Here is a 131,123-nt window from a genome sequence, read left to right on the forward strand (position 1 = left end):
TCTAGCCGTAGGGCAATTAAGGTGGTTCTTAACACCCCTCTGAGTAATGTTTTCTGGCCTCATCATGTTGCTTTAATTTTATCCCAATGGTTTGTACAACTGGTTTTGTAACCATCCATGGCATTGAATGAGATGTTTAACTTCGTTAGTGAAGTGGATGCTCGTCAATGCAGGCTTGTTTCGTTGGTCCAAATTACCTCGTCTATGCTTGACTTCGTCAGTCCCATCAACTATAAGGTGGTTTGGTTTGTCTACCATTCTGTTCATGTTTACAAACTAAGTATTGAATCCTGGACCCAGTTAGTCAACACTGCTATTCATGTTTCAAAAATTACTTCGACTAATCGTTTTGAAGCAATATACTTGAATGGGGTTCATCATTGGGTGGGTTTCATGAACAACGGTGACATAAATGAACTTGGGGAGGATCGTGATCCTCAGGTAATTGTATGCTTTGACATGGGCCATGAAGTGTTTCGAGTAATAAGATTTCCAGATGATGTGTTTTGAAGACTAAGGTACCTGGAGCTGGACGATGTTTCAACTATGGAAAAAACTTTTGCTGTGCTCAATGATTGCCTTGCTTTTATTGTTTATAATGATGAAAGTACTATGACAGAGAAATACTTTGATATATGGGTGATGCGTGAATATGTGGTCGAGGATTCTTGGACCAAACAACTTGTTGTAGGACCCCTCTTAGGAATTAAAGAGCCACTAGGATTTGCCAAGAATGGTGAGCTTCTTCTGCGTGGTGGCGATGAGGCGATAATATTGTATAATATTGATTCTCAAGAAATGAAGAATCTTCAATGTGGAGGGTTTCCATCAACAGCTATGATTTATGTGGAGAGCTTAGTTTCATTCCCTAGTGGAAATCTGTCTTAGATTTTATTTATTTTTTTAATTTCTCCTTAGTAGTAATTTAGGAAAAAGTTATGTGTGATTTAGAGCAGATGATATTGTATCTTATTAAGGATGATGTGTTTGTTAAATTCCAATTCTCTTTTCCTTTTCAGCCTCTGTAATTTGTCATGCTTTGGAATTGTGATAGAATTTTGGGAGAGGTTGGGTTATTAATACATGTAGAGCGAGAGCTGGTTAAGGGTTTTATTAGATTTTTCTGCAATAACATCTCAGCTATAGCTTGCTTTGGAGTCTATTTGTTTTAGGGAAATTCATAAAGACAGAGAGGGTTCCTACCACTAGGTAATGTGACTAATTAAGTTTCATATACTTTGATGGAAACCATGGTCTGTATAAGTTGATAAATTTAAATAGAGAATGTTTCAAGAGGGTATCCGACCTTAGAATTTCAATCAGTTGTGAAAGCACCTGGATGGGTTGTCTGAACCTAAGTGATTGCTAGTTTCTGTGAAATTTTCTGTGATGTTGAGCTTTTTACTTACAAATTTAGATGGGTAGACCAGGTTCTAGTATTCATCATGGCGTGCTTCTTCTAGCCAAGCCACAGGTTTGTGTTCTGTTCAACCTTGTTTCCATGTACAGCTGTTCCATTACAGTTAAAATCAATTAATGGGCAGTAGTTTGAGTTCTTTGTATATGGCAGGATGAATTTTGTGGTTTGTACACTGCACCAAGCATTCTACCTCTTTTTTGACACAATTTTTTTCTTCTCCCCAATCCTCTTCATTAGGCCTTAACATAAGGCATTGAAACATTATTACAGTATGGTGTTCTGTTCTTTTCTTTCTCCAGTGAATCCTATCCCAAAACACAAACAGCCTCTTAGACAACGTTGTATTCCTGAATTTACTTTTATACTGGCCATCCTACTCCTATTTGACATTGTATAATTATGTTATCTATAGGCTGTACTTATAGTTAAGTTATTATAGTTGCTCCTAAACTAAGCCAAGGCTTCCTTAGATGTCAATTGCCCAATGCTCTGAGTCTGACCTCTCCAAGTCCAACAACCATTCCTAAAGATTTATCTCAAGATTTGTAAAATCTTTCACTGGCCATTTTTCTTACACCAGTCGTAGTAATTTTGATTTGCCTGATGCTTATTTTTTTGACTTCTCATATATGATATATGCTCTCTGTTTTGCCAATGTTATTCATAGAAATGAAATTCCCTGGAAATTTCTATTAGATCCTAATCTTATCTTTTTCCAACTTCTCATCTGATCACATTTGCTGTTTGTGACTACCATGCTTGTCCCCCATTTTCCCCATATATGCTTTGGCGTGAGCCAGAGTAATAAGGTCTGTTTATTAATATGCAACAATGAAATGTAATGATCAGCCAGCTGAAAATGACAGTTGAGAGCCTGAAAAAACATAAAAGAAGAATGATATTAGTTTAATCATGAACAATTGTCATAAATTCCTGTCTTAACTCACATACAAAATTCCATTAGCCTCTGACTGCTACAAGGGGGCTGGAGGAACCTACTTAGATTGATATCTCAAAATTTATGTAGAGAAACAGGTCAAACAACTAGCCACAAGAATTAGGCCGACCAAAGTGTTAGTAAAACTGACCCCAAAGCATATGCCCACAGCATGATCACGGAACATTCACTATTACTTACCTGCTCCAAACAATTGCGTAATTGTGCCTGTCATATCAAATATGGAAAACATATTTAGCAAGGATTCCACTCTGTATACATAAAACTAGCAATAATTTCCAAATAAGAAACATTCCACCTTCCTGTAATCACTCACCAATTACATAGACTTAGGCAGTGCTTATATGGCCAAGTCAGCCTCACACAGTCAGTCATTTGGCTTAAGTACAAATTGTTTAATTTGAAATTTTTAGTTCAGCTGTAATATACCTCAAGCTGAAGTAACCGCATGATCAAGAGTAATAGAGAAATATTAAAGTTGGTTTTGCTTGTTACTGACCAAATGTCGGTGCTGACACATTAGGTGGTTGTGTTGAAACCAAGGAATTAAAAGAAGATGTAGAATTATATTTGAAAATGGAAAGCCTTAGTTGAGTCAATAATCTGGACAGTTTTTCTTGCACACAGCGAAGGCCGCTTTTTATCTGTAGCAGTAAGTAGATTAGTACTTCATGGCAGCAATGCAATGAAATTATTCTAGTCCCCCCAACATTTCGTAAATATTTTAATTCTTTGGGAAGTGGTGATTAATAGTGCTACAAAAGGAAATCCTATTTAGATGAAATGAGTATAATCATGACAAAGATTTGTCCTCTCTGATGTCTGGATCTTGTATTGCCACAGAAATGGGCTCTCCTCTTTTGCCAAAAATTTAGGTCTATCTGTATGTATGGTTGCATATATTAGCCTAATTTATTCTTATTTTTTCTAATAAAAGCTTTATTATTATAAACTTCTATATCACCTCAGAATGATATGACTGTCATTAATGATGACCTGGAGAGAAGTTGATAATGTTCAGTTACACTTATCACTGTACAGAACTTAATGGTTTGCAAAATAAATTTTAGCCAGCAGTAATATCTTTGATGCTTCAAATTGTTTCCCAATTGACAATAAAATCCCCTTGCGTTTACAGACCACCTCTTCTTGTTAGTGATGTAGTGTTTATGTCTCTTCTCCTGTTGAAAACAACCTTCCTTATGAATAAACTTCTTTAACACAGAATGTCCCTAGCAGATTTCCAAGACAATCTCAAATCAGGGTCAAGTTTGACATTTGAATTGCAACCACCTTTTAGATTCCTATTCCCATTTTTACAAACTCTCTCCCACATCCTGGCTTCCCATCTCTCTCTCTCTCTCTCTCTCTCTCTCTCGTTTATTTGCTTTTGACTTTGAACTTCTTTTATTGCAGGCTCCCATTTCATCCTCTTACTCCAATTTCAAAACTCATTATTATGGTAGAGAATGCAACAGTTGACCTCTCTTGTTTATCCTACTCTTATTTGTTTCCCCAGCCTAAATAGTAAATAGCAATACCATTTTCATGACATAACTTCTTTTCTTCTTCTCAATCTCCATACTAGTAGTGGTAATTTTGATTTGCCTAATGCTTATTTTTAGACTTCCCATATATGATATATGCTCTCTGTTTTCCCAAAGTTATTCATTGAAATGAAATTCTAGTAATCTTCTGTTAGATCCTGACTGATATTGGTTGGTTTAGAACAGTGAGGGTCAGTACCATTAGGTACATTGACAAATTAAGTTTCCTATGTATATGTCATATGTATATTGATGGAAATCATGGTCAATGCAAGTTGAATTTAAATAGAGTTATTTCAAGAGGGTATCTGGCCTTATAAGTTTTGTGGTCTCTTAGCACGTTGTTGTGAAAGCTTTGAAGCTCATTAATTGCTAGTTTTTTTGTGAAATTGTGTGCGCAGTTGAACTTTTACTTACAAATTTAGAACAATGGTTTTTCATGATATATTTAGTCTTCATCATATGACATACCATTTTCACGTTTTGTCGATAACTTTTTCCTTTCAGCCGAGTTAGAACTTTCGGCTCTTGAATCCTTGCATTAGCATAACAGTAAATGGTTCACTCTGTCAGAGTTGAATTATGAGCACTCATGGTTGACATGTGCTTGCAAGCACGACTAGTAAATGCAAAGTCTTGGATTCCATGACAATATATTTGATTTGATTTAAAATTTGGCAAGATCGACATTCTCATACTTTTTGAATGTTGATTAAGGCTCTAAATCGTCAGGACATAAGGCTCTTCTGCTATATATGGATAGTTAAGTGTCTGTACTTTGAAATTAGTTAATTCTTGAGTTAAAAAGAGGAGGTGGTTGGTACAATATTTTTGCAAAGCAGTCCCGAACTGCTGTCATCCTGATTTCTTAAACTGGTTACGTGTGTATACTTATTAACATGTATGATTTCCTAAACCAATGACCAAGCCCAATCTATGTTGTTTCAGCCACGCCTTCAATACCATCCCTTTCTTGATGTCCAAAATTATGTGCCCTATTTGTGGTCATTGCTTTGGAATCTATCACCATTTTTAGAACCAGAATGATGTTTTCAATTATTATGAGGGTTTTTTATTTTTAATATATATAATGGGAATAACTATGAGGTAATTTAAGAAATAATTTTTTCACTAAACTTTCCATTAATTGTGTGTGAAATATCATATAAACATGTGCATTTGTAAGTTAAGACAAACGCACAACTTGCTTCAGGTACTACTTTGTGCTAATGAGTTTAGGAAAATTGCATTTCATCCTATAAGAATAAGTGGAGGATGAGTGCAGCCCTAGTAATTGTGAGAGGGAAGTTTCTTCAGGTGTTATTAAGATGAGTTTTCCTCAATCTAACTATCCAAGCAGAACAGAGTAAATATACATAGTATCTAAAAGTTAAAATTTAGCATTTATTGTTGCTACCCTCTTGTTAAGCCACATTAGCAAAACATTTCAATTCATTTTAGTCAATCTGGTCCATTCTAGTCCACACAGTTCAATTCGATTCAATTTGGTCTATTTTAGTTCAATTCTGTCTATTTGGTTGACTTAGGTCCATTTCGATTCATTTTGGTCCACTTTGATCCATTTTGATCCGCTTCATTGATGTTATGTGAGAAAAGGTTTGCGTAGAAAAATGACCTGTTTCATTGACATTTATGTCACATTTCCTACCTAATGTTGGTAGCTTCTTAATAAAATTACATTTTTATTATATTATTAAGTCTTGAATTTTTTTTTTCTAATATAAGTTATAAATTTACTTATATTTGCTTCATCTTTAGGTCATTTAAGACATATAGATGATAAACTGCTTGTAAAAAGTTTTAGAAACAAATTTCAACCACATATAACATTATTTAAAAAATATCTCACCTTGTATAATAATTAAATATAAAATGGATTATGTTTACTTGGAAAAAAAAAATTATAAAATTTAAAAAACTTTCAAATAAAAAAAACATAAGCAGCCTAATTTAGAAATATAATAATGACCAAAATGCAAAATCCACCTTTTATGTTTTACTAAATTTCATTTCAATACTTTAACTTTACTTTCCTTCATTTCACTTCTATAACTTTCAAGTTTAATCAATTAATGTTTTTCCATCAAATTGTGTTATATGTTATGGTTAATTTTCAAATTTTTTAAATTTTTCTTCAAATTTTTTTAATTAAAAAAATCAATAAATGATTGAAAAGTATTTTCTAGATTTTTTTTTTTTTTCAAAAAACTTTAACAAATGTTGACGAAAATGCCTTAATTGAATAAATATGAAACTTAGACAACTGAAATGAATAAAAGCAGAGTTAGAGAACTAAAATAAATTCTAAAGAATCTTAGAAAATGAGTTTTACATTTTAACCTATAATATATTATCAATTATATTTATTAGAAAAAATCGCCAACTTCTCATTCACAAAACATTGTTTATAATATATCTTGATCAAATGCATCAACCATGTCACAAAAATGATTTGATGAAGTTATTTTTATTAAAAACTTGTTGAGATATTAGAGAAAACTTTTTTTTTTTTTTTTTGGCTCTATTGTTTGATTACTGGGAAAATTTACAAAATCAAGGTAATTGATAACTGAGAAAATCTACGAAAACGAGTTGAGGATTTTCTGTGTGATTCATTTTGGTAGAGAATTGCATTGCATTGAGCTTAGTTCATTTCTTTTCATCGAAGATTTTACGCTCAACAACATGTCATTTGAGGACTGGAGTCCAGTCGATACTTAAAACATTTTACACTCAACTTTTGTATAAAATTAAAACTACGAAAGAGATTCAAGAAGAATACACCTAGTTTCTTAAATAGTTCATAAACACAAAATGAAGTTGATAACAATCCCCGCATAGATGAAACAGCAAAGAACTACCAACTTAAAACTATTAGTAGGTAAAAGCCAAAATACTAACAGCATCATAATTCCTAAGAGATTAACAACAAGAGAAGCTAAAATATTGATAGTAAATACTACAACTGTGTAGAACAAACTTCAGTGTGATGTTCTAGTCTTCATCATCAGTCCATAGCTGCAAAAGATAACAAATCCTCTGTCACAATCAAGGTAGGAAAATATATTATTTACTAAGATGTTTTAGTACACGCAAAGTTTTTGCAAAACCAAAAAAAGATAGAGACAATTTGCTTGATTTTTCTCTTGATTTAATACACCATTACTGTTGTCAGAGTCAAACAGTAAGTACAAGGCATCCAAAATAAGCACACGCATATAGGCTTCATACTATACTAAACAGGGATGTAATAAACAATATATGACATCAATCTACAAGCATGCTGATTACACTACGCAGGAATCAAAAGAGGTTTTTTAGTTTCTGTTATAATTAATAGACATTGGAACAAACGTTTTAAACTAGTAGAAGCTGAAAATGACTACACTACGTTGGAATCAAAAGAGCTTTTTTTGTTTGTTTCTGTATAGTTAATTGACATTGGAACAAACACTTTGAAGTGATTGAAACTGAATATGGATATAGAGGATGGAGCACATTTGACCATTTAAATATCTGCAAGAATTGAAAAACAGTCCCTTTAAACAAATCTTGAAACTGTAAATAATTTCCCTTCAGTAAAAACACAAATGTCCTAGGTACTACTAACTCCAGCCAACTTTTTTCCATTACCACCTAAACCAAGGCTTGGAAACTAACCAATTTTTAGCAGGGGTAAAGGCATAAAGAAATCAAGGGCCAATAAGCTCTAACTCAAATAGCACCTCCTGCCCTAGTAAGAGCAAGGCAGATAATGAGGTAACAGGTTTAATACCCACCAAGTGGGTGTGACTTACCTATAAAATATTAACGGCTAACATGAAAAAAGTTGAACTAAAGTCAGAAATAGCCAACACATGTTATTGAAGATTATTTACATAGTAACAGCTGATAGCACCCTGCTTACACATTCGCACAACATTTTGCATGCGCACACACATAAAAGGATGAGTAATTATAAAAATACTCTCACATTACAGCAACATGGTACTCCATATCAATAAGAGTAAGCTACTTAGTACACAACTTAACTTTCGCCCATGATTCTTTCAAGCTTATATTAGTTATTTTTGTATTAAATGGTTTATGCTATTGGTGTGGAGTACCACGTTAGCAGATGCTTTGAGAGTATCAATAATTCCACCCCCCACCCCAGTGCCCCACCCCCAAAAAAAAGAAAAACTATCAAGGAGTACCTTAGACAGTCTAGTGCAACATAATTTAAACAAATGCATATCCATTTTCGAGCGATTTATGGTTTGCATGAAAATATATAATTGGCTACAATGTTAAGAAGCACTTGCCTTGATGAACAACACTCAACAATAACTGGCATTTACTTGATTATATATGTAAGTTAACACTTAAATGAGAACCACAAAAACATGCCATGTATTTAATAAAAGAATCAACTGATAAGGATATCCATAGAACACACAGATAAATTTAACACATGTTTCATTTAATTGTTATCCATAGAACACACTGATAAATTTAACACATATTTCATTTAATTGTCAAGAGCTTTGTACTTTAGTGGGAATACCACTTGTTGACTGCAATTAAAAAAAAAGGTGCATCTAATCATTTTAAAGCTATCAATAGCGGAAGGAAAATAAAGGGAAAAACAAACGTACCAAGTACATAAATCTTCCTTTTTTGCAAGTTGGTTGGACTCATGGACTATGACCTGTGATCTGTAACTTTTGATTGAAGGTACTTGTCACCGCAGTTATGCCTGATGAGCAAGAATTAGCCTTGAGCCAAGTTGCGGGTGGCCAGAAAACCTTAGAATAGCCAGGAAAAGCTGACAATGGAGAAGCAGTACCATCCTCCAAATCAAACAACCCAGTGTCATAACCAGGATAATCGTCCCTACCACCTTTGCTGAACGAATCTTCAGTGAAATACACACAATTTGCCTTGCATCCAACGTAATCATTAACTGAAACACAGAAAGAACAATCATCGCCCACAAATAACGCTAAGTCCCCCAAGCTCTCCACCTTAACCCACTCGCACTCTTCCTCATTCAACTTATACACCATCAAATAAAGTGGAAAATCACTACTTTCGCTATCAAAATCCAAACGCTCATCCTCAAACATTTCCCTTTCCACATCATAATACTTGTCCACCAAAAACAACTCATCTGGGGACTTCACCAAATACTTGAACTGACCACCATGTCCAAACCCAAAACGAGGCAAAGGATGCACAACCTTTTTGATCTTCATAGAAGAATCCACGGAAATAGCCAACCCAGTGATATCCACAGCGTAGAACTTTCCCTTATAATAAACAGCATCATCATAAAGAGCTCTTTCTCTCCCATCATCTATGTTAGTCCACTTCTTATCACCCATTTTCCACACACCAAGTTTTGCACCAGTGTGAACAGCCATGACCGCAAAATCCTGATCTTTCTTCGAGTCTGACACAACAACTTTCCTAATCCTGGTTGATCAAGATCGAGTTTTTAACTGCTTCAAATGAACCCAACACTAAGTCCTTCTCAAGGAGCCTCTTTCAAGGTTTGCTTTCGAGGTCTGAACCAAAAGTTGCCTAAAGTTTTGAACTTGCTCGACTATAAGGTCTCCGAGGTGAGTAAAGTTTGTGGGCTTGAGTTTGTTGCTGTTGGAAAAAAATCCAGATGAGATTGATTTTTTTTTTTTTTGCTAGGTAAGTGCCAGATGAAATTGATTTTAATGAAATGAAATCCCACAAACTCAATCTCATCTAGGTTTTTCCCAACAGCAATAAACTCAAGCCCACAAACTTTACTCACCTCGGAGTCCTTATAGTCGAGCAAGTTCAAAACTTTAGGCAACTTTTGATTCAGACCCTCGAAAGCAAAGCTTGAAAGAGGCTCCTTGAGAAGGACTTTAGTGTTGGGTTCATTTGAAGCAGTTAAAAACTCGATCTTGATCAACCAGGTCTTGGTGGTGTAGTAATAAGAGGTTGAGATTTTGGTGATGGGTTCAATGGAGAAGATTGTGGATTCTTTGAGAGTGAAGTGGCCACGGTGCTTGGGGTTGAGACGAGGGTTTGGGCCAATTGGGAAGGGAAGTTTGATGAGAGGAGGCAACGAGGTTTTTGGTGGGAGAGGAATGGAAGAGCGCCATGTGGTGCAAATGGCGTGGAAATGGAGAACATCGGTTCGAGTGTCGATGCATTTTGCTATCTTTTCAAGTAGGTCTCGATTGAGACCTGACCATTGGGGTGAGTTTGCTGTTGGTGGTGGTTGTTCCATTTCGATTTTCTCTCACTCTCGAGTCTTTGTTTTTGTGTTAAAGTCATGGTTTTAAAAACCGGTACGGTGAAAAAATTGAAAAAGGAGCTAATTACTGGTTTTATGGTCTGACCGATGGTCGAACCGGTGACATCATAAATAATTTAATTATTATTTATTTAAATTATATAAATAATTAATAATTTTTTAATATACTAAAACTAACAAACCAATACTAATAAATATGTTTCATTTTAAAAAATACAAGTATATAAGTATATAACATCTTTTTAAAGAATCTAACATAATAACATTACAAAACAATTATCCTTAACATAATAAACTTTCAACAAAACCAAATAAATAAGTTCATTAGTCATTACATTTACATCCAAATAGCAAAACCCCACTAAAATTCAATTCATAAAAAGCAAAACCCAGAAACAGATCAGCCCCAAAACCAAAATTTTAATAAGAGCCAAACTGTTGGTCTTAGATTGAAGCAGCACTCAACATTTCTAAGCACAATAATAAACGACCACTAAATTTTTATCCATAAAATGTAAAACCCAGAACCAAAATATTAAACTTTTTAATCTTAGATTGAAGCAGCACTCAAAATTCCCAAGCACAATACTAAAACACCACCAAAATCCATATATTATCTATACCAGTTAATTGAGGGCGTATAGGTATAAGACTTAATTTTCCACTCTATAAGACAAGTAGCATGGTGTAAGTACTAATTATCTTCATGTTTGTATAGCAATTAAAACTCCCAACCACCTATCTACCCTAAACTTTGAATCAAGCTACTCATTTATTTTCCAACCGATATTTATTTATCACAGCAGCCATATTCTACTTCAATGTTAAAGGTTGTTTCAGACAAGTAGTACAAACTTTGTCTATCAAATGGCATACATGTATATCAAATGGTTCCTTTTAACCCTATTTCTTCTAATACTAGTTGCCAGAACTGGTGCCAAAGTTCCAGCAATTATCGTGTTTGGGGACTCATCCGTTGACGCTGGAAACAACAACCAGATCCCAACAAAATTCCCTAGCACAATACTATAACACCACCCAAATATTTCTAAGCACAAAAATAAATAAAAAACAAAGCAAACCCAATAACAAATCAACCACAAAACCATAGAATTTCACATAAAAACCGAACCTTAGGCTTGAGATCGGAAAAAAAAAAAAAATTCAGAGCCGTGTGTAAGGTGAGACCGTGAGAGTGAGGCGGAGAGAGTGAGGGATATTTAGAGAGAGTGAGCTTGAGTTGAGTGAGGCTGAGAGCTTGAGTTGAGTGAGGCTGAGAGCTTGAGACCATGAGAGCGAGGCAGAGAGGCAGAGAGCTTGAGATGAGGATTGAGGCGTGAGGTGAGAGTGTTTTGTGTTTAGGAGTTGGATCCATATCCCGTGCAATACCTAGGGTATTGCAAGGTGTGCAATTCCTCTATTCTCAGCCATAGATTTAATCTAATGGCTTAAGTCTTCGACACCTCACCAAATAACAAAAAGACAATTTTGCCCTTAAAAAATTTCCTCCGCCCACTGTTTCAGTTTCAGCCCTAACTTATCATAAACTCAAATTTTTTTTCTGTCTCTCTCCCCTGCGCAGCTGCGTCTCCTTTAGCTCATTCTCTGCCTTTCCTTCAATCCATTGTCACAGCTGCCCGGTACCAGTCCACACAAGGCCAAGCCTCTCTCTTTGCCATCACTGTTGTTTCGATGATCGAAACCCATGGTTACCATTTTGTTTTAGTTTTGATTAGTTTGATATTGGATTTTCTTGATGCGTGTAAATTTTGGTGATTTTGCTTGGGTTGGGTTTTTTTGGGTATGGCAGAATGTACTGCATGCTTGTAGGTTGCTGTATGTACGGGTCTCTTGCGTTGCCATTTAAACATTTTGATATTAGATTTATGAAATAGGTGTCCCTTTGTGCTATATTCTTATTTTTTGAAGGCCAAGGCTGCCTATATATATGTTATGTTATAATACGTATGCTGCCACCACTTCATTAAAATGGTCTGCCTATTTAAATTTGTTGTGTTTCCCCTGTCCGGTAAGTGAGCCAAAATTTGTAATATCAATAAAGTTCAAAAAATACTCATGCAGGGGCTGGTGTTGGACCAACTAAAACCAATACAGTTAATACAGTTGTTGCATACGATTTTCTTAGCTGAATAATTGTCTGACAGAGTGATATATTTAAATTTGGACTTTGAATATGATTTTCTTTCATTTTCTGTCATTGTCTTAGTTTTGTTCCTATTGTGTTTATTTTATTTTAAAGTTGATTTGGAAATGCATGGAAAATGGTTGTCAAAAAATCTATTTGAAACTTTGAAGTTAAGCTAAGCCATTTTATATGCATGTTGTGCAGTCTTGAGGGACGTCATCAGATTGTGAAATGCACCGGGATGCTCCCCTAATAGGTTGATTCTTTTCACTTCCTGCCGACAAGAGAAGGATCTAGGCTCTAGCTAAGGTGAAGAACAGAGTTAAAAGGTTGATTCTTTTCACTTCCTGTACCAAGAAGACTATCAATTTCAATTGGCCAATTCCATTCCCAATTTTGGCTGTGGGGAATCCAAGAATCAACTGACGGCTTTATCAACAATAATGAGGACATCTTGTATTTATCACCATAAATCTTGTGTAGAGGGAAAAAAAAAAGTATGAAATGACTTGTTCCATGGAAACAAAACACATGGTGTTGTGTTTTAGCCTTCTGTTGTTGCTACAGAATTGAATAGCTGAGCAAGTTGTTGCATTCAAGTTGTAGCATTTTGTGTTGATGAATACATGTAATGTATACAATTTTGTTTCTGTTATAAGCTTTCTTAATGCATTTTGAATTTTTATCTAGACTAAATGGAGTTGTTTTTTATGCATGAATTTGCTTGAAGCAAGTACTCATATTGACGATGACTCATAAACACAAATTATATCAAAGTGTTTACATGACTCTTACTCTTTTTTTTTTTTTTATAAGGTTTACAAGACTCATTCTTTTAAAACAAGGAATACATATCATGAGTCTTCAAAGGATGCTTGGCCTATTTTACAATCAAAATTTAATTCAAGAGAGTAGACAAGAAACGAATTTGATCTAAAAATGAACAAAGTTTTATTAGAATGTACACTTTGACCACAAGGCCATATAACAGTAGTTTTGTTGAAATATACACTATGTTAACAAGAAACAACTCTTCCCATCATCATAAATTCATGATACATAATTCCCACAAGGCCAAGCCTCTCTCTTTGCCATCACTGTTGCTATAAATTACGTTAGTGCTATAAATTAAATCACACAACCAATAGAAATCCCCAAAAATCTGAAGCTGGAAAAAATTACCCATTTTGCGAAGTACAAGAAATTTGGAAAACAAATGTTTCTGTAGGTAGGAAGGAACAGTATCTCCCAAATGGCCATTATATATAGCAAATAGTCCTAATTCATGTCCCTCAATCTGCATAAATTTAGCAACATGGTAATCCTCCATGGGATGATTGGCTTTCCCTTTTAATTGGCTGAAACCAAACTTGATTAACCTTTCATGGCTTCTTCCTTTGCCAGAGCTAGATGAGGAACGCCCTCCTACAAGCAACATAACAAAACTATAAATAACAAAAACCTCAATATTAATCTTGCGTGTTTTAGAGGCAGTTATATGGTACAAAAGCAAACAAAAGTAGTTGCAAGTTGCAACTTTGAAAATCATTTGCATGAGGCCAAGAAGAAGATTAAATGAAGAAATTACTATATTTAATCAACAACTATCATTCAAAACAAATGAAGCATTGAAAGTTATCAAGATAGGAACTTTTTTTTTTCTTTTCCTTTTTATTTTGGTCTCTATTAGTCTATTTTGCTATGTTTATGATGGTTCTTTTTGTTTTTCTTTTTTTTAGAGGGGGGGAGACAGAGGACGAAAGAAGAGGGTCACCAAAAGTTAGTTATGTACGCTGCAAGTCAGAAAACATGCAGTTGGTTCAATTCCGATCATCAGTTCTTCCTAAAATATGTGGCCTAACAGTGTAAAAATGTCAAAATCTCTTATACTCAATTTCAGCAACCCCGCAAATATCAGTCCAATTCTGTGCTAAAAGTCCCCCATCAAACTCACTAAAGAAGCAAGAAGATAACTTGAACAGTTGAACCACTCAAACTAACTAGATGTGCCATCATCACCTTCAAAGCTACCCAATTATCCATTCTATACAAGTGATTATACAACAAAGAATGATCAATAATCTCACTAAGAACCTACAAACGTTGAATAATTCAACTGAATAACATCACAAAATTATCATATTCACTCTAGAGTCTATACCCCTACTAAGAAAATTGGAGACACAAATCAATCACACAACACAAATAATCCTCTAACAAACAATTAAAGACTATGCCTTTTCAGCTTATTGGTTAACCTTTTCACAACACAGAACATATTGATTGGTATTAGAGACAAACTGATAGACACATGAAGTTAAAAAAAAAAAAAAAAAAAATCCTTACCTTAGTGTAGGAACCACTAAAACAGCAGAGCCTATCCATAAAAGGAATTCAACAGCCACTTCAACTTCTTCAATTAAAATTTCAACATCCAACCCCTGTAGCCACCTCCAACCCATATTTCAACCAAACCCACCTCCCCAATTTCATAAACTGCACAATCAAAAACAATAGTTAATCATTATAATATGAAATGAACAGAAACCCTTCAACTATTAAAACCCTAAAGCCTTAAAGCCCCCCAAGAAAAAGCCATAAAAGCTAAAAACAAGTAACAAGAACAAACCAAAATTGGGTTATTGACACTCACCTCCTTGCGAAGTCCGATGTAGGAAGCGGTGATTTTAGGGATTTCCGATGAGAAAAAGGCTAGTATTGTCGGAACCAAAGATCCGGGCTAGTGGCTGTGCCGTGAAGAGAGAGCTTCATCAACTTCTCTACACCCGATTCTCTCCAAACCCCAACCTTGCTCTCTGATCTAGGTCGCAAAAGCGCTCTACGAGGCGGGGGGGTTTGGCTTCTAATGGTGAGCTGATGTTCTGGATTCAATTTTGGTGATGGGTCTAAGTTGGGTATGCTGGCAGCGGTGACGATGAGGTTGAAGGAAGCATGGAGGTTGAGAGAGTGGTGGAGGCGAGAGAGACACCGGTTGAAGTGGGGGTGAAAGAGAGAGAAGAGAGCCTTTTACTGAAAAGTGAAGCTAAAATGAAAAGAAAAGGAAGCATACGGATTGCCAGCGTGGATGGGTGAGGTGTCAATGATTTAAGCCATTAGATTAAATCTATGGCTGAGAATAGAGGAATTGCACACCGTGCAATACCCTAGGTATTGCGCGAGATATGGATCCTTAGGAGTTAGGGTTAGATTTTAAGTTCCTGGCCAAAACAACATAGTTTTAGGTTGGGAAAGGACAAAAAATGACCAACCAGTCAGTAACCAGTTCGACCACGCCGGTTTTCGATTCTCAGGTTGAATCGGCCGATTTTCACTATTTACTAGTTTTTAAGCTATTTTCAGTTTTTTACCATAACCAGACCTAATTGAGGCCGGTTCTCGATTGAACCGGTTGAACTAGCCGATCCAGTCTTGTTTTTAAAACCATGGTTAAAGTTTGAGTTTGATTTTGAACCCTTCAAAGATATAGAAGGAAAGCAGAGCAAATGTATAGGCGGGGCTCTTGCCTTATGTTGTGGCGTGGAATTGGTATGTGTGCGTGTGAAGAGGACGTCGGTAAGAGAGTGATTAATGTAAAGGAAAATGCTAGAGGTAGCGATTATTAATACAAACTTTTTTTTTCTTTTATAAATTGTTGATTACTATTTGGCTTTTACATATTTTACTATAATTATTTTATACATCAAATTATGAGCAGTAGAAAAAAAAAAGGTTTATATGATAATGAAATTCAGGCTAATTACAATTTACCGTATAAGATTATTATGGCAAAATATATGTAAAAATGTGCAGTTTTAACATTATTGCATAGGGAATATTTGTGGTTGCTTTCGGCTTGCAAAACGTCTAATCTATATATCTATATATATAATAATAAGTGAAGCAGAGAGGGTGTGAAATTAAATTCCAAATTAGAACTCTAATTGTGTGCCACGTGTACACACTAAATTAGAGAGTGTGAAATTGAATTCCTAATTAGAGTTCTAATTTTGTGCCATGTGTCTAGAATCTGAAATTGAAGTTTAAAAAAAAAAGGTTTATATGATAATGAAATTCAGGCTAATTACAATTTACCGTATAAGATTATTATGGCAAAATATATGTAAAAATGTGCAGTTTTAACATTATTGCATAGGGAATATTTGTGGTTGCTTTCGGCTTGCAAAACGTCTAATCTATATATCTATATATATAATAATAAGTGAAGCAGAGAGGGTGTGAAATTAAATTCCAAATTAGAACTCTAATTGTGTGCCACGTGTACACACTAAATTAGAGAGTGTGAAATTGAATTCCTAATTAGAGTTCTAATTTTGTGCCATGTGTCTAGAATCTGAAATTGAAGTTGAATTTTGCATCATGTGGCTAAATGTATGTGAACTCATTCTCATTAAAACCACTTCTATGTATCGAGTCAAGTGAGTTACTTTGCTAATTAAGTTTTTTCTTGATTTTGCAGTCAAATGTGAAAACCAAAGAGATTAATATCGGTGATAAGAACTTGGTTTGGGTACATTGCATAATTTCCAAAAAGATAGCAAAGTCAAAGTTTGCATCTTTGTTATAAATTGCTTACAAAGTTTGCATCTTTACATTTGTACTAAGTTTCGGATTAAAGTGTTTTCTTCTTAGTTTTGACACTAAGTTTTGTTTACTATTCACTTACAAAGTTTGTATCTTTACATTTGTTATAAATTGCTAATATGTGATTAGATGCACATTATGCCTAAAATTCACTATCCTTATATTTCGCTTTTTGTCCAGGTTTGGCACCTATACCAATGAAGAAAGCACTGTTGTGGACCGATGAATGATACTTTTTGCAGGCTGCAAAGGAACTTAGTGATCAATGGAATCTCACGCGAATTGGAGAGGCCCCGGCTATAGATGTCTGGATGGCAGATGTGAGACACTATGTTTTTAAAATTTTCAGTGAAAGTAAAGGTTATGAACAATGTAAATTTTCTGGAGAGAGATTTATTATTCTATATTTACGCAAGTTTGGTTGCCTTCTTGGAGTGGATCACTCCATCCTATCTTTATACTGGAATTTTTTATTCAGATTGTTACAATCTAATCCAAAATTTTATTTGAATTTTCCTATTATTATTACTATCATATATTATCATTCCAATTGTTCAATTAGAATCTGAAATTGGAGTCCAATTTTACTATAAACGTGTACAATCTAATTATTTTTAATTTTGCTGTCATGTGTAGAAGCCAATGAGATGAAATTAATAACACATTAAACACTCATGCTTTAGGAATCCGTAGTATCAATCTAAATCCATTGGACCTGCTTCGTAATAATACAACTATGAAGGATGTATAAAAACACACACAAACTCATCTCTCTATAAAAAGAGATTGGAGAGAATTTCTTTTATCAACCATAGAACTTCAGAGGTTTTTTCTTCATACAAACGCCCATCATGTTACAAAATGACCCATTGTAACACTACAAAATGAGTACAACTCTGAGGTTTTTTTTTTTTTTTTTTAATTTTAAATTTTTTAAGCTACGAAAATTTCAATCACCAATAGAGATTCAAGATTCAAAAGCGTGAATGGATCTTTTAGATAAACATTGTCACCAAGGTTCATCTTTCTGTGTAAAATATATATACTGCTAAGTTTTGTTAATGAAATTTTCTAGTTAATAATATGAATTTAGACTTAACTGAGCTTTTTAAACATGAATAAACTTATGATTAATAATATATTCATTCCTATGCGGTAGCACGGGGCTACATACTAGTTTGGACTTAATGGTTAATGCTCTAATGGGGTTTAGAGATGGGTAAAATTGGTTTTCGGGATGTGAGGGCAATATCCATGTGATAGGATTTGTAAACCAGAATATGGGGCTGTGGGCAGAAAAAACCAGGTTGAGATAAAAGGAGGTGAGCCGTGAGTGATGCTTCATGCTTGTTTGTAGGTGACTAGGTGTTTCTCAAATTTGTTTTTAGTACTACTTGACGAATAAATTATGTGGGATTCATTAAAGAAAAAAAAATGTTTGGTTCATTGTTTTCGCAAAATCATCTTAAAATTTATTTTCCACATATACTTTGCAGATGAACTTTTGAGTATCTTTTTGGTGCTTTCGATATCATTTTTCTATTCTCTTAATGAGATGGTGGAAACTTGTGATAAAAAAAACCCAAACATAGAATTACATTTCAAAATCTTTTTTTCGGAAAGAAAACATTAGAAAAAGTTTTGAGAATAAAAATTCTCAAAAGTCAAAACACAGTAAAGTCAAAACACAGTTTTCAATATTTTATAGAAAAATTTTTTGTTGTTGAAATTTGGTGCCAAACATATATTTATGATATTACCTAATAAGAAGGGAAGATTTTAGTTTTTAGAATGAAAATATGGTTTCATTATAGACAAAGTTTTCCATCATTTTTTTAGGGAAGTTTATAAGAAAATTTTAGTGTATTAAATGACCTTATAAACTTTTCTTTAAATGCTATTGTTTGTTATATGATTCCATTTGAATGGTAAGAAGCATGGCTCTTAAAGGCATGTTTGGTAAATTGTAATAGGCACTGTAATGTAATAGTTATTCATATGATTTGACTATTCATTAGTTTGGTTATGTTTTTATTACAAAGAATAGTCATTCCTTATAAATAGCTATTCTTCAAAATGAGGAATAACTATGCCTCTTTAAAAGGGTTGTATTAGCAATTCCTTAGTAAATGCAATAATTTCAAAACTTAACATATTTCCAAATAAACAAACTTTCCATATACATTTAACTATTATAAAAATAAAAAATCATAAAAAGTAACACATATCTCTCTTAAATTTAAAAAATAACAATTTTTAAGGAGATATAATTGTATAAGTAAGATATTTTCTAACATAAATCTTAAGTTTATTCAAATGTTACATCTCACAACTAAACTTATGAATATGTTTAGTTATTACATTACAACACATTTTATTCTTAGTAATAAATATTACAATTCCTATTATAATCCTCATTCAGTATACCAAACGTACTCTTATGGTCCATTTGGATTAAAGGGAAGGGAGGAAGAGTATAGTAGATTTGGCCCAAAATTAACCTATTTTCAACCATCTCTACTTTACTCCCCTCCACTCCTCCTCCTTCCCTCCTTCATCCAAACGGGCCCTAAGTTTAAACAGGAAGAGGTATTGTACCTATGCAAATAGCCAACTAGGTAAATAACACCTCTTCAATCAATTAAACTCTTAGGAGCTTGTGGAGAATGGAAAGCAAAATTAAGGAACCTAGATACCATCAACTCCTCCATTTGATGAAGTGAACTTTGGTGTAGTTGTGAGGGAAGAAAAAGCTTATATCACAACAGTAATCAAAGATCATAAAGCCGAGTGCCTAGTTGCTTGGAATGTATTCATCAAGGTAATTGATCCTTTAACTGTAGTGCCAAAAGCTGCATTATTGTTGCTAACAAAAGTCAAGGAATTGAGATGCCAATTTGTCATATGCAAAGGGGATGCTCCCAATGTTATCCTTCCTCTGTAAAGCTCCACTAACTAGCTGCATTGAACAATTGAGTCTGTCCTTAGTGAATGATTCCCTTAGTCCATTTGGATTGAGAGGAAAGGAGGAGGAGTAGAATTGACCTAAAATTAGCATATTTTCAACCAACTCTACTCTATTCTCCTCCACTACTCCCCATTTCTTCTCCCCAATCCAAACGGGCCCTAAAGTTTTTCTTAAATGTATTCATAAACCAAGGTTGTAGAGATTTGAATTTTTTGGTCCGCAATGTGGCTGGATAGGCACATTGTGTAATATAGAGGAATGATTCCCATCTCTACTATTCCTTATGATTGTTTTTGTTGTTGAGATAGAGATGTACACTAAATCACGTTATAACTAGATCATTTAAACAAGTCACGTGATTATGAAGTAAGCCATGTTATAAAATATATATATATATATATATGTGTGTGTGTGTGTGTGTGTGTGTGTGTGTAATCTTTTAAGTTATCACACATTGGGTTGGAGAATCTTTCCTCTGAATTGGATTTTTACAATGAAGTGTGAAAACAAATTTAGTACAATTTTTTCTAGATCTAGCCTAATTCATTATAACCAAGTTGAGACATAAACTAGAAACTACTAATTACTCAAATTTTAAATGGTTTTTTTTTTTTTTTTTTTTTTTTTTTTTTTAAATCCTATTCTACTATGGTACTATTACTATTTAGTATTTACTACTATGAGGATCATTAATTTCAAAAGTATAAAGTGACAAATAAGGTCTAGCCCATGCATAGGAAGTTGAATTTTGATGAACCACATTAATCATAAGAAACTGACCCCTCGATTCCATTACATCAGTCCTAGCACACAACACAGTAAGTTATTCAAACACATCACACTCGAACACATACCTATAGTGACATCCTAAAGAAATTTTTTTAAAAATTCTTAAGCAATTAATTTTTATTAATTATAAATTAAACCACTAAATTTGACGTGTTTTCATTTTTGTCCCTTTAGTTTCAATTTTTTCAATTGAGTTCTTTAACTCCCATCAACTTCCAACGTAGCCCATTCGTCCACCTCCATCCAATTTACGATGTTAGATCCACCAAAACAACATTATTTTGGTATTTTTCCTATAGCATTACATTTGCGTCCCACATAATTAACAAACTAATGGTTAATTAACCTTTATGTAATACTTATACTAGTCTACCCAAAAAGAAGGGAAAGTTCATGGGCATTAAAAAAAAAATTCACAATATTTTATTTTGATTTTGAGTTGTGAGGGGTCAGTGTAATATTTTAAAATTTCCAAAAAGAAAAAAGAATAAGAAATGTAATACATTCATTTTTGAATTGGTGACTTTGGATAAGTTTCTACCTCAAATAAATATACTGTTCTCAGATCCACTAACAATTTTGAACATATGACTCAATATTCATTATTTTTGTAAGGAATTGATAGATTTTGGGTTCAATTGACAAGAAATGCTTATCGTGCGTGCCCAATTCCCGGCTAATGGGCCAAACTTGTTTTTGGGCTCACAATTTACTTATTTTGGTGGGCTAGTGAATATCCTACAATGGGTAGCTCCTGTATAGGTTGATTAAGGGCTCGTTTAAGCAGCTAGCCTCTCTAACCGAACACTATAATGTCTATGCTCAGCAACTTCCCTAGTCCTAACTCTCTAGCGTCTAACCCCTTACTCCCAGGTGGTTCTCCTATTTATAGCCTCCTCAGTCGATTAATAATAATTACCTGTCTCACCACTTGTATGGGAGGGCCTGGTTAAATTATTCCTAACAAAAGAGAGTCCTACATTGGAAATAGGAGCCTTGGAACTAGCACCAAACATCGCTCGATAGCAATATTACCTAGGGCACTACTGAGGTTGTTTGGGCCGAGCTCAGGTTGCACTATACTTGTGGTCGATACCACCACCATCCTGGTTTGCCAGGCAAGGTGGACCCCCCCTTTAAGTATTATTTGTCTATTCCAATTGTTTGGGCTCTTGATCTTGGGCCAAGAGTTATATGTCCATGACTGTACACTTAATCATTATTGATTTCAATTTCACATTCCTGATTTAGCATGAAAAGAACTCTCTTCTCTCGACTTTTATTCCTCCTTTCTTTCACTTTGAAAATTAATTAACGTAACATTATAAGTTAAACGTTTAAAATGGCATAAAGCCCCAAGCTTCACTAATCAATATATGTTCTTTTTTTCTTCTTTTTTGAGAAATTATCAATATATGTTCCTTAGTCCATCTTATACTCTACCACATGAAATCCCTTTTTTCCTTTCCAACATAATCAAAAAACTAAGAAAAAATATACACATAACAAATTGCATTAGATAGAGCATGATAAGGATAATGCAGCAAAGCCTTGTGATAATGATAAGGCTCATTACTCAGATAGAGATAAAGGCAAATTGTAACTAGATAGAGATAAAGGCAAATTGTAGTCTGCTATGTAAACTATCCCTTATGTGCTTGTAATTATGAGTTGTAACAAACCATTCTATATATATTACATTAACTCCCTGAACCATTCATCAAGGGAGATTCATTTACTTTTGGTTTCTAAACTCTTTTATAGCATCAAAGCCTTATAGAGACTCACGTCTGTCATCATGGCCCATCACTCCTCTTCTTCCCTTTCCTCTTCTACCTTACTATCAGCCACCCCCGTTACTCCCAATTTTAATCCTGTCAACTTTCAATCCTTGGTGACTATCAAACTCACCAAAGATAATTATCTTCTCTAGCGTGCCCAAGTTACTCCTTATCTACATGGTCAGCAACTATTTGGCCATGTTGATGGCACCAGTATTGTTCCCTCAAAATTCATTACTACATCTGCACCATCTTCCACTACTCCAGTGCAGATTGAGAATCTAGCTTATAGTCAATGGTTTCAAAATGATCAAGTCATCCTTAGCATTCTAATGTCTTCTCTGTCTAAAGGCATTTTAAGTTAAGTCATCAACTGCACCACCTCTCAAGAGGTCTGGTCTGGATTACAGAGAATGTTCTCATCCACATCCACTGCACGAACGATGCATCTGTGCTCTTAATTGTCTTCCATCACAAAAGGCAACTCCTCTATCATGGAGTATTTTCAAAGGGTCAAGACACTTGCTGATACCCTTGCTGCAATTGGATAGCCACTCCTAGCCTATGAGATAGCCTCCTCCCTGCTCAATGGTCTTGATTCTTCCTATGATCCACTCGTGGCCTCTATCTCAACTCACATGGATCCCCTGACTTTGGAAGACATTTATAGTCACCTACTTAGTTTTGAACAACGTCTTGAGCGACACATTACTACTGTTGAATCTATAATGGGCTCAGCTTACATGGCCACTAGCAATGACCATTCTCACGACCATAATAATGGTCGCCAATCAGCAGCGTTCTTAGCAACCTGCTTCAAGTCAAGGCAGAAGCCGTGGTCGTGACCGTGTCTTATCTTTCTCCTTTGACTCTCATCCAACTTGTCAATTATGTTGCAAAACCATTCATATTGTGCCCAAATGCTTTCATCGCTTTGACATCTCCTACCAAGGTTTGTCTCCTAATATGTTAGCTTACTTTACAGCTCCTCAAAATGCTGCTGATATGAATTGGTACCCTGACACCGACTCTACAAATCACTTGACCAATGATCTTCAGAACCTCAATCTTCATGCTGAACCTTATAATGGTCATGATAACATTTTAGTCGACAATAGGACAGGTTTCCGTATCTCTCACATTGCTTCTTCTACCATACCTTATCGTACATCCTCTTTTCATTTACGCAATTTACTTCATGTCCCTGCCATTAAAAAGAACTTTAATTTCAGTGAGCCATTTCACCCTTGATAATGATGTATTTATTGAATTTCATGCTAGTTATTTTGTTGAGAAGGACGAGGCAACGGGAACCATCCTCCTCCACAGCAAGACTAGAGATGGGCTATACCCTTTTCCCTCTGCTAAATAACTTTCTAGATCTCTTCAAAGCTTCCTTTGCCACCGTGTCCCTCTTGAAGTATGGCACTATCATCTTGGCCATCCATCATATCGCATTATTCAACAAATTCTGTCCAAGCACACCCTTCCAATCTCCGCCAATAAAGCACTTGCTTCTTGTATCGCTTGTCAACAAGGCAAAAGCCATAGACTTCCATTTAGTTTGTCTGAGTGCAAGTCTACTTTTCCCGTAGAATTAATTTTTTTTGATGTATGGCGACCATCTCCTGTACTCTCAACTAGTGGAAATAAATATTATGTTTCTTTTGTTGATCATTATAGTCGTTATGTTTGGTTGTTTCCTTTCTCAAATAAATCTAATGTGCTTTCCATTTTTTGTGCCTTTAAAAATATGGTTGAACGAATGTTTGATAGAAAAATAATAGCTGTCCAAACTGATTAGGGTGGTGAGGTTCATTCTCTCCATAAATTATTTGCCACAAAAGGAATCCAACATCTTCTGACTTGCCCCCACACATCTCAATAAAATAATATTATTGAAAGGCGACATCGTAGCATAGTTGAGACTGGTCTTTCCTTGTTATCTCACAGTTCTGTCCCTCTTAAACATTGGGATGATGCTTTTCTTATGGCCACTTATCTTCTCAATCATCTTCCTACACAACCTTTAGGGTCCCTCTCTCCATTTGAAAAACTTTTTGGCAAAGGTCCTAATTACTCTCTTTTATGCATTTTTTGTTGTGCTTGCCATCCGCTTCTTCGACCTTTTAACCGACATAAACTTGATTACCGATCTAAACTCTTTGTATTTCTTGGCATCAGTAACCTTCATTGTGGCTATAAATGTCTTGACCCTACCACTAGCAGTATCTTCATTTCTCATCATGTAGTTTTTTATGAAATTATCTTTCCATTCTCCTCACAAAATTCGTCTCCCAGTTAATTTCCCTCAAACATTGTTTCTCTTCCATTTCTAGTCCCTTTCTCAAATCCTTCTCAACCTTCTTCTTCATCACCCCATCCATCCTTTCCACTACCTATATCTCTCTCCACTTCTCAATCCTCTCAAATGCCTCTATCTCATACTGATCCTTGCCCATCTTCAAGTCTGCGACAAGGGGATACTTCATCGTTGCCTCGCCACCATCAAATGACCACTCGTTCACAAAACAACATCTTCAAAACCAAGCAATTTAATGATGGCACCATTCGGTATCCGTTACCCAAAGCCTTGCTCACTAATATTTCTTCCCTTGAGGAACCAAGTTGTTTTACGCAAGCCAATAAAGATGCTGAATAGCGACATGCTATGGATGCTAGTTCTCTACCCTCATGAAAAATGGTACCTGGTCTCTTGTTCCTAGGCGGCCAAACATGAATGTTGTTGGTTGCTATTGGGTTTATAAGATCAAAAGAAAAGCTAACGGTACCTTGGAACGTTACAAAGCTTGGCTTGTTGCCAAAGGATACAACCAATAGTAAGGCATTGATTTTGCAGACACTTTTAGTCCCGTAATCAAGCCCACTACCATTCAATTGGTACTTAGCCATGCTATTTCTCAAGGTTGGACCTTGCAACAAATTGACATCCAAAATGCATTCTTGCATGGAAATCTTTCAGAAGTTTACATGAGCCAACCACAAGGCTACAACCATCCATAGTACCCAAATCATGTGTGTTGGCTCCATAAAGTATTGTATGGTTTCAAGCAAGCCCCTCGTGCTTGGTATTCTAGACTCAGTGAAAAACTTATTACACTTGGCTTCAAACACTCCAACATAGACACTTCACTCTTCATTTTTTGATGTAATGCCATCACCATATTTATCCTTATATATGTCGACAACATCATCATCACTGGTTCATCCAACTCAGTCATCGATTCTGTTATTCAGTTTCTCAGCCATGAATTTGCTGTCAAAGACCTTGGGAAACTTAGCTACTTTCTCGGCGTTGAGTTATTGCCACACAAAGCTGGTCTCTTCCTAACTCAGCACCGATATATTCTAAACCTTCTCAACCACACCAAAATGGCCGATGCTAGGCCTATTTCTTCTCCAATGTTGTCCTCATCTAAACTATCTCTTCTTACTGGTGTGGAATTCTCTAACCCAACACCATATCGCAGCACCATTGGTGCCTTGAAATACTTGTCTATCACAAGGCCTGATGTGTCATTTGCAGTCAACAAAGTATGCCAATTCATGCATCATCCCACTGATATTCATTGGAGTGCAGTCAAGCGTATACTCCGATACCTCAAAGACACCATCAACTATGGTCTTTATCTTCGACCCAGTTTCTCCACTTAATTGTCAGTATACTTTAATGCAAATTGGGTTGGTTGCCCAGATGATCGCAAGTCCACCAGCAGCTATTGCATCTACTTTGGTCACAGTCTGATTTCATGGAACTTAAGAAAGCAACAAATTGTCGCAAGGTCGAGTACAGAGGCAGAGTATCGGACTATTGCAAATGCTATTGTGAAAGTCCTATGGCTTAAGTCGCTTCTCAATGAATTAGGCATTCACGTCAAAATGCGTCCAGTGTTGTGGCGTGACAATGTGGGTGCTACTTACTTGACTGCAAACCCTGTCTTTCATGCACGAACAAAGCACGTCGAAATTGATTATCATTTTGTCAGAGAACAAGTTCGAAATGGGTTTCTACAAGTGCAATTTCTTTCAAGCAAGGATCATATTGCAGACATTCTGACCAAACCTCTTGTCTCCACTAGGTTTCATACACTGTGTACCAAGCTCAACGTTTTGTTATTGCCGTTTCACTTGCGGGGGGATGATAAAGATAATGCAACAAAGCCTCATGATAATGATAAGGCTCATCACTTAGATAGAGATGAAGGCAAATTGTAACTAGATAGAGATAAAGGCAAATTGTAATTTGCTATGTAAACTATCCCTTATGTGCTTGTAATTATCAGTTGTAACAAACCATTCTATATATATATATATATATTACATTAACTCCCTGAACCATTCATCAAGGGAGATTCATTTACTTTTGGTTTCTAAACTCTTTTAGAGCATAATAAACTAGGATACTCTCAGTGGCAAATGTGAATTTTGTTCATAATATGATATCAAAAAATTAAGAAAAAAATAAACACATAACAAATTGCATTGCATTTGATAGAGCATAAGCTAGAATTCTCTTATAAGTGGCATATGTGAATCTTGTTCATAATATGATATATCAAAGAGTTTGTACTTTATACATTGAGATTATTGAAGATTAGAAATTTAATTGAGAGAAAATACGCAGGGAATGGCCAAATTTATTTTTACAAATCAAGAGCGGCTAGTTCATGGAAATTTATAGGCCCAACCGATGATGGTGGATGATCACTAAAAAGTGCCCCAACTTAGAAGCAGCTTGAGTGGGATGGAACTGGTCCCAGAACAAATATTTAGTTCGATTTGGACATAAGTTGGAATCTTGCCGGCATTTAACCTCAGCATTGAACTTTCCTTTTCCACAGCAGGCTTGTTGGACCTCAAACTCTACAAATTTTGGATAAATGGAAAAACCTTAGATTTATATATATATATATACACACACACACACACTAATTCATTGTGTACATATATTTATTTTTACCAATATTTTCCATGTAATCATTTTAGAAGTTCTTCGGCAAACAGAATAGATTGTTTTGTCCAACAATATCATTGAAACAAAGATCAATGTTTCACAAGTTAATAATTTATAAAAAGCTAGCTTCGCATAAAATTATTTGAAACCAAATACCTTAAAAAAAATGTGATTTTGTTTCTCTATATCTTTAAGTACGAAAAAAATTCATGAAATCTGTAAGGAAACCATTTACTTCACAATTAAAAATGCTTAGGCCTGATTTTGTCAAAAAAAAACATGTGAATTAAAAGTCATTGCAAGTATTGTAAGCTATCACCAATCATGTAATAAAATTTGTAGTAATTGAAAAATCGCTCATTATTATTATTATTGTTGTTGTTGTTGTTGTTTTTTGAGAGGAATTAAAGCTTACGAGATGCATGCAGAGAGCCGTTCAATAAAGATTTTGTCAAATCAAATGTGTTTCCTAGTGAGTAATTCATCCCTGGGAACTCTGAGCTTAAATTTTTCAAGAGGCCTCCGAGTTCCTTATTGAACACTTGTGCATAATCATTCAAACCCTCCATACACCCACCACCAACAGTGTCATTGAAAGTACGTAGAAGTGGGCAGCACCCAATTGTTGACAAGCCAATTATGCCAAATTTTTTTGCTCCAAGGTTTGAAAGATTCTGTCTTTGGGGCAAAAAAAATGAGATAAAAATTAATTAAGAAGAAGAAGAAGAAGAATATATAATGCTTCCAAAAGATGCCTTTTACTCAGGCTTTAAGTTCATCTTGGGTGTAAAATTTATGTGGAGCATTTGTCAAAATCACTCAAAATCTATTTTAGCAACTTAAACTATAAAAACCATGCTATATAAAAAGTCTTATATCTAAATTTTTTTCACTTTTAGCTACAGTTAACTCTTATAAATAATTTTAATTCTCTCACCCTCTCTCTATTATCATACTCTTACTTTCACTCTCACTGTAGCAACTCTTATATTATTTTATTATATAATTTATATTATTTTAATATGTTGAATGCTAAAATAAAACCATTGATGTTGAATATATTGTAAAATGAGGTGATAAAATAGATAAAGTAGATTTTTGAAGTGCTAAAAGTTAAAATTTTTAGCTCATTTGATGTGAATGCTCATATATATATATATATATATATATCTACTGTCTTGTTAAAAAATATATAGATAAAGTAGATTTTTGAAGTGCTAAAAGTTAAAATTTTTAGCTCATTTGATGTGAATGCTCATATATATATATATATATATATATATCTACTGTCTTGTTAAAAAATAAGAAACATAAAGGATTAATGCCCACAATCTAATCCTTACAAGTTACAGTACAAAAAATAAATAATAATATATAATTAAAATAATTTTTTTATTGAAAAAGAAACTTATAACAAGTCATGATTGATAAGTAATTATTCAGTACTACAGAAACAATTTGGTAGAATTCATAATTCATGTGAGAGGAGGACAGATTTGGATTATGAATTGCACACAAATAATGTTGGTCATAATATTCAAAATAATTTCCTTTTAGATTAAAGCATACTTTTGTCCCTTCAATTTTAGATTATGTTTGAAAATTTTCATTCAATTCTTTTTTTTCTTTTTCTTTTTCTTTTTTTTTTTTGATTGAGAAACTTCATTTCAATTTTTCATGTTCGATTCTATTTTCATATTAGCCTTGTTGCCCATCTCCATTAGTAATCATTAAATGCCACTTTAACAGTCAAATTACTAACGGAAAAGAACAACAAGATGAACATGGAGAGTGAAAACAAAATCAAACATTAAGTGTCAAAATGATTTTTTTTTTTTTTTTTGAAATGTAAAAGGTTAAAATGAAAATAATTCAAAATTTTAAGAGTAAAAGTGTGATTTAATATTTTTTCTTTTAATTGTATTATTATTGAGAGTTTGAGAAGGTGAATTTTTAATTGATTGAAAAATTACGGTTTGAAAAGGAGAAAAAAAAAAAAAAACCAATATTATAGAGGTGGAGAAAAAGTAGGTAGGCAAATATAAACCTTTAAATAAATTAGTCGGTAATCCATGCAATATACAATAAATTTTAACATATTTAATAGACTCTTTTTAAATAAAATTTAATAATTATGATAATAATTAATAGTTATTTATTATGATTTTATTCATTTTATCATTAAAAGAAAATATTATTGGAAAAAAGAGAGAAAGCATGCAGGAACAAACCTTTAGGTGAATTTGGTAATTATCCATTAGAGAGGTCATATAGCCTCGACGCTCTTGCTCGGTGGGAGATACGTTAGAGGGAAAGAAAAACTCAAAGATGTAATTGCTTCCCACGCTGAAGATAAATAAGGACTTCTGAATCAAGGTCTCGATCGGCAGCCGCATCCCCACCCAATATTTGTGAGATATTGCTGCGAACGGTTGCGAATTGTTTGACCTAGCTGTTTCTCATAGGAATCACCCTTGTCTGTGGTGGAACAGTTTTCAAGGTTAATTTATTTCGTTAGGATTAGTGTGTGATCTGAGTTTGTGTAATTTGATTGGGATTTAAGAGCTTTGTAAAAATCTTGATAATTTAAAATGCTCTGAGAGTTTGTCATTTATGGAAATAGAGAAATGAATTTAGATATTTGAAAGTTGCAAACAAATTGTTAGGATATCTCATGTAAATTAAACTTTTAATATTTATGATTTAGAATTAGGATTAAAAACCTCAAATCCTTCGTTTCCATTATTGTCAAACTTCCTGGCATTTCAGTAAAGATATCTAACATAAAATATATTTTATGTACGATGATAAAACCTTAAGTATATATTAAAAAAGTGTTAGGATCATACTTTTTATGTAATTGATTAATCCTTTGACAAAGCGCACTTTACTTGTAATTAGATAGATCTAAGTTGGGTTTAATGTATCAAGAAGTATATTGTTCAAACATATCAAGTGGTATCATTAAAGACATGAAGTTTGATCTAAGAAACAAGTGAGGAAAAATTGTTTCATTAAAGCTTAACACTAGCTCGACACTAGTTGCGATCAAGGATTAATAAAGAAGCTCGACACAAACTCGATCTATCAAGAATTACAATTTTAAATTTCTCAAATCTGAAATTCAATCTATGATCACTTGAATGATTAGGGTTTTTCTCTCTACAACCCTAATCATATATAAGGCTTATTTCAAAAGTCATTAAGTACGGAAACAAAGACCTAAAACTCATATATTCTGTGTGAAACTACTGCGTTTATACACCTTAGGGTTTTGTAATCAAGTGCTTCTTGATCTTCATCGCCTATGAAGTGAAGAATTTTGTAGCCAACAATAATCAATCAAGTTGCTGGAGTTAATCACATACTAGGATCCGTGCAAAGGAGTTAGTCATAGATTGGAGATTTGTGCAAAGTGAAGAAGCCTACTACAAGATCAAATTCAATTGGGTATTGAAGTGAAGGTTCAACTGTAGGTTGATATTTTGAGATAGACTAGGGTGGTGGTAAGATTTCTCATATTTGTAACTGTTTGATTATTGATTAGTAGATTCTTAAAAGTGGTGTCCTGAAATTCACCCAGTGCGATTTTTGACTGGCGAGAGGTTTTCTCCATCTGTTAACAAATCACCGAGTTATTTATTTTTTGTTGCATATTAGTTATTTGGTGATATGTTGGTGCCTCCACGATTTACATGTAATTTGACTTAATTAATCAATTTGGGTAATTTTTTTTTACAAAGAACTTGGATAATTGAATTAATTAACCAGAGTCAATCTATTTTAACTTAAGAGAAAGAACATGTATACCGTATAGTTTACATAAGGACCAGATTTGAATCCTTATCCCAAAAGGTGAATGGACTTAGGCCCAAAAAGTCCAAAACAATGAATTTGTAAAGAGTGAGTTGGAAAACTGGGTTTTAATGAATTAGACAAACACCAAAGTAGATTCAAATGACAAGAGAATGAAAATAGGCAGGTTTATGATGAAGACAATCATCCTTGGCAAAGTCCAAGGAGATCTATTCTTATATATTTCTCTTATGGTTACAAAGTCAGTTCATAATGTTATAGTCTTTTTCTCTTCGTTTCTTTATCCCCTTCTCTCATTGCCTCTTCCTTCTTTTATACTCTCTTCTACTTTCATCTTTGTCCTCCACATGCATGCCAGATGGCTAATATTAATACTTGTCTCATCAAAACCTTCCATAAGTCTTATGTAGTAGCTGTAAGGCTGATAACCACTGTTCAGGTATCACCTCCACATTAATGCGGCCAGAGAGTTAGCTGCAGTGCATTTAATGCGGTGGCAACAACTTTTCCCCTAAGATATTTTAGGACTCCTCCCTGTTTGATGTCTCTGCAATACTTATCCGCACCAACAAAACTTCTTGGAATGTTACCTTGGGCAATAGACCACCTCTTCGGACCTCAGCTTTAGCTAGCCGAGGAGGCATTTATCCTCAGCCAACCCTCTTGAGCCATTATGACCAAAACTAACATTTTTATTTACTAACACAGTCTCTTTTGACCAAGATTTCCCCTCTTCAGACAACCTTTCATCCTCGGCTTGGGCCCAAAACATAAATAGGTAATGAACTCCTGGGCCTAATACCCCTATAGTTTAATATATGTTTTTGTCCCTAACATAAGCATTTTATAATAAATGCTTTATATATATATATATATTATATATAATTATATTAAAATAACATAAGTATGTTACTAAATTAGAATACATTAAAAGAATTAAATAACTTGAACATATTTAGCTGTTCTTTTACTTTTCCAAATTTTCGTTTCCATTTGTAATATACCTGTGCTTCAATCTCTATTTACATATTTTAATTTTTGTGTTTTTCCTAAGGTTTGCAAAGGGTTTTCTTAACATTAATTTGAAGAACAAGAAAGATGGAGCTTACAAAATTTTTCTTCCAGTATTGTCAGGAAGTCCGTTCCTCCTGAGGCGAAGTTAGTACCATTGAGGATGCTCTCGTTCAGATTCTGTAGCTGCTGCTCGTGAACAAATGAGAGAAAGGGTGGCGGGCTCTCATTGTAACCCAAACGTTGGACTAACCCAGCAAATTAAGTAACAATAATAAGATCAAAATATCAAAATCTTACACAAACAAATGAAAAACAAAGCTATAAATATATATAATCAATGGTTGCAATAAATTATTGATTATTCCAAAAACTTAAAACTGTAAAAGACAAAAGTGAATGTAATTATTTATCCAATATTCTTACATGTATACATAGAATGAGTTTCTTATAAGGTGGTTCACTCAAGATAATGATCAAATTAGCCCAAAGGGCCTTTTGGGTGCATGCATGATCTCATAGAGCTAAAATAGCACTCAAAACCACCTATTCTGATATTATAAAAATTTCAGTTGCACTAAAAAGTTTAAATTGGCTAAGAAATGCTGAACTTAATCACTTAATTATTGTTTTAACTCTTACCAATAAAATCGATAGTGTTATACCATTGCTAAACCTTCCTGTTGGCTTAGCATCAGGGTAATCAATCCCATTGAAAAGCATATCGGCCTTAGCTCCACACTCTGGTATGTAATTATTTGTCCCTACATCTGCAGTAGAGTCCCCAAATACAAAAGTAGCCGGCACCACAGGTTGTGACACAGTTTGGGACACAAGCAAACCAATCATGGTCAGAGTCATGGAAAAAGAAAAGGAGAATGAAATTAATGTTTTGGCCATCTGATCAATATGGCAGAGGTGATTCTTAAAAACTAATTTCAGTCTATGCTTAATTATCTACTTACATGCTTGATAGAGCAAATTTATAAGTAGTGAGTGTCAAAAAAAGACAGCGTTAAGAATTGTTTAAGGGGTCATTGTCCAAAGTTCCAGTCTGTATATAGGCTATTTTTCTGAGAAAAGTTTAGAACCGTATAGAGGCATATAAGAACAAAAAGGTTGATCAGGCGGATTGTCCAAGTGATACAATCACAGACCAAAGCAATCACAGACCATTTTGAAAAGCACAATTAATCTAAATATTCAACTACCTTTTCTTGCCCCTGCCTTGTCAAATATATGCGACCAAACTGAGTCTTATATGTTGCCATTGATGTTAAGCACTCTGCATTTTCAATTTGATATGCATACATTTATCTGATGGCAATAAGCTTCATAAGCATATACCCCTCTCCCCTCAACCCAAAGCAAACGAAGCTAGGCCTAGTGATAAAATTCATCAGCATTAAATTACTCTCATTATAAAAACGTGGATATTTATTTATATATTTTCTAGATATATAATAAATAAATGAGGATCCTCATAGCAAGTATCTTCTTTTGAATACAATGGAATGTCTCAAGCCGAGTGACATGATGTGTAGTACTGTCTCTTCTAGTGTATGAGATGCTATAATTGATATATATTATATTTTACCTGCCCAGAAGAACAAATAGTGATCATAGGCTCATATCATCAAACGATTTATTTCATGATAGTGATTTTTCCCAAGCTTGGATGAATCCAACTCTGAATAAACGTTTGGAATTATATAAATAACCAAATCTTTATTACATCTTTATCAAAAGAATCATAATTATTAATTTGCACAAAAAAGTATCAAACATGTATACCGTAACTCCCTAAATGATATATTGAACTTCTGATAACCCTATGGAGTTAGTTTAGTGGTTTAGAAACCTCAAGTCCTTCATGAATTCTTGATTCAAATCTTCCAACCAATTCATAGGGATCACTTCTAAGAGATTCTTCCCCTGTTATGTGGGAGGTATACCATGAATGGGATGCATGGTATCCTTTTTCAATGTGTGGAGGGTGGGAGGACAAAAAATACTCTATTTTTCCTTTTCTTGTTCTTTGCTGAGTAAAGGACAACACATATATACTTGGTGATTAGTTAAGTGCTCTAAGAAACATGAACACACACATAACCCCCTCTCCTTAAAAAAGCAATGTTTCATCATGTTGAACAATTTAGCTTTAGTATGGTTATCTGACTAGCCACTAGTCTACAAAGTATGCTCAAAATGATAAGGAACAATCATATATTGCCTAATCCGTGGAAATTGAATTATGATTGAATAATTCAGATTAAAAAGGGCAACTTCGTCCCATAGGTATAGATTTTTATTTTTATTTTTTGATAGAAGTCCCAAGGTACAGATAGTAGTAGATCCTATATAGGACTCTTATCCTTAATCGGGTTCTATGCAGGAATTGCATTGAGGCTTCAATCCTGGTATAGTACTGAAAATCAATGCAGCTGTGGTGTCATTTGAATTGTGCCTGTCGAAATGAAGATCACAGATATTACATTTGCTGCATTGGCCATTTCTGATGGAGAGATCTGCAGCCAGACTTTAAGGAAGACCTTAATGATTTTGCTTTGCTGTATATAAGGGGTAATTCTTGGAGTGTGAGTGTGAGTGTGAGTGTCACGAATGTCTAGGATGAGTTTCAGCAGCTTTAGTTCTTGGCTACCTGTGTGACTTCTTCTGCAGAGGGTTTGTTTGTTTGTTTGTTGTCTGTTGGTTTTAGGCTGTCTCCTGTCTGCCTGCTGTGTTTTCCATTGTTTTGTTGGAACTTGGTTTTGGTAGCTTATGTATTACTTTGTATCATTCGTTGGTTTGGACAAAAAGATTGCAGTTAGATGGAGCCACACTTGGGAGTATAGGTATACCACTGATGGGGCTCTTTTAGCTAGCATAGGCCCAAAGTGGTTTGCAGAGCCCCCAACCCAAAACTCTATATCAAGGGTGGCCTTGAAAGCTGATGATGGGGCAGTAGGCGTGATGCATGGTTCGGTTGCTAAGTTCTTCTTTTACTGATTCACTTCAGTGGACTATATGCTTTTAGCTCCTACGTACGTTTCCCTCTTTTTACAGAGCCTCTCTTCTTTATCTTCAGATTTGGTTTTTTGTTCCTCAAGCCCCTTCTTCCTAGCTCAAACCAGCTCACAATTCTGACCAGTTTCCAAGCAACCCACATGGGCTTTCTTTTTCTTCTTTAATATTCTGGACCTTACCAAGCCTTTGCTGAGAAAGAATGGGCTCTGGCCCAAACTATCCTCAGCCAGCTAAAACGCTCTTCAACTACCACCAAGCTTGCCACTTCTTTGAACCACATGTTACTAAAGACTTTCAAGCATATTTATATATAGCTTGGCATTTTTTCTTCTTCTTTGGCTTAGACTAGCAGTTGGGAGGTTAGTTAGTACTTTATATGGGTTTATGGGCTTTAGAATTTGACTACAGAGAAATTATGACCATTGGAGTTCGAAAATGGATGGTAGGATGAGTGGATGACCCGACGGTGTATTACTAAAATATATTTCTGGTGGTTTGTGGATCATAATAGATGCATGCGGCTTAACTAATCAGTGTCAGATCACTAAAATTTTGTCCAGAATTTGACCAATAGAACTTGGGAAATGGAACAAAGGTGCATACTCGACCACGCAAATATCTTTTTATAGATAGATATAGTTGACCTACTAGTCTTAAGGCTCCATCAATTGCTGGATCTTTTGCAATGTGCACGTGGCTGTCCTGCCAGTCTTATCTCTCCAATGAGGAATTTTAATACCAAAGAGTTTCATGTAAAGTGATAAGACTAATATGGCTGAGCAAGGTTTAAGGAAAACAATTATTTTTGCAACATTTTTTCACATTACATTAAAGTTGGATTGGAGATTTGGCGTAAAATTATCTTCCTTATATAAATTCACCACTAATATCACTTTTATTATACATTAACATTAATCACAATAAATCTCATTCACAAATGTCACAAATGTGAGAAAGTTGTTTTTTTGTTTTCAATAATATAAGTCTACACAACACAAAAATTTAATTTAGTGTATGTTTGGATAGTGCTGAAAAGCACTTGCACCTGCATTTCGTTTTTTTTTTTTTTTTTGAGAAGAGTGTTTTCATATTTTCAGATGTGGGACCCATGGCTACAGTGCAGCTGAAAAGTGTTTTTAGCAAAATTATATGTTTTTCCAATAGGTCATGTGCACTGTTTACGAGACTCGTAAGTACTTTATTAAAAAAAAAAAACTTTAAAACTGGGTTTTACGGTACTATTCACATATTTAAAAATTATTTTACTACAGTATTTTCAGTTTTCAACAATAAGCGGTATCCAAATAGACTCTTAGACTATTAGACTATTCCTTGGAGACTGCTAAACAAATTGATTTATTCACTCCGGAAGCCCTATGGAAAGGAAAATCAAAATTAGAGTTTGATTCAATGAAATCTTTATTACAGTGTAATTCTCATAATGTAGTCTTTAGTTATCTTATAAAGCAAGTTATGGTCAAGAAAAAAAAAATTATACAATTACAAATGAACTTTAGAAGTGAGAAAGAAATCCTGATATCTTATGTTTGATTGGCTGTTGTGTGTAGCCTTGACCTATAATTAAGGTGTCTAGCATCTATATTACAGATAAATAAATATTTTCAGGTTCATATATGTATCTTAGCAAAAATTTTAGCATACATATTCCATTTTGAAGAAAAATTACTTCTTGAATTTTTATTCATCTTAAAATTTTGATAGATAATTGTACTTAATAGACGTTAGTATTGCCAAGTTTGTAATTTTTTTTAAAAATAGAGTTTTAACTTTGGCATCCATTTCTAATGATTGTGTTTTTTATCATCTAACTAAGACACTAGTCGGTTTTTGGTGTAAACAAAGATATAACACCAGATCTCTTATTTAACCATTAAAGACTTTACCAATTGATAATATTATCTGGTTCAAATCCCTCCACCCTCATTTATTATAAGAAAAAAAAGAGAGACTATAATATGAACTCACGGCAACCTATGAAATATTTGCACTTACAAACTTTTCATTAATGAAAACGTACATTTTCTTATGGATCTGATGATGGATGTTTAAAAAAATTTATCCTAAATAACCATTTATATTTTTATCATGACAAGACTATGGTGCACCAGCACAATCTTGAGGAGTGTGTGGGTGTTTTCCCACTAAAGCCCATAACAAGTAATGCATATTACCTCTTGATAATAAGGGACTCAAAAAGGCCGAGAAAGATTAAAGAAAAATTTGGTGTTGTCATTAAAAAATGAAAACATATGACATGCGATGAAAATGACTTGATAGTTATATGCACTGTTACCATCGGTCATAGCCTGATGGTAGGAGTCTCTTAAACCATCACCATTGCAAGTTCGAGAATTGTGGTTCGAGTCGTGACACTTCAGTTTAAAATGATATGCCCACATGGATAGCCCCAAGCAGCTTCAATGGTCCCACGCCATAAAATTCAGGTTTAAGTGGGCTAGGGTAATGATACTACGCTGTATGTGCCCTTTTTTTTCATTAAAAAAAATAAATTTATATGCACTATTAGTGTAAATTAGCAAAAAAATGTACTATTTGTGTAAAGACAAAGTTTAGCTACAAAATTGGTTGTAACTTAAGACTTTAACCTTACTCAGTATCATCAATATTACTACATATTTTGAAAATCTAACCGATGGATTACATGTTCTTTGTACTCTTAATACATATGTCAAATTTTGTAATAATCAGATATTATTTATTATATGATCTATAAGATTATATTTTATGCATAATTCTAAATTACAAAAACTTGCAATTTAAACAATTTATTGATAACATAACTATTAATATTTAATTTTCTAGAAATTTTGCAAGCATAAAAGATATAAGAAAAATATGTAATCCAATAATAAATTTGTCAAAATTTACCTCAAATAAAAAGATATTGAGTAAATTTGTAATCTTAAGTTACAACTAATTATATAGTTAAATTTTGTCCTTGATGTAATATCAAAGTATACCACAACCGAGAGAGAGAGAGAGAAAGAGAGCTACCTTTTACCCTATAAGCATGTTGACTATTAGGAGATTAGTATTCTATTGAAGCTAATCTCATGCCTTGTGCCATCACATTCTCCAATTGTATTAAAAGTTTAAGAAATTACCGTTGTGCAAGTTTGCTTGCGCTAGGACCCAAATTTATGTTTAGGGAACCAACTCATAACTATGATTTTTTCTCCCTTTTTATTTTTATTTTTTACAGTGTATATTATGTAATACATAGTAGTATAAACATAATATACACCTACATTGTTTTTTTTTTTTTTTTTAAGAGTTTAAAAATAGCTAAAAAGTCTAAAATCATCCCGTAGCAAAATTTAATTAAAATTTTCAATGGTTTTCCTTTCAAATAAAAAAAAAATTGTGATATGTTTGTTTTCGGTTAAATCAAAAGATGTATTACTTTCTAAACTGTCATCACCTTTTCTATTAAAGAATGTATCAATATTTCTTAATTTAGACATGCCTAAATTTTAAAAGTTATATTTAGAAAACCAATATTGTAGTAATAATATTTAAAAAGAATTTTACCGTCAACAAAAAATATTATACAAGTTGACCGCATTTTACATACAAACCAACCCTTGAAAATAGAAAACATTTTAGTTCAATTCAAACTAAGCATAATTGACAATATTAAAAGCTTAAAGCCTAATATAAAATATAGCATATATTCCAATTATATATATATAAAATTAAAACAGCAGTTTGCACATCATCATTTAAGAATTTGTCAGAGAAGTCGAATTAAATAAAACGTTTACCCCGGTGGCGGTAATTGTTGATGATCTAGTTATGGTAATTGTAAATGTAATTGCCGTCACTTTCCTCCGGAAAGTGTGTTGCGCTTAGTTTATCTCCAAACAAACTTTCTCTACCTAGAACAAACCAGTTAGCTTACTGCTATATTTTTTCAGTACTCTATTACATAAATATATATGTACAAATTGTTGTGATGTATATATAGTAGTACACGTTATATTTGATGACGATCGTGAGTCTATGCCGCTTCGTTAGAGATATATGGGATCGAGCTATGGACCGATGTTACCACCTCTTTCCTTGTCTCTCCGATCCCGGTACCTTCTCTTCTTTCAATTTTTTCGTTCTATGAAAAAAAAAAAAAAAAAAAAATAAAAAAAAAAGGAAGAGGAAGAAGAAGAAGAAAATTGTACAAAGTTCCATTTACTCCAATGTTTTGAGTTGCTTAGTAACTAGGGGTATTCATTACCAATGTTTACTCTTACGTCAAATCGTAACTTGAAATATGAGTATGCAAAAGCACTTCAAGTTTGTGACTTGTTGAGTAACTGGGTGCATCCATCACAAATGCCTGCATTCACGTCAAAAGATAAGTGACGACTTGAAGTAAGAAAAAAAAAATTGATGAAGAGAGGTATTTTGAGATATTCAAAGGACTGAGAAAAATTTATATGTTAGAAGTGAAAGTGCTCTATTTGCTTGAACCTTATCTTTTCTTTATAGCCCTCACCATAGCCATACATCACAAGCCTAATAAAGACCTATTGATCCTGGGTAATATTTTGTTTTATATTAGTGGAGAGTGATTTAAAAAGCAAGTTTATGAATTTTTAGAGATCTGTACTTATTTACTTGTTTGCATAAAACTATCCGGGAAGCTAATGATGAAGTGAGAATGATAATGCGATGGAGTTGAGTTTTGAATTAACTTTTGGACTTGATTAATTTGGAATGATTCCTTTGAATTATAAGCTTTATGCAGATCTTTGAGGCCAGAAAAATTTTATTTATTTATTTTCTCTTTTCTCTTTTTGCTCGAGGACTAGCAAAGTTTAAGTTTGGGGGAATTTGATAAGTGTAATTTTTACATGATTTTTATTATCCTCTTATTTATTAAAATTGTTAGTTTTCCTTTATTTCTTTTGATTTGATTTGATTTTTTTATTTATATTTATCTATTCATTTGTGCTTTGAAGGAATGAGAAGAGCAAGGAATCAAAGGAATTTTGTACAAAATCCAAGTCCAATTCGGATTAGGATTCCAGCCTGCACATCAGTTAGTATTTTCAGCATAACTTTGGGCTCAGATATCCAATCGAGATGATTCAAGTTGGGCTAGAAAGTTAACTTAAAGGGCTACAACTTTGTAGTTTACCAAAAGTCCGAATTCTGAAGTTAAATGGGCCAAAATCGTCGGTTAAGTGAAGCCTAAAAATCTGGGATTTTCTCCAAACGGGAATAGGATTCCTTGACCTATTTAAAGGCTTTTTAGGGTAAAAAGAAAAAGAAAAATGAGAGAAAACCTGAGAGAAAAAGGGGGCTGCCGCATTGAAGATTTTTCTTTTAGGAGTCTTTCTGAAGAGGAGGATCTGAGGGCAAAGGCGAGAGCTTCATGTTGATCAACCATCAGATGAAAGACATAAGTTTTATTTATTTTCTTTTCAGTTTTATTATGAACTAAATTTTATTTTCTAGAGTATTGATGTAGTCTAGCAATGAACACACAATTTATATTCTGAATTATTTTATTTTTAATATTTCCATGATTGAGTGTTTAATTCTTATTCTTAATGCTTACTATTTTTTACGAATTATGGTTTGATCAATTGAATTACAATGAGACCGAGAGGTGATTTGTTATTTTAGTTCTAGAATTAAACACCATTAGTTGAGCGAAAGTAGAGATGCTTTACCGCGACTAGTGTGATTTTTCAAAAAATTCAAAGTACGTAATAAGTCTCCAATTAATTAAATTCACATAGAGATATGGAATTGTTAGTTGAAGATATTTTTAATATTATTCGAGAGAAGATATTGAATACTTAAGGAATTTTTAATCATCAACGGGAGATTATTAGAATTTAATAATTAGGAAGAATAAATTGTGTGGGATTTGTTAGGTGAAATCAACTGCTCTAGATCCATTCTTATCATATTTTTACACTTTTAGATTTTACGCTTTGTTAATTTTTTATTCATAGATTTATTTTTAAATTAAATAGTTTAATTTAATTCAAATAGTAGAACGTTCTATCTATTTTCGATTTTCCAAATAGTACTTAATTTAGTAAATTTTGGTATTCAATAACATAGTTAATCCCTGTGGGTTCGACATTCGTTTTCTAAAAACACTTTACTACTTGTTACGATTCTGTGCGCTTGCAGATTATTTTACGCGAACACTCACGAGGGATTCTGTGGCCATCCTTCTCGCCTCTAGCCCGAATTCCAACTGATTGAATAGTATTATGAATTTGGGGCTTTTCTGAAGGGTCCTGATTGTATTTGGATGAAAGGATCCTTTAGATTCTTCTGCTTCTGCTGGGTTTCCATGGATCACCATAGCCACCACTCCCTTCCCCTTGTGATTGGGTAAAGGGTTCCTTTGCATCTCGAGTTCCTTCTGAGTGAGCTCTAGGGTTCCCTCCCTAAGTTTCTTGTGGAAAGGCCTACAAAAGGTCTAGCAATCCTTAGTAGAGTGCTTGATATAATTATGAATTCTGTAAAACAACAGATTCTTTCTTTCTTCCTCAGTAGGTGGTCTAGATATAGTGAATGGCCTAATGATTTCGTCTCCAATCCATTTATCCAAAACATAGTTCAATTCTTCTGCAGTACATGGGATCACAGGTGGTTCCTTGGCCATTTTTCCTTCAGGCCTTTTCCTTTTTTCGCCTACTAACGCTGTCATGGCTTGGGATACTAGCACTCTCTTTGTCCTCATGGTTAAGGCAGTCCTCCTAGTTCTTTATAGTAGGTCAGCGAATTGGGATATGTATAGATTTTTGAGATTAAGCCTGTAATCAAAAAGCATGTTAGATATATAGGCCTCCACGAGTTTTTTTTCTTCATGGTCTTCATAGCTGTCCAGGGAAACGTCTTCAAACCTTTTGATGAACTGGACAGGATCCTTTCCAAGCCTTTGCCTTACCATTTAAAGGCTTTGGAAGGTGACCTACCTGGATAGTACTTTGCACAAAATCTCCCCATCATCTCGTCTCAGGTCTTGATGGACCTAGGCCTCATGGTGGTGTACCACATATATGCTCTGTCCACTAGGGACTTAGCAAACTCTCTTAGACATAGTTCTTTGTCTCCTGCGTAAGGGTCCATGGTGTGAATGAACCTACTTACGTGCTCCACTGCACTTCCATTTCTTCCATCAAAAGGATAGAACTTTGGGGTTCATATTCCTTGGGATAAGGTTTGCCAAGGAGTTCTGATGAGAATTGGGGATCTCGAGAGAATTGCTTAGAGACCTCCGAGAGCTTTTCCCTTTCTTGTTCCAAAAGAGCATTGACATTTGCTAGCATAAAATACTAGGGGTTGGCTCCCTCTCCAACTACTGACCCTCTCTTTGGTTGGGCTCTATCCTAGTTGACCACAGGGGAGGCATTATCCCTAATTTCTTGGGTCCTGCCCTCTTTGAGGAGGCATATCTCTTGTTGCAAATCCTTCAATATCTCTGCCATTTGAACCACAAGGTCTAGCTCCTACCTTGCGCGCCTTTGTCCTGAAACAACCTCCTGCTTTACCAGAGGTACTTCGGTCCTCTGTCTAGAGGTCATTTCATTTTCTCCTACGGGCTCAAATGCCGCAAGTGGCACATTGGTACCTTTGCTGTTCCTTAGTCTTGGAGCCATGCTTTGCAAAGAGACTACTTCTTCCCTCTCCTTTGCCCAGCCCCCAGTGGAGTCACCAAAATGTATGGGTCCTTTTTGGACACTACCCAGGCCCAAGTAGGAACAAGGACCCTGGGCCTTTTTTCTTGTTGTTTTAAAGGATTGGGCTTGGTTCACCACAGCTAAATGGGCTGATTACGAACCAAATGGTGCACAGAGTACGAATCCTACAACACATACATGCTAGCAAACAAGAAATATATGCATTGAACAGAAAGAAACAATAAATGGGCAATGTGATAAAGAAAGACACAAAATAAAACGTTAAGAGTCCTTAAGATAATGTGAAATATTTCATTACTTTCTCAATTGTGTAATATATTATGCTTAATAGGACGTGTTACAAGGTCCAAATAAGTTCAAAAATCACAAACTTAGATAGCTCTTCAAGCCTCTAAGACTTGCAAAGTTTGAATCCCTTTGAATCCAACCGTGTTCTCTAGTGGCTGTTTGAGGATACTGGGTAGTATCTCCCTCTCTTTTCTTACTTTCTTTGAGTTCTAATAGAGTTTTCTCAATGATTCTACCCTGATTCACTGTTTCTAAATGACCTTCACTGTTGGCTGCTTCCCCTTTTTATAGTGTCATCCTAAAGTTCTTGAGGTACCATTAATCCACCCCCCCCCCCATTTGCTCCCCTGGATACCAGAACTAATGTTGTGCCAGCAACATTGGTGGTTAGTTCCTTCCTCATTTCTCATAATTTCCTTCTTTTGGTGTTTCTTCCCCAAAAATTCTCTTGCTGACTTTCCGTTCTGGGGTGTCCTTCGAGAGCTAACATTTGGTCCTTCTTCCTTTAAGGCTTCTAGACCTCACCTTTTTAGGCTCAGTTTTTAGCTACCTTTCCCTTTATCATTTTTCCCTAGTGAGCTGATTCATTCCTGCTAGGTTGAAAATTTCCTAACCACCTCCCTTCATGGTTCTTCTTTTTGGGTTTCCAGAGATACTAGCCCATTGTTCACAAATTTTTGGTTCCCCAAGCCTTTTAATTCCTTTCTGCATCATTAGGTGGTTGATAGAGACATATTTGTTCTCGTTTCTTACGTTTCTTGGCACCCCCTTTGAACTGTCTTAATCCAAACCTGGCTTTATTACACCTCTTGAGGATCCTGAGCTCCTATTAGTCCCTAGGTATCCTTACCCAATTCTTGCCACTAGGCTCCCTAGCGATTTTTTGACCTTGGTGGGCTGGACTTTTCTTCTTCCCTTCGTTTCATGAGTTCTAAGGCTTAACCATTTGTGGGTTTTGGTTTCTCCTTAAAACCCTTAATGAATTTGGGCCTACCATCTTTTTCTTTATTGCAGGCTCAAGTATTTTATTTTTATGGAGTTCAATTCTTTGTGCCATTTTGGGCCTTGGTGCAACTTTGTGACTTTTTAGACCTCAACACCAGCAAACTCAGGGTAAGCAAGAAACTGGTTTGCAGACTAGCAATTTTGAAGAAAAAAAAATGTTTGCAGAAAAGCAATTTTGCATAAAAAATAAAACTGGTTTGCATTGCAGACTAGCAATTCTGCAGGGAAAAAAAAATCTGAGTTTAGGTGAAGGTGTTGTGTGGGTTTGCTGGAGAGAGAGACAAAAAGGTTGAGAGGAAAGAGAGATGGAAGTGTAGAGAGAGAAACTGAATTTTTTTATATTATTTTATGTTATTATTTATATTATTTTATTGAGTTGTATATAAAAATAGAAATTAGGATGTTTGGTGAGTTATAAAATAAGATGGTAAAATAGATAAAGTAGGTTAGGTTTTGAAGATGTTGAATAGAACATTTTTGGAATCCCAAATGGGAATGCTCTTAGCAACTTGTTCCATCTCAAGATTTTCAACTTTACCATTAGTACTATTTATCTCTTGCAAATTGTAATTTTCATAGACAAGAAAACAGGCTCCTGATCATCCTCCAAAATCGATGGATAATCTTCTTAGGATGGAAATGGTACTAGTTTTTTCATTCTTTGTGTATGATGTTTCAATCTCTGTGAATCCAGCAAGAAAAGGGTAAGCCTGGACACTAAAAGGACATTCAAAGGTGGGTACTGTTAGTGTTGAGAATCCTACGAATAAAGGAGCCAAAACTGGGTTCTCTTCTACGACAACGAAGTTCCACCAATAAAGGACTCTTTCACTCTATTGGGATTAGGGTTAATGGCGTGAGAGTGAAGGAAAGGGATCTGGGTCTAACGAGAGAGAGTGAGAGTTAGGGATTAATTTTCCCCTAGACAAGAATAAAAGTTTGTTTTTTTTAGAATGACGTGGTTAATACAATTGAAAGGTTAGAAACTAAATTGATACAATTGAAAGGTTAGGACCAAATTGACATATGATGTAAATGATATGGACCAACTATGTAGTTTACCCTAAAAATAACCCATAGCACCACTACAATTGACAAATTACAGTGAGTAAGCATGGGTCACATACTAGTTGGATTTCAATTAAAGTATAATTTAGTGTCATGTGTCATTTTTTATCTAATTTTTTTTATTAAAAAAAAATTGTGTGAAGTGAGTTAATTCAGTGTAGAAAACGATGAGTTAAATATAAATAAACCATAAAAAAATATAATCATATATTTAACTCTATAGATCTGTTTGGGATTTGCTTATTTTGCTAAAACTGAAAACTTTTTGTTGAAAATATTGTAAATAAAGGTAAATATTAGTTGAAATAGTATAGTGGGACCTATGAATATTATTAAAAAGTTAGTGAAACCTATGAATAGTTGCAAAAATAAGCTGAATAGTAAAATAAGTTGACAAAAAATAAGCTAGCCAAATAGACACTATGGGTCCGTTTGGGATTCACTTATTTTGCTGAAACTAAAAATATTTTATTGAGAATACTGTAGATAAAGGTAAAAGTTAACTGAAATAGTATAGTGAAACCCATGAATAGTACTAAAAATAAGTTGAATAGTAAATAAGCTGCCAAATATAATCTATCCAAATGCAACATATATATATATATATATAATTAAAGGAAGAGAAAGTTTAAATGATTTTACTTTTGAGCCTTTTTTTTTTTTTTTTTGGTAGCTAAAAATAATTTAAATTTATAATATAACAAATAAGTGGGGTCCACCTGTTATAGTAAGTCATGTGCTTTACATGTGCTAGTATTTAAGTAACTAGGGGGTGTTTGGTAATGTTGTTCTAGTAACGTTCTTTGTATTTTTTGAAAATGCGTGTAGGTGAAAAAGTGTGTGAAAATACGTGTAATGTTGTTTAAACACTGAAAATCGTTGTCGTTTAAACAACAACACTAACTGAGACGTGTCGTTTAAGCTTCAGCTTTTCTAGTCGTTGGCTGTTGCTTCTCTGTTGGTCTTTGATAATATGAGAGTGAGAGAGGCAACAAACAACATCCTTCTCTATTGGGATGTTCAGGTCACAATTTGAATTTGTTTTTATTTCTGTCTTGTTCTTTTCGTTTTAAATTATGAATGTCATGTTAACAGCAAAAAAGTAACAAAAATGGACACAAATATGTATTGGCTATTGAGATTTGGGTGTATTGCCGCTCTCAAATATGAGGGTGTATTATCAATTTATAAACGTTGTTTTAAACTAATATTTTTTCGATTTTTCTAAATAGTGAAATACCTTTGAATTAATATTACTTAGGCTATCTTTCTCAAAAAAAAAAAAAAAAATTCTTAGGCTATCTATAAAAAATATAATTAGTAAAATAATTGTTTAGGCTAAAATACATAGTATTCTTAAGAAAAAAAAAACAGTGGGTTAATTCCACATTGGAAAATGAGTGTGAGTTATAGAGGTTTAAAGCCTATGTTGTGTATTTAAGAATTAGGCTCTTTTGGATATACACCACTGTTAGTTTCTTTAAAATCTTCTCTCATCTCCCTTTGTGTATGTGTGTGTTAAAATACACAGTATTCTTAAAAGAAAAAATAGTGGGTTAATCCCACATTGGAAAATGAGTGTGATTATAGAGGTTTAAAGTCTGTGTTGTGTATCCAAGAGTTAGGCCCTTTTGGATATACATCTGTTGAAGACCAAAATTTCACAAGAAAGCTCATTCCATGAAAAGTAAAGAAAGACCATGGGTTTTTACAAAAAAAAAAAAGCCTAATTCATGAAGTTAAGAAGAACCGTGAAGGCCAAAAGTCCCCAAAAAAAAGGAAAAAAAAAGAAATAATAATAATAATAATAAATAAAAAAGAAGATGATCTCAGTTAAGCAAGAGGACATGCAGAAAGGATCTTGAACAAAGGATATGTAGCAAGAAAAGCATCAAGGTCCTAGGACCTTGATGTGTCCTTTTGAAGCCTTGAGAAGAGGACCTTGGCTAACACATGGGAAAACCAAGATGTATGCCAAAAGCCATTAAAAATCCAACAAAAACCAAGTATTATCTTTGTAACCCATGGTCCAAACTCGTGGGATCCCGATTGGATAGTAAGGGAGAAATGGTTTAGTCGGTAGCGGAGTGATTTCTGGCGAAAGAAGGATTTCGAAGGTTTCCTTTTGTTCATATATTTGCTTGGAATGCATGAACCAATGGAAAACTTAGTTCTCCTATGTGCATGACACCTCCCCACAATTTCCTCTCAATTGTCATTTTCAACTAAAGCTGTCATCAAGTACATTAAGCAGTCCTTCCACTCCTTTGACTTTTCAAGAAAGAATCTTTCATTTCCAAGAAGGAATCTTTCATTTATACCTTGATGTGTCCTTTTAAAGTTTTGAGAAGAGGACCATGGCTAACACATAGGAAAACCAAAATTTATGTAAAAAGCCATTAAAAATCTAGCAAAAACAGGTATTATCTTTGTAACCCATGGTTTAAACCGTGGAATCCCAAATGGATAGTAAGGGAGAAATTGTTTAGTCGGTAGGGAAGTGATTTCTAGTGATGAGGATCCTGAAGGTTTTTCTTGGTTCATATATTTGCTTGGAATGCATGAATCAATGGAAAACTCAGTTCTCCTATGTGTATGACACCTCCCCACAATTTCCTTTCAATTGTTATTTTCAACTAAAGCTGTTATCCAGTACATTGAGCAGCCCACCCACTCCTTTGACTTTCCAATAAGGAATTTTTCGTTTATAGCTAAAGCCAAATGCTCATTTTGAGTTATAATTGCCTAAATAAGCTAAATCTCTGCACAATACACATTTTTAGGTTCCAGAGGATATGGATTTACCCAGTAGACCAGGGACATCCTCGCCCAAGATACCAAACCATGTCCATTATAAAAGGAACACTAAGACATAGCAAAAAGGGAGATTGAGAGGGAGGAAAAAGGGAATAGTTGAGATGTTCAAAAGATATATTCTTAGAGTTTTAAAAGCCCAGCAAGGGAAGGGAAAGAAAAGAGGGACAAAACAAGAGAGAGCCAAGGAGGAGGACCATATCCTTGAGATTATTCAAAATATCACTTAGTCTCCAAAGAAACATATGCCAAAAACATGCACACATCAGATATCACTCTCTCTCACAAAATCCTACTCACCTAACTATCTTGAAAGGCAATGCCCAAGCAAAGCTACTTGGACTTGAGTTCCAAATCTCACAAGTCTTGTGCAAAAGCATTAAGTCTATGAGAATTGGGGCAGGATCCTCATGGCTGACTTATTCTCTTGAAATTCCTTTACATATATGTATATATATTAAAATGTATATCCTAATTTAAGAAACTAACAATTATTTGAAGATATGTATATTGTATAGTGTGTTATTATGCAGGATCTGTAGGGGTAAATGGAAAGGACAAAACTCCATTGCATAATAAGTATGGAGAAAGATCATATACTTCAGAGAATCAGTATTCTGGATTCCATGGATTACAGGCCTAGTACTTTCGGAGTACCATGAAGTACGTCCGGGGTACCATGACATCACACTTGGGGTACCAAGTGAAAGAACTCTTTTAAATGTTCACACAATAAAAGATAAGCCTCAAATACTCTATTTCAATCTTCTTCTCACTGTGAATATTATGAATAATTATTTTACTTATTTCATAAAAGTAAATGGTCATTTTATGACACTAAAACACTTATAATGATATTTTATTATTAGGAGGAATCGCATTTTTGCCTTAAAGAGTTTTATGCGACTTGCACACAACTTAGTTTGTAATCAGTCTCATTTAGTTGAGGTGAACCAAGCCTAGTCCACCAAACAACAAGTAAAGGGCCCAGGATCCTTGTTTCTACTTGGGCTGGGTACTATAAAAAAAGGACCCACACAACACTACTATTAGTTTCTTTAAAATCTTCTCTCCTCTTCCCTTGTATGTGTGTTAAAATACATAATATTTTTAAAAGAAAAAATAGCAGGTTAATCCCACATTAGAAAATAAATGTGAGCTATAAAGATTAAAAGCATATGCTGTGTACTAAGAGTTAGACCATTTTAGATATACACCACTGTTAATTTCTTTAAAATTCTCTTATCTCCCTTTGCGTGTGTGTGTGTTAAAATACATAATATTCTTTAAAAAAAAAGAAAAAAGAAAAAAAAAAAAAAAGAAGGGCTTTTACAGTTTAATCACTTCATAAGAAAGGCACTAATTATTTCAGTTTTTAGAAAGCTAGGCCTGGAGTGGTGGGGCTGCTGCTACTTGGACATATGATATATTCTTATGGCGTAGCGTTGGGTATTAGATGCTTTGTATGATAAATTGGACCGTGCATCTTTGCCTGAATGTCATTTTATTTCCTTGCCCAACACATCCTTCCTTTAAGAATGCCAGGAAACATCCTTCCTTTAATTTTCCTCAGAGATTATTTTTCAACTTTTATTATCTCAAAATTTTCTGGTTATAACTTTTGTTACTACTTTTTCTAAATAACACCCAAAATGATCACCGAGGAGAAAGCAAGCTTAAATTAGTTTTTTTTGTTGTTGTTGTTGTTGTTGTTGTTGTTGTATATGTCACAATTTGGATGATGAGAGATACATAGATAGTTGATCTTACAAAGAGAGCAGTGATTGTTGCACATCAGAGTGTATGTATACGCAAGTGTGCAAACAACTGAAATTGTGTTTTTATTTCATGATTTCAGTTGTTGCAAACCATTGTGTCCGTACACACTGATGTGCAACAAGTATAGATGCTTTCAGAAGAAGTGCAAAACAAAAGCACTTCCATTTTTTTTCAACAGAAAGGAAAAAAAAAAAAAATCTGCTATATATTATCATATTCTTAGGCTGAGTGATGAGCTCTTCTACGTAGGCTTTGCACAAGTGCCTTGGATGAGGATACGGTACCAAAAACGCCAAGAAGAGAGCCAAATGCAATGAGGGTCAAGTTGAGAATTATGAGAGGTTTTGATATTTGACCCCAACAAATCTTGGTGTGGAATGCACAAGGAAAGATTACGCAGATAGCAATGCTAACAAGGGAACCAGTGAGGCTGAGAACGTACTCAAAATATGGAACAGAAAGAGCCAGTGCTAGTATCAATAGAAGTAGAAATGAGCCTACGCAACCCCTTATGATCATCTTTAGCTTGGAACTCATTGAAACCGGAAGGTTATGCTCAAGTTGAATGGCAAATGGTGCTATTTCCAATGCATATTTGGTCATGGGTGTCAGCACAGTGGCCCATAATGCAATCTTTGTCACAAGAAGATGTGGAGGCATGCTGAGAGTGATTTGAGAATTAACTTCTGGCCCAAACAATTTGGCTCCCAGGAAAGCTAATACTGTATATAATGCTGTCACTATTGTGAAGCTGACAATAGATACCTGAAATTCCAAGATGAATAAATAAATAAAGTAGAAAACGAAATATTAGCTCTATTTTTTTATTTTTTATTTATCAAAGGCCAGCTAGTGCTATCTCTCTTAAGGCCTTCCTCTAAATTCCCAAGCCTCATGTAGAAAAAAGATTCTCTTAATTTGTTTGTAAAATAGGGAGGTTCTGAGTGTAACACATAACTTTTTATGTATTATTTTATGTCTAAACCTTTAATTGTGTAACACTTAAAATCCGTGGGATTTTTTCTGTACTTTATCACTTGACATGAATTCAATCTTTAAGTTTTTTTTATTCTAGACTTTACTGCTTTGACATCTGTTTCTTATTCAAGGATCATACACTTTACCACCACGAGCTAAGTGACGTCTACAGAATATTAAATCCTTTCTTGTATAAGGTTAATGTATAAGAGCGTTGTATATCCAACTTTATAAAAAGAGGCAGGACTATATACCTATGTATAGGGTAGTATTTGTTACACATTTAATTTTTTTAAATTGAAATCTTGAGTTGAAGATATAATTCAAATTGTGTCTTCAACTCACAATGAAATTGTGTCTTCAATTTACAATTTCAGTTCAAAAGTTAGGTGTGTAAACTATATATGTGTATGTGTGTTTGGGGGGGGTGGGGGGGGGTATCAACAATCAAGTGCTTTATAAATGGGAGACGAATAAGAGAACCTGCATAGTGCATACCTTGGTAAACCTGGATGGATCTTTCATTTCTTTATACAAATTAGGGAAAACAATGTGCCCTGCATAGCTGAAGATATATAGCCCAGATATTGCAGGAATGTTATGGAGCTGGAGGACTGGTATCTTGTGATTGGGTTTTACACCGCCAAAAATGGAAGTGCATGGCACTGATATAAAAATGAGAAGCGACATGAGAATTCCGGCGGATGAGATGAAAGATATTGAAGATAAATTTCTCAGCCACACGCTAGGGAGTGCTATTAAGACTGCCATCATTGTTAGGAGCTGAGATGAAGATAGTTTAGCCCATGGCACCTTAATCTGCATTCCTGAAAGTACTGTTATAAGGTTGTCATGCAATGATATTGTATAGGACACTAGTGCCATGAAAATTTCCAAGTAGATGAAGGTTGCAGCTAAAACTCTTCCTTTTGTTCCAAATGCATGCTGTCCAATATCTGTAAAACTTCTTGACTTGGGATTCTTGTCAAGACATTTTCCAAGTAGATGAGAAGTATATGCACATATTATCCCAAGTCCTATAAGCAGAAAAGCAGATACCCATCCTCCTCTTTCCAGTGCATATGGAGTTGATAATTGCCCCAAACCTGGGAGAAAATAAGTAAAAACATAACCAATTAAGTTGCTTGTCATCAACAAAGGATTTGATAAGTGAGAATACAAATCTTCTTTCTCACTTAGTATTTCACTTTATACTATATCTCTGTTGCAGTTGCAGCCTATTATATGCTTGATTTAAAAAAAAAAAAAATTATTGTTTGCTTTACAAGGAGAAAAAAGGGACGTGTGACTGGCTGCAATTATTAGAACATAAAATGGAATATCTTGAAATTCAAGGAGAAAAATAATTAATTGTAGGTGAGAAAACAAAGAAGAAAAATGAAGAAATAAAGGTAATACAAGAAATTACGTGGTTCGGCCTAAACGCCTACATCCATGTAAGAAAATCTTTGCTGGCTATATCTTCACTATATTAATTAAATTATGGTTACAATGAACCTTAAGTAGGAGATATGTATTAGGAGATAGGTTTAGGTATATATAGAGTTAACACTATAAATGGACCCTTGGGCGAAACAAGAGAAATGCTAAGTTAACAACATTTTCACAATAAATTCTAAGTGGTAGATTGTTACCAGCTAGTTGGTAGCAACTTACCATTTAGGATTTTGTTGTAAATGTAACATTTCTTAAACACATAAACCTATATCTCTAATAGAATACTAAGTGTTTGTTTGGCCAATAAAATTAGCTTTTTGTCTCGTTATTTTATTAAAAAAAAATTAACAGATCTTTTTTTTAATAAATAATCTAGTTTTTAGCTTCTTCTTTTTTTTCATATATTTAACATAAAAGTTTACAAAAATTATATTTTTTGATAGACACAATGCAAATAAGTTACTGAAAACTGTGGAGTTTCCAAACGGACACTAGAACAAAAGAATTTTATTAGATAAATGAAAGGTAAACATGGACAAATGCGTGAAACTAATTAAATGATGGAAGAACTTGATTACCTATGAGCATCCCAATCATATTAATGACAGCATGAGCAAAAGAACCATTAGCCCCCACACTGTGCTCAATGGCTATGCCATTTATTTCGACAGACTCTAAGTTCTTAATGCTGTGATTACACATGCATGGGTTGCTTTCCTCTAAACAAACATGGGAGCTCACCCACTGCACATCCAAGCTGGCACCATGCAGTGTCTCATTAAGAACTTCGTTACGGTGCAGAAGACGGTTTGGTTGAAGGCAAAGTAAATTTCTCATGGACTTTGATATCTTTTTCCACATACTCTTGAACAAGTTCCAACAAGATTGGAGTGATGGAATTGAGGGAACTATAAGGCACTCAAGCTTAATTTACAAGACAATGGACGGACCTTGCCAATGAAGCATACGGCCGGGTATATTTATAATTGAAGAATATCAACTGCCTACTCCTAGTACTAAATATTAGATATAAGAATCTAACTAGAAGATGTAGTGGGAACTTTGTGTGTGAACCTTGAAGATGAAGTGAAAGGATTGGGGGAATATTTATAACCAAATGCTAGTAGTACACGTTATACTGCTTACCATTTGTAAGAATCTTTCATTGTAAAATATGCTTTGGCTTTGCTTGTGTGTGAGAGAGAGTTTTGATCTGGATTAATAGTGGATGCTAGCTATATAGCTTATTGGAAATTTGACATGGGAATAGGAGTTGCCAAATTGAACAATTGCTAAAGCATGCAGCCCATGAACATCAAGGTAATCAACTTGACTGGATGCATTTCTGACGAATCTATGGTCCCGATTTAGTAATCAATCAAATTAGTTAAATTGCATATCTTAGCAATGGATCGTATATATTAGGTGGATTGCACTTTCCCCCTTCAGGTATATAAGATAGATAAAAAGCTAGCCCTCATAGGATAGTTAGCAATGTCCTTCCATTAGTTTCCAAACATTGTAATGATCCCCTTTTTGTAAGGAGCACTGTACTTTACCCTACGAGGCTATGTGCTAGTATTTTCTCAAATGAATGAGAATTCTAATTGTTTGAAATATGTGTCTGAACTCATAAGTTAAAGATCTTAATACTTTCTTCTAATAATAATAATAATAATAAAGATATAACATGTATAATAATAACTTTAGAATCAGAATTTGGTAAAGATAGAGTATAAAACTCATGTTTTACACCATCCAATAAGAGATTGTCAGATTAGCTTTTTACTTAAAACTCAATACATTCTACCACACCTAATAGTATTTCGATAAACTCCCAATTTGGTTGGATTTTTAGATGAGTATTAAATTTTTTTTTTTTAGATTACTAAGTATTTTTAACACACACACACGGAGAGAGGAGAGAAGGTTTTTTTTTTTAAATAAACTTACAGTGGTGTATAGATGAGTATTAAAATTGATTGAACGTGGTTGTGCTTATTCTTTAATATATGATAAGATGATATGGCATGTTGGGATTGGAGGATGTGAAACTTGGGTTTTATACCACATCCTTATAGAATTTAAACTCATACTTTAATTCCTTTCCATAACAAAAATATCACATCCACTCATTAACATCTGGGGGTAGACACATTTAAAAATGAATTTTCTTCTTAAAAAAAAAAAAAGAAATTTTCATTAATTTTGACCCCAAAAAAAATTAATGGAGGGGATAAAATTTTCATTAAAAAAAAAAACGATAAAGAAGAAAATTACAATGTTTCAAACTAAAGAGAGAAATTATCTCTTAGGTTCCATAAGAGGGATGCATGGCTGCGCAGCCTGCAGGAAGGTTCACGTACAGGAATTTCCATTTTAATTAATCTTATTCCCACGATGTGTTTTGTTATATTATTCTTTTTATTTTAGGAATCCCTGAATTTCCTTCAGTTTACTTTTTTGGAGGTTTTTCTCAACAAAAAAAATAATTGTTTCGAGGAAAGTGATGCCATGGGCCATGGTGAGCTGTGATATACGAATACAACCCAAATCTTTCTCCTACATATATATATACATAGAATCTTATGCCAAAATGTTGTAGGAGGCGACTTGACATGTGACATTATATTTGTTAAGAAAAGCTACGGCAAAAGATTCTAATGATAATTTGATCGATCAGATCTCTCATGCATTACAGCTAAAACTAATTCTACCGTTTACATTGGAAAGATTCTGTTGAGATTAAAGAGAAAAAGTCTCATGGAGACTATAGAAAAGTGGAAGCATGTGAAAGAAAGAAAGAAAACGCAAAATCATTCAGCCTGGCGTTGGGCATAGATACCGTGGTTGCGCCATGTAGTTTCATCGAATTGTAAAAATTTTATTAAATTTTTAAAATTTTAAAAAATTGAAAAGAAATAGTATACTATTAGGACTCTAATTCATTCTTATCATTAAATAAAATTGGATTAACATTATTTTTTTATTTGTTAGGATATATTTCTTAAATTTAGAGATAATCTTTTTCTTTTTGTTAAATTTGTAATTTTTTCAGGTTGTCTTTCATGATACTTAAATAAATATTAATATTATAATATTAATATTGTAAATGACATTAATGGAGTGTCTGTATCCTAATACTAGCTAGGAGGAGAAGTCGGCCACGAAATTGCCATTGTCTTTGTCGGCTTTAAAAAACAAAAAAGAATGTACTTAGGATGTTTTATCCAACGGCGTCCTTACTCCTTAGTTGTTTGGTCCTTTATTTTAGTTTGAGTCCTTGATTTTAGGATCTGATTTTTTTTTCCCCCTGAAAAGCATCTGATTGTTGTCAGCTGATAAGTAATCGTTGATTTTAGCTTTTATACGTTGCTAGCATATAAAGCTGGTCAGGTTGTTAAGAATTATGAATTATTATCATCCCAGATAAACTTAAGGGAGAATGATAATTTAATTAACTTAGAAAACATAACATTATTTATGTTTTATTGGTCAATCATTAATGAATCCAAGTGATTGAATTCAATTAAAAAACAAAATGTATGACAATTAAGGAAATGTATACAAGTCTCAGATTACCTCAGATCAATTCATCTTCTAATCTATATATACCTCAGGTCAATCATTATATATTGCTCTCTCTCTCTCTCTCTCTCTCTCTCTCTCTCTCTCCACTTCTATTGGTCTCCCTCCATCTTGCGGTTCGCACCGTTAGGTATTTTTTATCCAAGCGTATGTAATCTTTTTTTATTTTTTTTGGTATTTTTTTATCCAAGCGTATGTAATCTTTTTTTATTTTTTTCGGTATTTTTTTATCCAAGCGTATGTAATCTTTTTTTTTTTTCTTTTTTATCCAAGCGCGTGCAATCTTTTGCAAGGACAAGCCGAGTACTTTCCTTCTGATGCCTTGCTCTGTTGCCTACGTTTGCTTTCCTCTTGCTTATGTCTTTTGTGTGAATCTATAAAGCAAGCAAAGTTGATGACGAGAAGCACTTGAATGCTTTCCCTGCAGTTGTGGCGGTATTTTTTTTTTATCTAGATTATATTTAGGCTTAGGTTTGGGCATGTGATTTTTTGAAAGAAATGTTTTCTCTTTTTTTTTTTTTGTTCCTCTATATTTTTCTTTATAGAAACAGTCCAATGAATAGTAAGACTAACATGTTCTTCCCTTTGATTTTTGAATTTGATTGTGATTGTCAATTTTTCATATACTTATTGATATATTTTTATTGTTTATGTGTCTTATTGTAGTAAAAGTTGAATACTTTAATGGTGGTTTTTAAACTTGGGCTTCTTCCTTTGGAGTTTGAAGGTCTTCCATATTTTCTTTTGTTTTTGGTTATTGGATATACATTACTTTGTTATTATTATTTTCATACCGATGCATAGAATTGATGGGGTTAGATGTAGATTATTGGATGCATTGAATTTTTATGTTCCTATCTATGTTATGAGTTTGATACATGTATGTTTGTTGCTTTGATTGACTCAAAAGATATTGCATAGTTTATATCATCAATGGCCCTTTTAATTGATAGGTTTTAATTGTAGATATGAATTTTTGCATCATTTATATATAAAATATATATATATATATATATCAACCAAGTTCTCTTTCTCTCTTTTTTAATTTTTATTTATTTTTATTTTTTATTAGCATTACATTGATTCTTCATCTCAAAGATGAGGCTTCATTTGCTACTATGGACAGGTACGTATCTCATGCAAGCATATATGAACTTAAATTGCCTTTCAATATTTTGAATGCTTTATTATTTTGCTAGATGTGATTAGGCTCAAAATTATATGCTTCATTATTTTTCTAGATCATTTAAATACACTAAAACTAAGTTAATAGGATTTATTTTATATAATTTATCAAACAAAATGAAATAAATTTTGTCAAGTATGATTTATTCATGTTGTTCCCTTTTTACTTTTTATTTTTATTTTGAATATCAGCATTTATTTATGTAAAGTGTGCATAGAATTATGTATCCATTTGCAACATTAATTAATTTTTTTTTTCTAATTATTAGTATAATTTTCTATTCCCAACAAATTCTTCATTAATAGTTTTATATTTTTGGTTTTAAATTGCAAAATTTTGGACCATCATTAAAAAATAGGTTTTTTTTTTCCTTGCGATTATGGAACTTATTTGACTAAAGTAGTAAAATCAAAGTGGAAATGATAGCTCTTTTTAGAAAAAAAAATTTTATTTTAAAGCCTGGTATTAAATGGTCATAGACTCATATGCAATTTTAAGAAAGGTGTGTAATCTATATGTAGAGCTCTGTAAAAAAAATTTTCATTCACACATAGTGTCTCTCTTACAATTCAAACTATTCATTTTCTTTTTGTTTTTCAAATAAATTTTGTATTATATGAATTTATGTATAAAATCGTGCAACGTACAGGAAGCAAAAATTATGATAGGTTCTATAATTAGAACAAATTAAAGGTTATTATTCTTCAAATAGTTCTATCTCTTAAAAGTGGCCAATTTTTATAATACCATGTCCAAAGAACAATGATGAAGAAGAACAAGGATACTCTAAAAACATAGTGTACAAATAAGTATTCAAAGATTTTCCAAAGGAAAAAAAATACTTCTAACATTTTTTAATCATTGATATTATTTTTAATAAAACCTCAAGTCACTAACAAATTAGTACTTATTTTGTTATAATAATTATTAAAATATTTGCAACGTACAGGAAGCAAAAATTATGATAGGTTCTATAATTAGAACAAATTAAAGGTTATTATTCTTCAAATAGTTCTATCTCTTAAAAGTGGCCAATTTTTATAATACCATGTCCAAAGAACAATGATGAAGAAGAACAAGGATACTCTAAAAACATAGTGTACAAATAAGTATTCAAAGATTTTCCAAAGGAAAAAAAATACTTCTAACATTTTTTAATCATTGATATTATTTTTAATAAAACCTCAAGTCACTAACAAATTAGTACTTATTTTGTTATAATAATTATTAAAATATGTAATTATTTATACATATATTTTATAAGTTTTTTCATAAAACTGTGCAGCACAGGCCTATAACTAGTCTTTACCATATTCTCAAGTAGTTTTATATTACAATCAACCATATATATATATATATATAAATAAGAGTCAGGTCATGGACCGGGGTCAATCCAAGATAGATTATATGGAGCATCACACATATACATCTACTTAAATTAGACTAGAATAGTAGAATTCTATTTCAGATCTTAAGACAAAAAATAAATAAAATTAAAAAAAAAAATCTTAAGATAAAAAATAAATAAAATAAAAAGAGAAGGAGAGAGACAGACTTATAACATAATTGAATCTCTTATAACATTACACATAGTAAACCACAAAACAAACCCATTAATAAATATATATATCTTCAACAGATTCTACAGATCTGCATTAATTTATTGGATATTGAATAGAAGTGGTTGATGTCACTAATTCCATGCCGTGAGCATGCCCAAGTTGCAGATTAAGATATTACTACATGCTTTAATTCTTTGATGCAGTTCGCATCTTAAGAGGGCTGAGAGGACTAATTCTCTCTCTTTTTTCTTTTATAACTTTTTAATAGGATTTGTTTGCAATGTGCCATATATTGTGCGCATCAGTGGGAATAAGCATCACACACACATACACACACATATATATAAACATTAACAAAATCGATCTCTCTTTCACTTGGAAAGTTATATATGTTGATTACCTAAAACTTCAAGATATATAACATGTTGGCAAATATGCTTTTTTGTGATCCTTAAAGTCTAAATCCTAAAACACATTAGGCCGACATTCCCTAAAGCACAATAAGGTCGAATTTCTCAAGCGCACCACAAAGAAAATAGATACAAGTAACCAGGCAAATAATCTAAATTTTATAATATTGATTAATTATAAAATAACTTTTTGTCACACATTTAACATAAAAGTTATCAAAAAATAAATATTTTGATAAACACTATGCAAATAAGCTACCGGAAATAAGCAAACTAAATCTAAACACACTTTAAATCATCTTGATTGAAGAGAACTATGAGAAATTAATCTTCGTGAGTTCTGCATTTGATATGAGGATCTTATAGTTGAATTGAGCTTGATGAACATGGAATATTTAAACAGATGAATAACTAGAATGAGACATGACCACTCCCTAGTTCTCCTTTCCCCTCCCAATAATTATCATATACATCCATCCAATATGGGTTTTACACCTTCTACGTACCCTCCCAAAGTTTAAGGCATCGTTCAATTACAAAGGAAACAGTAATTGTATAAGATACCAACAAGAAACAAAAGGTAGCAATTATTCCTCAGAGAGAGAGAAAAACCTATATCAATTAAAAACAATCTAGGTCAAATTAATTATGCATATTTTGGTCCATTCTTGGTTGAAACTTGAAACTTGAAACATGTAAATAAAAATCTTTGTCTTACTCTTCCCGTTTGGTTGGATGGAAAACTATGAAATGAAAACTAGAGGATTGTTTTTATTTATTTATTTATTTTATAATCAATATGAGAGGATTGTTGTGGGAGCTTCCATTGTTGAATTGGGTGGATAGTTTATGGTAGATGTGGTTGTTTTCCACTCATGCCTACTTAAACTTATCCTTCCAAATTAAAGGAAAATAAGAATAAAAATGTGTGTGAGAATCAAAAGACATTATTGCTCTTATTACTCTATTATTTCAAACTACAATAAGGGTATAATAGTAATTTAGTTTCTACCATTCCACTTTTTCATTCCTTCTACTAAGTGTGTGTTTGGCACCTACTTAAAAAGCCAGATTATTTTACTATTTAACTTATTTTTGCTACTATTTATGAGTCTCATTATATTTTTTGGTACTATTCATGGGTCCCGCTGTACTATTTTTACTAATTTTTACCTTTATCAACAATATTTTCAACAGAAAGTTTTCAGTTTTAGCAAAATAAGCGATTTCCAAACAGACCCTAAGCACTCATGATGGAAAATTAAAATATTTTTTATTCTCTCATTTTTCAATCATCTTCAACTTTTTTCCATTCTCCCAAGTAAACATTATGTAAAGTGCCTGGTTTATTTTCTTTTTTCTTTTAAATTTGGGTTACATTATAAAGAGAAAAAGAAAAAATTTTATATTTTACCGGCAATGGAGTCAATATTGTACTGTACCGGCCGGTTCAATCAAATTTTTTTGTGCTGATTAGTGAATCGGTACAGAAACCTCCTCATTTTGTGTTGCTTTACATACTAGTTGGTGACAAACAATACCAGATATACTGAGTAATATAGGCTATTTTAGTCAGAAAACAAAAATCGATCTATATAAAAACTATTAAAAAAAAAAAGAGAGAGAGAGAAGGAAGTTAGATTTTTCTTGGTGATGTCATTGACGATCACCACCACGACAGCACAGATCGCTTGTCGCTAACTTGTGATACTTTAGAATAATTGGAATCTATAGTTTTATTTTATATTTCCATGTTAATTCTTTGGTTTAGAAACATATTCATTGTCATTTTTACTACCCATAAAGTATATGGTAGGGTGACAATTCGTGTCATGTCGACCAGTGAATATTTGACTACATGAGTCAACACTAACTTGACACGTTTATTAAACAGGTCAAGATTTCTCAACCTTAACATGACATATTTATTAAACGGGTCAGTTGTGTCAACTTGTTTATCAAATTTTATCAAAGTGGAAAAAAAAAATACAAATTTTATTGTTAACCCAATTGATTTGAACTATGAAAAACCAAACAAATAAATTTTTTAAATATAAAATTTAGAACTAATGAATAATTACATCATAAATAATAATTTAAAACTAAAGCATATTTTAATATCACAAATGATTAATCACAATATGTCAAACAAAATAAACCACACAACTAATAAGTTTATATATCTAGGGTTTTGAAGGATGTATTAGTAAAATGACATTTAGTTAAACATGTCAAACGGGTCCCATGAGTTGGACTCAAACACGACATGTTTATTAAACGGGTTAATCGTGTCAACTCAAATATGATACAAACTCGTTAAGTTTCAACCTATAACCTGCTAAATTTGTGTCATGTCAAGTTCACAGGTCATGTTGGATTTTGCCACCCCTGGTATATGGTAATAAATTCATATTTTCATTATTGTCTAATTATGGGATATAATTATATAAAATTAAGGAAAAAAATACTTATTAAATGTAAGGCTTTGAATTCTTAACTTTATAGGACTTATCATTTGAAAAGTTTTTTTTTTTTTTGAGAGAGTTTCAACTTATGGCGTCCGTTTTTGATGATGACTCTTTATCATTAGACTAAGACAACAATCAGTTTTTGGTGTAGGCGGAGATTGAACCCCAGATCTCTTATATAACCATTAGAGACTTTACTAGTTGAGCTAACTGGAACCCACATCATTTGAAAAGTTTACTATCTTGGATAGATTTAATGGAGAGCAATAATAATATTACCTATCAAACAAATTCTAAAAAGAAAAGATTTAGATAAAAAATGATGATCAAGTATTGTTTATGGAAAATAATAATTCAATCATGGAAGACTTTTATTTTCCTCTCATTTTCTAGCAATTCCATGATAATAGCAACACCATAATTAACAACCAATTTGTATCAACACAATATTGGAATCACAAAAAAGAAAGAAAAAGAAAGAGCTAGGTCAAAGGCGTAGTATTTCTCAAATCAATTATTGTACCTACAAGTACCAAAACCTCCCACATTATCATCACATACACAATATATAAATCAAAATGCAAATTGAATCTAAAAGAAAAAATAAATTTAAAGAGGAAAAAGAAAAGTTTCTCAATGTCAAAATCCTTTATAATTTCTCATGTGTGAACTTCATGTCATTTGCTTAGTGGTGGGTCAATCTTTAAGAATGAAGATCAATAAAATTACGCCTCTTGCCCACGCATATCAAGGTGGTTGCACACTTGCAGCTCCCCCCAAAAGATTAATCTAAAGTACAACAATCAAAACACCAAAGTTTAAAAACATTGACATTAAACTCGAAATAGTAACAATCATTTGTGAATAGTAAAAAAAAAATTTAGCCATAAAAGAAAAAGAAAATTTATCCATCACAAATACTTAACTTGTTCGTTATAAGATATGTATATGAAAAATATGTAAATGAAGAAAATAAAGTATTTATGATTCATTGGTGTTGAGGGAGGGAAAATATTGAGGAAGAGGAAGAAGCCTTGTATGTTTTGGTAATTAAAAAATGTATATATATCCGGCAAGTTTTTTTTTTTTTTTTTTTTTTTGAAAGCATATATCCGGCAAGTTGAATAGTTAATGTGATGATTTTTTTTTTTAAAAAAAAAAAAAAACCTCATCGAATCTAATGTGGTAGCATAATAGCAAGTTTGAACAAAGGCCTTTTGGGCTACCATATAGGTTTATGGAAAACTTTGAGACTTTTCATATTCATTATTAATTTTTTTACCAAAAATTTTTATGGAGAGAAAATAATTTCTTTTATAAATGAGAATTAGATTTTCTATTCTATATTTTTTTATTCATTTTCAATATTTTTCTAAAAAAAATCATTGTAAAAAAATAATATATATATATATATAAATAAATAAATAAGTAGATAGTTATTTTATAACCTACCATTTATATCTATTTTTTAATTTTTTGTTTTGTAATTTTTTTTTTTTGTGAAAAGTAATTAATGGACATTGAAAGCAATAAAAAAGATGACTTGTCTTTGTTTTATGTCTTTAGAAAGAGACGTCTGTCATTACTGTGTGCATTTTCCACTTTGAAAATCTAATTTTTATAACATATAATATAATAGATAGATAGATAGTTATTCGTAAATAATGACTATTCATTTTAATAAAAAAAGTAGTTAAACTACATTTTAGCTAAATTACAGTTGACTAAACATTTTGCTGTTGATCTTGGTCTTCAACGTGTAATATTTGAAGGTGACTCGACCACCATTATATCTGCAATATCCAAGGGAACCTCAAATCTGTCCTCCTTTGGAAATATAGTAGATGATGTACGGCACCTGCTGCCTAGTTCTTCTTCTGTTATTTTCAGTCATGTAAACCGCTTAGGCAATATAGTTGCAGATGCTCTTGCAAAAAGGGCCTCTTCCATTGTTGACTGCCATATTTGGATGGAAGCTCTGCCCTTAGACATTGCCCAGTTGGTCAACTTTGATGTTCATTAAGTTTGTTTAATTCAATAAAGTTCCAGGCTTCTGGTCTGGCTTCTCAAAAAAAAAAACATTTTGCTAAGTGTTTGGGGTTAAAGGAATAGGGGTTAGGGTAGTAGACAGTAGGAGCATTTCTAACCAATATCCAATAAGGAAAAAAAAGGAAAAAAAAAAAAAATCAGATTACATATTTAAATTTTTTATTTTTATTTTTGATTGAATACACGTTTAAAGGCATTTTTTTTTCTGCTAAATATTTGGTTTTTGAAAAAAACATATTTTGTTACAAAGCTTCCATCACAACTTATTTAATTACGTAACTGCTTTTTAAAATTTTATTTTATAGAAAGTCAAGTTCCAACGTGAAACTTGATTTTTTCTAAAATCAAGTTCTATACAAGTGTGTGTTTGGGGAGCATTTTAGACCAGCGTTTGTGCATTTTACTGAAAAAATATAGGTCCCATGATATTGTTTACGGACTTACAAAAGTCATCCAAACACAAATTTTAATTTAAAATTGGGTCTCATAGCATTATTTATATATTTAAAAATTATTTTATTATAGTATTTTTAATTTTCAGTTTTCAACAATAAGCAGTATCCAAACAGACTCTGAGTGAAACTTGAATTTAAGAAAACCGAGTCCCACACTTCCGTGTATCACTGAATTGCATAGAACTTAATTTTGGAGTTATACTTTTGAACTCAATTTTGAAAAAGTCTGAGTTTGGAAAAAGGCTATTAAAATAAGTTGCAAAAGAAGATTTTTAACAAAATAATTTTCAAAAATCAGACCATTGGAAAAAGAAAAACAATAAATGGGTAGTCCTTCCTCACAACAACATGACACTTTTCTTCATCTCTAATTAACTAGTGTTCATTTGAAAGCTGAATAGCGCCTGATCGAGAGACGCAGAACCAATTAAAGTTCCAGGCTTGAGGTCTGGCTCCTCAAAAAAAAAAAAAAAAAAAAACATTTTGCTAAGTGTTTGGGGTTAAAGGAATAGGGGTTAGGGTAGTAGACAGTAGGAGCATTTCTAACCAATATCCAATAAGGAAAAAAAAAATCAGATTACATATTTAAATTTTTTATTTTTATTTTTGATTGAATACACGTTTAAAGGCATTTTTTTGGCTAAATATTTGGTTTTTGAAAAAAACATATTTTGTTACAAAGCTTCCATCACAACTTATTTAGTTACGTAACTGCTTTTTAAAATTTTATTTTATAGAAAGTCAAGTTCTAACGTGAAACTCGATTTTTTTCTAAAATCAAGTTTGGGGAGCATTTTAGACCAGCGTTTGTGCGTTTTACTAAAAAATATGGGTCCCATGACATTGTTTACGGACCTACAAAAGTCATTCAAACACAAATTTCAATTTAAAACTGGGTCTCATAGCATTATTTACATATTTAAAAATTATTTTGTTATAGTATTTTTAATTTTCAGTTTTCGACAATAAGCAGTATCCAAATAGACTCTGAGTGAAACTTATTTAAGAAAACCGAGTCCCACACTTCCGTGTATCACTGAATTGCATAGAACTTAATTTTGGAGTTATACTTTTGAACTCAATTTTGAAAAAGTCTGAGTTTGGAAAAAGGCTATTAAAATAAGTTGCAAAAGAAGATTTTTAACAAAATAATTTTCAAAAATCACACTATTGAAAAAAGAAAAACAATAAATGGGTAGTCCTTCCTCACAACAGCATGACACTTTTCTTCATCTCTAATTAACTAGTGTTCATTTGAAAGCTGAATAGCGCCTGATCGAGAGACGCAGAACCAAAAAAAAGAAAAGAAAAGAAAATCTGAACCCAAAAACCGAAGATTAAACAAATCTCATCAATCTTCTTCTTCTTCTTCTTCTTCTTCTAATGGCTCCTCCCAATGTTGTTCTCATGGTACTCTGTAGCATCATTATTCTAAAAATTTATCTTGTTTGCTTATTTGTTTTAGATTCTCTCATTCATACTCTCTTTTTCAATCTTGTTTCTATGCAGGTGGCTGAGAAGCCCAGCATCGCTGTCTCCATTGCTACCCAACTCTCCCATGGCCAAGTACTCCTCCTTATTTTCAACATTCTCAAACCCTAGCTTTATAATTTCTAATTTCTAATTTCAGATTCAAATTGTGCTCTTTAATTGTCAATTGTTTCATTTTTATGTTATTTCCTGAATTTTTATTTATAATAAAATTCTATGTCCTTGTATTGTTGAATGTGGAGTGTTAGTGAGGTTTATTCAAAGGCAAATGTGTGTGTATGCCACAGATGTCTACTAGAAGGGGTAGCACAGATGTGCATGAATTCGAGGGAATGTTTCGCGGCTTTCGCGCTCAATTTAAAGTCACCTCAGTCATTGGGCATGTGTTCAGGTCATTATTCTCTCAGAAATCTCCCAAAAATTGTACTTTTAATCAATACTATACTAGTTACTTGATACCCTTAAATTCAACTTTCTTTTTTTACTGTAATGTGCTTGTTCAATGTAGGCCTAAATGTATTATTTGGTCTTCATTGATTCTTATTTATGCTTTACAATATTTGGATGCATCCATGTACTATCTTTAAACGATTTCTTGTTACATGTTATGCCATCAGTGTTTTTTCTTTGTAATTTTCTAGTGAGCATGTGCTCTCTTCCACTAATAAAGTCAAAACTTGTGCATGGTTTGAGCATAGGAAGAAATGCTAGTACCAGTTGAGAGAAAAAAAAAAAAAAAGTGAAATCTTTTGTTGGAACACATAAAATGTTTCTGTTTTCATAGAAACTGACAAGGGACCAAGTGAATTCTGTTTTTGCAGATTTGAATATTGATTTTAAATTATAGTGTCATCATTTGTGTTAGTCGTGTTCAGTTACTCGAGTAGTTGTAACTTGTAAGTCTAATCATCTGAGAGAATCTGAAAATTTCCAGTGTTTAGCAAATGTAACAAGTAGCATTAGCTTTAATTCACCACTGCTTTTGAATTGTTAATTCTATCTAGTACAACTTTCCATGCTTTGCCTGTCTTGATGACTTGTGGTTAGATTTTTCAATATACTGGTTTTTCTTTGTGTGAATCTAGTGTAGATTTTCCAGCAACATATCAAAATTGGACAGCCACCGACCCTTTGGATCTTTTCCAAGCTCAAATTACTAAGACAGAATCAAACCCTAAGGTATAGCCTTTTTTATGCTTCCTTTCTATTTTTAGTTTCTTTTTCTTTCCATGTTCATCTTTTTTTTTTTCTCCCCCTCCCCCGCCCCCAAAAAAAAAAATCTGGAATTTTTGTACTAATTTAAAACGACTGGTTGGAATGAATTTTCCCTTGTGGCCCAAGACCCTTTTTTTTTTTTTGATAAGTTGCCCCAAACCGGAGTTCTTGCAGTAGTTGGCAACTTGGCATAACCTTTTACATGCTGAAATATTGTTGCTGGATATGTAAGCTGCATTATCTGAGATTCTGAGTACATGAAAGATAAGTACATATAGAACAGATTTGGCACATGAAAGAAGTTTTTCTATGGTTTCAACTTATATCTGGTTTGAAGATTAATCTAGGGAAATCTGAGTGCCAGGGCTTGAAGTTTTGGTCGGTATTTTGAGATGTAAGGTAGCTCACTTGCCCATGACATATTTGGGTCTATCTCTAGGCTCCACTTTTAAAGCAAAAGCTGATTGGACTGGTGTTCTAGAGAAAATGGAGAGGCACTTGGCTGTATGGAAGAGCATGTAGCTTTCTAATGGTGGACAGCTCACATTGATTAAGAGTACTTTATCTAGCTTGCCTACTTACTATCTATCTCTATTCCCAATCCCAATGAGTATTGTGCGGCTCATGGAGAAGTCACAGTAGGATTTTTTTCTTTTCTTTTTTGGTTGTGTGGGTGGGAGGAACAGGAAATATGGGGGGTTTAGGCGTTTGGGATTTGGAGGTATGCAATGGAGAGGGACACTTTGTGGAGACAGGTGATGGATACCAAATATGGAAGAATTGGGGGGGGGGGATGGTGTTTTAATAATGTGCAGGGGTCTTATGGTGTGTGCTTGTGGAAGACTATTTGGAAGGGATAAGACACCTTTCAATGATTTGTTAGCTTTAAGGTGGGGGATGGCTCTTCTGTCAAGTTTTGGCATGATTCGTGGTGTGGGGAGCTCCCTTTGAAAGAGATTTCTCCTGAGCTTTATGCTATTTCCCATAATAGGGATGCTTCAGTAATAGAGCTCCTATCTTTCTCAGGGGATAGTTCCCATTGGAATGTCAGTTTTAATAGATTGGTACAGGATTGGGAGTTAGAGTGCATTTTTTATGGATCTGATTTATTCAACACCAATGAGATGGGATGGAACGAATAGGATATGTTGGAAAGTGTCTTCTGGAGGTATTTTGAAGTTAAATCCTATTATAAGGTGTTGCATTCTATAGCTAAATCGGCTTTTCCTTGGAAGCTTTTGTGGAAACCTAAAGTTCCAAACAAGTTTAGTTTTTCTATGGACTACGGTGTGGGAAAAAAAATTAACCATTGATGAGGAGGTGCCGAATCATTGTGGTTGATTGGTGTTGCATGTGCAAAAAGGATGGGGAGTCCACAGATCATTTACTATTACATTGTCTTGTAGATAGGGAGTTGTAGAATATGTCACTCTTGCTCTTTGGGGTACATTTTTTTATGCCTAGTGGTGTTAAAGGAGCTTCTTGCTTGTTGGATGGGCAAATTCAGCGAGCATAAAAATGTAGTGATTTGGAGTATGATCCTTCATTGCCATGTGGGGTATGTGGCGGGATAGGAATGCTCGGACCTTTGAAGAGTGTGAAAGATCAATTCAGGATTTGAAGCTTGCGCTCTTCTAGAATTTGTTTGAATGGACAAATGCATCAGAAGTTTTTTCTTTTTCTTCTTTGCTTGATTTGCTTGATAGTTGTAATTTTCATGTGTCATAGTTTTGTATGTTTGCTGGGTTCTTAGCACACTGTCTGTGCTTTGTTTCTTTGTACTCTTTCCTTTTTTTTTTTTTAATGAAGCATTATTACTTATATAAAAAGAAAGTATACATAGTATTATTTGTTTTATTTACTTAGCAAAAAAGAATTATTTTTTTTATATGGCAATATTAAGAAACTATGCGATGTGTTGCTTGTATTGTGTGGTTCTTGGAAGTTCGGGAAGCTGTTATGAGTGTTTGAATATAGAAGATTTTAATGAACCAGATATGTGGACATATCAGTGACTGTGGGCATGTCCGCTTGCTCGCATCAGTTGAAATCTTTTGCAAGTTCTTGTCCCATGTCATGCATGCAAATTTTTTTCCTCCCGCAAAAAGTGCAACAAGTACAATTTCAGGATTTGAATTTATATCATATAATTGTGTTCCAGTAATTTATTTGGATAGTTGTCCATGTAAATCAAACTGATAGTCAGAAATTGTTGTTGGGTTGAAGCGTAATTCCATTTCTACGCTGATTTGGATATTGCAGACTTTCTTTCCTTTGCAATAATTTTGACTAGTTCTCTTGGTATAAGGCTCATATTTGTAGGCATTTAAGTCAAGAAGCTCGCAGCTGTGGTTATTTGGTGTTATGGTTGGATTGCGACCGTGAAGGAGAAAATATTTGCTTTGAAGGTAACTCCGCAAAAACCCATTATTTATTTTTCTTTCTTTCATGTGAGTTTTTGTGGATAGTATCAAGTACGGTTTTCTTGTTTTTATGACAATATCTTTAACAAGAGTGTGAATGTGACACGCTGTAACTTCTATCCCACATTGAAACACTACTTCATCAAAATGTAATGCACATATGATAGTTATAGTGGGAAGTTACATGTAACTAAAACACTCTCGACGTTGAAATACCTTCCCACCCACTACATACAAAAAATTCTCAATAGCTGAACTTCTCACAGACAAAAACTCTTCCCAGTAGTTTGTTACGGTACAAGGACTACTATTCCTATTCCTAATTGAAATAGAATTTTTGTCAGCAGCTACTGTGCTCACAAACAAAATTCTTCTCAGTCGTTTAATACGTGTACAGAGATTACCGTTCGTATTCGTAATTGACATACACTTTTTGTTTTCCTCAGGGACCATGTATCATATGTATGAAGCTTACTAAATCTTTAGTAAACTCTGATACCAATTTTGATGCGTTATATTTATAAAATAATCACTAAGTTAGGATTCTTGATGAGATCTGGAAGAATTCTTGAAAGAGTTTTAAGGGTTTGGGTAAGGTTAGGTAAATAAAAGATTGGATTTTTAATAAATATGGATGGCTGTTTGGTGTTAAACAGTGAATATTATGAGAAGAACAAGAAGATGAACCATAGGAAATCACACCTAGATTCCCTAAGTAATTACACTTAGTAGAAGGACTAACATTTACTAAGACTCATTGGCCTTTGGTACAATCTAATAGCGATGCAAGAAAAATATTAATGCTCTCAAGAAAGAGAGAGAATTTGAGTAGAGAGAGAAAGTGGCTTAGAGAGAGAAGGGGGGGGGGATCTCAACGTCAATATGATCAAAGATAAAATCCTATTCAATGTATACTATTGAGTTTTATAAGGTTAAGCTTAGCTATTTAAGATTTATAGCCTAATGGGTTAGTTATAATGACCTCATGATGGCACCATCTTACCGTCATTCATAACAAACTTCCTAGATTTTAGCTTGTTCATTTATCCCATGCTAAAATTCAAATACAAGCTATAGCTATCTCTAAATTTAATTAAGCACATGCTTAATTAACTTTTACAACGATAATGATATTTCTAAAAACATTTAATCACATGTTAAAGAAGCCTTACTTTAGGAACACTACCACATCAACTTTCTATATGGGATGATATGCTTGACCACCACGTCATTATGCCTGGTTGGCCACCTCATCATTGCTTCCATCATCCAGCACATTCTAGAAAATTTAAACATTAAAAACTATAGGAAAGCGTAGTTAAAATTGAATTATGAACTTTCTAAGTGGGTTGGCCTTGGTGGGTCAATTGAGTTGATAGATTGGACCAATTGGTTGATGGAGCATACCTACAAGGCATACAATTTGGGTTTGGTTTAATGTGGGTCAAAAATGTATTGTGGGCTCAACACTTTATATAAATTAATTGGGCCCACAAATAATAAGAAGGCTGAATCAAACAAAAAACCAAACAGTGGCTAAAGACAAACATGAGACTTACAATTTGGGGCTATTCCTATCCTAGAATAGGGAGAACCAAGCATTGTGATCCAAACAAGGGGTTCTGCTTCTAACTTTGGCAATCAATGTTGTGGACAACACTTGGAGTCTGTCGACATCCACCACTGCGGCAATGAAACTTGCCATTGACAACTGAGGAACGCAGGAAATGCTACAATTCTTCGGCAACTAACCACTGTGATCAAAGGAAAAAACACTGAGCCAAGTTGAAACATGTTGAGAACCAAAGTACCCCTACTATAAAGGCTATGAAAGGCCCATGAAGCATCCTGTTCTCATCGGAAAACACCAACTGCAGTAGCCATGGGCTTGGTTCCACTGTTCCACGACAACAACAGTGGTGAAGACTGGAGCCATTACCAACATTTCCACTCACCACCCGTATAAAACAAGGGTACTACCCATAATAGTATCTTCATGATACCAAGTCAAAGAAAAGAAATGAAAGATGATATTGCCAAAGGGTAGGAGACTGGTGCTTTTAAAATGTACTATTGAGTTTACCGACGTATTACCTCTCCTTGTTTACGATTCCCTGTAGTGTGGCTAAATGGTTGGAGAGGTTATAGAGAAACTATCTGTGTGGTGCCTCGAATGAAAAGTTAAGTTCTCTTTGGTGGCATGGGATAGTGTGTGTTCTATTGCTACTAGTGGGTTAGGGATACGAAGGTTGGGCAGTTTTAATCAAGCTCTTTTGGGTAAGTGTTTATGGCAATTTGGGACTGATGTAACTCATTTATGGAGATGGGTTATTGCTACGAAATTTTGGGAGGAATGGTGTTGTTGGACTTTGGGATAAGCTAGGGAATTGCATGGGTGTAGCTTGTGGAGTATATGGGGCTGGATGGGACACTTTGCAGCTGTTTGTGTCTTTTGAGGCAGGGGATTGTTCTCGTTTAAGATCTTGGCATGATGATGGTGTGGGAGTCATTCTCTTAAATAGTTGTATCTGAACCTTTATGCTTGTTTGCTTGATCAGGATGCTTCAATCCATTCAGTCTTGGGTTGTCCAATGGGAGGGAAGGGCGGATCTGAAATGTGAGATGGTTTTCATTGGGAGTTGGAGGCAGTCGATTCTTTCTTAGATCTCTTTTATTCCAATATTCCAAGGAGGGTGATAGGATGATATGAATATTCAAAGAGAGTGGCATCTTTTCTGCCTGTTCTTATTATGAGGCTATTCGTGGTGCACTGAAAAAAAAATTTCCATGTAAGAGCATGTGGAGTGCTATGGCCCATAAGAGGGTCTCTTTCTTTGTTTGGGCTGTTGCCTGGGAAAGGATCCTTACCTGTGATAATCTTATCAAGCGGGGTCTTACATTAGTTGGGTGGTGTTCTATGTGCTTGGGTAGTGGGGATACGATAGATCATTTGTTGCCAAATTTTGATGTTGCCTTGTTTTTATCTGGGTGGAGAAATTGGTTTGGGAAGCATTATTCAGCGATTTGGAATTTTGCACTGTTTTGTTTGATGTTGCTATTGTGGAAGGAGTGAAATAAGCGGTTTTCTGAGGATAAAGTCAGTTCGAAGAACCAGCTTGAAGTCTTGCTAATTTGATCTTTGTTTGATTGGTCCTGTGCATGGGTATTCTCTTAAATAGTTGTATCTGAACCTTTATGCTTGTTTGCTTGATCAGGATGCTTCAATCCATTCAGTCTTGGGTTGTCCAATGGGAGGGAAGGGCGGATCTGAAATGTGAGATGGTTTTCATTGGGAGTTGGAGGCAGTCGATTCTTTCTTAGATCTCTTTTATTCCAATATTCCAAGGAGGGTGATAGGATGATATGAATATTCAAAGAGAGTGGCATCTTTTCTGCCTGCTCTTATTATGAGGCTATTCGTGGTGCACTGAAAAAAAAATTTCCATGTAAGAGCATGTGGAGTGCTATGGCCCATAAGAGGGTCTCTTTCTTTGTTTGGGCTGTTGCCTGGGAAAGGATCCTTACCTGTGATAATCTTATCAAGCGGGGTCTTACATTAGTTGGGTGGTGTTCTATGTGCTTGGGTAGTGGGGATACGATAGATCATTTGTTGCCAAATTTTGATGTTGCCTTGTTTTTATCTGGGTGGAGAAATTGGTTTGGGAAGCATTATTCAGCGATTTGGAATTTTGCACTGTTTTGTTTGATGTTGCTATTGTGGAAGGAGTGAAATAAGCGGTTTTCTGAGGATAAAGTCAGTTCGAAGAACCAGCTTGAAGTCTTGCTAATTTGATCTTTGTTTGATTGGTCCTGTGCATGGGCTTTCATAGATGTACCACTTTCCTGGATTTCAAAGAATCACTTTCTTTTTTGTGCATAATTTTTGTTTTTCTTTTAGGTTATGGACTGCTCATCATTGTGAGCCTATTGTAACCTTTTTCATCAATGATTTTTTTTTACTTATAAAAAGGAAGAGGAAAAGAAAAAGAAAAGAATAGAAGAGAGAGGAGCTGTTAGGAGCGGCTCTTACTATTCATTCCATTTATAGAAGGACAAAGTTTAGCTACAAAATTGGTTGTAGCTTAAGGCTACAAACTCACTTAATAAAATAAATATTACAACATATTTTAAAAATCTAACCGTTGAATTGCATGTTCTTTACATTCTTTATACACATGTTAAATTTTGTGCCAATCGAATATTATTTACTATATGATCTATAAGCTTATATTTTGTACATAATTTTAATTACAAAAACTTGTAATTTAAAAAATTTATTAATGACATAGCTATTGATCTTTAATTTTCTTGAAATTTTGCAAGTATAGAGGATAGAAGAAGACAATGTAATTCAATGATGGATTTGTCAAAATTCACCCCCAATAAAAAGGTATTAAATAAGTTTGTAACTTAAAACTACAACTAATTTTGTAACTAAACTTTGTCCTTTATAGAATGGGTGATTACAATAAGACTGGGAATATTATTTTATAGGAAAGGTGGTAGGGACAACTCATCCCTTAGAAACTTTCTGACCCTTTCTAGAAGATTTCCACCCATACAGCATAAGGTGCAACCCATAATAGTATCTTCCTTTTCGGGGTTAGCATTTCGCTAGTAATGGACTATGCAATGTATATATTTAGTGGATTTATTAATGATAAAGTGACAGTTTTACACTGGCTGTCAACTTACTGCAACCCTTCTCCTTTTCCCAGGCTTGGGATAGCTGTGAATAGAATATATGATAAGACCAATAGTATTGGTATCTTTAACAAACTGATTGTCAGTTCCTCTCAAACAAGCACTTACTTGTCAGGAAAAGTTCCTACTCTCAATTTTCTTTAATTGCTGCAAAATGCATATACAAATGCATGGCAGTTTGGATAAAAACTGCACGTTTAGCCACTTGTATTTTTTCCTGTCCCTTTACTATTCACATGATGCTCACGCCAGGTAAATTTCAGGTCATGCTTTTATTTCAGGGGATGCTTTAAAACCTCTGCAAATAACATTAATTGTTTTTTGCAGTTATTGATTGCACTGGCTTTCGTATGAGGGAAGCTAGAAGAAGGGTTTATCGTGCGCGGTTCTCTTCTGTTACAGACAAAGACATTTTGAAGGCCATGGATAACCTTGTTGAACCCAATGAAGATGAGGCACTGGCTGTAGATGCTCGGCAAGAGATAGATTTGAAAGTTGGAGTTGCATTCACGCGATTTCAAACTACTTATTTCCAGGGAAAATATGGGAATCTTGATGCTAGAGTCATATCGTTAGTTCTATTTTGTCTCTCCCATTTTATTTTGTAGTTTATTTATCTGACATCATATATTCCTTTTGTCCTTAGTGCTTTTGCTCTTTGTTTTGATGTTTGTGAATGATCAGGAAAACTCATATTCTCCTGAAATATGTGAATTACAGATATGGCCAGAAATTATATTATGGAAAATAGAATGGATGAACACCTATAAAAAAGAAAAAAAAAAAAACATAGAATGGGTAAACTGAAAACAGGGTTGAGAAAACTTTTTTTTTTTTGATAAGTAAAAAGGTGTATATTCAAAGAGCTACCTCATGAAAAACAAAAGGCAGAGCAAGGAGTCTTTGGATTATTTTTTCTTTATCAATAACTTTTAGAGGATAGATTCTTTTTTCTTTATTAGTAACTTCTAGAGGATAGATAGAAGTGACGAAACCAAGTCAAGCGGCAAAACATAGGTATATGCTTAGGGCTTTCAATTCTACTTCGGTTTTAAGTTGCAATTTTTTTTTTCTCCATAGTTTAAGTTTCAATTTGAGTTTGCTGACTAATTGAGGTCTGATTCAAAATACATTGGAGGCTGTGATCTATCACAGAACTTATAATTATTACATGGTTTTAGTTCTCAAACATTATGTTTTAATTAAATAAGAATTTGATTGTGTTTTATCTTCCTTCTTGTCAATCGATGCGTGATCTATTATGAAATATTATATTTTTTTGAGTTCCTTCTTTGATGCACTGTGTTGTGCCAGCTGTAGATTCTTTTGCTTACGTATGTGAGTTTATTTATTTATTTATCATAATACTTTAAATTATCAGTCTCAGTTGAATACTTTATGGAGATCTTCATTGTGTTTTGTTGCTTTATTATGTTATATCATGTTTACATTGGTATTTATTCTTGATGGTTTAGAATTATTCTTATTAACACATTGTCTCTGGGAATCAGTTTAATTGCCTTGGGTTTGTGGATTTCATTCCCTTTTAATGTCAACTTCATGTATAGTGTAATACTAATTATTTTCTTAGCTATAGCTCAGGTGATAGACCAGGTGGACATGAGTTGGGTAGATCCTAGGTTTACTGTTTTTCTAACAGCATTTCTAAAAGAATTTTAATCTTATATAATATATAAAAGCAGAAGCTGAGAGAGAGTTCAGTCAAGACTCTAATTTAGATTTTGATTGCACTCCATTTTGTGTTAAGTGTCATTCTAATTGTCATTATTTGAAGCCAAGTGTTTCTAGATTTAATGCACTCCAATTTCATGCTAAGTGTCCTTCAAATTAAATTCTAATCGCATGTCAATTACGTTTACATGCAAATTTATGTATCTAAACTTAGAAAATATAAAAACACTCAATCAAATTTATTATGCTTCTAAGTAATACTATGAATGTATACCGTCTATTACTTATTAAGTAGAAACTTATATATGTGTGTGTGTCTATATATATATATATATATAAAGTCCTATTTGAATTAAACCAAAGCTCATAAATAAAGACCCATAAACTAAATAAAACTTACTTATTTATAAAATAATACCCATGGTCCATACCCAAAAATTGTAAAATTACTAAAATACCTTTGACTCTAGATTAACCGAATAAAAAAATTGTAAAATTACTAAAAATACCCTTGACTCTAGATTAAACAAATAAAATATTGAAACCTAATTAACTACCATGGACACTTATTCTTGGGCTTTGAATTAGCTTAGGCTTTCAAAGAGGATATTCTTTCTTTGACCCTGCTATGGTTGTGCCATCAATTCACCCCTCTGAAAATAGCTTGACTTCATTGGGTTAGGAGTGAGACGAAGAATGCCATCAGAAGGCACAATTTTTTGAATAAGGAAGGCACTCTTCTTCAACTTCAAGATTGGCATGTCTTTAGCACATGTGAGAGTATATGTCTTTAGCACATGTGAGAGTATATGTCTTTAGCACATGTGAGAGTATACTTCTTGTTGCCTTCAACAAAAGGGTAAGCATTGACATATGCCCAGCATGGTGTGTATCGCACTCCCATATCCATGGCTGACCCAAAAGTATGTGACAGCGTTTAAGGGGAAGCACATCACACATAAAAGTCTCCTAAGCTTGCCAATTTCAAATGTGACTAGGCACTATTTATCAACCTTCAATTGTGTTAGTGATCCGTGACACATGATAAGGTTCTAGATTGAACTCTAATTTTAATCCCAATTTCTTCATTGCTTCGTCAGATTTATATATGTTTTTGATAAGTAATAAACTTCATTGACAAAAGATGTAAGAAAATATAGAGGAAAAAAGCACATAAGCTGTTTGCTAGAAAAAATGAAAGTACATAAATCAAGCATATTAGGTAAAGAAATGAAAGTAAAAACACCCGAAGCATTTGCCCAATCAAGCAAAGTCTGAAAAAAGAGAAGTTTCAACTCATGAATTGATCTTTCATTCCCTTCAAAGGTACGTATAATCATTTCCCTCCAAATGACCCACATAAGACAGTGAGGGATCATTCTCCAAAGCACCTTAGTTTTGAGTCTGTTAAACTTGCCTGACTGACTTGCTATGAGTTCCACAATACACAACATGACTTAATAAACCCCAAAAAGTGAACGCACCATATTCCACAACTCTTGAGCTACTATTGAGCTATTGGGCAGTGTTAGAGTAAGTGATCAATGGTCTCCCATTCCTCTTGCACATGCAACACCAATCCACCACTACCACTTTTCGCTTCCTTAAATTATCAACTATTAATATTTTCCCTAGTGCCGTTGTTCAAATAAAGAAACTAAGTATTTAGCCGCTTTTGGTTTCCACAAAGGTTTCCATGGAAAAGAAACGGAATTTGGTGATTGTAAGGCCCTATAATAAGACCAAACATTGAAAACACCCCTAGGAGAGAGTTTCCACCATCACATTTTTTCCGCCTCAGTTCTCCAGGTTCCTATTTATATAAGGTCCATAAAAGAGACCACCTATTCTAACTTCCAATCTAGAACCGGTTGAGTAAAACTGAAATTTTAAACGTAGTTTGCCTCTGAGGATGATAACAACTTAGCCATTGAAGTAAAACTAGATTATGCACTCCCAAACCCCCATATTGAACCGGTACACAAACTGTCTTCCACTTATCAAGTGATACTTAAACTCATCTCCTAGTCCGCCCCACAGAAAATCCTTTGTAATTTTTCAATTTCTCTAGCACACCAATCCATATAGTTGCTGCCTTGAAAGTAGCACCTAAAGGAAGACCTAGATAAATCAGAGGTAACAATTCCACTCTACATCTTAAAATACCCGCCAAAGCTTAACATTGGGTACATCTCCAACTGGAACCAGTTCAGATTTCCCCAAATTTATTTTTAAACCAAACATAATCTGAAACCAGACGAAAATTGCTTTCAAATGCCTAATTTGCTCTAGAACTGCTTAACAAAAATTCAAAGTTTCATCTGCGAAGATGAGATGAGAGATCTCTAACTAACCCACAAAATCTCCACCCACCAAAAAACCTAAAACAAAGTACAACTCTCTGTGTCAATTGCCAAAGAACATATTTGTTCCTTGCAATTAACTTGATTTTGAAAATTCTTTCCCCTATGATAGCAATCTTCATTCTCTTGAACATCTTGTTTAAATATAGTAAGAAGCGTACGAATGACGCCTGTCATACCCTCATCATCTTGATCTAGGAAGTCAACATTCACTTTTCAGTTAGCATTGAGGGGTTCACAAATCTCATCTTCAAGTTCAAGCTAGGGAGCATGAACACATCATTTGGGACACATCACAACCTTTTTTTTTTTTTTGGGTTGAAATATGATGGGACATGACTGAGGTGCATTTTGTTTTTTGGATTTTGTTATGGTATTACCCATTATTGCTCTTAAATTGATATATTTTTAACATTACATGAAAAATGAATTGATGCAGGACAACCTAGGCTTCCCACCTAGATTAGTCCCGCGGTAAACCTTAGGTGGTGATCTTAGCGCTTCACCACCTAAGGTTGTTTGGATTCACCACCAAACACAATGCAAACAACCTTAGGTGGTGAAGCCTAAGGTTGTCTTGCATCAACTTTGGTATTAGAGCTAAATCCGATCTATCTAGCTTTCAGCAACCCAAACCAAATAAGTCGTACATCTCACCAGTTTTAACCCAATCCAATTCAACCATCAAAGAACAAACCAATTAGATATGACATTATTCAAGTTCTTACCCCATGAGATTTTGAGCAAGCCCGAACCAGAACCAGAACCAGTCCACCGTCTATACCCACTTTAACCACATGAATTTTTCATCCCCAAAAAAGTTTCCTAGCCAACAAAGAAGCTTGCTACTTCTTCCAAGCCTGTGACCCCAATCCGTGCCTGACTCTAGATTACAAGATCCATGATTCCAACCACCACAACACCATTGCCCAATTGTTGCAAAACCCAAAATTTTCAGATCCATGACAACCACAACTCCAACCCAACAAATTGAGAACAACAGCGTTTGAAAGCCAACAAGCAGCCGCTGATCTCGCCACTGGAACGACACCATCACACAACCTGCCGCCAAAATCCTCCGTCACTGACAACCTTCGACCCTATCATCACCGATCTCTCCATGCTGCTTCATGAAAACTAGCTTTGATACCAAAGTTGATGCAGGTCAACCTAGGCTTCCCACCTAGATTAGTCCCACGGTAAACCTTAGGCTTCACCACCTAAGGTTGTTTGGATTCACCACCAAACACAATGTAAACTTTGCATGAATAATCTTTGAATAATATTAATCATAGTATGAATACAAAATAAACCATCTGGAGCTTTATATATAGCTTCCAGGAATTACAATAGATAAAAGATATGCATACCTAATATGAATTCTAAACAGTTTTAAATACTAATCAAATGCTAAAGATAAACCCAAATAAAGATAAAGGTAACATAAATGATAATCTCCTCTGATATGATATAGTGTGGTGTCCGCACCATGAATGCTTAACCATATATAAAAAATAAAAATAAATTTAATATTAAAAATTGATTAATATACGTATCCCTGTCATGTTGTGTCCTAGTTTTTTTAGAAATTGTTGTATCGTTATGTCGTACCCGTGCTTGTGTCTGTGCTTCCTAGGGTTCTAGTTGCTTGGAACCCTTGACTGCCTCTTGACTAGGATTATCCTTTTTGAGCACAACAATTGGTTCTGAAGGACATTGAAAAGACATATGGCCAAAACCATGACAAGTATGACACTTTAGGATTGGAATTATCTTGAGACTTATCAATAGACTTATCCCAATTTGAACCTACAATTGTTATCTCACTTTTAATATTGCTTGCCGTTGAAGCTCTCATTAAAGCATTGCCTTCACCTTAGACTTTCTTTGGATAGTAACCAATTAGTAAATTTATAACCAAATAAAATATAAAAACCAAATTAACTACCATGGACACTTTTTTTTGGCTTTGCCTTAGCCTTAGGCTTCCAAAGAGGATATTCTTTCTCTAACAATGCTATGGCTGCGCCATTAATATACAACTTGGTAGATTCCTTTTGCTTTTTTGAGGGTGAACGTCCACCATGTTTGTATTTTGCTGAATGCATGCTCCTTGTTTTTGCTTTTCTCTTTTGCTATTGGAAGAGAAATGGAGGGAATTCAACAAAGGAGAGGACCACCTGTTGTTCTGCTTACATCTCTTATAGCATTTCTTCTATCTTTCTCCCATTCTCTTCTTGTAATAAAAAAAATCCTTCAATCTTCAATTCTCACTTTCAAACTTTATTTTAAATGTTTCAAATTTCAATAATCAACTTTATAATTCCAAATTCATTATTGTGGGTTAGAAGAAACCTGGTATGTGTGTGAGTGTGTGGAGGTACTTAAAGAATAAGATATAAAACTAGAGAATATTGTAATTTAAACTATTCTATAACAATAGAAGTATAGAACTATAAAACATGTAAAACAAGTAAAAATTAAAATATAAAATAAACCTGCTGTGTGCGTGAGTGTGTGGAGATACTTAAAGAATAAGATATAAACTAGAGAATATTGTATTTTAAGCTATTCTATAACTATAAAACCATAAAACATGTACCTATCAAAAAAAAAAAAATATATAAAACATGTAAAACTAGTAAAATTAAAATATAAAATAGACCACAATAATGAATTTGGAATTATAAACTTGATTATTGGAATTTTGAACACTTACAATTAAGCTTGAAAGTGAAATTGAAGATTGAAGGATTTTATGGTTACAAGGAGAGGATGGGAGAAAGATGGATGAAAGGCTACAAGAGATGTAAGTAGAAGATTATGGTGTTGCCCTCCTTTATTGGAGAAATGCACTTCTTATAGAATTTTATTTCTTGGAACTTTCTCTTTGGTCTTCCCTTGTCATTAATTGTATTGTTAATTTCTCTGGTCTTTGTAGCCATCATTTTGTGTTAGATTGTTTTTAATCATGTGAGCCATTATTGGCTTTTGAATTGCTTTTGAAGTTGGATGCTAATGGGGAAATGCACGTCTTTGTATTTTGCCTTGGTTATTTGATGCCTTTGTTGGTCTTTGAATCATTTTGGATGGATGCTTAGTTTTTGTTGGTGGATGCACAACTTGGTATGTGTATGTGTGTGTGTGTATATAATTATGTATGTATGTATTGCACCTGTGCATATGCACATGGGTTATAAGCTAGTTTAAAATAATTTCCATGAAGCTATGTTGTTAATTGACATAATTCTATCTGCGTTCTAATTTTAATTTCAGTCATCAATAAATTGTGCTTATGAATTACTTGTTTCAGCTACGGACCATGTCAGACTCCTACACTTGGGTTTTGTGTACAGCGTTATTTGCAAATAACTACTTTTAAGCCAGAGAAGTTTTGGGCTTTGCGACCTTACATGATACAAAATGGTTATGAACTTCAGCTAGAATGGGAGCGTGACAAGTTGTTCGACTTAGATGTGAGCCCTTATTTGTGTTAGCTTTGCAGTTCTCTTTCTTTACTTTTGGCAAACATAATATGAGTTATACTTGTACATGTTGCAGGTTGCTACGATGTTTCAAAAGTTAATAATGGAAGATGGAATTTTAGAAGTTACTGAAATATCAGAAAAACAGGAAAGCAAAAGTCGGCCTGCTGGTCTTAATACAGTGAATCTTCTGAAGGTCAGAAAATTTTGCAAATTGACTTGTCTTTTATTGTCTAATATCATTTGGATTGGAAATTAATATTACATTGGGCAGATCAGAATGTTTTTAGCATATGGGTTTGAGATGTGTGCTTTACAAGCCAGATATGTTCTTAACCAGCTTATCAATGATATACAACCCAACAAATATTTCCCATGAGGAAAATGATAAGAGATTGATTACTATAGTATCTAGGAACAGAGGTTTCCTTATTGCATTAACAGTTAAATGTGAGTGACATATGTGTTTTAAACGTGCTGTTTGTTGTGAAGGGAATGTGAATAAAAAATATATCAGCCATGTCTTGGCTTGGGCAAGTGGGAGGTACAATGAGATTGCTGCTCAAGTTTCTTGGCTGTAATATGCCTACACGTGCATGCAGGCATACACATTCACATCCTCATATGCATACATAGAGACTTACATATGTACATTTAGTACATACATTTGATTAATTGGCACTTCTTGGTGTTTCCAACGGAGATGTCTAGGGTTTAAATCCCACTCTTCCCCAACTATCAAATTATTAAAAGGGAAAAGAAGTACATACATCTGATTTAAATGTATTTGAGGGTATATTCTTAGCCCCAAAAAAAAAAGTGCATTTGAGGGGTATATTAGCATGCCCACACTTCCAAAAGTTGTAGGGAAACCCAAATATATGATGTTGCTTGATTATCTTCCTTATGGTAGCTGCACCTGTATGATAAACAGGGTTTCCCATTATGACCAAAAATGGGGGGTATGCTGTAATCCAGGGACACTTGACGTAAGTTGGATGCAGCTATATGTTAGCTATACATGTGTCAATATTTGCCTGCATATCTTAAATTCATAAATATTTTTTGAGAACTTGTTCAAGTCTAGGTTGACATATGACAAATTGGAGAATTTGTCTATGTATGCTTGTGGTAGGGATAGCAGTGATTGTAGATGTATGGTTTTGGAATTGTAATTGTTGAATAAAGGTTTATGAGGTTGTGTTAAGAATTAAAAGATGCTTGGTGAGTTATTTGATGGCAATTTGGTAGAAGTATGTAGGGTTTTAGGGTTTTGATAGGTAAAGAAAGGGCTTGATTTGGGGTTGTATGGACGAAGGAATAGAGAGGATTTTATTGTGTTCAGGGGCTGTATAAACAGTACCTGTGATTAGTAACACAATAAAGAGAAGAAGAAAAGACAAAAGAGAAATGGAGAAAATAACACCCAAATGCTAACATGTCTCAATGCTCAAAACACTCAATAATTTTATTAATCAATTCCATCTCTCTTTGAGTAAATTGAACACAAATGTATATAGACTCTTTCTTTCTTTTTTTTCTTTTTTTTGATAGGTAATAGATATTTTCGTTAAAAAAAAGTACATCATGTTCATGATGATGAACAAATTGTATTAGAAACAAATACAAACAAATCAAACAGAAGTAGATTGCACGAAATCAAAAATGGAAATACATTGTGTAAAACCTCAAATATGAGTCCACCCAGACAATGTCCTAACTAGCAAAGACTTAAAAAATCAGCAGATTTTTCAACATCCTCAAAAGTGCGGGTATTTCATGTACTAGTTTGTTGTTTATTTATTTATATTATTATTATTATTATTATAAATTTTTATAGGAGTCTTTCTTGTATTAGTAGTATTATGATTTATGAGTAAGGTAGTTAATATCGTATTGGTACTAGAATTGGCGGTATATTCTGTACCGGCCATTAAACCGGCACTTATTTAAAATCTACCGGATAAAATATTGAGATGTACCAACTTGTACCGGTTATAATGAAGATTTTTGGGTATGTATTTCAGCTGGTACATTAAAAAATAATTAAAAAATTGTTATAAAACATGTTATTTAAGCGAATATATTAGGTTGATGTATTTGGGCTTATAACATATGTGAAATTTAAATTATAAGTTTATAAATAAATAAATAAATACATACATATATAAATACAGGCGCGTGCACACACACACATGTATATATGGAGAGAGAGAGAGAGAGAGCAATAACCTCAAAACGGTACACCGGTATGAATTGGTACCGAAATATTTTGTTTTCTTGGCCAAATTTAATCAGTCTCTGGCATGAAATTGACTCTCTTGATTATGACTTTGAGTTTGACTAGTAAACTAAAAACTTAAGAAAAGACTAACTTGGACTCAAAGAACATAAAACCTAAGATACCTAGGATCTTCAACAAAATTCTAGACACAATTAAACTACCAAAATACCCTTAATTTGCAGGAATTCTGAAAATTGTAGATTTGCCCCTTAATATAAAATTGACTATATCTAATGAAATAAAAAAGAATGGAAGAGCATTTGGTGTACTAAGGCCCCGAAGCGGGTCTCGTTCTTTGTTTGAACAGCTGCATGGGGAAGATCCTTACATGTGATAATTTATTTTTATTAAGCGGAGTCTTACCTTAGTTGGGTGGTGCTCTATGTGCTGTTGTAGTGGGGAGACAGTACATCACTTACTAGGATGGAACAAAGTGTGTGCACCTATGGACAATGGTAGTTTAGGAACAAGGAAAGTAACTACCTTAAATAAAAAAGCCTTACTAGGGAAATGGCTATGAAGGAGGGTGGTAGCTTCGAAGTTTGGGAATAGTGGGGGGATGGGCTTCTAAGCTAGGTAGGGTTGTACATGGGTGTGGTTTATGGAGAGGTATTCGTATGGGTTGGGAGGATTTTAGTAAAAATACTTAGTTTGAAATTGGGGTGGGGAATAGAGTGAAATTTGGCAAGATTGGTGGTTTGTGAATCAATCTCTCCAACTAACTTTCTCGTTTCTGTATGAAATTGCCACAAATAGAGAGGCCTTAGTTGACTTTTCCTTGGCAAGGTAGGAAGCGAGGGAAAGGAGAAGTTTGGCTGTGTGTCTCACTCAGGATCTAAATGATTGGGAGTTGAATGTAGTGATGGATTTCCTTCATATCTTGGAATCCAATATACCTTCAACAGATAATGGGGATCATATGAGATGGAAGTTGAAGAGGAATGGGGATTTTGACATCCGTTTGTTTTATACTGAGTTGAGAGATTCTTCTTTCGTTGTCTTTTCTTGGAAAGGTATTTGGAAAGTTAAGGCCCCTCGATGTGTTTCTTTTTTTGTTTGGACTGTAGCTTGGGATAAGATTCTTACAGGTGATAATTTGAGGCATAGGGTTTTTGATTTTGTTGATTGGTGCGTTTCGTGTCGTTGTTGTGGGGAGACTGTAGATCATTTGCTGCTTCACTGTGAGAAGACTCATTGGTTATGGAGCTTTGTTTTTAGATCTTTTGGGATTTCATGGGTCTTACCAAGAACGGTTCCAGATATTCTGTTTTGTTGTTGGAATTGGTTGGGGAAGTACTCGTCTAACATTTGGAATTTGGTTCCGTTGTGTTAAATGTGGTGTATTTGGAGGGAGCATAATCGGCGGACTTTTGAGGACATGGATAGTTTCGGATACTAGTTGCTTGCTTCTTTTAGTGGTTCTCTGTTTGACTAGTCTTCGGCATGGGGACTCACATCCAGTGATTCTCTCCCTTTATTCCTTAGTTCTCTCATTTTTTGTAATTAATTTTTTTCTTTGTTTTTTTGTTCTTCCTTGTAATTTTTGGTCTGCTTTGTTCTTTTTATGCATAAGGCAGCTTTTGAATATATTCCTTTCTTACTTATCAAAAAAAAAAAAAATCCATTGTGAGGTTACTTTTGAATTATGGAGTTAGGTTTTTAGATTGTTTGGGATCCATTGGGTGCTACCAAGGTTAGTGGCTGATCTTTTTTTATCTAGGTGGAGAAATTGGTTTGTGAAGTACCATCTGGTGATTTGGAATTTTGCATAGTTATATCTGATGTGGCTATTGTGGAAGGAGTGCAATAATTGGGTCTTTGAAGATAAAGTCAATTCAAAGAACCAGCTTGAAGACATACTACATCGAACTTTGTTGGATTGGTCCTGTGTGTGGGGTCTCATAGATAGATCGTACCTCTTTACTAAATTTCAAAGAATCACTCTCTTTGGCATAATTTTGTAATTCTTTTAGGTTTTGGAGTGCTTGTCATAGTGAGCTGGTCATAACTTTTTTCATTATTTAACTTACAAAAAAAGAAAAAAGAAAAGAAAAGAAAAGGTCGTTCAATTTTCAATCCTACTATTTTTTTTCTTCACTAATCTAGTTTGTTGCTGAAATTTATTCTTAAACCCTTCTTCTACAATAGACCTAAGTTATCTTCGCTGTATCATGTACTTTTAATCTATTGGCTACATGGGCAGGTGTGGTAAATCAGATAAGGAAATACATGGTAGTGTAATCCTCTTCAACAAATATAATTCTGACAACCTACATTTGTTCTCCTATCTTTTTGATGATATTATCCGACACCGCATGAACTTTAAATGAGGAACCCAAAGTCTGTCCAGAATAGTTCATGGGCAATTGCTCACCTTACACCTTAAGACCCCAGCCAGATTTTTAACAACTATACTCTTGTACCCACCAATGCCAACTTATTCTACTCGAGTTTATCCTGAGGCTTGAAACTACTTCAAAAGAACAGAATTATAATTCTTAACTTTCAGGACCAATATCGCAAGACAAAATATATATATATATTAATCATTAATGAAGAGCAAATGAGAGATTGTCATTCCACTGTTATTTCTTATCTTGATCAGAAACCATGTACCCACCTTCCATTAAACTCGAGAGCATCTTTTAAGAGGTTCACATGTGTTAGAAAATTCATGATGCTAAAGTCTGAGTTAGAAAACAACAATGAGCATATTCTGGAAATTGATCAACTACAATCTTTTACATTTGTTACTTATCCAAAAAAAGAAAACTTTTACAGTTGTTAAAGTTCATCTATGACCCCGTCAGAAGTAACGTGTTTTATCATTTTAAATAATATATTTTTTTATCGTGATAAAATTAAAACTGCTTTTTAATTTTATAAGCCTGGTTAACTCGTTTAATATGTGAAAGTTCCCCCTAGAATATTCTTTGTGAATTTGAGAAACAAAACTAACTTGCTTAGTTTGTACAAGAATATTTCTGAACTTGGGGATAATTCAAGTACCTTGCTTTAATTTATCCAGGTTGCTTCAAGTGGCATGGGCTTTGGACCCCAAATGGCTATGCAACTGGCTGAACGCTTGTACACTCAAGGATTTATAAGGTCTTGTAGTAATCTTTTTCCCATTGTGAAGGCATATATATGTTGTATATGATATATATTCTACGGGAAATACTCAGAAAGTAAAGCAGATATTAAAATTTTATTTGTGGAATTTTCCTTATTGGAGAACATAAAAATAAGATTTGTGACAGAATATGCTGCAATGTCTTAAATAAAATTGATATGGTTCAGCATATTATTAGTTTCTTAATTGTTTATTGTTCAATGTTTGGAACCTAACTGCTAATAATTTTCATATGATCTTCATCTAGTTATCCACGCACAGAGAGCACAGCCTATCCTTCTTCATTTGACTTCAGAGGCACACTTGGTGCACTAGCAAATAACACAATATGGGGCAATGATGTACAGAGATTACTTGCCAATGGGTATCATAAACCACGATTGGGATCCGATGCAGGTGACCATCCTCCTATTACCCCAATGCAGTCAGCAACTGAGGATATGCTGGGCAAAGATGCTTGGAGGCTATACCAGTATGTCTGTCAACACTTTATAGGGACTGTCTCTCCTGACTGCAAGTATTTAAGGTAAAAAAAAAATCTATCCTTTTTGTTTATTGTTTCATCTTATTGTCTTTGTTCATTCTATAGGGGAATTTTCCTTGGCACTACAAATAAGCCTTGTAGCTTATGAGCCACTCTAAGCTCAAAGGCGCACTAGATGACATCTTTTTTGAAAATAATCAAACAAGCTCAAGCTTGAGCAAACATAAGCTTGACTTTTATTAGGCTCACAAACAAGGCTAATGAACAAAGTAAGTAAAATAGTCTTGAAAAAAATTTAAAAAAATAATAATAATAATAATAATAATTACATCTAGATAGAGAAAATAACTGGAGAAACTGAGTTTCTGTCCTGGTTTGAAACTAAGTTAAGTTTATATCAAAAAACCTTTTTTTTGATAGGTAATAAGAGTATTATTAAACAAACAGTAAAACAGAAGAAAGCAAATACTATTCATGATGGTGAACACAAGGATATGCAACAAACAAACGAACAGCAACAAACAGCAAGAAAAAACTTAAAGTGCAATATTAAGAGAAGAAATAAACTCCATGATAGTGGAACAATCCGAAAAGCCCCAACACCTAGATCAATCAAATAAAGTCTTTTGGCATAGAGCTTGTAATTGAGCCAATGATATCTCGGTATCCTCAAAAGAGTGCCGATTTCTTTCCGTCCAAACAATCCACATCAAACAGCCAGGAACCATATTCCAAATGTTTGAATTAAATTTTCCCAACCAAAAGCTCCAACAATATACCAAGCTTTCCACAGAGCCTGGCATGACCCATTGGGTCCCAAAGATCTGAAACATATAAACCCACAAAGAGTGAGCTACAGGACAATGGAGGAGGAGATGATCTACAGTTTCCTCATTCCGATGGCACATACAGCACCAATTCACCAAAATGTGCCCCGTACGCATAAGATTATCCAATGTAAGGATCTGCCCGTAAACCGTTGTCCACACAAAAAATGCCACCCTCGTAGGGATCTTAGCTTTCCAAACACCCTTCCATGGAAAATTGGAGGCAACTGCACCCCTCATGTTATGGTAATAGGACCGGGTATCAAACTTGCCATTCCCTTTGAGACACCAATGAGAAGTGTCACTCCCACCACCCCTAGGGATTCGAGATTGAATGAACTCAAGGAAAGAGAAGGCAGCCTCTAATTCCCTTTCATGAAAATCCCTATGGAATCTCAAATTCCAAATTCTATCGTTTCCACCCTCCTAAAAGCATAATACATTAGAAATGCAAGCTTCCTTGTCATTAGAACACACATATAACTGAGGATAGAGCCTTTTAAGTGAGTTATATCCCACCCACTTATCATGCCAAAAAAAGGATATGAGTGTCATCACCCACCACTAGGGCCACATATTTGGAGAATTTTTCCCAACCATCATGCATACCACGCCACAGACCACATCCATGGGCCCTTCTACATATTTTAGTAGTCCACCCCCCTTGACCCTCTCCATATTTAGTTGCAATAACCCTGCTCCAAAGATGAGTGCCTTCTTGTCCAAACCTCCATAACCATTTCCCTAACAAGGCTTTATTAAAAAGCACTAACTTCCTGATCACCAAACCCCCCTTATCTATCGGTAAACACACCTTCTCCCAAGCCACCAAAGGATATTTGAAACACTCCTCTGAAGATCCCCATAAAAAATTTCTCTGAATATGCTCCTATCTATCAGCCACAGCTACAGGGATGACAAATAATGATAGATTGTACGTAGGAAGGCTAGAAAGAGTGCTCTTCAACAGGGTAAGTCTACCCCCCTTTGATAAATAAAGACGCTTCCAACCTGAGAGTTTTTTCTCCATCCTTTCCAATATAGGATTCCACATAGATGCTGTTTTGTATGGGGTGTCCAACGGCATTCCCAAGTCTGCTCTTACATAAAAAGTCTATTTATAATCTTTAACTACTAGGGAATAAACTAGCTAATAGTTACATCTAGACAGGCTATCACAACATAAGTCAAAGCTGAAATTATCGAGGATATATGGCAGATCTAAGAAGTCAAAATAAGGGGCTGGCTGGCTGCCCTAAGAGGTCAGAAAGAGTGGCTGGCTGTTTGGCTTGTAGAGAGTGGCTGGTTGTCAGTCTTAATTGTAGAGGGGGTTGGTTGGCTGGCCTAAAGGTAGAGGGTCGCTACATCAATTCGAGTGTAGTCCATTGGTTTTCTTTTGCAGAAAAATTACTGTATTCTTCTTGTAATTAATCAATATGATGAGGACAGAGAGTACGCAATTGATAAGCTTACCATACGCCTAGGTTCATGGCCCAACCCCATTATCTTACACAGATTTTAATCAGAGCCCCTGACCATACCCACCTGAAAGAGATAATGAAATCTGAAACTAGCAAACCAGCCCTAGCAATATTTTTGCAACAAGGATTTGGGTTTTTTTTGGGTGTTGGCTAGGAATTTAGGACACGACCTTTCTATGTGGGAATGGAGAAATCTAGCAAAGGTAAATGAGAACGATTCTTTTGAAAATTTCCATACCTTAGGTCATTTTTCTTTAGAATCTTATTGGATTGGTTGTCAGCTTTGCAAAACCAATCATTTTCTTCTCTTCTTGATTTGCTTGATTCATGTAATTTTTGTATTTGATTTGTTGACCCTTGTACTCTTCTTGTGCACTAGGGTGTCCCCTTTTTGATATTAATAAATCTTGTTACTTAAATAAATAAATAACGATTATTTTGGAAATGTGAGATTCCATTGGTTTAAGAGTTAAACTAAAATTTTTCCTGTTGTTGAGTAACATTCTCCGTTTAAGGTGTGTTCTCTTGTTGAGTGTGGTGGACTAGGGATAAGGAAGATCACTACCTTCAACAAAGTTTTATTAGGGAAATGGTGGCGTTTTGGGGTTGAGGAGAATCTGACGTGGGAGACACAAGAAGATTTTTATCTAGTATTATTTAGTTCTCTGATTACCTATCAAAAAAAAAAAATTTATGTTTGCAAGTCAATTATATTTTTATGTTTTAGGTCCTATTAGTTTATTGGGCTATTAGTATTTTAATTTGGAAGCAAGGTTATATCCAGAACTGTTTGTTTGTGCTGTGGTTCAAGAAGCTTTGATTTCTGATCTGATTTTATATGCACTAGATGGGGGAAGTAGGAGTTGGAACCTACTTTTCCGTTGTGAATTTAATGACTAGGAAAACGGGGAGATTTTACTCTTTTTGAGCATGTTTCTGCCAGAATACCGAGGGGGGAGGGTGATGATGTTCTGATTTGGCAGTTGAATCGTTTAAATAAATAAATAACGATTATTTTGGAAATGTGAGATTCCATTGGTTTAAGAGTTAAACTAAAATTTTTCCTGTTGTTGAGTAACATTCTCCGTTTAAGGTGTGTTCTCTTGTTGAGTGTGGTGGACTAGGGATAAGGAAGATCACTACCTTCAACAAAGTTTTATTAGGGAAATGGTGGCGTTTTGGGGTTGAGGAGAATCTGACGTGGGAGACACAAGAAGATTTTTATCTAGTATTATTTAGTTCTCTGATTACCTATCAAAAAAAAAAAATTTATGTTTGCAAGTCAATTATATTTTTATGTTTTAGGTCCTATTAGTTTATTGGGCTATTAGTATTTTAATTTGGAAGCAAGGTTATATCCAGAACTGTTTGTTTGTGCTGTGGTTCAAGAAGCTTTGATTTCTGATCTGATTTTATATGCACTAGATGGGGGAAGTAGGAGTTGGAACCTACTTTTCCGTTGTGAATTTAATGACTAGGAAAACGGGGAGATTTTACTCTTTTTGAGCATGTTTCTGCCAGAATACCGAGGGGGGAGGGTGATGATGTTCTGATTTGGCAGTTGAATCGTAGTGGTGTTTTTGATGTGCGCTCCTTTTGTAGTTCTTTATTAAAAGCCCCTTTTAATTCTTTCTCTGGGCAAAACATTTAGTGTATTAAGGTATCTAAAAGGGTGGCTTTCTTTTTATGGGCTGCTGCTAGGAATTGGATTCTTACCATAGATAACCTTGTTAAGAAAAACTTGCCTCTTGTTAATTGGTGTTGTCTTTGTCGGTGTGATGAGAAAACTGTGGATTACCTTTTACTCCTATGCAAGTTTGCTCATGCTTTGTGGAGTGAGGTTTTCCTTATGTTTGGGGTTCAGTAGGTGATGCCGTATACAGTTCTTTATTCTTTTCGCTTGGAGGAATTGGTTAGGGAATTATTCTTCAAATGTTTGGAATATGGTACCGGCTTGTCTTATGTGGTTAGTATGGAAGGAATGCAATGCCTAAACTTTTGAGGACATTGAGGGACCTATTGAACTGTTGAAGACATCGCTAGCTAGGACTTTGTTTGAGTAGTCTCGTATTTGGGGCCTCACACATTGTATTTCCTTCTCTGATTTCCTTATTTCTGTTAGTTGCTATTTGATTTGTTTGTATTCTTTCTTTACTGTGTGTTTACAATTGTAAACACATTGCATTTTCGCTATCAATAAAACTTTTATTACCTATCAAAAAAAAAAAAAAATGGAAGCAAGGTTATTTTTGTAATAAGGCAATTAGGGTTTTCTACGCTAATTAGAACTAGGGTTTAGCAATTCTTTATAAGCAACCTATTGTATCATTGTGGAGATAGTTGATATTTTGATGAATGTAAAGAATGGTCATTTGGTCTCTTTGGTCTGGTGCTAATTCTAGGTCTACCCTAAGTGCTGACTCCTAGTGGTTTTTCTGCTTGGTGCTGACTTCAAACTAGGCATAGGTGCTGACTCCTACGTTATATCCCTTTATTTTCTTGTTGTTTCATTTTGTTCTGGTTGTCCTGTGTCTAAATTGATCATGGAGGCATGTAGTAGTTTCAAAGTTTGGGGTGGATAAGGTGGGGTTGGTGTTTGAAGTGGGGTAGGGCTTCACATGGTTGTGGCTTGTGGAGGAGTATTAGGATTGGGTGGGAGGGGTTTTCCTAGTATATTCGGTTTGAGGTTGGTTTAGGGGATAGGGTACAGTTTTGGCATGATCAGTGGTGTGGAAATCAGCCTCTGAAATTGACTTTTCCGCTATTAATTGCAATTACTTCAAATAGAGAGGCGTTGGTGGAGGATGTGTTGGTGAGACAAAATATGGGGGAAAGACGCAGTTGGGATGTGTGATTCCAATGTGGGTTTAATGATTGGGAGGTGGAGTTAGTAGGGGTTTTTTTTCACAAGTTGAAGCTTCATATTTCTTCAAATGTGAATAGGGATCAATAGAGGTGGAGTTGAAGTGTTGAAGAAAAGTGGAGATTTCGACATTCCTTCTTTTTATAGTGCTCTGAGGGGATCTTCTCCTATTATTTTTCCTTGGAAAAGTATTTAGGGGTGTGAATGCTCCATGTTGAGTTTCTTTCTTTGTTTGGACGGTTGCGTGGGGGGAAGATTCTTTAAGGTGATTACTTGCAAAGGCGAGGGCATATTTTAGTAGATTGGCGTTGTCTTTGTCGGTGTAGTTTGGAGAATGTCAACCATCTGTTGATTCATTGTGAGGTTTCCAAGTTGTGGAATTTTGCCCTTATGTCTTTTGGAGTTTCTTGGATTTTTCTGAATAAGGTGAGTGATTTATTAATGGGGTGGAGGAATTGGTTGGGGAAGCATGCTTTGAATGTTTGGAATTTGGTGCCCTTGGCCTTGTGTGTTATGTGGATTATTTGGAGGAAGCAGAATAGTCATATTGTTAAGGACCAGGAGCATTTGGTGGACTAGCTTGTAGCATTATTTACAGGGATGTTGTTTGATTGGTCTCGTTCTTGGGGATTCACTTTTAGTGATTCTTCTGTTTTGTTGTTCTTAGATTCCCTTCTTATTTGTACATAGTTTGCTTTCTTTTGTGTTTTTGTATATATCTTTTTGCTATTTCATTCTTCTTGCATGAATTAGCCTTTTTTTAATGAAATTTTTATTGATCAAAATGGAATCAACCATATACACCAGGTGGTGTACTCAGTGGCAGTACAATCAATCTTTCAAGATTTGGTTTCTTTTTCTTTTTGCCTTCATTTTCTCTGTAACCAAACATATAAAGTCAAAAGAACAGAAAGTAGATGAATGGATTATCAAGGCCAAGACCTGCTAAGATGAGATTTCTAAGAACACAGTGGGCCAAAGCGTGGGGTTTTCACAGAGAGAGAGAGAGAGAGAGATCAGTGCTTGAGTCAAGATTCATGCTGGCAGTGAGGAGGAAATATGGCATGAGAATTTTTAAAGATTTGGTTGTTTAAGGTCCATTCTAGTTTTTTTATTTTATTTTAATTTTTAATTTAGGCCACTTGGCACCCATGTGGCAGATTTTATTTTTAATTTAATTTTTTTATTATCACTGTTAGCCACGTTAGCTTTTTTCATCCACTACTTAACGGTAGGGATTATTTGACACAATACCAACAGGTTCAGGACTAAACTGACATATTTAAAACGTTAGAGACCATCTTCACATATAAGGCAAATTTTTGGGACTTAAATAGGAACTAATCCTTATAATAATAATAATATTAATTGACAAGCACACACTCAGTGGTCTTGAACCCTTCCTCTATCCCATCACTATGGTGGGAGGATGAACCATTGGAGTTAGATTTCATTTAAGAGTGCATGCTTGTGTGGCTTTAAAATAAAGCTTCAGCTTTGGCTTGATCTCAAACAAAAGCTTGAAGTTAATTCTTTTTGCTACTTAAGCCAAGCTTGGTTAAAAATTTTCAAGCTATAGCTCAAATGTGGTTATTTGGATCTACAGTCAAACTAGACTCGAGCTTGGGTTTGTAGTATTTGCACAAGTAAACCTCTTAAAGCTCTGCTCATATTCAGCACCGTTTTTGTAGGTAATTAAATGTAGTCAAGCATGAATTCATGAACTAATTGATTTATGACCACTGCATTCTCTCTCTTCTTTTGTGATTAAGTTGCAAATGCTCTTTAGGCTCAAAGCTTTTGTCTACTTTTAATCTGTTTTGAGCAAAGGTTTCCCCTCCTCATACGCATCATGTATGAAGCTGAAGAAAGCCATTTATTCTTTTAATCTATTCCAGGACAAAGGTCAAATTTTCAATTGGTGGAGAATGCTTCCATTGCACTGGGCAGCACGTTATAGATGAAGGATTTACATCTATTATGCCATGGTTGGCAGTAACTGAGAGAAATCTTCCTCGGTTTACAAAAGGAGAGAAGATAGAAGCTTCAAAAGTGGAGCTATATGAGGTAGTAATTTTATCCTCCTAAAAAACTATTATATTTGTTTACAATTTTCCATTTATCCATTTTTTAATTTCGATTGAGCTGTTAGAAATTCAAAATGCTCTTGTATTCACCTTTTTGGGGGTGGAGAAATGGGGCTGGGGGTTGGTTGATGGGCAGAGAGTTTGGCTCTAACATGCTGCCTCTCCTTTAAGGATAGGATGATATGCTACTCTCTAAGATGATATTGAATAAGGGGAAAACAAGGAATGGAAAAAGCTAAAATCAAATATCTTGATATACTGATGGTGCATTTTATTATGTTATTGATGATATCTGAATTTCAAATAATCTCCAGGGGAGTACCATGCCTCCAGAATATCTTAGTGAGAGTGAACTGATTTCCCTGATGGAGAAGAATGGAATAGGCACAGATGCTTCAATACCTGTGCATATTAACAACATATGTGAGCGCAACTATGTGCAGGTTTCTGAATCTTTATATTGCTAAATGACTTGTCTCATTTGGGACATTCCATGGGTTTGTGTAGAAAAATTCTCTCTTTCCAAGATTTGAATATTCTCTTTACAATGAAATTGCAGGTACAAGCTGGCAGGAAGTTGGTTCCAACCAGCCTGGGTATCACCCTGATAAGAGGCTATCAATGTATTGATCCAGATCTCTGTTTGCCAGATATTCGAAGTTTCATTGAGCAACAGATTACTCTTGTTGCTAAAGGTCAAATGGATCATTTTCGTGTTGTGCAGCATGTCCTACAACAGTTCAAACAAAAGTTCACTTATTTTGTTAAGCAGGTGAGAAAATTTCATCTTGTTCTCTCCCCCCACCCCCCACGCGAGTGCTTCTTTTACTACTTGCTCACTGTTATCTTCCAATTAAAAAGGGGAATTATGCCTTGTGTATTTCTCAACCTGCTTATTGAAGCCCTAATCCCTGGTCCTTGGGGTTTGCTGCACAAATACTTTCCGCCATTCAGCTTTGTGTGGTGCTTGATCTTTTTCTTAAGTGTAGGATCAATGGATCATGTTCCTTTGCACTTATGTAATTGTGTTCTTATTTGCTTTAATAACCTTCAATTCAAATACTGGTGCAACCTTTGGTCTGTATTCCATGTTATCAAATTGTTTGTAAATGACTTATGTTGTCCTGAATTTGTACCATCTTTTGCTTGCCCTGATTGCACCCATTCCTTTCTTTGATCATCCCTGTATTTCTATCCATCCATGTCAATATCCTTATTTCAGCTGAACATTTCTGTATATGTACATTTGTCTGGCACATACCTTACATGTCTCACTGACTATAATGTTGTTTAATAATGTAGAGAGAAAGTGACCCATTTTCACCTTTGCTCTTTATCCTATTGATTGAGGTGCTTAGTAGGTAGGATGATTACTATAGCAGTGATGGGAGGAAGATTGTCGGGCTTCAAGATAGAGGGAGGAGAGGAGAGGAACTAGTAATTCCCCATTGATTTTATGTTGTTGACACTATCTTATTTTGTAATGCAAATATGGAAAATATCTGAGCACTGAGATGGGTGTTGATTTGGTTTGAAACAGTTATGGGTTGAGGGTCAATTTGAATAAGATTATATAAGATGTAAGGCGGGTTCTTAGCAAAGGATTATGTGGGCCTACTATTGTGGCCACTTAGTTTAGAATGATTAAATTGAAAGGACCAAGAGTTGGGTAGCAGTGTGGGAGAAATTCTCTCTCAAGAGGGGAAGAATTTGAGAGGGTGAGATGCCTTCTGAGAATTAAATATGAGCAAGATTCCCAGTGGACTACAGACGGAGTAGAATTTCCACATGGAGTGGGAGTGTGGAAAGGAATAAGAGCAGGTTTTGGGAGTCCTATAAATTTATTAGATTTAAAATTGGGGATGGCATGAGGGTGAGGGTATACGGCTTGATGCATGGTGTGGGAACAAGGCTTTTAATTGGTTAGTTTATGATCCTTTCCAAATTGCAGCTAACAAACATGCTAGGGTTAGTGATTATTTGGATGTTAGGGGTAAAGTAGTGCATAGTACCNTGTGGGCGGGGGGGGGGGGGGGGGGGGGGGGTGTTGCAAATAGATTTGAGAGACTGCAACATGAATCATCTGGTAGATTGGAGACAGGTGACACTATCGTTGAGAATGGGGCAGTTTGGCCTTTTTTCCCCTCCTAAAAGCTGGACCGGGCAAAGAACTGGAAATGGGAGTGGTTTTTAGTTTTCTAGTCCAACTGGGGTTCAAACAGTGGTTAAATAATTTAATTAATAATAATTTAATAATATTAAATAGAATAAATTTTTATGGTTTCTATTTTATTTTTGGATGTTTCAAAATATTTTTCAGAGGTACTTCTTGTTTTGACCTTGGAAGAAGATTTATAAACACTTGTAGTTAATTATCATGCAAATTTTCATGCCACTGTAGTACATTTTCAGTGTACTTGGGTTGGCTATCTTTAATAAAAAGTTCTTACATTATATATCAAAAAAAAAAAAAAAAAAATTATCATGCTAAATTTGGAACTTTTCTTCTCTAGAATGAAAGACAGAAAAAGAGTGGCTCCTTTATTAGTACAAGAATTCTTAATATCATTTTATTTTTTCAATCTTGGATTTCCATTGGGTGCACCTATAACTTACCAATTTAAAAAAAAAAAAAAAAAAAAATCAATGAGGGATTTATTGTTTTGTAAGAAAGACTTATTGAAAGTCCCAGATTGAAATGAAAGGGGACACTATACTTCCTTCTCACTAAATACCTCTCCATCAGGAATTTCAAACATGAATACATTGTTTAGTTTTTGCAAGGGCATAAACATTCTTTAGTTTTTAATGTTGGGCTAGCTTATGTGTAAACCTAACATATAAGGGTCATTTATTTATTTATATATATATATATTAGATTGTTACTTATAAAAAAATAATATATAACGTTTCTTTTGTAAAATAAGAAAAAAAATATATTATAATAAAAAAAGGGACAAAACTGATCAAACTGCTCAAAACGAGGAAGCGGTTTGACTGGTTTTGACCCCTTCCAATTTTTTCCTGGTTTTTAATTTGGACCAACAGTCTAGGTCCAGTTCACTGTTCAACTGGTCGGACTGGCTGCTCTGGTCTGCTTTAAAAATTTAAGCTCCTTCAACTTTGCATTGTTGGATAAGTGAATATGGTGCTTTACTCAGGGAAATGACCAATTGTGGAGATGCCTTCTGAGAATTAAATATGAGCAAGATTCCCAGTGGACTACAGACGGAGTAGAATTTCCACATGGAGTGGGAGTGTGGAAAGGAATAAGAGCAGGTTTTGGGAGTCCTATAAATTTATTAGATTAAAATTGGGATTTAGGGGTAAAGTAGTGCATAGTACCCTGTGTCCCTATCTATGTTAGGCAATTGCAGGATTGGGAATTATTGTCTCCCTGCCCTGTTTGATTTACTGTATTCTCAATGGGTTCAGCTTTGGACAGAAGACAGCATATTGGAAACTAGATAGAAATGGTGACTAAATCCATGTGTATGCTTGCTAGCCTGCTGTGAGGATACAGAAGGAAACCAAGTCCCTTTAGAAGTCTTGAACCTAGTACCATTGTGCTTGATGTGGACTTTGTGGAGAGAGAGAAATGGAAGAATTTATGGGGGGCAGGAGTTGTCAGGTGCAAGGGTTAACTCAGTATTTGTCAACTCATTATTTCATTGGATATTAGTAGGTATGGATAGACCCAATGGTAATGTAGACTTTTCATTTTTTAGAGTTTGTTTGTGTTGTAGGTTGGTGTACACTCAATACACTCACTGCATCCAATGTACTGCTGTACTTATTTTATTATCAATAGTAATTCTTATTACCAAAAAAAAAATCGTACTGCCTTAATTCAATTCACTCCACAGTATTCCAGCTTTTGCCTTTGTTCAATTATTTTTGTTTATATGGTAAAATTCTTTGGTATTTGGACAGAACAATACTCTAATAGAGTGTCACTAAAAAAATTTGTCACAATCGTGTAAGATTACAATTTTTTCCATTCTGACAATTTGATATACTTTTATTGTCCTTAAGGCATCAATACACAAAGTTCAAAGAAAGATGTGTATGAACCCTTTTTTTTAAAAAAAAAAACTTTAATTTTTTTGACAGTGTAGCTTATGAACCTTGATGTACCTGTTAAGATCATATTTTCTGTGTTTTTTTTTTCTTTCTCAAATGGACTACTGTTAAGTTGGTTGACCTATTGTCCAGCACATGTATGAACGTGTTATTGGGCACAATTAAATATAAAACCTTTTTCATCATGTTCGCCACCATGAACATGATGTTCAGTTTTTTTTCAATAAAAGTATTATTACCTATAAAAAAAAATATATAAAACTTTTAAGCTCTAAAGATCTATTATATGTGAGTAGTGTCTACTGGCATAATGCAATCTGGAGTTTAAGAGAGAGAAAAAAAATTTTTTCTCTTACAGGGAAGTATAATTTCCTTAAAAAGCACAAAAAGGGGGTGCCACCTAGTACATGGGAAGTTTACAAAGGAAGAGAGTCTTAGGGAGAGAGATATGAGGGGCTAACAATTTTTACATATTTTTCTTTTGAGTGGTATTAGTGGTAATTCTAAATTACACCTGGTGAAATGGCTGAGGTTTGTAGGCCTGTGCAGCTTGGGGGGCTGGGTATAAGACGTTTGATAAGTTTTAACTCTGCCTTGTTAGGCAAGTGGTTGTAGAGGTATGGCATAGAGACAGATGCTTTATGGAGGAAGGTTATAGAGGCAAAATATGGGAATGTTTGGGGTGGTTGGTGCATGAAAACGGTGACAAGTGTGTATGTGGTGTTAGCCTCTGGAAGTTTATTAGAAGTGGCTGGTTGAACTTTTCTAAACTCCTATGGTATGAGGTGGGTGATGGTACTGGAGTGAAGATTTGGAAGCATGTGTGGTGTGGGGATTGTACCCTCAAAGAGGATTTTGCAAAACTTTACTGTCTTAGTAGGGTGGCGGAGGTTATGGGTTGGTCTGGTGGGAGGATTCATTGAGATGTTCAATTTCGTCGTCCATCTTAGGATTGGGAGCAAGAATCTTTTGATCGGTTTATGGGCATTGTCTACTCTTCGACCGTGAGGGGCTTTGGCCCTAACAAGGTTTGTTGGAGACTAGCTAGGAGTAGAGGCTTTATGATGCAGGAGACGTAAGAAGATTTTTATTTAGTATTATTTATGTTTGCAAGTCAATTGTATTTTTATATTTTAGATCCTAATAGTTTATTAGGCTATTAGTATTTTAATTTGGAAGCAAGGTTATTTTTGTAATAAGGTAATTAGAGTTTCCTAGCCAATTAGAACTAGGGTTTAGCAATCCTTTATAAGCAATCTATTGTATTTCTTGAGGGGATAGTTGATATTTTGATAAATGAAAAAAATGGCCGTTTGGTCTCTTTTGGTCTGGTGTTGACTCCAGGTTTACCTTAGGTACTGACTCTAGTGGTTTCCCCGCTTGCTACTAACTCCAAGTTAGAACTAGGTGCTGAATCTTAGGTCATATCCATTTATTTTTTTCGTTGTTTTAATTTTGTTTTGGTCGTCCTGCGTCAGTTTTGGTATCAGAGCAAACACCGATTTGTTTGAAGCATCATCACAAGTCAATCTAGAACTAGAAAAAAAAAAAAAAAAAAAAAAAGACATTCACCATATTTTTTCCCCCACTAGAAATCCAGCCACCATACCACCTTCAAAATCCCTTCCCACATCTCTACCAAACCAACATTAGAAAACCATCTATCAATACCCACGGGGCCGCACGTATCAAGCCACCAAAAGGTTACCCAACAACCTAAGCCCTTTGACCCAACAACCAACAAACCCCACAGCTAGACTTGGTCAAGTTCTTTCAAAGGGTTCTTCACACGCCACCACCCATTGGAAAGCCAACGCTGCCATCCCAATAAATGATTGAAGCGCCAACCTATTCCTCAGCCACTTTGAGTTCCTCCTTTGTCTCAGTGCAACACCGCTCCACCTTGCCATCTCAGAGTACCGTGCCGCCAACCCACTCCACCAGAATAGTACTGCAAGAATTCATTAATGTTGACCTCACCCTGTCATCCCAAAGTCGTTGCCCACAGCCATCACAAGACCGCCGCTGTTGCAACAAATAGCTAGTCCATCGAACCCATATCAGAGGTAACCCGATAGTCCCATTTGAGTTCTTTCTTCCTAGCGGCACTAGTGTCCTGTTTCACTCTCAATTAGGGGTGTCAATGTTCGACCCAACCCGCGAACACGACACGAACCCGACATCGGTTTTTGTGGGTTAGGGAAGGGCTTTAGCGGGTTTGGGTCATAAATGGGTCAGCCCGAAAGCGACACAATAGAAACATGTCATAAGCAGGTCAAGCCACGTAATTCTCAATAGATACGTTTGACACGCCAATTTATTTGTGTCAACCCGAAATGACTCATTTAAGACAATCCATTTAACTAGTATAACAAATAAATATTATTTTATTTTAGATTTATCAAATACCTTTTAGATCCAACCTATATTTTAAATTTAAAAAGAAAAACAAGTAATAACAAAAACTTACAAGGGATATAATTGGAAATTGAAACTTTACAAACCCTGAGGATATTATATTTTTGTTGACTATGTCATTTTATTTTTGTTGAACTATGTTATTTTGAATTTGGGTTGAAGTGTATGCACTTCTTTTGGGGTGCAAAGAACTTATTTCTAGATAGATATTATATTTTTGTTGAATTATATTATTTTGAATGTGGGTTAAAAACTTGAAGTGTATGCACTACTTTTGGGATGTAAAATATATATATATATATATATATTTCTAGATGGATGTCTCAATACACACTTGTTTCAACCCATAAAAGACATACCAACCCAACTTGCCACTTAAACCATTAGACCCAGAAGTCAACTTGTGCACTTCAACTTTGAGCATAAAATTTAGTTTCAATCTTTGTGTTTCACTATTTTGTGCCTCATAGCTGAAAATGACTTCGTTTGATGGAAAGCTTGAGAAGCGGCTTAAAGATAGAGAATTTGAGAAGCAAATTCAGGAGGCTGGGAGTAGACTCCTTAATCCTCCTTCCTCCGTTGATGATCCTCTTACTCTTCTTGATAAAGTTGAAAATTTGTTAGCATATGTGGAGCAAGAACCATCCAAATCAATGCAAGATGCACTTTTACCCTTAGTGAAGGCATTGATCACTAATAAACTTTTGAGACATGTTGAAATAGGTGTGAAGGTTTCAGTTGTATCTTGCATTATTGAGATTACAAGGATAACAACACCAGATGCCCCATATAAGGATGAGCAAATTAAAGTAATATTTTAGTTGATTGTGACAGTATTTGAAAATATGCTTCATGTGTATACTCGCTTTTATAAGTGGTTTCAATTCTTGATACCATTGCAAAGGTCAAGTTATGCTTGGTGATGCTGGATCTTGAGTGTGATGCATTGGTTGTTGAGATGTTTCAAAGTTTCTTCAATATAATTAGATCCCACTATCCACCTGTTGTACTTTCAGCCATGGAAACAATTATGAATCTGGTCATAGATGAAAGTGAAGACATTTCCTTGGATCTTTTTAGTTCACTTTTTGCTAGTGTAAGAAAGGAAAATCGAAATGTTTCACCTATGTTGTGGAAATTGGGGAAGCAAATAATCACTAGGATTAATGCCCAGTTAGAAATGGCACCCACTCAAAAACAATGCAGCAAGCTTAACGGTGCAATAGGATGTGAAAGTTGAAGTTGTTGAATGTGCTTTTGATCAACCATCCATGGTGCTTGAAGATCTACATCTTGGTGAAGTCGAAGAGGTTAAAATCACACTGTTTCCTATGGTTTATAAGGTTCAAGACGATATTATACTGATTCTACACATTGATTTTGTTATTCCAAATGAGTTTGATGTGGTGGAATTCAAGGTTTTTCTTTTCCCTGTGCTCCCTAAGGTGATTCCAAATATGAAGTAAGTGTTACTTGTCAACATCCTAATCCTTCAATGCTTTAAAACTCGAGCTCAAGTTTTCTCCAACCAGAGGAGAATGATGCGGGAGACGAAAGAAGATTTTTATTTAGTATTATTTATGTTTGCAAGTCAATTGTATTTTTATGTTTTAGGTCTTAGTAGTTTATTAGGCTATTAATATTTTAATTTGGAAGTAAGGTTATTTTTGTAATAAGGCAATTAGGGTTTCCTAGCCAATTAAATCTAGGGTGTAGCAATCCTTTATAAGCAATCTATTGTACTCCTTAAGGGGATAGTTGATATTTTGATAAATGAAAAAAATAGCCGTTTGGTCTCTTTAGGTCTGGTGCTGATTCTAGGTCTACCCTAGATGCTGACTCTTATTGGTTTCCCCGCTTGGTGTTGACTCCAAGTCAGACCTAGGTGCTAACTCATAGGTCATATTCATTTATTTTTCCATTGTTTTAATTTTGTTCAGGTTGTCTTGCATCACTTTAAGGTTAATGGATTTTATCTTTCATTCCACCCTCCTACTCTTACTTCTTTCCCTTGGAGAATGGTGTGGCAATCGAAGGTTCTTCCAAGGGTAGCTTTTTTCTCATGGTCTGCTTCTTTAGGGAAGATTCTTACAACTGAAAACCTTCGCAAAAGGTGTATTATTGTTCTTGATTAGTGTCATATGTGTAAGACGTGTGAGAAGTCAGTGGATCATCTTCTTCTTCATTGCCCCATAGCATTTGAGTTGTGGTCTTTGGTGTTTTGTCTGGGGTTATGCCACATAAGGTAATGAGTTGTTTAAGTCTTGACAAGGTAAGTTTGGGCGTCATTGCAATATAGGCTTTTGGAGACTCGTGCCGCATTGTTTGATGTGGTGTATTTGGTGTGGGAGGAATGCTAGATGTTTTAAGGGATGTGAATGGTCCTTGCTAGAGATTAAGTCTTTCTTCTGCCATACTCTCCTTGTTTGTAGTGTGGCTCTGTCGCATTTTACTTGTTTTTCCATTCATGTTTTACTTGATCATTGTAATTTTGGTTCTTGATTTTTGCCCCAATGTACTTGGGTTGGCTTCTTTTTTAACAAATTTTTTTTGTAACCTATCCAATTTTTATTTTTTTTTACAATTTAAGGCTTTAGTTGAAATTTCCTCTTTAGTCTCTTTTCCATGTTCTTTGATTGTTTTGTCAATTTGGTGATAACTTATCTATATAGTATAATTTTAAAACTAGTTCTATGTAAAATGTTCTAATACTTTTAAGGTGATTTTTCTAGTTGCTCAAGGCCAGATGTTGCTTAGGAAGTTAAGCGCTTAGACCACTAGTATTCAACTCATTGACGAGACTCCCATAGAAGAATCCCTAAGGAATACGAAGTCGAGTTCCCTTGAATAAGAATGCATACTTTATAATGTAGGAGGTGGCGTGATGGGCACCAAACTGCATACAACAGTTTCAAACAGGACCAAAATATGGATCACTAATGTATAGGTCCTCAAATATTTAAAAGAGAACTGTGTATCTCATAGTAATAAGGAAACGTAAACATCAATTCAAAACCTCGGCTGTTGGTGACACAGTAGTTAGAATGCCAGATCAAGTGTGTTTGGCATTGGCTTTTAGCATTCTCTTATAGCTTTTAACTTTTATGTCCAGCATTTTAAAACCTCACATTTTCCCACTTTTTTCAAGGTACAAATATACTATAGTACACTTTCAGCAAAAAGTTAGATAAGTTGTTCCCAAATGGACACCAAGTGACTCAGCACAAGTAACTGTACTTAGCTAGTCATGAAGATTTAATTTATTCTTTGTAAGCTAGCCTATTGCCATGATGGAAAGTTTTAGATGTGTTTATAGGAGGCTTGTAATGCACATGTTGATGTCATAGTTTCACACACACACACACACACGATTTTTCCAGAAGTTGAGGCTTTCATCCATAACTTGATACACAAGCATATATTACAATGGGTGCGTACACAAACTATGCCTATGCTATTTCCTTAATTCTTTTTTAAAATATTAAGACTCTTGCATTGTCTTCCCCCTCGGTATTATAAATGAGGGAACTCCTCATCATCCCTCTTAAGCCTTAGCACATTGAGCCCCTCCTATCCCTCTCCCACTTGCATAATTGCATTCTCTCTCTCTCTCTCTCTCTCTCTCTTCAGCACATTGATGCTCAGTCTTATTCTCACTATGTGCGGAAGTATTTTGGGTTAGGGGAAATTATAGAAGATAATCACTAGAAGCATTGATGTGGATGATGCATGGCATTTTTTTTCCTGATCTAAGAGTGCGTTTGACTCAATGTTTTATTTTAGATATTGTTTTCATTGATCTGGTGTGCAGTTACAACCCTCTTGAATCTATAGCTACATTCGTTCTTAGCTCATCATTCAACTTTTCCCCCTCCTTCTTTTGACCCTTTCCAGATTGAAAATATGGATGCATTGTTTGAAGCACAGTTTTCTCCACTTGCTGACTCCGGACGTGCTCTTAGTAAGTGCGGTAAATGCCTGCGGTACATGAAATACATCTCTATGCAACCATCACGTCTGTTCTGTGGTACATGTGAGGAGGTTTATTATCTTCCTCAAAATGGTACCATCAAGGTAATTTTATTTATTTATAATTAATTTTCATTCTTTAACGTGTACCTTCAATACCTTCAAAATCTATTCCCCCTTTTTTAGTATAATTGGTGGATATATTTTACTACATTCTCAGGACTTCATATAGAACATAAGGTTGGTTTCTGAACAATAATGGTTTACCTTGTATACAATTTCTATATTGCCTTTGTACTCTACTTAAATTTTTGTTCCTCTCTCTCTCTCTCTCTCTCTCTCTCTCTCTTCATATATATCAATAAACAAGGTTGGGTCCTATTCACCGGTTCATTGGAAACTGAGCTAAGGTCATGTTTTTAATTTGGTCCTCAAGTTTTTATATCTTCATTTTGGCCCTTTCTGTGCTACTATGTACAGTGTTAGATTAATAAAAAAATAAATTTTCATGAAGAAATGGACCCTCTCCATTTCAAACAGAAGGAGAGGATCCTAATTCATCTTTTACTTTTAGTTCTGAGAGTTAGTGGTGTAATTTAACATTATCAGCCTTGATTTCAGTCTAATTAACTTTGTTTCTTTCTTTAGCCAAAAGTAAATTGGTGTTGTATTTCTCCACTCAAATTAGAACTGTTATTACTTACTACTTTTTGTCCAGCATGAATTTATTAGCATCTTATGTCCAACACCCATCACTGAATATCTTCTTATTTGATATATAACCAAAAAAATTTATTTATCTGCAGTTATACAAGGAACTTTCTTGCCCTTTAGACAACTTTGAGCTTCTGATCTGTTCCATGCCTGGCCCAGAAGGCAAGTCATTCCCACTCTGCCCATACTGCTACAATAGCCCTCCATTTGAAGGTGTGGACACACTCTTTGGTGCTGTTAAAACCGGTAATTCTGGCAAATTGGGGAAGGGAGCTGGAATGCCCTGCTCCCTCTGCCCACACCCCACATGCCGACATTCACTGATTGCCCAAGGAGTATGTGCTTGTCCAGAATGTAGTGGGACACTTGTTCTAGACCCTGTAAGTGCTCCGAAGTGGAGACTTAATTGCAATATGTGCAATTGCCTTGTCTTCCTCCCTCAAGGTGCTCACAAGATTTCCACTACTCAGGAGCGATGTCCTGATTGTGACTCTAAAATCATAGAAGTTGACTTCAACAAGAAGACAACACCTTTGGAGGATGGAGCTACCATATATGTTGGTTGCATTCTTTGCGATGAGTTGCTTCATTCACTTGTGGAGATGAAGCATGGCAAATCATTTTACAAGCGCATGGGTTCCAGAGGAAGGGGAAGAGGAGCTGGAAGAGGAAGAGGACGGAGTAGCGGGAAAAGGGTGGACCCCAAAATGAGTTTCCGAGATTTCTGAACTACACATGATATACATACTTTGACATCTGAAACTGCCAGCGCTGTTCAACTTAGAAACTGTTTGTTGTTTTCCCTTTTCGAAGCAAAGTTGACATTTGGGTTATGTAGAGAGTGCTGTCGTCCATGACAAGGGATTATGTCTTGTTGTGTGGAGTGGCTCTAGTCAGGTTGAGATTTGGTCTTGACTATTGAGGGGATTGAGTTCTTTTATGTATTTGTAATTCTTATGTAAAAAGAAACAAGTTGTGAAATTTTTCTGTACCTAGACAGACATGCCGTAATTTATGTAAGTTTATTTTTAATGGTCCTTTATTATTATTACTTTTTTTTATTTTTTTTATTTTTTTATTTTATAGGTAGAGGTAGTGGGGGAGGGGGAAGAGTTTTTTAGAAAACATGAGAATGAAAACCATTAAATTTTGTCATACATGCATCTGCTGGAATGTATGAAGTCATTATTTTATTTTCTCTACTTTTCCTTCGTGATTTTGACGCCTCTTTTTTTTTTCTTTTTTAATTTTTTTGGTGGTGTCACCGTTCGAAGTCTCTTTTCATTGCAAAAAATATATATACTTTTCTTGTTTTGTGAAAATTATTTTTATGATTATAGTGATTAGGGCTGTCCATAGGGCCACTGGCTGACCCAATGTCCAGGTGATCAAGTAACGGGTTTTTGGGCCTTAAGAATTATGGGTTTGGGCTGAGTAGCGGATCCAATGATCCTGATTCGTTGAAATCAACTCAGCTGAATATATATATATATATATATATATATTAAAGATTTGCATGATTAGGTGTTGCACCCTCATTGTGTGGAATTCCAACCTTAGCACATATTAAGTTTATTTTTTCCTTGATCAAAATACATCTCTCTTTCTCTCTCTCTCTCTCTCTCTCTCATGTGAATGGTATGGAATGGGATTAAATCTATGCATTTGGATTAAAGTGACCTTTTTTGGTTGATGAAAAAATACTTTATTGAACAGAGAAACAAAGACAACACCAATCAAGGAACAAAAAAAAAATTACAAGTTTAAGACCACTTAAGGACTGAGCTACCATATTAGCTAGCCTTGGAACCCAAGAGATAGAAACATAAGAGTAAGTTACAAGAAGAGATTGCATGTTAGCTAAGATTGAAGCAATTTTCCAAGGTGGGGGAAAAATCAACTCATGAATAGCATCATGATAGATCTTAGAATTTGGCTTAGTAATAACATTCTTAGTCTTTTTTTTTTAATTTTTTTGGTGGTGTCACCGTTCGAAGTCTCTTTTCATTGCAAAAAATATATATACTTTTCTTGTTTTGTGAAAATTATTTTTATGATTGTAGTGATTAGGGCTGTCCATAGGGCCACCGGCTGACCCAATGTCCAGGTGATCAAGTAACGGGTTTTTGGGCCTTAAGAATTATGGGTTTGGGTTGAGTAGCGGATCCAATGATCCTGATTCGTTGAAATCAACTCAGCTGAATATATATATATATATATATTAAAGATTTGCATGATTAGGTGTTGCACCCTCATTGTTTGGAATTCCAACCTTAGCACATATTAAGTTTATTTTTTCCTTGATCAAAATACATCTCTCTCTCTCTCTCTCTCATGTGAATGGTATGGAATGGGATTATATCTATGCATTTGGATTAAAGTGACCTTTTTTGGTTGATGAAAAAAATACTTTATTGAACAGAGAAACAAAGACTAGCTTCTTCCCTAATAACATAAACAAAACAGGGAGGGCAACTACCCCAATCAAGGAACAAAAAAAAAAAATTACAAGTTTAAGACCACTTAAGGACTGAGCTACCATATTAGCTAGCCTTGGAACCCAAGAGATAGAAACATAAGAGTAAGTTACAAGAAGAGATTGCATGTTAGCTAAGATTGAAGCAGTTTTCCAAGGTGGGGGAAAAATCAACTCATGAATAGCATCATGATAGATCTTAGAATTTGGCTTAGTAATAACATTCTTAGTCTCCAACTTAGCAGCCAATGATAGAGCCAATCTAACAACTTTATCCTCTGCCAAGCAGAGGGAAATGTGGTTTTCGCCTTTTGAGAGCAAGCAAAAATCAAATCAGCTCTCCAATCTCTAGCCACCAAGGCTAAATAGGGTGACTACATCTTTGTCATAAACACTTTTGAAACATTATAATTCAAACCCTATACAGATATTTGGAAACACGTCATATTTTAAACAAATATATATTTTTAATATGGATTCTCAATTGATTAAATCATGGTCGACTATATATATTTTATTTTTATTTTTCTCTATTCTATTCTATTTAAAGTCATACCTTTTGTTACTTCCCTAATTGACATGCATTTTTTTTTTTTAAATTACTTCTACTAATATTATTATATTATTTTGGCCTCCTTGTACTTTTAAAAAAAAAAAAAATCCACCAGCAAAATTTAATTACCATATGCAAAAAAAAAAGTGTAATTTGGACAAAATACCCCTAAAAAAATTTCCTTTGTTTTTCCTCAATTGGAGTGAACTAGAAAAGTTTGGATTGAGTCAGATCTAAATGTGGGTTAGGGTAAGTATGTGGAGTAGTTATGAATTTTATTTCATTTTTATTTAAAAAGAACAAAACAAAACCGTGGTAAACAAATATAACATAACATATATATATATATATATATATACACACACTATACTATACTATACTATTGCGATTAAAAATTGTAATTGCGCCAAGTGACTTTACCAAAATGCATAAATATTTTTAGATTTTTATATATATATATATATATATATATTTTGTTCTTATCTTCTTCTCCTATAATTTTTAAGTTGATAAAATCTTAATTTGATTACAATCCAAATTCTTCATCTAATTCTTTTTTTATTATAATTTATAAGTTGATAAAAAAAATATCAATTTGATTAAATCCAAAATCTTCAATCTATCCTTATTTTTTATTTAAATTATATTACTACACGTACACACAAAAAAAAAAAAAAAAAAACTTTTTACACGTAAAAAAACAACAAATGTCCAAATGCTCCTGTTCAAACCTAAGTGCAATGTGCTGCTTAATTTGGTTGGCTGGCATTACTGCATACATTGGCTTGGAGTGCTGGCATTTACTCCCTGGCCTTTCCATTCTTCTGGATTGTTTATTTTCTATGCAATACTAATATGTTTATTTTTAGATATGCAAACATCCGGTAATGTAAAGAGAATTAAGGGTATTTAACTTGATAAAATTTAGTACAAAATGTTGTAGCTTAGGCTACAAACTCACTTAATAAAATAAATATTACTGCATATTTTGAAAATCTAACGTTGAATTACATGTTATTTACGCTCTTAATGACATGTCAATTTTTGTGTCAATCGGATATTATTTACTATATAATCTATAATCTTATATTTTATGCATAATTTTAAATTACAAAAACTTGCAATTTAAAAATTTATTGATGACATAGTTATTGATCTTTAATTTTCTTGAAATTTTGCAAACATGGAGATATAAGAAGAAGATGCAATCCAATGGTGAATTTGTCAAAATTTACCTCCAATAAAGAGATATTGAGTAGTTTATAGCTAAAATTACAATCAATTTTGTAGCTAAACTTGTCCATTTAACTTTGTAATGAGAAAGACAAAAAGATTTATTTTTATCCAAAACACTAACGATGCGTTAATTCAAACTAAAAAAGAAATAAGTAAACGTGAATAATGGCAATTAGGAATATGATAGATTTAAAAAAAGAAGAAGTTATAATCAACTTAGAAGTTTAAAGTTATTCAAAGAAAAGAAGTTAAACTCAACATAACTTTATTATATAAAATTCTTTTCAACTAATATTAGACTTTTTGTTCATATCAACTTTTTCAATGTACAGAGTGTGTGTGTGTGTGTTGTTTTTATATAATAATTCATAATGAATACCTACCATAGTTCTTTTTCTCTATTATTCTCTTCTTTTACTTACAACCTTTGAGTATGTATTTGTTTACTCTAATTATTTTTCCATTAAATTCAATAAGTTTTGTGCATTTTTTGTCTTTTGGTTAACCTTCTTTTTTCTTTTTCTTTTTTGAGGAAAAGGTAAATGAAACTTTATTACTGAAAAAAAAAAAAAAAAAAAAAAAAAAACCCCACATCGTCCAAATCCTGTGGAAGTTCTTCTAACCTAATTTGCTTAAGTTTTATCCAATTTATATGATTATGGTTTGAGAATCAATTATTAAATATACTTAGGCATGATTTTTTAAAATTATTTTGTGTTTTATGACATGGGTTCCAATGGTGATATGTTGCTTTCATCCTCTTAATTTTGATTTAGACAACAACCATTAAATTTTCTAGTAAAGAACATTGACAGACAAGAACAAGGATACTCTAAAAATATATTCTACAAAGAGGTATTCAATGAATCAACAATCTCCCAATGATACAAAATTTTGATTAGAGCACAATTGGTATGTTACAAAATAATAATTTTTTTTTAGGTACTATCATTTTATATTTGATAGTTATTATACCAGTACAATTTAATCCTTTTTTATTATAATAATTATTTATTTCGTTATTGTTTATCAAACAAAATATATGTGGGGTCATAAAGCCTAATGATATGCATCCACCTTCTGTACTGGGTCTGAAGCCCATGATAAGACCCATAATTGCATATAAAGAAGGCAATGGAAATCATGACAGCCTAGGAAACTGTGCCGAGGACAATTCTATCCTCAGCTAGCAAGGCTGAGGACGATATAAAGAGACTTATCGACAAAAATAACATTCCAAAGTACCCCAGGGAAGAATATAAGTATAGCAAGCAAGCACTATGGAGCATGGCGGCAGAGCAATTCTAGGAAAAGTCACAACCTCCACATTAAATGCTCCATAACTAACACTCTGGCCACATTAAATGTGGAAATGATACCTGAGCAATGACTTTTTAGACTCACAGCTACTACCTAAGAGCTTTGGGAGGAAGGTTGATGTGACAAAGATCAACAACAGTAGATTTGACATGCACGTGTATGGTAGAAATGAAGGAGGAAAGTATTATATAAGAAGGAAGGAGCTCTGAGAAAAGGGATCAAAATTTTTGACCAAAGAAACGTTGTAGCAACATGAGCTAACTTTGTAACCATTGTCACTGTCAATTAAGAAATAATAAGTGAAAGCTCCTTGAACTAGTGCCGATTATTGAATTACTTGCCTAAATCCATACTTGTTTTACTTATTCATTCCTTAAATCACCTTCAACTGTTGTTACACTTTTTAAATCCCAATTCTTCTACTCACTCTCTACAAATTTATTGTATTGGGCTTATTGGGTTTGAGTCCACTTATCCCCAGGGCAAAGTGCTCAAATCTGGCCCCCACAGATATATTTTAGGAATATCTTACTCTTATATTATATTTCCTAAAATATAATATTTTTAAAATTTGAAGAAAAAAAAAATTAGTTATTTTTTTATGATTTTTTATTTTCATAATTATTATAGTGCATGTGGAAAGTTTGTTTATTTAGAAATATATTAATTATAGAAATTAATACATCTACTAAAGAATAGTTATTACATCCCTTCTAGAGATAAATAATTATTCTTTATTTTAAAGAATAGCTATTCATAAGGAATGACTATTTCCTATAATAAAACATAATCAAACTACTGAATAGTTTACATTACAGTGCCTATTACACTTTACCAAACATTCTCTTAATGTTAGAAATTATTACACCTATTAAGGAATAGTTATTACAACATTTTTAGAGATGAATATTATTTCTCATTTTAAAAAATAGCTATTCATAATTTCGTAAGGAATGACTATTCGTTGTAATAAAAACATAACCAAACTATTGAATAGCTAAACCGTAAGAATAGTTATTATATTACAGTATCTATTACAGTCTACCAAACATGATATAAGTCTTTTCATTAGTGTTTGTTTGGTTGTGGGGTGGAAAAATAGGACATAAAAAATGGAAAAGAGATGGAAAATGGGAGATAGAAAAGAATTTAGTTTTCTCCTATGGTGTTTGGTTGGGGGTGGAAAAGTGAAGGAATGAAAAACTTTTTTATTTGTAAGGAGAAAAAAAAAGATAAAAAATGTAATTTGTATAAATTTACTCTCATGCCTTGTTAGATTTTAAAAAAATAATAATAATAATAATAAAAAATTAGAGGGGAAAAACAATTGAATGAGAAGTACCAAAAAAAGACAAAAATAATGGGAGAAAAAACTTGAAACAAATGGGTGACAAAAAATGACAAAATCGAAAAAAAAAAAAAAAAAACACTCAAAACTCGTTTGAATGTTCAACAAGGGACTTTTGGTCAAACACATCCGGAAATTTTATTGTATTTTTCTCTTTAGTTTTCTTCCCAATTTAGGAAGATTACATTTTGGTAGGTCTAGGGAGAAAATACTCGGAGTCTCACCAATTTTCCATCCAAAAATCACCCCAACGACACCCAAAAGAATATTTTCGGCAAAACTACGTCATTGTTCTCTGATGTTTATCCTATAAATGCAATTGGTCTCTTAAGTTTCAAGTGAAAACTATTAGTTCCTTAAATTTCAAGTAAACACTATTAGTCCCTTAAGTTTTAAAAATGAACATAATTTGTTATTTTGTTAACTGTCATTAGTAGTATTACATTACATACATAACTAACCAAACGGTGTCATGACTTTTTTTTTAATGATGTGGCAACTATTTAATGAATTTTTTTTTTTTTTTAACATTACTATTTAAAATTATTATTCCTAAACGGGTTGTCAAAATTTGTTGAGTCAAAAGCCTTTGAACTCGAAATCAGATGATGGGGCGATTATTCTCGCTAGGAGCTAGCCGAGCTTCATTCACGAGAAATGACAGGAACCTGGTTGAACTTGAGACTAGACAGCCTCTGGACTCTTTGGGACTATGGGCCTTTGATCTTAACAAGGAAATGGGAAATTGCCCAAGACTGTGTAGTTGGACTTCGGCTGGGACTTAGGCTGGCAAATTGCCCCAGATTGTGTAGTTGGGCTTTGGCTTGGAAATAAGGATGCTTAGGTGTTCAAACTAATTTGTTGATGGTTTTTTATTTTATTTTTCTATACTACTATTTAAGAGGTTGTATCTGTTTGGACTGGATTTTTTTTTTCTTCAAAATACCCCTATTATTCCCTAAGTTCAAGAATGAACAAAACTAAAGGATAGTCCGGTAAAAATATACTTCTAACTTTTACTAAAATATTGTCTACAAAATAGGATCACAATTTTATTTATTTATTTATTTTTACAATTTCAAGCAAAATAAATCCTAAATTTTAGGATTTTAGAATCCTCTACTAATAGCCTACTGACCAACACGGTTTTATATTAAAAAAAATGTTTTAGGTATTTTTATTCCTAAAAGTTTGCCTATTATTTAGAAGCAATTTCCTCCACAATTTTATAATTTTATCTTTAAAGATAACTTCCCCTGTATTATTTTTCTCTTTCAAACTTTACATATATAGCAATTGTTTACAGAGTCATCATATGAACGGTTGGTTTTTTTTTTTTTCCTTCTCATTTTACTTTGTATTTTGCAATTATATTCTAACACAATTGATTCTCTATTTTCTGTATAGTGATGAGATGGTGAAGTTGAAGTAAATGCAAAGGAATTTAAGAAACTTTAAGAACCAAAAAATTCATTGATAGAATCCTCACATGAGCAGTTGGTACATTTTTTTTTCTTTCTCATTTAACTTTGCATTTTGCAACTATTTTCTAACAAAGTTGATTCTCTAATTTCTGTATAGGGAAGAAAGGGTGGAGTTGAAGTAAATGCAAAGGAATTTAAGACCCAAACAATTCATTGAAGGTATGTTCTTAAATTCTTAGTAGGAAATTTCATTAAAATTTTGCATAAAAATTTGCATTCTAGTTATAGGCTTATCTCTTTTGTGTTCAATGGGAACCCAAGTAATCAAGTACTCAACTAATGTAGCCTAGATGTAACAACCATAAAAAAAGAGTTTGTTATTTGGCAAAGGTGAATTATTTATTGATATGAGTTCATTTGACACAAACATGCTATCCGAGAAAGTGCCAGAGTTTTCAATGGCAGTTGGGCAAGAAAAAAGAGTCTTGGAATGAAAAGAACCTGATGAAATCTGAAAGGAATTGGCATACCCTTTATATGTAAAATGCACAAGAAGAACCAAGAAACATGTACCAAGAATGAGAATGGGAGTTGAAGTTTGTTGTTTGTGAATAAAGGATTCTAAAATGTAAACCGGATGAGTATTATGCATTTGTGATGAGTATTATGCATTTAACTTCAAGCATTACTCCAAGTTTTCACTTTTCTTTCTTCAAAATTTTTTTTCTTCCTTTATCAAGGCTTAACTTTTCTTTTTCTTTGCAATAAAAAAAAAAAACTTAACTTTAAAAAAAAATATATATATTTCAATAACCGGTTTCCTTAATCTCATCTCACGTTTGGTTTCTTTTTTTCCTTAAATTTCTTTTTTTTTTTTGAAGAAAAATATATACTAAAAAGTAGAAATCAATCATATCCAAAAGAAATCCAAAAATTTCAAATACCACATTCAAACCCACGTTCAACTTCTATAAAAAAAAAAAAAAAATAAAAAAAAAAAAAAAAACCACGTTCAAATTTATCCCAAAAAAAAAAAAAAAACCCCTACTTTCAAATACTTAACAAAACTTTTGGATAACTACTAATAAAAACACTTAAGGAAGTTAAAAATATGCAACACATGTATATGTTTTGAAATTCAAATTCTTAAATCTTCTATTTTTTGGGTAAGGGTAATTTAGAGCATTTATTATAATTTGGAATTACTATATTTTTCAATCACCAAAAAAAAAAAAAAAAAAAAAAAAAAAAAAAAAGAACTTAAGGGTGTGATGAAAAAATTATTTCATCACACATAATACTCGTTAGACCCCTAGATTTTTTTTTTTTTTTTGTGATTGGAAAATATAATAATCTCGAATTATAATAAATGCTCTAAATTAACNCAGTATCTCACATGTCTTTTTTTTTCTTTTTTTCTTTTTTTTTTTTTTTTTTTTTTTGTGTGTGTGTTTTCTCAAAACTTTCAACAAGAAACTAATCACTGTTCGTGTCAAATGAGCACATAGCGAGGTAAATCACTGGCCCAATGAGTCTTTTCAAAGTGCTGGTGCTTGGACTTCAACTAGGGAGCTCCTAATCTAACCCAAGACAGCCACTTGGATTAATCTCTACAATTTTCTTATCTTTTCGATCAATTAGCAATTGATTTAAGGTCCCAAGATGTTTTTTATTGACACTTCAATGGCATACTCAATGATAATATGCTTGCTATACATTTTACATGCTTACTTCACTTCCTATATTGCAAGTGATCTGCTCATCCTTAAACAGAATGAATTGCACCAGATCACTCTGCCATTTATGATTAACTGCTCCTTTCTAGGAAACTACACCACAATCTAGATTTTTTGGTTATCTTTAAAATGCCTTTTTATACATTGGTGCAGATGATTGCCGAACTCTTTCATAATTAACCATAAACACACACTCACACACACATCTTGGTACTTCAGTTTATGAGCTGAATGCTACTTTTGCTTGGTGGGTCAATGAAATAACTTTGTTTTGGGGACCTTGATTGATCCTATATCCATCTCTAGATTGAGATTTTTTTGTTCCTATTTTGCCAATTATTTCAGGCAAATGTATCCAGGAATCAAATAGTTGATATTGACTATTTTCACCCGTGTTTGGAAACAAAAAGGCCTCATTTAAATATATCGCCTTAGTCCTCCAAATTTGTTGGGCGGTCCCTGGTGATTGGTGCCAATTGTGGCTATGGTTATGATACTTTAGCAATGGTCAATATGCTTGCTGATGAATTAGCCAGGACTTTGTTTATGCATTGTATATTCAGAATGATGCTTTAGAGAATACTTCTTTGCTAGAAGAGTTGTTTGATCCCAACTAGTTGCCCTTTAACATATATGGATCTTTAGTTCTATACTAAATTCCTTTTAGCCATTTTTTTTTTTTTTACCAGGTCAGGAATGTACCGAACACAGGAAGTCTTTAGCTAATACAGCTATTACAAAAGATTTGGTCCAACCAAAGAGAATGTATGGGGGACTTGATGCATGTCTTGATCTTGAGGTAGTTCCCTGCGAAATGTGGCCAGGAATGGCTTGGACTATGAGTTTGATTCCTTGCTGGCTTAAGTGTTGGATGTCTGCAAATGGTGCCCTGCTATACCAATGGAATTCCTTGTTTTGCTTCCACCTCTGTTCTCTTCCTTCACTGTGAGTGATGATGATAATGCTTGTGAACCCCAACTGTGTAACTTTTATGACTGCACTTTGTATGTCAATCTGCTTGGCTATGAATGTGGACCAGGTTTTAGTGGTGTCATTGGCTTCCAAAATTCTACTTCCCTCCTGCTTATGGCTTCAAAGGAAATTCCACTTCTTGTACGCAGTTTATTTCTGATTCCATCTGCTTTGATATGGAGTTGCCAGGCCTGCACACTTATGTGTTGGTGGGCCTATTTGGTTTTTCCCCTTGTCCTGTTACATATGCTATTTGGTACCTGCCTATCAAATGTTTTGAGGTTAGTAAGGCTTCGATTGGGCTTGCCTGTTTCCCTTCATGGTTGCCAAATATCAAATGCTATTTGGTACCTGTATATATAAAATGTTGTTTATTTTTATAAACATATTTAGATTTTATATCCTAAAATTTCAAAATTTAGATTTTTCCCTGCTGAAGTTCTATTCTATTTGCATCGACAACCCCTCCGTCACTATTTTCTGCTAAATGTCATAAAAACATGCCACATGTGTTTAGTTTTTCCAATAAAATGATGTCACGTCATTTTTGTAACCTAAAAAAATTAAAAATGACATGGCATGATAAAAATGACTTGGCATCATTTTATTGAACTAAACATCTAAACACGCATGGTAAGCTTATGTGACACTTAATGGAACATATGGATGGGGAGTTGTTGATGCAAACGGAATAGAACTTTAAGGGGCAAAATCCAAATTCTGAAACTTCAAGGTTTAAAATCCAAATATCCCAAACTTTAGGGATGTAGTTTGCAATTTTGCTTAATAAAATTGGTATTAACTTTAGCATTTTCTTGTATTTATGATTCTACATTCCTTTTATTTTATGATATATTTATTTACTTCGGAAGGGCATATTTATGATTATTGTTTTTTTTTTTTTTTAAGAATTGAAACTCTTAACTCACAACCAATGTGGGATAAACATTTTTTTTTTTTTGAGGAAACAATAATACTTATTAGAACACACAAACTAGCATATAGAGTTTTTTAAACAGACTTGTAATATATTGCATAACTAAAGTACCACTACAAAAGAGTCTAACCTTTGTAGTAATAGTCTGAGGTTATAAGGACTGAATCTCTAACACACACAATTAATGTGGAATAAACATCTTTATTTTGTTTTTGAGAAAACAGTAATACTTATTACAACACACAAATATGAAAGTAATATATAGAGTTTTTTACACTAAAGTAGTACTTTACATTGATTGTTAAAATCACTGCTTCGTTGGTTTGTTCTTCAATGCTCTCCCTAGATTTGCTAGTCTGTTTTATTGTCTATTTTATTATTGCTTTTCGATTTGTCATTTTGTTTATGTAGTTGTGACCACAAGATGTTTAATGTTTCGTAGGAAAATCGAGGGAAGTCGAACCTTGCAAAAAACTATAAACTACACAATATATATTTGTTGTGTACTATGCTTGTTTCGTTGGAAAATTGAGAGAATATAAATAGAAGATTGACTTTTTTTTTTGGTTTGACAATTAGTAACCACATGGATTGAGGCTTTAGGTACCTTCCCATATGACCATATTTGTAAGATTTATCTGTGTGAAAATATAACGAGAAGGGTTGAAATTTGAATGCCTTTTTTGGTTACGGAATTCTATTGATCTTGGAAAATTGTTGTGATTGAGAAGGTAGGTAGCCAATAGATTTGGACCCATCTTTTTGCAGTTGTTATGGTTGTGATTATTTATATCTTCTTTTAAATCAACCCCTCTCCTGTTTCCTAAAATAGAAATACTTTGTAGACTAATGCTTTTATTTATTTATATTAGTCTAGTCAGGGATTGCGGCCATGCTGAAGAGTGAAGAATGCAACGATTATGGCTTGTTTGGATTAAAGGGTGAGAGAGGGGGAGCAGAGTAGAGTTGGCTGAAATACTCCCCCTTAATCTAAATGGACCATTAAAGATGGAATGGTCATTTGGATGATTAGATCTTTGATACTTGCAAAGACTTCTTGTCAAGATTGAGCCATTGCTGCAAGCATTTTTGCAGCTAGTTTTTGGTTTTAAATTGCAAGCAGTAATGAACACTAGCAGGAATGCCCCTATATATGTAAATCACTAATTCCTTAGATATCTGTAAGAAGGCCTCCTAGTTCCTGAATAAAAAAAACTGTTGTTTGTTTCCATTTAGGCCAAACTACAATCTTGATCTCTGTACATTAGTCACACTTCCAATTTTGCCTAAATAATTTTAGTCTCTGTACATTTGTCATAGTTTCAATTTAGTCTTTATACATTTAGTTGTATTAAGTTCATCCTTCAAATTTCAATATGAAGACCCATAACAATTAAATGTGTTAATTTCATCCTTTAATTTTCAAAATGAATTCAATGTCACCCATCAATTTTAAAATTTATGATATTTTTATTCTCATAAGTTGATTTTATTGAAATTAAAATTGACTTGATTTTGAAAATAAAATGACATAATTGACAAAATTAATAGTTGAGAGATGAAATTGACACAATTAAATATATAGGGATGAAGTTGAAACTACCCCATTGTTGGATGACTCAGACTAAAAGTATAATTTGCCTTTTATTTATTTTTACTGGAAGTCCACAACTCTAGTCCTGGGTGATGTTAAAAACTAAAAATATTAGACACTCAGCTTAATACATTGGTGTAAATCTCTTTACTCTTTTTTCAATCCTACTCTCCTGGATGAAAAAATATCACCTGTAACATATAATTCACCTCCTAAAAGTCATACATTTCCAGTACACAGCTTATAATGTGGGTAATCTGTAACTACTCTTAATATTGTTGGGATTCTCTTCGCTCAATTTCCATTATTATTGCCCCTGCTTTTAATCTCTCTTGCTCTCTTCCACTTCTCAATGTTTCTCAGCCTAGCATACATCTTTCTAATCTTACCAAGCTTTTGAGACTCCTGAGCAATCACACTAGCTATTGAGGGGTTCTCACTGAGGATTATTTCATACCCATCTCGGAAATTGTCCAGTCCTGCAGCAAGAAGTTGCCAGAACAAGCCGCCAACGGCTGCACCTCCACCACTTGCAGATGAATAGATTGTTGAGTAAACTGTGTTGAAAAGCTCGTCCCTTTGTTTATTACCAGATGACTTCAAAGACTTTCCAAACTCTGCAAATAGAACTGGTTTGTGAAGGATTTTCTGTGCATCTTGTATATGATCATTAAGCCAACTTTTCAAAAATGAGAGTTGGTTTTCATCACTAGAGCCAGGCAACCTGCTCATCAAACAAAATAAACCTCTTAAGGAAATGATTGTTAGTTAAATGTTAGCAGAAACTTTACTTAATTTAATCCATACCATTGATCAGGGTATGCGTGAACTGTGGCAAAGTCGATGCCAGGGATTTGATTATTTGTGATGAAATCTGTTCCTACTTGAAAATTAGGATTTGAAGGCTGCTTTGATGCTCCATAAAACCCTTCTAGACCAACTTCTAGTAAGTGATTTCCATCTATGGATTTCAGGTAGGATGCCATCTCTGTAATCCAGGCCTGTAAGAGAAACTCATTATAGTAAAACCAAATATATACCTTTTTTTTTTTTAAAACAAACTTGCAATTTGATATATTTTTCTTGTTCAGAGTGTGTGACTGGTATTATATGCATGATATAATAAAAGCCATGTTTCACAATTTCTTATGCTTAAGGCATTAGTGAAGAGGTTAGCTCATCAGGCCTTTGTGCAGTTACCAATGCCTTCTATCCAAATTCAAATCCAAGAATTGTCTCTCCAAGAAAAAATAAGAATAAGGTTATTTAATAATCACTTGTCTCAGTCTCAACCCCGCAAAAGTCGAAGTTATATATGCTGAGTATGACCTTTTTTTTTCCAAGGCAATGGTGAAATTGGTGAAACTAACTCTTTCTTAACTGATGCTAATGCAAGAACAAAGTCACGGACAATTTTTTTCTTTTTCTTTTTCTAAAATTTATATAATCAACCTGTCCAAAGCCTAGTTAATAGGTTAGGTTCAATTCCTGCCCCTTCCTGCTTCAAGCAGGTAACCAAAGAAAATCTATTCCATCAATTTATCTTGGGACAGTTGAAATGTTGGACACTTATGACTTAAGTGCATGATAGGGACCGCTAAGGCGCTAAGCACCAGGTGAATTTAACATAACACCAACTCCAATTTAAAAACATGAGGATGAGGTCTCTCTCTCTTTGGAAAAAACACAAAATATTGCTGCAAAATACTGTTTTCAAAAGTGACTTTGGTCGAAGTAAAAAGTATACATGGGAAACACATTTTTAGATTTTAAGAGTCTGATTTGGGAGGTTTTTGCTAACCTGAATGGTCTTTCCTGATTTATCTGAAGGGCACCTGGGTTCATTCATAAGCTCCCATGCCATTATGGTTGGATCATCTTTGTAAGCAATTCCAGTAAGGCTATTACGCCTTGTAAGAACAGTCTGTTACACAATACCCAAAAAAAAAAAAAAAAGGGTGAAGAAATCATCCTCAGATGTTACAGATTGGCCCTGATCTTTTGCCCAGTCCACATACTGTTTCTTTCCTCCAAAGTTCTCATAGTTATTCACCAAACTCAACACTACCTTAATATCATATTTTTTAGCTTCAGATATTACAAAATCCAACCCCTACAAACCAAACCAAACCAAAACAATAAAAAAAAATGTCATTAAAAAAAAGTGCAAAAGAAAAAGCAATAACAATTCTAATCAAAACTAACCTGGAACATTTGTCATTGTAGGAGCCAGGAGAGTCCTGCAGAGGTCTATATCCTCCATCACTGAAAGCCCAAGTTCTTGCAATTCTAAGACCATGTTTTGTAGCGTCTTGAAAGGCAGATGAAACTTTGTCTCTCTGAGATGAGTCGGAGGCCACATACATCATCCAGTAGGCATTAAATCCATTTGCATAGTAGGGGCCCCATTCAATATAAGCTGCACTCCTTTGGTCGTCACACAACCCATTATCTGCTTCTACATGTAGGAAAATCCATAGTTTTGAATCAAAAGAAGAACAAAGAAAGCTACACCCAATGCTTCATAGTCTTTCTCTCTCCCTCTCTTCTTCCTCTTTCTCTCTCTCTCTCTTTCTCAATGCAGTTTTATAAGGAAATTAACGGCTAAATAAATTAATAAATCCAATAAAGGTTTCGTTGTCGTGTACATGAAAGTATTTATAGATGGATTTGCTAAAATGTACACGTTCTTTTGCTGCAGTAAAATTTTTTCTTTTAATTTTTTTGTATATTTTGATAAATACAATGTCGAGAGGGTTTATTCGTTTATTTGNTATCTGAAGGGCACCTGGGTTCATTCATAAGCTCCCATGCCATTATGGTTGGATCATCTTTGTAAGCAATTCCAGTAAGGCTATTACGCCTTGTAAGAACAGTCTGTTACACAATACCCAAAAAAAAAAAAAAAATGGTTAAATTACATAGAACAAGGACAATACTAATTTACCAGTGTCATAACTTCTCAAAATTAAAATTTTCAGGAACAATGGTAATATTGCTAATATATTTGTTCCTCTCTAATGTGTAAAGCACTAAATCCAGCCTTTCCCAAAATGAAATAAACCAAATCTTGAATTTACAAAGAAGCATTTAATTTAAGGGAGACTTTTACTTATTTTGAGAAGAAGAAGGCTAGGGGATTTAAACAAAGAAAGTATAAGAGGTACTGATGGAATGATAAGGAGCTTGACTCAGTTAACCTTTCATTTATGAGCAATGTTATGAGCCTTGCATTTACCTTTTTAATCGGTTACATAATATGACCAAATTTAGAAAAGACGCGTTATTACTTAAAATTTGTTAAGGATTCAATACCATCATTTAAGTGGTTAAGAATCTTTCTTTTTCCCCTTTTTAAATAAATAAATTTATTTAAACAACACAAAAAGCAATCGAAGGGCCTGGAAGCTATTTGGTATCAAATAATGCTATGTCAACGAGTATCAAATAACTACCTCACTAATAAATGAAAGATATGTGTTAGTAAGTAGTTATTTTTATATACATGTCTCTCATTTATTGGGATTTGATATGAATGATATGACATCATTTGATGCAAAATACTTTTTTTAGGCTCATCTCTACCTCAGTTGAAAAGTTTATTCTTAGAAACAAACACACACACACACACAAGAGAGAGAGAGAAATGAGTTCTAATACAAAGATACCATAAATTCTACTCAAAAGTCATGGTAACTTTTAAGAGAAGGTGGGGCAAATTATACTACATACAAAAGAGAGGAAAATGAGTTCTCTCAGTTGAAAAGATTCAACGAGGAAGAAGGGAGATGAAAATAGGTCCAAAGGAATTACAATATGAACTTGTTAAGGAATAAAAACATCACTTTAAATTTCAAGAATTAATCAATTCATGGTTAAAGTTTAAGGTCCAAGTCAAGAGCCTTGAAGTTTAATTGTTTGGTACCTCATGATATTTCAAATACAGACATTTATAATTCAAATTCTCCAACCTATTGTGAAAGTTTAAGATCCAAGCATTTCCTCTATTTTAGTGTAATAACCTATTTTTTTTATTTTACATAACTACTTTTTAAAAACATAAACATCATATTATCTATTTTACACTAAATTTCATTAAAATATCTTAAAATCCAAGCATTTCTTCTATTTTATCTTAAAAGAACTTATTTTTCCTATTTTACATAATCATTTTTTAAAAACACAAACATCAAAATATCTATTCTACACTATATTTTATTAAAATATTATTTTTTATCAATTTAAATAAATTTTTTATATATTTTGATAATTGAGAGTAGAGATTTAAACTTAGATATTTCTATTAGAAATGACAAAGCAGTATCAATTTGTTTAGTTACATTTCTTATTTTTTGAAGAATCTGTTACATGGCTCTTGACACCTGAGAGTTTTGATAGACAAAAAGTCAATCTAGTACAAGCATACCGTCTTATAAACACTAAATAAATGAAGTCGTTTATGCAATTTGACATGACTTCAATGTATTGTAGGCTCTGTATGTGTCCTGAAAACAAGTCTCTTTCCGCGTTTAAAATCTTCAATTAATGGGATAGGATGCAGCTGCCTTTGCTTTCGGTTGTGTCTGTTTATGAGGAAGAAACAACTTTCCAGAACATTAAAAGATGAACCATACATTACATGTGTCATGTAGGCATGGCACATATTAGATCCTTTCTATCTTCTCAGATGTACTTCCAAGTTCCAAGTTTCTCTAGAGTATTCCCGCGTGCTATGCCAAATGCCAATTTATCCCATTAAAATCTATTTTATCAATTTTAGCATGTTATTTTATAATATGCTATATAAAATTAGATATTGTATTTTAACATTACACTATATTAAAATAATAATTAAAAAAAATCCAATTATTATACTGTAGCAATAAAAAATTGTACCGTAGCAATTTGACAGTACAATTCTACTAGCATAAATGGTTATTTAATTTGAACGCCTCATGCTACAGTAGAATTGTTATTTAATTATACAACATGCTACAGTACAATTCTATCAATACAATAGTACTGTAGCAGACTTTTAGCATATGAAACACCTCATGAATCTTTTTTTGGTGTGCCAAATGCCAAATATTTGACATTTGACACACCTGATGGACTAATAATTGTTAATAAACCAAAATATAAAATTCATTTTTTATTTTGCCAAAGACCAAAATAATTGTTAGTAGTCAGACAATATCTCATATATATAAAATCAATAACGACTCTTCAAAAAACTAAAAAACAGCACCAATTAGACTATTGTAGGTATTTTAATTTCTTACCTTTGAAAATGCTAGATGGGTTTTTTTATACAACATTTTTTATAATTTTTTTTTTTTTTTATCATTGTTAAGACGATCTTGGTTTATGTGATGAGTAAAAGTAATAATATTCTAATCATAGCTGTGGGGGGAAAAAGCCCAAAGCTACTTAATGGGCCCGGAACCCCCTATTAAGGACTGTTGTTTTTCTGAGGATCAATAGGTGGTTGGGGCGGCCCATCTAAAGCAGGAAGCCCAGAAGCAGAGGGGGGAGTGTCGTCCGAAGAGGTCACCACTAGTCCGAAGACGTCTTGCTCCTCGGCTGCGAAGAGCCTTGATCAAACGAACGTGTGAAGGGTCCGACTAATCTGCCTAACAATCCCAACGGTAATGATAGGTTCTGGGTGGATCCGGAGATGATCAGAACTAAAAAATATCTAAAGGAAAAACTGCTACCACCGCATTTAATGCTCAGCAACAGCTTTTCTGGCCGCATTTATGTGGAGAAGACCCCTGAACAGTGCAATCTCAGCTACTGCCACTTACAAAGAACTAAAGTAGACACATGACGTGACATGCACTTTAACAGGTGGACGATGGAGATGATAGGAAGGGATGCTATATAAAGAAGAAGGATCCCTGATAATGGGGGATCGGAAAAGAGAAAGAGAAAGAGAGAGAAAAGCTTCACTGTAGCTCTGAATATTGTAATCACTATTCACTCAATAAAACACATCTTCGGACATTCATTCATGAAGTTATCTGAGCCTTAGTTCATGTTATCATCACTGCACGTAACCTAGCCAACTGTTCTGTGCTTCATATCCAGCCCAGCTCTTTCGCCCACTCTCTACAAATTCATTGTTCTGGGTTCGTTGGGCCTTTAACCCATATCCTTTGGGCTTGGACTACAAAAACAGACCCTACAATAGCCTAAGTAAAAATTTCTTGAAATTCAGTTATCTTAATTAATAAAAGTCCATTGATTTGATTTCGTCATTTTTATATTAAAAATTAATTAATGTCTTAGTCTGATAATAAAAAATATTTTCACATAGCAAATATCATAAATTAAAATTAAATGGCATCTTAAAAAAGTTACAAAAAATGTAATGGTACTAAAGGCACTCACATTAGTTGCTGTATAATAGAATAAGGTGTAAAATTTACACAATTTTAGTTAAAAATGATTCACATCAGTTAATGTATAATTATATAAATTTACAAGTTTGCTACAGTAATTATGTAAATTTATACTAACACTATTCATTTTGCATTTAATTTTTTATTCTTTCTTTAGGATGAAAAAAGAGAGTAGATGGTAGTTGTTGTGTGCGAAGAAAGAGAAACAATTAAAAAAATCAAGATAATTATGATAATTTAATAAAATGTAGTATAAAATAAATAATCATGTGTGGTGTTTTAAAAAATGAGTATGTAAAATATTTAAAAAAAAAAGTAAGTTTTTATACTTAAATAGACAAAAAATTTTGCACAAATTGATGCTAATACGTTTTTTTTTTTTTTTAATTGATATTCTGTTCTGTTTCGATGGAAAACAATGTGTAGAGATAGTTTTCCATATTTAGTCAACATAAAAAAGTATGGCTTATTTTTAGAAATTGTTTTCCGCTTTTTTTTTTTAAAAAAAAACAACTCTATCTCACAGCAAACTAAATAAGGAAATTTAGAAGATTACTTTTTAACTCATTTAAGGTTACTACCAAATATAGGAAAATGAAATCGTTTTATAGAAAATATTTTTTTGGAAAATGGCTCATTTTCTAGAAAGGACAAATTTATATATAATGCCTTAAGTACTGTTCCTTAAGTTCTCCTTTTAAGATTCTGCTATGTAGGGTCCGTTTGGATACAACTGAAAATACTGTAGCAAAATAATTTTTAAATGTGTGAATAGTGCCGTGAAACTCATTTTTAATAAAAAAAAGTTGCTGAAAAGTGAGGTTTGTGAGTCCCGTGAATAGTGCACGGGACCCAATGATGTGCACAGAATGTCAAAAATCACGGTTCAATAGTGCATAAATAGTACTCAATAGTACATAAACAGTACACTTGTCCCCTAAAGCTGAAAAGCGTGCAAATAAAAAAGCAAAACGCAAAATGCAAACGCAGGTTCATCTGAACCCACATACTCACGTAGTTACTTAATTAAAAAATACATTTTTATTTTATGAGAATAAAAAATCACATAGCAAAATTTAGAAAAAAAAAAATTTAAGGTACAGTACGCTTTTCTAAAAAACATCATCGCTCAAATAAACAGAGCTCACAAATTTACTAGTTTTGGGGATATGGTCTACGGTCCCTTTCAGACGCCGGGCAATATAGTTAACAGTAATTACAATTTTGAGCGCACATCACGGCGACGTTTTTATTTAGTAGTCAGTTCATTCACTCAGCTACGAGGCCATCGCTTTTAAACAATGCCGCGTAGCTGAGGAAAAGTAGAACTATGAAGTACAAGACGGTTTATTTTTGACTTTGTAAGTTTGTGACCACACTAGTGGTCTACGATCGATGGTCCTACCCTACGGATAGTGTAAATCCTACAAAGAAGAAGATTAGATTACAGCAACTTGTGCAAATGGGAACAAAAGCTATTTGGTTTAGGCACGTAAATGGAAACAAGCCGAAGATTCAAAAGCACAATTGAATGGAGAACCACGCAAAGTAAAGAATAAGTGGAAACAAAGTTATCATCATTCACGGAAGAAATTTGTTTCACTATTGCTTTTTTATTTATTTAATTGGTGCTGGTTATTTGGTGGGTCGATGTCACTTTTTCCTTTCCATTCATGGATTACTTTATATTTTTTGAAGTATGTTGTTTTCCAATAAATAATTATCAAATTGAACATTTTTGGCGACATCCTCACATCAACGTTGTTCGACAACCTTAATCTTATCCCCGCCCACTTAAAGACGAATTTTGTGACTTTTTTTGAACGTTGGGCTACATCATCTTAAATTCTGCTAATAATGGTGGAGTTTCTTTCAACAGTGACTTTTTATAAATTAAAATAAAATTTGTGGACAATATCAAATTGTTGCAATGATCAGAGTCTTAATTTTTCATTTTAAAAAAAAAGAGAGTTGATTTTATGTCTTTTTTTTAGGGGTAGAAAATTCAATATTTATTCAATGAATAATAATTTTTTCAGCATTGCAAAAATCATGAGTGAAACTATCAGTCATTTCACGGGGATATGGGTCTTTTTGCATGACCCATGGCATGAGACCACAACCCCTGTGAGAGGATTAGAGGAATGGGGACTACTCCAGAGAATAATATCTTGTACTTGTCCCGTGCTTGAGATGACATCGCCGTGTGATTTAGGTACAATTAAGAGAATATATTAGATTATCAAAAAACAATTTAAGAGAATATATTAATATTATTGTGTTTTGGTGAGTCTGAAATGCGCCTTATGAAAACTTGAGAAGTGTACCCTTTAATATTTAAACAACAATTTCGCAACAAATTTTAGTGACAAATTATTATTAGTTATTATTAGTTGATAAAAATATAATTTCGGTAATGGGTCTAGATTAGAACTAATAACAAAATATAATTTATAAATTGTTGTAAAAATATTGTAAATGTAAATCATAGGTGAAATCAGTACTTCTGACTTCCATTTATAGGGGATTTGTTTGGATCTTTTGTAGGAGCTATGGTGTGGGCCCATAATTCTTATGAGAGGATTAGAGGAACGAGGACTCAGTGAATAATATCTCGTACTTGTACTATTGTTGAGATGACATTGTAGTGTGATTTAGGTAATATATTGATAGTCTTGTGTTTTAGTGACTATGAAATGTGTGCTACAAAAACTTAGGTTCAAAAGTTCTAAGGTCCAAAATATGGAAGAAAGAGGTTAAAAATGGGCTAGCTTGGGAGGTATTTTTCAACCCAAGCCGACCACTTTGAATTGAAAAATCTTTAGCCCGACCCAATCCTAAAGGATTTGGCCATTTGTCAAGCTTAATTACAAAAATTATTTTCATTCAACTATTTATGACTTTTAAGTTCATTATTCAATAAATTGTTGCAATTTACACAATTGGACATGGCATTTCAATTTCAATCAAAATACTAAAATAAATCATACTAATCGAAAACTTTGCCACCTTTGTAACTATAGACCCAAAATCAACCCTAACACAATTTGATATGTTTTGAGTCTTTTGACACTAGAAAGTGTGAACACGTCTTTGACCCCGAACGTTATACAATGGGTATAAGTAACACACTAAAACATTTAATTGTGACCTATACATGCGGGTACGTATGGAAGTGAGAATAATATTGTATATACCTATTATATAAGAAATCACCTCTGTCACAAAACAATAATCCAATTACTCAATTAGTTTTACACAATTATCAGACGATTAAAAAATTTTGTCAGACAACAAAATAAAGAGTGTCTATAAGCTATAAAACCTTTCTTTTTTTTTTTTTCTTTAAAGGCATTTTCGGCAGATATTATGCAGAGGCCTATTATTGGACCCCTCTACTCAGATGGAAGAGAGGACCCATTTGTTTCATTTCTGGATCTCTGGCTACTTAGATATCCAAATTAACAGATTATATTGCAAGATCATGTACCCTAGCGACCCAAATTATACAAGAGAAATTAAATGAGAGGGCCTTAGAGACAATGTACACTGCTTACAAATAGGTTCTCAAGCCTCAACTTTAAACAGCATTTTTTTATAATAGAGAAGAAACTCCCAACTCTTGAGGGCCAATCAAGTGACACACTTTCTTCCTATGACCCCAGCTAGTACCACCCCTACTTGTTAGTGACCTTGTAACTTGAGACAACAATGGTTTCTGATATTTATTTTTTTTATTTTTAAATACAAAGATAGAAATATCTTAGATTTCTTATGGGAAAAAGGAAGAGAAGAAGTACCATTAAACTATAAGAGCATTGATGGTTTTAATAATTGAATAACCACATATTCTATCACAAAGTTTTAATGAAGAACCTTTTATATCAGAAGAATTATTTGGTCATCCTATAGAAAGATAGCACAAGGTTGTGATTTTGATTAGATTTTAAGGAATTTTTAGGAGAAAATTGAGTGGAAATTAGCATTTCCTTATTGCCATTACGCTCCTTTCTACTAAACTCCAAAAAGGAAATGAATTAAACATTTTTAAAAAAAAAAAATCGTTTCAATCTATCTCATTCCTTTCCTTGCCCTTCCCAATGGACTTAGGCTAATGAATTTGACAGAAGAATCATTATTTAAATAGAATCTTTGAATCTTTTTCTTTATTTTTGCCTTGATTTTTTTAATCTTCATTTTGGTGAATTTTCATGCAGTTTGAATTCTCCTCTTTTTTTTTTTTTTCTTTTTTTTTTCCTCTTTTTTTTTTTTTTTTGGGAGGGGGTGTTAGGGGAAAATTTTAAACACACAAAAATGACAAATAGATGACCAAGAACGTCCAAAAAACATTGACAAAGTGGGTTCTAATTTTTTATGGTTGAATAAAATATTTAGGATTTAATCTTCACTTACATTAAAAACCAACTGGTATCATAGTTTAATAATAAAGATGAGGCAGATTAGCCCGATGGGCTAAAATGGTAAAATGTACAGATTTGAGCTCAGCTCAATTTTCTAAAAAGTGGAATGTATCTCTGAAAGTTAAACCAGACAAGAATTATGGGCCCCGAAGTGGGTTTGGTACTGCAATTGGGCCACGCTTGTGCTGGAAAAAATAAATAATTAGTGAGTTGTCGTTTGGCATTTAGCACAAAGCTTTTTGTTTTTGCCATTTGTTTTTGACTTTTTGTCTAGCCTTTAACCAACAATTTAAATAACATATAGTAACAAAATTTTTTTTTTTTCAATAATTTAACTTTTATGTTTTTATCTCACATTTAACAAATAAATTACTGAAAATTACACCACAAAAGACATTTACTAAGCAGATTGCGTACTCCATACGTTATCAAATTTGTGCCTAATAATAAGTTTAACTACACGACAAAATTCAAAACTTTTTAAATAATTTTTCAATTGATATGTTATGATTATTAGTCCCATGTGAAATTAGTGATATACAAATCACAACAAACCATCTTAATAAATTTAAAATCTTTCTTAAAAAAACCATCACATTTAATTGTGATATTTTTTCGTCTTTTTATGTTACTTTGTTAAATACATAATTAGCCGCGATTAGAAAAACTTATAATTAGCCGCAATTGGGCCACGCTTGTGCTGGAAAAAATAAATAATTAGTGAGTTGTCGTTTGGCATTTAGCACAAAGCTTTTTGTTTTTGCCATTTGTTTTTGACTTTTTCTCTAGCCTTTAACCAACAATTTAGATAACATATAGTAACAAAAT

At 33.8% G+C, this 131,123-nt stretch overlaps 5 protein-coding genes and 2 long non-coding RNA genes across 8 annotated transcripts in view; 3 read left to right on the top strand and 4 right to left on the bottom strand.

Annotated features, from left to right (window-relative positions):
• The window catches only part of LOC112002263 (uncharacterized), a 2,087-nt gene extending 1,199 nt beyond the window's left edge, over nt 1-888 (top strand). The window contains exons 2-3 of the mRNA XM_024034422.2: nt 301-441; nt 529-888. Coding sequence (XP_023890190.2) covers nt 301-441; nt 529-888 — 501 coding nt within the window. The remainder of the gene's footprint in view (nt 1-300; nt 442-528) is intronic.
• A 5,826-nt stretch (nt 889-6,714) lies between these two features.
• Nucleotides 6,715-11,600, bottom strand: LOC112002264 (F-box protein SKIP23). Its single transcript, XM_065759961.1, has 3 exons — nt 9,537-11,600; nt 8,584-9,408; nt 6,715-6,964 (listed from the first exon to the last, which is right to left on the bottom strand). The coding sequence occupies exons 1-2, from the start codon at nt 10,197-10,199 to the stop codon at nt 8,623-8,625; spliced, it is 1,449 nt and encodes a 482-aa protein (XP_065616033.1). The 5' UTR covers nt 10,200-11,600; the 3' UTR covers nt 6,715-6,964; nt 8,584-8,622.
• A 1,699-nt stretch (nt 11,601-13,299) lies between these two features.
• LOC112002242 (uncharacterized) lies at nt 13,300-15,413 on the bottom strand. Its single transcript, XR_002881874.2, has 3 exons — nt 15,026-15,413; nt 14,719-14,868; nt 13,300-13,797 (listed from the first exon to the last, which is right to left on the bottom strand). It is a non-coding gene; the product is annotated as an uncharacterized LOC112002242 (long non-coding RNA).
• A 34,465-nt stretch (nt 15,414-49,878) lies between these two features.
• LOC112035816 (amino acid transporter AVT1H) lies at nt 49,879-53,505 on the bottom strand. The gene is made up of 3 exons (XM_024068653.2): nt 53,019-53,505; nt 51,481-52,088; nt 49,879-50,769 (listed from the first exon to the last, which is right to left on the bottom strand). The coding sequence occupies exons 1-3, from the start codon at nt 53,299-53,301 to the stop codon at nt 50,224-50,226; spliced, it is 1,437 nt and encodes a 478-aa protein (XP_023924421.1). The 5' UTR covers nt 53,302-53,505; the 3' UTR covers nt 49,879-50,223.
• Nucleotides 53,506-65,349: 11,844 nt separating this feature from the next.
• On the top strand, nt 65,350-106,912 carry LOC112035825 (DNA topoisomerase 3-beta). Of its 2 annotated transcripts, none has more exons than XM_065759969.1 (15): nt 65,350-65,568; nt 65,668-65,724; nt 65,937-66,040; nt 66,740-66,828; nt 69,173-69,272; nt 74,319-74,562; nt 81,360-81,522; nt 81,608-81,727; nt 86,844-86,923; nt 87,196-87,474; nt 94,502-94,670; nt 95,005-95,133; nt 95,250-95,462; nt 105,086-105,265; nt 105,967-106,912. In XM_065759969.1, the coding sequence occupies exons 1-15, from the start codon at nt 65,555-65,557 to the stop codon at nt 106,600-106,602; spliced, it is 2,577 nt and encodes an 858-aa protein (XP_065616041.1). In that variant the 5' UTR covers nt 65,350-65,554; the 3' UTR covers nt 106,603-106,912. The 2 variants fall into 2 exon arrangements, with proteins under 2 accessions (XP_065616041.1, XP_065616039.1); XM_065759967.1 differs by having other exon boundaries at nt 65,351-65,568; nt 66,735-66,828.
• Nucleotides 106,913-114,049: 7,137 nt separating this feature from the next.
• Nucleotides 114,050-114,952, top strand: LOC136061757 (uncharacterized). The gene is made up of 3 exons (XR_010623604.1): nt 114,050-114,129; nt 114,215-114,307; nt 114,389-114,952. It is a non-coding gene; the product is annotated as an uncharacterized LOC136061757 (long non-coding RNA).
• A 4,549-nt stretch (nt 114,953-119,501) lies between these two features.
• On the bottom strand, nt 119,502-121,394 carry LOC112022304 (mannan endo-1,4-beta-mannosidase 7; the record flags this gene model as incomplete). The annotated part of the gene is given in 3 exon segments (XM_065759972.1): nt 119,502-120,194; nt 120,278-120,471; nt 121,272-121,394. Coding segments are annotated over 3 exon segments (747 nt in total), but the record flags the coding sequence as incomplete, so codon positions are not given.
• Nucleotides 121,395-131,123: the final 9,729 nt, after the last annotated feature.

Source organism: Quercus suber, unplaced genomic scaffold, assembly GCF_002906115.3.
Source record: "Quercus suber isolate HL8 unplaced genomic scaffold, Cork oak 2.0 scaffold_348, whole genome shotgun sequence".
In the NCBI taxonomy this organism is placed as follows: Eukaryota; Viridiplantae; Streptophyta; class Magnoliopsida; order Fagales; family Fagaceae; genus Quercus; species Quercus suber.

What these genes read in the sequence shown, in the direction of transcription:
- LOC112002264 (XM_065759961.1), bottom strand. Translation starts at nt 10,199, where the DNA reads ATGGAACAACCACCACCAACAGCAAACTCACCCCAATGGTCAGGTCTC. An exon ending in TACTCACCTCGGAGACCTTA is followed by an intron (nt 9,409 to 9,536) that starts TAGTCGAGCAAG and finishes CGATCTTGATCA; the next exon opens with ACCAGGATTAGGAAAGTTGT.
- LOC112035816 (XM_024068653.2), bottom strand. Translation starts at nt 53,301, where the DNA reads ATGTGGAAAAAGATATCAAAGTCCATGAGAAATTTACTTTGCCTTCAA. An exon ending in TATGATTGGGATGCTCATAG is followed by an intron (nt 52,089 to 53,018) that starts GTAATCAAGTTC and finishes ATTTTCTCCCAG; the next exon opens with GTTTGGGGCAATTATCAACT. An exon ending in ATCCATCCAGGTTTACCAAG is followed by an intron (nt 50,770 to 51,480) that starts GTATGCACTATG and finishes TTGGAATTTCAG; the next exon opens with GTATCTATTGTCAGCTTCAC.
- LOC112035825 (XM_065759967.1), top strand. Translation starts at nt 65,542, where the DNA reads ATGGCTCCTCCCAATGTTGTTCTCATG. An exon ending in CTTGATGCTAGAGTCATATC is followed by an intron (nt 74,563 to 81,359) that starts GTTAGTTCTATT and finishes TACTTGTTTCAG; the next exon opens with CTACGGACCATGTCAGACTC. An exon ending in CAAAAGTGGAGCTATATGAG is followed by an intron (nt 94,671 to 95,004) that starts GTAGTAATTTTA and finishes AATAATCTCCAG; the next exon opens with GGGAGTACCATGCCTCCAGA.